The sequence below is a fragment of the Nesoenas mayeri genome (assembly GCF_963082525.1).
Source record: "Nesoenas mayeri genome assembly, chromosome: 2".
NCBI lineage: Eukaryota > Metazoa > Chordata > Aves > Columbiformes > Columbidae > Nesoenas > Nesoenas mayeri.
The window spans coordinates 31,628,690-31,772,868 of record NC_137543.1 but is presented as its reverse complement, the minus strand read 5'-3'; the positions used below and the strand labels follow the sequence as shown (position 1 = coordinate 31,772,868).

Below are 144,179 nucleotides of genomic sequence, written 5' to 3'. Positions count from 1 at the left end.
ACAGCTTGGGAAGTCCTCAGGTCACAGGAGGGCTGGGAATGGAGACTTGATTCCCAGGGACCAATTTCATTGTGGTCTCCTCACAGGCCAAAAAACAAAAAAAAAGGGAATAATCCTTTAATCGGGAGCGGATGGGAGGACACCTGCCTTGGACACAAGACCGATGGGGCAGCCCAGGAGGCACAGCTAGAGATGGCTTTGGCTTTGGAGCTAGTCTGAGGAAAAGGGATCCTTCTGCAAGGTAAGAGTTAACCCTGGAAGCACATTTGTGATCTTGGAAATTGCAAACACATTGTAAATAGACAGGAAAGCTAAACACATGAATAGAGAGAGGATCCATAAAGAAAGCAAAATCAATTGTAGTAAAGTGGAGACGGGGATGAGGGCAGTAGGTTCAGGGTTGCTAAGTAAAGATGCAAGAGATTAGGATGAGCAATAAGCAGAAGGCCGTCCAACTATAAACAAGCTGGGGAAAGAGGACTCTGGGAAAGCTGTACAAATAAGCAGAAGTGACTTTAAAAGATATTTAGAGGAGCAAAAATAAATCTTGAATAGGGTTCTTCCAAGAGTGCTCCACAGCAGCACCGTCACGTGGCATTGGGCATTCAGAGAGGGGCACATGCCCCCCTGCATCCCCCTCTCCCTGTAGAGCAGACAGAGGTTTGGGTCTGATTTCTGCAGATGCTGGCAGTTGTATGAGTTCTTAAGGAATAAATACTGGAAACATTTGGCTAAAGAAGGATAGCACAGGACAGAGTAAGTCCCCAGGCAGTCAGATTTTGACTTCATCTGAATGAAAGGCAAAGAGTGGAACAGAAAAAAAAAAAAAAAAAGAGAGATAAGCCAAATTTACTCTATATTTTAGAAATATTTTGAAATGTTTTTCATACTCAGTAGATGAACACATTAATACAAGTCAAACCAGGATATGAGGCTTTAATCTGTCAGCTACCAGTGTTTCACAGATAACTTTTCAGCCCTCTCAGTCATTATATTTTATGTATTTACATAAGAAAACATGAAGTAGAAAATCCTGATAATTTTAATCTTCTTATAACCTGAATTGATGAAGAGGAAAAAAGGGAGAAAGATGTTTTTTCATTATGTTCTTTTGTGAGAAAATCAGATACCACATGGTCATAAAGCCCTGAATTGAGAGTGATAACAAGTCTCCTTTCCCAAAGAGCTTACAATGTGGAGAGGGGTAAAAAAATGGTTTTGTGTGTAGAGGGGATAAATGGTCTTTTCATATCCAGAAATGCTTTATTTTCACATGAGTCATAGCGGGTTTGAGTAAGTCCTTCAAAATGCCTCACATTCTGGCTGTGGGCATGGAAAGCCTCTGTCAGAAGTCAAGTTTCTTCAGGTCGCTCAGAGCCAGGGAAACTTGGAGCCGCTCCTGCAGCCACAGACCCAGTCCCAGGTCACTGGCCGCGGCAGTGCTGGTGACCCCAAGGCCATCGCCACCACGGGAGCTGTGACATGTGCGTATAAGACTGCTTGGAGCACACCAAAGTGCGATGGCTTTCAGATGTGAGCGGGGACACAGGAACTCGTCTGTGGAGGTGGAGACCAACTGGTGCTAGCAACCAGTTTTGGAGTGTTTGAGCGGTTTTTCTTTTTTCTTCTATGTTGTGTTTTTGTCTAGAACACATCCCTAGGGATGGCCAGGGTGACTCCTGTTGGGGAAGTCTTTTGTGCCAGCATTTAAACAGGATCTGTTCAGGATGATCACACTTAATTCATGCCATTCCGCATTTTCAGAGCCTTTTTCAGTCCTTTTACCTAAGCCTGAAAGCTTTCAATTGTTTCCTCAGCGTTTCAAGATTGGAATCAGCTCAGGTCTCTGGGTGGAGATATCCTCTGGGCCACGGCATTGTTGCCCTGTCCCCCATGAGTGGCTGTGCTTGCTGGGACAGCCAGCGAGCCTTCCCCGAGCCACACAACTGCCACTGCAGCCGTCAGGGATGTACGTGGCCAGTTCCAATCTGAAGATGGTTGGGGCATGAAAGAAGTAATGGGCTTTGTAGCCCTCTTGGCTGACTTTCCACCGGCCAAAAGCCTTTCTCCATCCACCGTCCTGGGAGAGGCAGAGAAAGGATGAAAATCCCCCCACAGGGGGGAAAAGCCTCCAAGAGCACAGATATCTGCCACAGCTCTTGTTACAGGGTTTCTGGATCTCTTCACCTGTTTCCTTTTTACTGCTAGGAACCTGTTGAGGGTTCTGATTGCAGGGTGACAATAAAACCCTGGCACATTTATTGTTAACCTCCTCTCCTCCCCCATTTCCCCCTTTTGCCCCTCCCTCTCCCCCCTTCCCACTAAGGACAGGCGATTGGGAGGAAAAGAAGGACAGAGAAGAGAGTTGGAAAAATTAAAAATGTTTTACTAATGCTACTAATAAGAATAGAGAAAATAATACAAAATATACAAAACCAATCTTGAAAGTCTCAGCAACTGCAGAGCCGGCAACCAAAGTCCTGGATTGGACTCTGCAGCCAACCGGAGCTGGATTCAGTCTGTCACTAACCCTCAGTTCACAGGGACGACTAGCAAGGTCCTCTCCTAATGTCGGCCATAAGCAAAAGGGAAAAGAAGGAAAGGGATAAGATCCTCGTGATCTCCCACTTTTATATGAAGTATTCACGTGAATGGAATGTTATACACAGTTGGTCATTTTCTTGGTCACCTGTTTCTCGTTGCCCCTCTCGTGAGATGTGAATCTGTCCTTATCAATAAGTTTGCATTCCATTGCTATGTTTACCAAAACATGCATCTGGTTCTCCAGGAAAATGCAGCTGATATGAAGGCTTTAGCTGACAGGCAAATTCACTAAAAGAGAAACTTGTTTTTTAACAAAACCAGGACAGAACCATACCTGAGACATGGAGAAGCCCCCACAGACAGCCTGCTCCCAGTGTCTTTCCTTCTGCAATTGGAAGTTGCTTGGAATTATTCTGGGAAGAGGGGGGATTTTCAAGCAGAGACTTTGGAGGCAGCATTTTGGATGATGAAAATAATTTCCATACTCACTGGAAGAGCTTTGCACCTCCCCTTTAGCCTGTTTGGCCTCTTCCAAGGCTGAATAAGAGTCATTAAAACTTCTGACGGTTTGTTGCAAGCCAGGCCTAATGTTGAAGCAAGGCTATCCATGAGGATTTTATAGAGCTACATATAAAAATAAATGATACAGTCAGTGCAATAGCCCTGCATTGCCAGTTTGATACAAAGATCAGCTTTGTGCCATCTATTCAGCTTCTAGTGCACTTTGAATACGTCTAATGAGAGATTTCCACCATGGAAATGATCAGGAGATGCTGTCCTGTCACTCAGACACCTTTCTCTCATTGCAGCCACCAGCCTGTGGCTGGATTTGTTCCCAACATCTTAGTGCCACATCTACCACATACTCACATATATTAATCAGCCTCTCTGGTCTGCATGTTACTTGTCACTGTAAGAAGGTGAATGTGTTATAAGGTGAGTCACAAAACAGTCAAGACCAAGCAGAAAAAGCCACAGAGATTCCTTTAACAAGCAACAGCTGCAGGATGCAGCCAACAGAAGACAGTCTTCTGCAATTATAATGAAAAATCTTAGCCAAGACTCTAGTCAGATCTGAATTTGTCTCTTTTTATCTTACCATGTTGCTCTGCAGCCACGACATCACCTAATTTAACTAAGTCCATCATCACCCTGCCATTAGGCACTGGTGAGGAGCTGCAGGGACCCTGCAGGGCTCAGCGCAGCCAAGAGGGAAACCTCCAAAGCTGCGTTTTTGCTCCATTTAATCAAACCCGTTTGCTGCCAGGCCAACTTGTGTCTGACACACTTAAAACCCCTTCAACTTGCACACCCTGGAGAACAGTTCCTGAGTTTATAAAGATATAGCATGGTCAAATCCTGTTGGTGTTTAATTGCCAGCACCTTCTGTAGCAGGTGCCTGTGCCACAGCCACCATTCCCATCTGTCAGGCTAAGTCCAAAACAAGCACCAGGGCTGCTCATCCTGCGGCACATCCCACCAGGAAATGTCCGACCTGAAGAAGCGAATTGCAGCTCAAACTGGGGGCTCCTGTGGCCACAGTGGATAAGGGGCATTGCCCAGTCCGCCTCTCCTGGTGAAGAAGTTGCTCAGTTTCCAGACATGTCAGCAGGGTCAGGTAAGTGTTTGAATTATTTCAGAAAACAAAAATGTCTAATACAATTTGGAGAACAGATTTGACAGAAACATGAGAAAAGAAAAAGCAATAGTGAGACCAGGACACCATCAGGTTTTAGGAGTAGCCCAGCACACATTGGGCATCTGATGGATCCTCAATGGTGCTGGTAGTTTCTGACCCAACTCCCTCAAACGTCATTTTCACAAAGATGCATGAAAATGTCTGTGCAATCCATGACCTCAGGCCACAAATGCCACTCCTTGCATCTTGGGCCTTTGTCTCACTCCTGCAAAGGGACTTGCCCACTCTCAGACTGTCTCCTGCTTGTGTCACCGTGCCACAAACGAGGCTCAGGTTAGGCTGGGCTCAAAGCCACATGGCCAGACACTTTTTTTTTTTTTTTTTAAATTCCTAGGTAATGTATCTTCTGATTTGAGTTCATCCTTACATCTTACTTGTTTTTCCCCTGTTAAAGAAAGCTTTGAAACAGATCTTTATTCAGCTGCATCAGCTTCACTCTAGAAATGTAGCAGTTTGAAATGTTCTCAGTTGGTACCTCTAAAAACTGTAGTCCTTGGTTTTTATCTCAAGAATAACAGTGCCATAAAACCAACATGCTGGGTTTCGTAAAACAGGACCACCACTGTGCCTTTTATTTAAACCCAGTGACCAGATTCAGATTCCCTTCTATGAAGACTCAAGGATATCTGTCATCCTTCCCCCAAAAAACATCAGTAGATGACTTTTCTTCTGTAATTCCCATGTACACATTTATATTTGCTCCAGTTTGCATGTGAGTACTGCTGTGAGAGAGCATGGGAGGGACAGGAAGAGTCAGGAGAGATCATAGAAGGCAGAGCAGGTCTGAGGGGATTCTTCCCTCTGCAGCATCACCTCATCTGACACTAACATCACCTCTCTCTTATCTGCCTTAGCAGAAATACCTCACTCTCCATACTTATAACCATTTGAATTAGGGAAAAGACCATGAACTAAAGCTGGAATTTGAGGTAAAAAGCAGTGTGTGGGCTTTATCTCCAGCTGGACTACTGTAGTCTGTGGTGGTGTTTGTGAGGATGGCGATGGCCATGGTTGTGGCCATGGTGGCCATGGTGCAAGGTTACCTGAGGTTAGGCCTGGTGGAATCCCAGGTCTGGTGCAAATGCCAAAGCTCAAGCCAAGAAGGGCGACAAGGTGAAGCAACCAGTAAAGCCTCTGGGAGAGCTGGTCTCGCCTGTTATGGGTGAGGGGCAGCAGTGGGAGTTGTTCTGGTGTCTGTAGAGAGGAAAAGAGAAAGGTAGTTAGATGAGAAGAGGATCAGCCACATGGAGGAGTGAGGAGGAAAAAGGGGCTTCTGGAAAAGGTGACTTCTGGATTTTTCTGTACTTTCTCCCAGCTCTTAGGCACAGCCAAGATAAACCCTTCTCCAGACCCTGCAAGTTGATGTATCAATCAAGCTCCTTTCCATCCATCTGTTAACATGCACAATTGGAAAGAATTTTCAGAAAGATCTAGTTAAACCTGATATAAACCACAGAGTCATATTTTCTACAAACCTCCCACAAAGCCTTTCAAACCTTACCTAAACTTAATGTTGCCAACTCTCCTGAGATTTTTTTCATGGTGTTTTATGATAATGGGTGTTTTTCCTGAAGCTCCAGCTCCTGAGTGGAAATCATTATGTGAGAATCTCAGCTTTCATTAAAAAAGTAGATTTCTGTCCCTCAGGGCCATGAAAGAAAGCACAAAACTGAATGAAACAAACCCTACTGGCTTAGAAAACAGAAGGCAAATAAAAAGAAGCCCATGGTAACTACCATGACCACAGCTCAACGTAGCTCCTGGTCCTGGATGGCTGTGGCAGAACTGTCCTGTGCCACCATGCATTGCAAAATAAAGGTGTATAAACTTTAGTTTGGTACTTGTTGGGTGATTGGATGCCTTCATTATATTTTAGTTTGGACTGCACAGAGGTAGAAATAGATTCACTGATACAGGCTCACACACAGTCACATACCCATGCCAAATATCAGGTTCGCTGGTGTTGACACAGCCATCATTTCAGTTACAGCTACATAAAACCCAGACAAATTAATCAGCCTCACAAGAGCCCCACTACAGATCTTGCACAGTTATAATGAGCCTTCAAAAATAACCCGAAGATTCTTAGTTTTCTGATCACAATATTAGGAATAAACGCTACACAGCGAAGAATGACAAGTGCTTACATGTCACCTGCTGACTTTTCTAACTAAACTCCTCAGAGTACAAGAAAAGGCAAGAGAAAGAAACAATTTAATCCTTGTCCTCATGTGGAAACACATTCAAAAGGAGCAGGAAGAAAAGGACCTGCATCTTTAGCTTGGCATCTCTGCCAGTCTTTTATGCACAGATTTCATTTCAGTGCATGCTTAAACTGTTACATTTTAATTTTGAGAACATAAACATTTTATTTTTAGTACAGAAAGAGCTGGTTGTTCCCAGCCACGAATGCTTTGGTGATTCCTTTCTGCCAGTGAAGGACAGCGTTTTTCAGAGCAACTACATCACTGACTTTGCTGCCCAGACGCAGCGAAATGCAGAATTAGGTGCTGCACTCCTGCATTGCTACCGTTTTCTTTGGGACCAACGTGAACTGCTATAGAAAAGGAGCAGGGAAAAAAATTTCGAATTGATCAAAAGGACAAAATGTTTTGTGACCTTTTAAACAGCACTGCAGCAATTCAGCCGCCTCAGGAGCGAGCACCAGGCACAGCAGCATCAGTAAGCTTCGCATTAAGGAGCTCAGTCCAAAGGTTTGCCTGGGGGAGAAAGTGCTGGTTTAAATGTTTTTAAATCTCAGCTCAAATGTGCGCACACCCTGCTCAGCAAAATATATTCTAAGCCTTTTCTCTTAACACTTCTTATTTTCTAACTAAGATAATTGAATGACTCAGTGAACATGGCTGGCATTAAAATCCCAGGGGAGGGAAAAGCAGAGGTAGCAAGCTCTAAATCCTCTGCCAAATCCCCTTTTCATAATTTATAGTCTGTCACCAGTTTATCACCAAGAACTGTCCCTCTTTTTTTCTCATTCTCCAGGCTCCTTTCCCAGTGGACAGTCCATGCCAGCTGTCTCGGCAGCAGGAACGTCCTTTTTTTCCCAAGCCTCGACCTGTGGGAAAATCTTCATTGGCCAGTAATTGATTCCACCCTGCCAGCTCCATTACTTTAGTCTACAGTCAAACTGCCAGCAAGCTGGAGACAGGCAGCCTCAGCCCTCCCCTGCTCCCGCTATTGAAGTCGCTCCTGCCCGGGCCCTTGGCTACCGGGGCTCTGAGTTGATGTGCCAGCCCGCCCTGCAATTAGCACTGATCTCAAAATTGGCCTTTGCGAGCAAAGCTAAGCACCTGACAGCTAATTGTTGATGTCAGATTGATGTGCATTTAATATGGAAAGGTTATTTATCAAAGGGTACCTTTTCTTTTTTTCCTGTTGGCCTTGGTTTGTCTCTGGATTGCCACAGGCGCTTACAGCCCACAAACCAATAAAGATCTTATACTTCATTTAACTTAAGGAACCTTCTAAATACCCTTTTCAAGCTCTCAGTGTAGAGCAGTGCAGTACTCATCTATTTATATTGTCTATAAAGAAACTGCTGCTAACCAAGCAGTTATTGTTTTTAGTCGCTTTTTTTTGGAATCAAAATATTGAGGGGCAAAAAAAGGTTGATAACAGAATAGCAACTGCCGGCCGGCCCTGGGATTAAAAATGAATTAAGTTTTGACTCATCCCCAGAGTCTTGCCAGCCTTTCTTTACATCAGGCTGCTTCAGTGTTTACAGTATTACCTACACTTCCCCTGGCTGCATGTATTGTAGGAAACACACAGAGAAAAATACGGTCCTGTTGATTTTAACACAGGTTTTGCCACTCATTACACCAGAGCAGGGACTTGCCTGGTGGCTTTGCAGAAACAGAAGGACGCGTTCCGTCAGGTCCTCATCCCATGATCAGATGGCAGAAGGTGAAGCCTCGTGCGCACAGGAACCCCACACACTGCAGTGAAGTTGTCTGACATCCATCTACCGTAAAATGGGGTCTCTTGCTGACGAAGGCCATGGCTAAATATTTTCCATTGGGAGCATTTTCCTGATGCTGCACAGGTTACCATCTAGCACCCCTGTAAGTGGCTTAAAAAAGCAAACCCACTAGGTATTTTAAGATAATCACGTTTGTTTGGACTGGACACACACGTTTCAAGTTGTGCTGAAGTCCTGCTAAAAAAACAGTAAGGTTTTTGCAATCGCTAAGAGGAAAATATATCCTACAGAACCTAGGAGGTCAGCAAAGATACTAGTGGCACATATAAAACTCTGGCACACAACCTACAGTAAAAAAAAACAACAACAAAACAAACAAACAAACAAACAAACCTGATGCTTTTAAATGAAGCAAGAGAGAAGACAGTCTCCAGCATTGAAAGCATGTATGAAAAGTGGTAAATCAGACAGGACACAAACACAACAACTGTTTGATACAAATCATATTCTGACAGGGAAACAAAAAGTGCCAGTGTGAATTGTGTGAAGCAATTGCTCATACTCTTTCCACAGGTGGAGGAAAACATTTTCCATGTATATCGAATGTATTTCCTTTTTGAATCAAGGTGGTCAAATATTTCAGAGTCTCTATTCTCTAAATACTGTGCTTTAAGATACAGAAGTATGTAATTTGTATTATTCCACCAACTTCAGACTGCAAAAATTTAAGCAGAAAATATCCAGCTGTGCAGGATCTAGAGAAGGATTTTCACATGCAAAAAAAAATCTTTCAAAAGAAAATATTAATTAGTTCACATTTCACCATTTGTTAGGTTTTGTCTGGATAAATACATCTGTGCCTTACTTTAAATATTAGGTTTTATCCTCTACTGTTTAATAAATTTGACAAATTAGAAAGTTGGAGGTGAATGAAAAGTGCAGTAGCCTTTACTCAGAGCAATGAATGGAGCAATGTGAGCAGAAGAAATGGAGGTACCCAACTTACTGGGGCTGGGTGCTGTGGTGAGGAGGAGCAGCTCTCAGCACCCAGCACCCAGCAGAACTGACGGCAAAGTCCTGCCTGTCCCGGTGGTTCCCAGAGACAAAACTTCCATGACCATAAGGGCTGCTGCTCTACCAGGCCAGCTCCGCTCTGCTGAGACCAGCAGTCACGTCACTTGCTCTGACGGGTCCCTGGCACGCTGGTCCTCTTGGGCAGAAACCACAGGCCACTGCGGACTGAGGGAGAGCAGCTCCTGCCCAGGGCTGTGCGCCCCAGCCTGGCGCTGTGTGTGGGGCGAAGGGCCACCCGCAGAACCTGAGAGCACCCTGCACGTGTCTGCCACAGCGTGTCCTCCTGCCTGATGAGCACCCACCCTGGACACAAAACTCCTCGTCTGGCAACCCTGCAAGCAGCACTGAACTAAGCCAGTGCTTCATTTTAAAGACATGCTTAAACTCCTCTGGGTTGGTCCTCGGCTGGGATTTAAAGATGTGTTGGGAAGTTTTGGCAGCGTTGGTTTCAATTTGGCCAGCAAGGAGATGTTGAAAGCTACATGACTGCATCCACACTGGAGTTTTGAAATGTGTTAATTAAGACATTCTGTTACCAGCTCTTTCCTTCCTACACAAGACAAAACCCACCGGGTGATAAATGTGTCTGAAATGATTCGTATGTTTTAATGCTTTCCTGAATACGGATCAATTTTAACACTTTTTTCAACACTTGTATCCCAGCCAAGACAAAACCGATGGCTCCAGTCTGATTCAAGCACACATTTAACACCCTCCGCTGAGCAGGTCCTACAAGAGGAGAGAGTTCAAGAAGTCACCTCGCTTACTCCCCTGCTCAGGGCAGGAGAGCAGCCGGGTACATGTTTGTCTGAGCTGTCCTTCAAGATTTCCAGTAGTGAAAGCTGCACAAATTCCCTCAGGCAATTTGCCGTATGCCTTCAGTTTCCTTACTGATAGAAATTATTTTATGAAGTCTAAGGCAATGCTGCCCCACTGCAATTTAAACCATCACTTTTCTGTCCTGTCTTCCATGGACATGGAGAATGTTGCTCCCTACACTGACCTTTGTTAGTCCAAACAACGCTGATTTTTCAATGTTTCCTCAGAAATGTATCCCAGGCCCCTGAGCACGGTTTTCTTCTGCATGCTCAACCACTGACCCACCTCCTGTTTGCAGTAGTGAAACTGAAACTGGAACTGGTGTCCCAGTGGAGGCCATACCAGTGTGAGCATAGTGGAAGGGTGAGTTTGTAGGTCCTATCAAGCTATTCTCCTATTACATGTCCCAGTAGGACACTTGCGTTCCCTACCACAACATGACAATGCTGAATTGTTACTCTCTGAAACGCCATTTTTGCAAAACTGTTGCCTCACCTGTATCTGCACTCCATCACTTCACAGGTCGGGAGGGCTGCTGGGCCCAGATGCTTCCCCCGGCTCCTCTGTAGCACGGAGGTTTTGGGCACAACTCCTTCAAACCTGCTGTTCCCAAGAGGCAGCCTCTTACCACTAGTTTTTCCCCAACCCAGATATCTCTCCACACATCATGTCACATCATGGGGACCTGCTTCTTTCCTGCAAAAATGTAATTTTCACCCTTTGTGGAAGTCTCCCTGGTGCTCTCCAGCCCCTGCATCGCTCTCCCTCCTGGCAGGGCAGGATGGAGCTGACACGGAGGGGATGCACCTGTGGTGTGACAGACGCAGTAAGATGTCCTACATGTGGACAAGCATCCCTGAATCCAACGGAGGGGCTCTTTGGGAAGGGCCTGTTGATGCCAGAGTAGAAGCACTGTCTTGCAGAACATCCTCCTTCTGCAGAGCTGAGGCCCATGGGACAACCAGCAGACTCGAGAACTGAGGTGCACGTGCAAAGGACAGAAGCTGGAGCCTGATTCCATGCCCCTCACCTTTTGAAGGCAAGGAAGCTAAAAGCCCTGATCTGTGCTCTCCCACCACTCAGCTGGCAAGTGTGGGCACCTCTGTGGTGACCGCAGGTGGGTTTCTTTCTAATTCCTCCATGACAAGACTCAAAAGATGGCTCTGCTGATAGACTGTCCTAGTACCATTCTTGTCTTCAATTTATATAACATAAACAATGTTTAGACGGCAATCAGTGTACATCCTAGTGTGGCAAACAACAGCTGCTAGTTCAACGAACAAAAAAAAGAGGGGGAGGGGAATTTACATTATATAAATTTTCTCCTACTTAAGTATTAATATCACTAGATAATACATATCCTTGTAATCTGGAACAAGGGTTTACTTCTTAGGATGTAAAAGCCTCTTTCTATCAGATTGGAACACGCGTGTCTTGGTTAGCTTATATCTTGGGTTACTCAAAAAAGAAGGAAAAAAATGGAACCATTTCATCAGCTAAAATGAGGAAAAGCTCTCAGCTAGTCCAACCAAAACAATGACCTGATGCAAGACTCAAGTCTTTCAGGTAATGCTCAAGGGAACATTTTAAATAAGGAAAAAAGAGTGGAAGTGGGAAAAAAATATCATCATTGTATTCTTATTCAGTAATGTTCCTCTACCAGCATTAACAGCTTATCTTGCCATCTAAGCACTTCTAGATAACAGACTGGGTTTTAAGTTGAGTACAGACTGTACCAAGTCACTAAAACCCTTCTATTGTTAAAGATTATGTAAAATGGTCAATCAAAATGTCACTTCTTCCTGCCCGGCCCCCAGGCTGTTATGTTGCACAGTTCCTTATAAAAGCCAAGTGTAAGGGGGGAGCAAAGCACCAAGAGCTAGAAAATGGCACATTGCAGAGCCGGCAGGCACCCAGGACATCCCACCACCACAGAGATAAATTTCAGAGAGTTGTACTGCAAGGTCACCTAAGCAAAGAGAGAAAAATAGCTAAATTGAAATAGTTTACTGAGTTTGTCCTTGTAAAAACATTTGTGTTTAGTGGCCTGTGCCCCTGCAGCACTGCTGAGGACCTTCCCATGCCTTGGCTGGTACAGCAGGTCCCAGCACAACATGGATGCAGAAGATGAAGCTGGAATAGACTTGGGAGAAGTACGTTTTTCTAGAATTTCAAGTGAGATTTTTTTTTCTAGATACCTACACCACATCTGTCATTCAGAAATAAGCTGTGTCAGATCAAAACTATGAAAAATAATGAAATTTGATAACTGAATTAAAAAATTTGCTTAGTTTTGATGGTGGTGGTATGTTTTGGGTTTTTGTTTTGTTTTGTTTTGTTTTGTTTTCCCTAAGTAGGTTTCCATACCTATTTTAGTGCAACTTTGATGGTGCTTTCTGAGAAGGCCTAAACTGGTACAGGGTGGCAGGTGCAGTTTGAAGCTCCGTGGCCAGTGCTGTATGGGGTGGGAAACAGCTCCTGTGAGCCCAAGAAATCCCACAGGCATCACGAGCAGCAGGGCTCTGGGAACAAACTCCTCCTCTGCAGGAGGGCAAAGTGATCACCTCAGCCATGGAAATACCTTCAGACGTCAGAGCAGCTTTGATGGAGGGAAGATTGATCAGAAGAGCAATCAGGCCTCAGGGAGGTGGGAGGTCTAGGTAAAGAGAATGTCACATTCCGTATGTTGTGACCTCTTTTTTCTTCCCCCCCCCTTTTTTTTTAAGTCAGATGCCCATATTTCTTCACAGGTCAGCTCACACTAAGTGATTTTTCACACTAGTCGCTGCTCCCAGGTTAAACACAGGTAAGCATTGCTAAATGCCTTGGAGGACACAGCGCTCTTGAAGCCCACTCAGAGGAATGGTGGGGTTAGGTGAACGTCATGGGTGAAACTCAGTTTTAGTCAACTGCAGCTGGTTAACACAGCACATGGAATGTGGTCCAGAAACCTCATCCAAGAGCAGATCCCCTGTTTGGGGTGGATGACTGAGACGAAAACAGCTGTACTGGGAAAGCCCAGTGTTGTCCAGCTTCCAACCATTAGCAGATTTGCCTAAGCCAGCAGCAGCTTCTGTGCATTCAGCAACCCTTGACAGCTTTCCCTTCCATCAATTTGTGGAATGTCCCCTTCAATCTGGGCATTTTTTCAGCCTCTGCAGCATCCTGCATCAAGGAGCAAACTATGCATCATCTGGAGAAGGTTTTTTCTTCTGTTTGCCCTAAACCCTTGCTGGATTCATTGGATGCCCCTATTCCTTGAACTGGAAGAACAATCAATCTCTACCATAAAATGATGTTGGAGACCTCTATCACACCTGCCCTCAGTCTTCTCTTTTTCTCAGCACGAGAAGGAGATGCAAACCTGTTGCATCTCACCATTAATGCTCATGTTCCTGGGAAAACTGAGCAGGCAGGAGAGCTGCACACATTTGTGCAGGGTTTAAATAAGCCTTTTTAAAGTAGCTGCTTAACATACAAATGCCTTTCACGTTTCAAGACAGACAAATCCAGTGTATGTTCTAATTAAGGAAGGGATCAGATGATGTGTCTTCCCCCCAGCAGAGATTTTCCAAAATTTCTGCCTGGGTTCAGCTGGGTATTCTAAGTACACGGATTGGCAGAGAGGGGAGATGAGTAACAGAGGACTTGTGCTATTTGTGATTTGTGCTAGAGACTACATGAAGAAAAGGAACAAGAAAAATAATTCCCACTTCTCAAATGTCCAAGGGCTGTTCAAGTCTAAATACAGTTTGTATTGACAAGAACAGCAAACCACCAGAACATCTCATTTTCATCTGATATACATGGGGATCTGACATGATAGATTTAAAGGAAACCTGTGTAGCATTGCACCAGGATACACGTCCCCTCATATATAGCATGCATGTGCACACAGGCATAGCTGTATCATGTGCTGGCAAGTAACCGAGAAGTTTAGCAAACATACCTGAAATATCTCACATACTTAGAGATACCAAACAGGCTCATTACACCATTCTCAGAGTTTTTTTCCCTCAGCGCCCCACATCCCCCAGCCATTCAAACAACAGTTGTTCATGTTGGCTTGCGTTCTCACACAGTCATCAATTAGAAGGTGACGACTTGAAAAACTATCATTTGTCATTGCAAGCCAAAACGAGCAGCTCTGCTCCTTCATACCCAGCTCTGACAAGGAGCTTCCCCAGGCCTGGGCTTGCTCCAGGGCTGTGTGTGATCTTGTCCCACTGTATGGTCCCTCTGCTGCCTCCTCCTCCTCTTCCTCCTTTGTTCCTGGTCCCCTGCACCCACTGTTGTACACTCTCCTTGCTCTCCCAGGCTTTTGCAGGGAGGAAAGCTTTCTCTTCTCTTCTCTTCTCTTCTCTTCTCTTCTCTTCTCTTCTCTTCTCTTCTCTTCTCTTCTCTTCTCTTCTCTTCTCTTCTCTTCTCTTCTCTTCTCTTCTCCTCTTCTCTTCTCTTCTCTTCTCTTCTCTTCTCTTCTCTTCTCTTCTCTTCTCTTCTCTTCTCTTCTCTTCTTCTCTTCCCTTCCCTTCCCTTCTCCTCTCCTCTCCTCCTCTCCTCTCCTCTCCTCTCCTCTCCTCTCCTCTCCTCTCCTCTCCTCTCCTCTCCTCTCCTCTCCTCTCCTCTCCTCTCCTCTCCTCTCCTCTCCTCTCCTCTCCTCTCCTCTCCTCTCCTCTCCTCTCCTCTCTCTCTCTCTTCTCTTCTCTTCTCTTCTCTTCTCTTCTCTTCTCTTCTCTTCTCTTCTCTTCTCTTCTCTTCTCTTCTCTTCTCTTCTCTTCTCTTCCCTTCCCTTCCCTTCCCTTCCCTTCCCTTCCCTTCCCTTCCCTTCCCTTCCCTTCCCTTCCCTTCTCCTCTCCTCTCCTCTCCTCTCCTCTCCTCTCCTCTCCTCTCCTCTCTCCCTTGCTCCAACCATGTCTGCTGGCAATCCACACTCTCAGATGCCCACGACAGCAGCAATATCTGAGCAGCAGCTACAAATACCCCAAATACAACATAACAGCTGTGTTTCAGGTGCTTAATCTTGCTATTCCCTTCATTGCAAAAGCGCCCCAGACTGAATGTTGGTGCGTTCACAAGGAGTTGAGTGATAAATGAAGAAGGCTGAGGACTAAATCTGCTTTACAAAAGAATCTGAAGGGTTTAGGGAGCAGAGAGGGTACCTGGGCTGTGCAGAGAGTGTGTCTGAGTGATTGTACAGGATGGCCCAGCTAAGGGGACAGTAGGCTGGAAATGGCAAATAAAAAAGGAAAAGAGAAGTCGGGCTGTCATGAAGAAGCTTCTTGGCAAAGAAATCTAACAGACAAGACAGGGAGGGGGTGCTCCTCTGCTGTAGTCATTAAAAACTGGACTGATGCAGAGAGGTGGGGAGGCCCTGGAGGACGGTCCCCTGTGAGCCAGACAGCGCTGGTGGCCCTGGTCCCCTGCAGCGAGACTTGTGCCGGGGAACCTCCTCTCCTGCAAGCACATGGTGTCCCCCCTGGGGCAGCCCTCACAAAACCCTCAGGCGACAATTAGGCCCCAAAGGAACCGAGTTCCCCTGGTGCACGGGCTTCTTCTGCACTGTTTGTGGCTGCAGCATATGGAACTCACTGAGGTTGGCCTTGCAGTCCAATTAAATTTAAAAAAAAGGAATAAAAAAGCCCTAGCTCCCTTGCTGGGGAGGGTGAGGAGGGGGACGGTCTCCCCGGTAGCTGCCTAATCGCTCATGGAGTGATGGCTCTGCTCCTGTCAGCACAAACGAGCAATTACGATTAATGGGCTGTGGCAATCGGATCCCAGCGCTAACAGAGCTGGCAGGTCCCACCATTTGCATGCCGTAAATTATTCAGTCTGTCAGCTGTTCGGATGCGAATCGGTAATGTTGCGGTTAAACGCTGGCCACATGACTAATTTGAGGTGTGCCCACCAGCCCCGGCACTACGGAGAATTGGCTCCGTGCTGGGGTGGACGGCACAGCTGTGCCACCGGCAACCCCCCGCCACCCCGGCCAGCCCCCGGCTGTCGCAACACGTGCACGGCTAATGACATGTCCTTCTGGGAGAAAAAGAAAACCAGGAAAAGCCCAACAGGGTCTCATTTAGTTCAAGCTTCAATGAACTGTGGGCTTGAGAAGACAGGGAGAGCTGGGTGTCAGTGAGCAAGCTCCAGTGACTAAACCTACCTGCACCTGCAGCCATGGCCAAGTGTTTCACAGAGTATTTCTACACCAAAAATGAAGCATCCTAGCATAAACTCGGGGTTTTTCACCCAAAACTGATTTTTAAAAAGCCAAAGGTGGGGCTCCAGAAGGGCCTCCATTCAGGTGAGGATGCAGCGAGAACCTGGCATGAGCATCCACAGACTGCTCCAGGTGAATGAGACGTGCATAGCCAACATCCCATTCTGCCTGTCCAGCTGCCAGAGAGGTGTTTTAATGTGCTTACCCTCATGCAGAAAATAGTTCTTTCAGAATAACCCTTCAGAGTGGAAAGACTGAACTCTCCTAAGCTCAAACACTGCACTTCAGGAGCACAGCTCAAAGAATAGCAAACATGGGGCAGAAGGGAGAGAGTAATTTGGAAAGTAACGCGAAAAAAATGGCATGGGCAGTTTTCTACTCACACATGCATCCAGTTCTTCATCCTTCTTTTCCCATGAAGAGAAAGGGCAGCAAGGGATCTGACACAAGCAGTAAACCGAACTCAGAATGACCAAGCCACTTCTTCACTAGCACCTCAGTGTGGACAACTGCAGCAAAGTCCCATCGCTTATATTCAAACCAGACTTGATTTATGCAGGGGTCTGCCTGCATGCATTGGTATGCAGCCTGAGGGGGACTATATTTCATTTCAGGAGCTTGAACTGGTTCAGAGTTGTCTCATGTGGCTCTGTATCTGTTGTCTCATGTGGCCCCCTGTATCCTTACTAAGAATCATCCCCCCCAGCAGTATTGGCAGCTTTCTTGGGAGTACTTGGCTTTTTCAAATACACAGGTCTTTTAGAAGCATTTTATTAAGAAACAGAAATAATGACCAGTATTCTTCTGAGAAAAAGAAAAACACCATAGATCAATCCTCAGGCTTTCAGAGTTTGAAATTAAAAATGAAGAGTAATAAAAGGGGAATGGCAAATAGTAATACTCGGTGTAAGCACAGTAGCATAAATTGGTAGGAAAGTCATTAATAGCAAAAGTATGTTTAAGAGCACAAGGTCACTTTGCTAAACACGTACCTGTCCCTGAAGGTATGGGCAGATCAAGGAGCCCGTGTCAGCGCAATCTCTTCAGCACTGAGCCCCCATCTATTTGAAAATGTCCGGGCATATCCCATTCAGTCTGCCTGGATTTAGGACAAGTAATTAAGAGAGTGTGATTGTAAGACAGTCAAGCTATTTCAGATCTACAAAGACTTCAAATCCATTCAAGTGCTCAAACATATGCACTGAATAGTCTCATCGTGACCAAAGGGCCATGCAGCAGCATGGAAATTTAGGCAGCAGTGTGGGTTTTTGCACATTAGAGCCATATTTTTATCCTCATTGAGGCCAGCATACTTATGCATATATACACCAGCAGTAAAACAACAGAGTGATTCTTTATGACAGTATGACCATAATCTAACTTGACAAATGCAATTGTCAGCATCCCTTAAAGTAAATTATAACTATGCCCCCTTGGCTAAATCCTGAGCCCTTTCAAAAAACAAGCAGCTCTCTCCCAAGAGTTGTGTTCTCTGCACTGTGTTTTCTGACATGCTTTCCCACCACCAACCTTTCATCCTGTTGAACTGATTTCCATTGTAAGTGGTGGAAGGCAGGGAGGATAACTCCCGTTAACTTCACACTGGTGGCGTGCAGGCCTGTCCAGATGAAAAGTGGCACAGGGGGTATGTCCCCAGTAGTGCTGGCTGCCAAGTCCTGTGTGAAGGAGCTCAAATAGGGTCATATGTATATACAACTGTGCTCTTCTATAAATAGCAGGTAAGCTGGGGCTAACAGTGGGGAAAAGGTCCTCCCCAGCTGCCCATCTTCAGAACTCACGGGTTGTCACTGTGTTGGTGGTGGCAATTCATTAGGTGAACCCTTCTTTCTGTGACAACATCGGATCTCAGACCCAGTCTGTGTGTGGTGACAATTTTAGGGGAAGATGAAGGCTTGGCGTCCTGTTCACACATATAGCTTGCTTCACAAGAAAAGGGCTGAACCTGCCAAACCCTAACCCTGATATTGCCACTTGCCCTGAAGCTGTGCCTGGTGCCCTTACCCACTGGCATCCTCTGCCCAAGTGCTCAGCAGCTTTCCTCCTGGAGATGGAAAGGCAGCTGCCCTAAACTCATGCCAGATGCTCCTCCTGCTCTTCCTCCCTCCCTCCATCCCTTCCTCCCTCCCTCCCGCTCCCCAATCCTGTAAGCAACCAGAATGACTGATTAGCCTTAAGTTGTACCAACAGCAGGGTCAAAGTTGGGTGGAAATTCACCTGGGTGTGAGTTTCTGGGGTGGGAAGTAGCAGAGCAGCTGTGCAAGAGCAGCAGCATCTCCAGATGGCTCAGCAGGAGCCCAGGAAGGATGTGTCCATGGCCCTAGCACACCTCATCTATCTTAAGGTATTTGATGTTGACCTTGAAAATAATCTCAGATATAGACCTCTGCCACTCCTATGCTTCATGTGTGCAGCTTCCAGCGACAGAATAAAAAACTGAAGGACTAATAGGTTTATCAGGTCATGCTTTAGTCCCTGCTGTACATGTCGGCCACTCCTATTGCTGCTGAGAGACCCACTGAGAGGGTTTGTCCAGCTTCCTACAGGACCAACTGCTGATGCGTATGGCCCGAGGAACCAAAGTGCTCTGCCATGCTGCTCCTCGCCAGCCCTTGTGCAGCCAGCCCCGGCACACAGCTCCTGCCCACAGAGGACAAGTAGCAGTCACAGAATCACAGAATGGCTGGGGTTGGAAGGGACCTCTGGAGATCATCTAGGCCAATCCTCCTGCTAAAGCAGGTTCACCTAGAGCAGATCACATAGGAATACGTCCAGGCAGGTTTTGAATGTCTCCAGAGAAGGAGACTCCACAGCCTCTCTGGGCAGCCTGTTCCAGTGCTCTTGCACCCTCAAAGTAAAGAAGTTTCTCCTCATATTTAGACAGAACCTTCTATGCTTCAGTCTGTGCCCGTTGTCCCTCATCCTATCATTGGACACCATTGAAAATGGTCTGATCACATTTTGAAAAGTGCTGGTCCCGTCCAGTCAGCTGAAATCCTTCTTCCTCATCCCAACAGCCAAGGCTAAATATGACAGCCTGGCATGCACAGTCACCACTCTCTTCACCCCATCAGGGGTCTCAGGTGGACAGTACTCAGGCATAGAGAGGAGATCTGCACTGTGTCACCTGAACAGTGCCAGAATGGAGATCTCGAAGATGTAGATCTCAGCTATCTGGATGTGGCTGCCTGCAAGGCTGAGCCCTGATCATAGTCAGGAAGGATTCAACTGACTGGCCTGATCCTCCACAACGTCTCAGGTCTCCTGAGGTGACTCGGGATCAGCCCACAGATGCACGACCCTGTGGGGGGAGACGGTTACACCTGCAAGGCAGCTTCTGCTCACCGCTGTTTTCAGAGCCTCAGCAGATTGAAAACAGCAGGTGCATTAAGCTCCAGAATAAGATTATAACATGCCGTAAATTAAAATATGCTCAGCTCTCCACGTACAGTCAAATAAGGAACAATGCATGGAAAACAATGGGGGCTCACATTCATCTCTGGATGATCATTTGCAGGATGCACAACAATGAAATTTCATACACAGAAATCAAAGAATCTCTCTGAAATGAAAGATCTGCTCTTTCCGGGTGTTGGAGGGTTTTTTCTCAATAAAGATTTCCAATGTGCTGAAACCATTTATAAAAATAATTGGGGGAAAAAAGTCTCTGGGAAATTATTGGCATGAACTTTGAGGGCTCTAAATTAAGGCCAGTCTAATTTTCCAATTAGGCAGCTTGATAGGCAAGATGACATGTGCAGAGTAGAAGGGCAGGCCCTAAACAGCATTTTTATGAACATTTCTCATGCCTGCAGCAGCCTTTCTATACCCAACAGCTGAGGAGTGCACTTTCCCATGCCGTCAGGGGTGAGGAGGTTACGACTCCAGCATTGTGCCCCTTGTTTTTCACACAAGAACCCGGCGCGCCACAGCTCGCCTCAAAGGGTCCAGCGCCCTGGAGAGGGGCGGTTGCCTCCATGCCCTCCGGGTCCCTGCCTGCCCCCCAGCTCCCTGCCTGCCCCCCAGCTCCCTGTCTGCCCCTCAACTCCCAGCCTGCCCCCCTGGGTCCCTGCTTGCCCCCCAGCTCCCTGCCTGCCCCCTAGCTCCCTGCCTGCCCCCCTGGGTCCCTGTCTGCCCCCCAGCTCCCTGCCTGTCCCTCAGCTCCCTGCCTGCTCCCCGGGACCCTGCCTGCCCCCTGCCCACCGCTCCAGTGGGCAGCAACTCGGTTTAACCCACCGCTGAGGCGGGCGACCGGCAACGCTAATTGGGACGGGAGGGACCTTTTTCAGAGTCGCTCAGTCGGTAAATGGAACTTCAGCTCCCCGGGGATCCCGTGTGTGCGAAAGGAGCCGCGGGCTGAGGTGCAAAGGGCAGGGCAGGAAGATTTCGAGCCGAGGCTGCTCTTTCACAGCTCGGGCTGCCAGGCGGCTGCCTGCGCCGGCTCCGCTCTCGCCTCCCCGCTGCTCGCCCGGCGGAGGGAAACTCGAGCGTCCCTCCGCAGCTTGCTGAAGAGCCTGCTGCCCCCACGCCGCTGTGAACACAGCAGCGGGGCCTCTGGCAGCAAACTGAACTGAAAACGGCGTACAAGCCTCTCAATCACAGACAAAGTCTGGTCTTCAAGAGACAAACAAATCTGATGCCAACGCCTGCTCAGTACTTATGTGATCCCAAGTAAACCACGCCAGGCCTGTTCAAACATCCTTCTGTGGGTCAAGCAATTTAACAGTTAGACCCATGCTAGCTTGCAACAAGGCAGGGGAGCTCATGCAAGGGCTTTGGCAGGTGGAGAAGGCAGGAGTTAGCAGTGACTAGCAGGAGAGGACATTTAAACATAGGAGTCCATGGGACACCACCACTCTGAAAAAACTTCCTTGAAAAACAGCTGTGAGAAGCTTCTGGCAGCCACAGTGACAAAATTGCCCTTTAACTTGGTGTGGCTGGCACCAAAATCTGAGTGCATGTACACATCAGACTGTACGGGAGCCTGAAACTAAGCAAACCCAAGTTGGGCTGAACCTACTCTCAGTTTGCCCATACATGCAGTAGGGATAAGGCAGGACGAACGAAACCTTTGCTACAAGTGAGAGATGGCAGGAGGCACATACAGTAGCCACGGCCTCTGTTCCACTGCAGGAAAGGTCATGCTGAACAAAGAGCAAGCAGCCTGGAGGATACACAGAAGTCACCATTTTCCACCTTTGCCACTTCTGGAGAACCTCAGTTCCCTGCAGCCCTTCAGCAACTGGATCCCAAAGTAGAAGACTGTACCTGCCCAGCTCAGGAACAGATCATCTCCATGTCAGGGCACACAGAAGCAGCTCTAAGCTTTCAAAAACTTAGGGAAAGGAAAAGAAGCAGTGTTCAAACAGAGTGCCATCAGAATTAAGATGCCAGCGTATCACAGAATCACAGAACAGTTGAGGTGGGAAGGGACCTCTGCAGGTCATTTGGTCCATCCTCCTTGCTCAAGCAGGGACACTTACAGCTGGTTGCCCAGGACTGTGTCCACATAGCTCTTGAATATCTCCAAGGAGGGAGGATCCACAGTCCCTCTGGGCAACTTGTGCCAGTGTTTGGTCACCCTCACAGTGAAAAAGTGTTTACTGATGTTCAGAGGGAACCTCCGGTGTTTCACTGTGTGCCCATTGCCTCTGGTCCTGTCCCTGGCCACCACTGGCATCCTCCTTCAGGCCCTTTTTGAAGACAGGAAGGACATTTGCTTTCTTCCAGTCCTTGGGCACCTCTCTCAGTCACCATGACCATTCAAAGATGTTCAACATGATGCCCATATACTAATTTGTGAAGGCGTTCAGGACGTATGCTGAACTCTCTTCTCTGATATCTCTTTTTGTATCTTTTGGTAATTGGTACATTAGATCGCGGCCTTCAACTTCCATAGGTTTTGTGTTTTATTTGTATGCTATTTAGTCATTTGGATGAGAAGATGACAACTCCTATCTCTAGGAAGCGGAGCATTAAGCCCTTAACTCTCTCCCCTGCGCTACTGGACTGAGACTGTAACTTGACACTCAAGTTCCCGTGTGTGCCAGGTCTTAAACACAAACCAGGTTTGAGGCTGAGAAGACAAGCAAAGATTCATCCAGCTGAGGTGTTGTTGTCAAAGGGGAACTGCCGTCTAACAGAGCTCATTATTTCAATAGTTCTTTTATTTCTCACTAAAGAAAAATGACCTTTTTCATTACTTTAAATGTCAATGTTTTAGAAAGAATATGTTGCCACTTTTGGAAGTTAACGCAAAGCTGCAGAGTGACTGCAGCATCTACACCAAAGGGTGCCTTGGATCCATTAACCCATTTGGGGACTGTAACCCTGGGCTGCACTTGACACCCGGCCGGCTGCAACGTTGACAAATGGCCAATTCCCTTGCTACAGCAACTGCAGAGTGAGGGCATCAGCCTGGGCAACTTTGATTGAACAAGACACAACCCAGAAGGAAACAAGAATGCTTAAGAGTATTTAAGAACGTACTGATGTTAGTCTAATGCAGTCATACCAAGGATAATATTTATTTTGGGTTATGGCCAGATGACAACGTAATAGCCTCATCTGGGCAGCCATATGTGATAAAGGCTCCCCCAGAATGCATAGTTTACTAAAAAACACATGTGGAGTGCATGCTTGCATGTACCAGAAATGCTCTCTAGCCAAAACAGAAACTTGAAAAGCTTTCTTAGCATAAAGGAATAATGCTGTCAGAAAAAAACAAAACAAAACAACTTGAACAATAATTAGCCTGATATATAAATGTGACAGCGTTAAGAAATGAGGAGGAACCCAAACTTCACAGAATGCCCTAAAGAAAAATGTGAAGTATTCTTTTCTTCAGAAATCAGTTCGGTGCCAAAGCTCTGGTTGCAAGATGCTCATTTGCTCTCAAGAGGCAGGTCTGATTTCTTCAGCATTTCCCTTTTTCCCCATCTCATCACCTAAAGGCCTGGAATATGAAAGGGCAGACAAATGCAGGGGGATTTACCAGTTCCTGTTATAGCACAGCAGTCATCAAAAGAACACTGAACTATCTTCATTTTTCTTCCAAATCTACCTCATGATTTTGCTTTCCAAGTATGTATAATAAGGTGTTCTAATGTTCTCTTCATAAAATAAAAGGTAGAATTTTAGGAAAACTTAGAAAAGCCTTAATAGCATGACACCAATCAGACAAAAGCCGAAGTATGGCTTCAGCTAAAACACAAACTGGCCTTGATTGAGTTTTTATGAGAGCTAATCTTGCTTATAAGCACACCTGTAAAACCAGAAAGCACTATAGACATTCAGGTATAATATTTGGGTGGAGTAAGAGGTGGACGTGGCGTAGGGTGAAGTTCCCGGGCACTTGAGTTACAGGCCTAGAAAAAGTCAGTGTCCTCCTAGCAGAATGTGCAGAAATACCTTTTGCTTGTGTAGAAGTGAATATTTGTACCTGCCCACAGCTACTTGCTACTAAACCATCCAGTACCCCATTGCCATAGAACACCCGGTTGAGTAGGGATGGCGAGGCTGAGACAGCAGCCAGCTCTCCTCTTCCTCCTCCTCCTCCTCCTCTTCCTGCTAAGGTTGCCTTCCACACTGTTCTCTGAGCACTGAGTATACATCTCCCAGTGCAAATTTTACACTATAGCAAGCGTGAACTACAACTACTTGAAGCGAATCTGTCATGCTCATCCAAATCTAAGTGAGAAATTTGTCAATTAAGAGATGTGGGCAGGTTGCAAAGCAGTATCTGGTAGAGGAGAATAGGGTATCTCCTAATGAAGCGGGGGCTGTGGTGTTGCCTGAAATTTTTCAGTGAAAAAAAACCTTAAATACTTCAAAAAATCAAGACTGTTACAGGTAAAACAAAACAAAACTACAAATAACAAAACACCCTCCCACAGCCTGAAAAACAAATCAAGAAGCAAAGACTGAGATCTGCTAACACCAAACATCTTCTCATCTGCACAGTGCAAAAAATTAATTGTACAAGATTAAATCCGTATGACTTCAGTAATTACCCTTGATCATCTGGCCAGTGCTTCAGAGTAAGTCAAAATTAAAAAAATTAAAAGGAAACACAGCATGGCATATAGAGAAACGTGTGATTTTGTCAGTCAGATGAACTTAGTTGCAGAACTTGGCTTCTACCAGCCTCAGGACTCTCAGCAAAATAATGGATTTACACTTAGAGCTACACAATCTTGAAGTCCCATTATGCTGCACCAGTAGCATTCATTCGGTTAACGTCAGTAATACACGTAAGTGACAAGAGTATTCCAGGCGGTGGTGTGGTCCAGGCACAACAGCGCAGGAGCTGCTGGGGTGGCTTTGCCTTTCCTCGCTGTTCTTAGAAACTACTCTCCTCACACATGAAACAAGAGTGACCTCCGAACAGTCAGTTTCATGGAACTGCCCAAACCAAGGCACGTGCAAGGCCACCCTGGCATCTGAACTATGTGGATGAGGAGACTTCACTGTTCAGTGTTCAAGAAGAACGAGTTGTCCATACACTTGTGTGTGTTTGGCAGCAGAAAACGCCAAAAGCGAAAAGGCACGTGGCCCTGAAAGAAGGAGCCCCTGGGGAGAGGTGGCAACAGGCAGAAATGTGCCTGCATTTGTTATTCTTCTGTATGGACAGCACCATAAATATCTGTTTGCATTATCAGTGTCTGCTCTGATAAAAGATTTGAGTTAAAAATGAAAACACTCTTACAGACACAGGGCCATGGGATTGCACCATCACGTTAGCTGAGTAATGAACAACTTTGGAGGTTACTTACGTTTCACTAAGGCCATGGAGTCTACACGTCTGTGGCACATGTAGGCATGACAAGTATGAAACGCAACCCAAACATCCCACCACAAAGACATTGTGGATTTCCCTGCTCTGTCATTGTAATTCTTCTTGTGGGAGTTGTACAGAATTGAGGCCACACATGATGGGCACAGGCTACGCCAAACGGAGGCTCATCCATGGGACTGAACATCCATGTCTGAACAGCTTACAGGTGCAATAAATAATCACCTTGAAGGTCAGTGAAGATGAGCTGGGAGAACACCCAGTTCTCCAAAGGCCAGAACAGGCCTAGCAGCAGCCTGAAGGTTCAATCACACAATCCATAAGGCTGAGCTGGTTTATGTGAACCTGTTTCCAAGTAAAACACTAACCTGACTTGAAAAAGTAAACACTACAGTCTCTAAAAGCCACTTCTCCAAAGGTTATTGAGAGGAAGATTTGATAAAAATCCTATCTGATGCCCTGCTGTGAAATACTGCTTAGCCTGCCCCCCAAAACGTTAATACATAAAGCACTCTTATTTAAGGTTGGATCAAGCATGTAGAGTGAGTTACATGCAACAGACAGGATTTCTCTTTGATATCCTAAATCCCTTCTGGCTTCTTCAAAAGCCCTTCTTTTCCTGTTTCAGTGCTAGTATAACTCCTTACCTCGAGGCTAGCACTCCCATGAAATTCATCTTCAAACTCCCCTCATTAAGATCACCGAGATGAACAACGAAATTAAAGCAACGAAATAACCTCACATTGTTTGCTTCCTCTCTCTTGCTTGGATCCTTACTGATTTCAGAAACAAAACTTCAGTTTGCAAAACTACAGAAGGATCCACTAAAACATGCCCATTCCCTTCAGAATGAGTATGCATTTTCCATGTGATTCCTCCTAGTATTTTGGGCGAATAAATAACCTTATATGAAAAAAATTGTCCCTGACAGATCATGCATGAGATGCATTTTGGAGACTACCTGTAGGGCTGATGCCTGCATTAGACCTCTCTTCCCTGTATTACAAAAGGCAAAGGTAGGAAAGGAGTTTTCTTTTGTTTCTTTTGTCAACTTTTTCTTTTGGGCAGAGGAGTAAGAAAGAATCAAACCACTGTGCCACAGGGCTGTGGTTCCAGGCAAAAAAGCTCTTCAGCTTTCCTTTAGCTTTTCTCTCTGTATGCTTTTGAATAACAGAATAAAAGAAAACAACCTTTAAAAGAGGAATGACAATGGTTTTGGAAAAGACCTCTAAACTGACTAAAGCATCTGCATCCTCTTCTGAATGAATTTCGTTGGACCATATGAAGACTCGCAGAGTTTGTGTGGCAACCTGACCTCTAGGCCAGCTGCAGTCTAACAGAATTGCTCACCATTTCTGCTCTCTGATGCCACCTTATCCAAGCACCTCTCAGATGCAGGCAAGGAAAGGGGTGTGTGAGCTGTGGTGGCCTTGAGCTGCCTCCCTGGTCCCCTGCTTGCTGAGAGATCCTTATCTCCTCTCCTGTCATGCAACTGAAATACCCATATACTCAGTCATGAGAGGCAGAAGGAGCTAAACCATCCTTTAGCGCTCACGTGGCCTTCTCCAGCAGATGAAGTGTCTGTGGGTTCGGGTAACATGTGCTTAAGCCAGCATGCATCTTGCTCAATTAGTACATACAGCGAGGAACACATTGTCACTGGACAGTCACGGCAGACAAACAAGGCATATCACCTTAACGAATCTCATTTTATCCCAACATTTGGGAAAATATTTTAAGATTTAACAGGCTTTCTTTTGTAATTCAGTGGCATAAATGGCAAATTTTACTTGCCTCAGCACAGCTGCTGGGCACTATGCAGACTGCGAATGAATGCACAGAATTAAGACTTGGATATACCAGAAATCAAAAGAAATGCTGGCAGCAAAGGCTCCAAAAAGAAACTGGAAACACCATAGCATGATTCTTTGGTTGTGCGTTCAAACACCCATTATATTTATATTAAATATACCTACAGAAACCTAAGACCTACAGCTGGCCTAATACATTGAAATAGTTTCTTTTCATTTATATTAACAACCAGAGAAAATCTACTAACATGCATTGGAAATCAGAGCTCCAACTAAATCAAAGAATAAGCTTTAGTTCTTCAAACAGATGGAAGTAAGAGCACAATGTATTACAACAGAGATTAAAACCGGTATCTGCAGTAAACATTCTGCACTGCAATTTGGAAATCAGGAACCCTTGGCGTTGTTCTGTATGAACATCACGACAGCAAGCTTTGGATTCCTCCATGGAAGTACAATGTCTCAGATCAATGTCTGTTTGGGGTGGGAAGACAAACTCTGGAATTCTTTATACAAGAATACACAAACATTAAACTAATACTACCTACAGAAGCTCAGGTAGCCTTCCACATTTAAATCTAAAGGCAAAGAGCTAGAAAGATGAGTGAATAAAAATGGTGCAAGAATCAGGTACAATGTGCTTATTGTATTTTATTGATCTCATTATTTACATAACCAAGCAGATAGAAACTTTTTGTTTATTTCCTGAGGAAACATTTCATCTGTATAATTTGCTACAGAGCCCAATGCGCTTTTATTTACATGAAATCTACCCCTTTTGCTTCGTTTGCTTGCTTTCCGCAAGCCCTAAAAGCACCGCGTCTGCTTCCAGCAATGTTGTATCAGTTGTTGCACCCAAGAACCTGGAGGTGAGTTCAAGATCCAGCAGTCTCAGGCGCACACGGGTTCCTCGCTGATATTTCCTGTGAAGAAAAGGGGAGAGGGGAAAGAAGATAGGTTTTGTTAAGCAACAGTCTTGCATCTCCTAAGGCTGCTCTCCTGCTTGCAAACAGAAGAAGCAGCCCTATAAAAAACAACGTGCTGCAATGGAAGCCCAACACCGTGTTAATGCATCAGCACCAAAACTGTCGGGTCACAACGGGTGACAGCACAGAGCCAGCCTCCGAGGACACCATCCTGCCTGTGGATGAGCAGATACCACCAGATCCCGCTGAGGGAACGTAGGCTCTACAGAATATGCATTATTATATAGGAAACTGTTTATGTCTTCCATCAAAATATTTTACTGTATCGTGTGCTGTCAGGCACACCACTATCTACAGGATAACACATCATTAAAGGGGAGGACAAGTCACCATTAGAACACTGGTGACATTGCTATTATCAGAAAAGTATAATGCCAGCTAACTGTGGTTTATATTTCCAACTCTGGGCCCCGGGCAAAGGAACTCGTCTTGTCTTTATCCCCTTCTCCAAAGAGTGGGTATCATCTGCAAGCTTTTTACTACATATAATTAAAAATAAATCCCACAACTATTGTAAGGAAATATTCTGCCTACGGGGTTGGGTTTTATTGTTTTATGCTTTTTTTTCTTTCTTTTTCCTTTTAAGTCAGAAGATGCGAGCGTTCCATGTGTTTTAAAAACAGAACCTGTGTCAGGATGGCCATGCCAAATTAGTGACGATTTTTGAAATACTACCATCTTCCATAATGCACCTGGACAGCTACTGATCAAAGGCAATAAACTGAGAATTATTTTTCTTTTGGAAGTTCAAGTCATAGCCTTTTTTTTTTTCTAGCCAAAGCATAAAGAGCTGAAGATGCCTCAAGCTTGAGCACCTTTACAAAACCAAGTTTGGAACACTCTCCACTTACAGACTGGAGAAAACGCAACAAGGCAGTCTGGTTGAACGCGTTTCCACCTTCAGCCAGGGCAGACAATCTTCTCTGTCTGACAACCGTTGGCTGGCATGGAGCAAAACTGACCCGGGTTTCAACTTAATTCAGCACATCAAACCAAGATCCTTTTGGAAAACGATATATCTTAAGAAAAGATGCTGGATTTCCATATTTTTTTCCATTTGCTGTCAATTCTATCTTACATTAAGCTGCTATGGCTCTTGGTTACGTTACAAACTGCAAATGAAGATCGCTTGATGCCTCCATTCTGAACAAGCAACTCCATGGAGTCCTATGGCAGGGAAGGTTTCTGCCAACAGTCATCCCAGGGAATCCTGTGATGATCTGAATGGATCAACACAGTGGAAACACAGCATGCTTTCTTAAAAATGTGAAACCGAAGTCCTCTGCCTGTCAAAAATGTGAGTAAACCCTGTTGCAAGTGAAGGGTACAGCACAGCTACCAAAGGCAGAGAGCAGCTTTCCAGAGCTTGTTACCTGAAGAGCTGGAAAAGATCAATTCTGCCCCTTTCTATGCAAAATATTTTCATTTCAAAACAGAACAGTTTCACAACTGATGGCAGTAATTCAGGAAAGCTAACGTGCAACATTTCCAAGGAATGAGACAAGGGAAAAACAAAATTAAAAGACCATGGATTAGATCTTTCAAATGGACTGTATTTTCCAGGATTTGTTCTACCTATTTAAAAGAGACAGGTCTCCAAAGAAGTCAGCATGTTTTGAGATAAGAAGAGGAAAGCTCCTTGCTCCTGCCAGCAGCCAACAGCTGAGCCTGAAATGAAGATGCCAGCTGACTAGTGATTATAGCCATATGGGTATATGTGAGAAACCTACAGAAAACTCTCTGCCATGAACCCAACCTTTGCCTTACTGGCAGCTGCAGGCTAGATGGGCTGCCTTAGCATCCAACCATAAAGCTACCCTGATCCCTAACACTGTCTTTGGCACAAATTAACATGCTTTTCTGCCTTTATCAATGAGTGTGATGAGTGGAAGTGTGATGGGAAAATTTAAAATAAATTTTAGAAAAAAGATAAATTAATTTATTTTTAAAGACAGCAAAAGAAGATGGGGAGAAGGATATCTGAGAGGGAGAAATGGTCTATGGAAACAGAAAGGAGGGAGCTGACACCTCATGATGAGTAAAACCAAGGCCTGGGAAGATATGAAAGAGGATAAATGGTAGAATGGATGTCAAGAAAGCACTGAAAACACTGTAGGCAAATAGTGTAGAAATGAAGGAAATGGTATCCAGAGCAGAGCCACAGAAGAGCGAAAAGTCACTGAAAAGTAAAGACTGCATAAAACAAAGTCTGAGTGACACTAAACTTAATAATAAACTAATAATCTTAAGCATGAGTCCCCCCATTTTAGCGTTACAAGATATTGCTCATTGTATAGTCTGCAGAGAGCTTCACTCAAACTTCCAGACACAACTTTAGTACATATTCGTAATGCAAAATCTAAGCAATTGTATTTTCATAAAAGGCACGACAATCTTGAATGCTGCTTCAGTAACTCACACAGATTTCAGATACTTTAATCTTACTTAACTCAATTATTAAAGGTTTTCCAGCCACAGCACATGTGCTTACAAAGAGATCCTGAAAACCACTTTAAGGAACTGACACAACAGCCCATTTGTGCGAACATAAACAGTTGGGTTTGTGACAGATGTTCCCTACAGCTAAAACACTTTAGAATAAACAAGAAGTGGAAGAAGTAGAAAAAGTAGAAACATGAAGACAACTTGCAGTGGTGGTCTATTCGCTGCATTTAGAGCAAGAGGAAATGATAGGGCACTCTGTGCAGAGTAAGTATATTCTATCCACAAAGGTATTTATCCTTAAAACAGATAAAGCTGTCCTATGGTTAAAGCAGAAGCTTGAAGCAGGATGCAGAAACAAAGCAGGCATTTTATTATTTTCAGGAATGGTGTCCTAGGAGACACAGGACACCAGTATAAAAAGGAAAGAAACCATCTACTCCATTTTGCCAAAGGACTTGCTTTATTTTTAGTGACAATGTTATTCAAGATCATCCAGTCTCATGACCATCAGCAGGAACCATTAACCTCTCTCCAACTCCTAAGCACCGTGTTTGTTGAGGATGCATGTGTTTTCCTCTGACCACTTCCTATTGCCAGGTAAGAGTATTAAATTCACTTTGAAGTAGGCAAAGGCTGTTTAGTTCCATACCTAAGTCAAGGTATAGCAATATTCTACAGAACTTAAAAGAATTATTTTGCAAGTCAACATTTTCTCCACTTCTATAGAACTTATTTACAAGAGCTACCAATTCTAACCCTTTGGGATCACCAGTTTCAAGTTAGGACTCTAGCTAAGGCACAGCCTCAGAGCTGGGAATCCAGTCATGACCCCAGTGCACCCACTGGGTAGAGCACCCACTGAAGCATCCCCAGAAACCTTCACCTGAACTTCAGCCAAGGATCAAGGGGCTCCCAAAGGCTTTCTCTAGTTTGCATGAGTGCTTGAAGGCTTCTCCTCATCTCTTCTGGAGTGGGCAAAGCACTGGGTACAGAGGCACCTTTCCTCAAACGTCCACTTCCAGAAGATGACTTGAAGTTAGAGGCAACCCAAATATTTGTTTTAGTTCTCCCTGTAATTTTTGGACTGTCACAGAAAAGAATTTTAAAAGAAGCAAGATGAAAATCCTTCCTCTTATTTGAATCATAAGTCTGTACACCGGTACATCAGCACCATAATACAGTATGTAAGGGCACAGAGAAAGCATGCAGCACAATGTTGCTAATGCTGCTTAAAGAAACTTCAAAAGCAAATGCAAAAATTAAACTTCATGTCCTCTTATTAAAAGTAAGGCCTTCTATCTTTGCATGCGAACATCTGTCGAGGGCTTAGATTGCGGGGTGACAATAAAACCCTGGCAGTTGTATTGTTAACCTCCTCTCCCCCCAACTTCCCCCTTTTACCCCGCCCCCTCCCTCTCCCCCCTTCCCACTCAGGACAGGTGATCGGGAGGGAAAGAAGGACATAGACAAGAGAGTTGGAAAAAATTAAAGATGTTTTACTAATGCTACTAATAAGAATAGAGAAAATATACAAAATATACAAAACCAATCTTGAAAGTCTCAGCAACTGCAGAGCCGGCAATCAAAGTCCTGGACTGGACTCTGCAGCCAACCGGAGCTGGATTCAGTCTGTCACTAGACCTCAGTTCGCAGGGACGACTAGCAAGGTCCTCTCCTAATGTCGGCCATAAGCAGAAGGGAAAAGGGAAAGAAGAAAAGGGGCGAGATCCTCGTGATCTCCCACTTTTATATGAAGTATTCACGTGAATGGGATGTTATACACAGTTGGCCAGTTCCTTGGTCACTTGTTTCTCGTTGCCCCTCTCGCGAGATGTCCATCCATGCTTATCAATAAGTTTGCATTCCATTGCTATGTTTACCAAAACGTGTCTCTGGTTCTCCAGGAAAATGCAACTAATATGAAGGCTTTAGCTGACAGGCAAATTCACTGAAAGAGAAACTTGTTTTTTAACAAAACCAGGACAACATCAAACTACTGTGTCTTAACTTACATATAGTAGGTCTTCTCTTTGCTGAATACACATAAATAGCACAGCATCCACTTCCGAACTCAAGCAACTTGGATGCTTTCTTCTGACTATGACCCTTTTACCACACATTGGTCCCTATCCGAATCCTTTCACTTTCACACTGAAGCTTTACATCTCGCAAAATCTAAATGACAAAGGGAACAGCCCAAAACTCTTCAGTTGAGATTTTAAACTGCTAATTTTAAAAAAGTAAGTAGTTTTACTATGTCCCCTTAAAACACATGTATTAACAAAAAACCCCATCATTTTTACATAATAAAATTGCAGGGGGAGGATACTGAATGACCTATTTCAGCTCTTACTAACTTTCAAGAAAGCTGGGGGGCAATGTTCTTTTCTTTTTTAATTTAAAAGTCATTTCAGGCTACAGCAAAGGTTTACAAAGGGAGTTAACTAGGAAAGCGATGAGCATGTAAAAACAAGGGGGCTATAACTAAAAACTCTTTTTTGATCCTAATTATACTGTTTGCTACCAAGAAAATGGGGCGGTAGTTTTGCAGGTGTGCAATTTCACAAGTGGAAGAAGCATCCTCATTTCTACACGGCATCAATAATTTTATTCAAACTCTAAATTACAGGTGGAGACAGTAAAGCATTTTGTTAAACCATCCAATATTTAAAACTGCATGTGATCGCAAATTAGCAAGCAGTCCTTTTTCTATTAAAACTACTCAAGCTATTATTTTAAAATTTAAAGCATTAAAACTTCTATTCTTGGCAACAGTCCTACAAAAATAACAATGCAATTACAGAAATGGTTGTCTTGGCTAATATTTCCCCCTCATTTTAAAAATGCTTTCACAGATACCCTCAATTTCATACTACAAAAATACAGGACTGTTATTTTGAGACAACTGGAGTATTTTAACTTCTATTCCCTCTATTTCATTACCGGTTTTTAGTCTCCACTGCTTCCTTTTGGAATGACAACCTGTGCAATGCAGAGCTGAATGAAGTGGCTAGGGCTGGCTGTGACCACCCTCAGCCCTCATTCATTCCTCTGTGCCATCTGTCCCACCCCCCATGAACTCACATTTCTGAATGGGAAGGGAGAGGGAAGGCAACTGTTACACCCGGGTTTTAGTTCCTATACTGAGGGTGTCATTTAGAGAATGCGATTTGAATTTTTAAAATATTTTTGTATCATTATTTCTAACATATCCCGAACACTCTAGTGATGGCTTTCAAAAGCTGCAATAAAAGAAATCCCTGGATTTTACCCCATACAAAAGATATTAATACAAAGCACTCCAAAGACAGGGTCCGAGTTGAGCCATGGTACTCTCAGAGAATGCCACAAGAAGTCCTGATGTCTTTCATTTTTGTACTGTGAGAATTCTAAAGTGTGTTTCTCAGATCTATTATTCACTAGGTTTTGTTTCAGTGCCACAGTACAGAACAGTTTAAAATTCTTAATAGTTTCATTTCCTTGTTTTATTATGTGGAAGACATCACATTATCAACCTCAGGAAAAAAATATATAACAAAAAAGGTGATGAAGTACATTTGACTATCGTATTTTCTCCACGATTTTTGTTCACCGTTCTCATCGCTGTTCAAATCCACTCCAAATCCCCCTGTAGCTCCTCCCTAGTGGGACCAAAACCCCGGTGTGACCCCATCCAGCTGACCCACCAGCAGCAGAGCGGCGCCGCTGGGCTGGGACCAAGCTGCGTGCCAAACAATTCCTCTGGTTTCTCAAAAACACCTTGAAGCATTCACAGGTGCTGCCCGAGCGCACGTTGATCTCGGCTTTATCAGCAAAGTGAGACCACAGGGCCAGCTTAAGCAGCTATCCTGGCACAGGTGTATATGATTTTGTGTAGATCACCCCCTGAGCCCTACAGGGAAGGAGCACAGTGAGAGCACAGCACCGCCCAGCAACTCCTCACTCATTGCCAGGACACATTAAATCCTTGTTCAGAAGAAATATGGGTGAGACAGAGATTATCAGACTGCTGTCATGTAGAAAGCGGCATAGTTTTATGTAGTAATCTCCATCTTGCTAAAGTGGCTTTTTTCAGCAAGGTACACATTGCACATCCAGCGACAAGCACTGCAATCCTGCTCCCAGCAGCTCAATACAAAAGCCAAAACAGGCCCCCACACCTCTCAGGATGAGCTCCGAGGCAATGCTGGTGCAAAAAGACAAAATCCCAGCTTTGTGTGAACAGGCAAGACCATGGAAAATGGCAGCAGAAAGGTGGCGTGAATTTTGCACAGAGCAGAACATGGGATGGTAAGACAGGTACTCAAAGAGTGTGCAGTATCCTGCTGCCTACCTTTCTTCAAAGGCTATTGAAGGGAGGACATAGAAACGCATCAAACTGAATAATCATGTAAATATCTTGATCTGTTATTAAAATGATTGAGCTGCCTATACCTTTACAGAAAGAAAATACTGGTATTAAAAGGTGCGTAAATCTATCTGGGAAGAGCATATAATGGCAGGAAAGTGAAGTCCAACAAATGCAGGTGAGAATCATGATTTTGCCAACAATACTGATGAACCACTTAAAAAAACCTCCAAGCACTGAGACATTTCAGCCATTTATGCCTCCAGCTGAAGAGATGTCAAAACAGATGTGTCAGGTCAGTTCAAGATAACCTGCTGAAATGTCATGTCTCGTGATACAGTGAAGTCCCGAGAGATGATCTGAAGGTCCCTTTTGGCTTAAACTGGATTCATCCATTATTTATTATGACAGCACCCAGTCATTCCTATGAAGGATGGATGCTCAAAACAGGATTTTCAAAGCACCTCTGTTCTCTGCAATCAAGCACTTCACAAAAAACGCTCCAAGATTGCTGGTGATATTCCATCAGAAAATGCAATCTTCTCATGACTCATCAACCCATCGCCACTTCAGCTGTATTGGTATCCTACTCAAATTGTTTTCCCCTTTCCAAAACATGCTCTTATTTATTCTGAAATGAGACACCTACTTAATATATATTCAGAATACTTTTGCTCCTTGTGTCCAAGCCATCTTTTGACAAGGAAGAAGGCTGCGCTCTGCTAGATACAAGCAAAGATCTAGACACTCTGCTAGATAAAAGCCTCTCATATTCTTGGAAGCATTTGGCAGAATGCTTTAAACTTGTGTGAAATCATCATTTTAAACAACAGCCATTGTCACCTTGTGTTTTGAAGCAACAGTGTATAAGTAGAGTCTATGGCAAGGATTGCCAAAACCAGCAGGTGCTTTATGCACCCCAGGAAGTCCAAAGCCAAACCCCACTTTGCTCTCACCACTGCTAAAGCAATAATTTGAAATTAATGTCAGGAAGAGTTTGGGGATATTAGCTAGATCCCAATGTGAAAAACACCCTGAAGCACCTGAACACAGCCCTGGGCAATGGGAGCTTACAGAGGCCAGCACAGACACCACCATCACCACGTGTTCTGACACTGGGTGGGAAGGTAACTACCAGACAGGCTGGTAAGAGCAGCAGAATCTGGGCGTCACCCCATCATTAACAGATAACATTTTAACTCTGGTTATGCTTATGGAGCCCCTCAAAACAGTAATATATTGGCCAAGCCCTGGCATCTTCATTCTGCGTGACCCAAGCTCAGGGGCCCCATCACCCTTCCCCATGTCTCCACTGCTGGCTGTTGACGTGACTGGCAGCCGACCGAAAACGTCACAGACACAGGGGAATGAAACACGGACATTTTCATTCCCGTAGCTAGGAAGGTAAATGCAAAGCCTGACATGAATTGTTTTACAGCTATCAAAGAAAACCTCCAAGCAAACCATTGTGAACATGCTGTCAAGTTCTGCTATTGCAATGACATCAATATCAATGGCATTTGTTTCTATGACAACAAAAAATACAGCCAAATGTGACAAATATTGAAATCTAATTCTGTTCCACTCAGTATGGACACACAGACTCTCAGCAGAACTTCTTAGTTGCATGTCTACCTTCAATTCAGACAAAAACCAAAGTACTCAATATTTACCAGAACAGACCAAAAAATCTTGCTGTAATTATTGCACTGTCTCTGCTAGAATCATTTTGCATTCACTAAAACTTTTGGGATAGGATCATTCCCTTTTTAGAGGAGGAATCCACAGAATAATCTGTATTTTAAAATGTACTTCATATGACATCAAAGATGAATGCGATGACCTTTTCTCTATGGCATGGTGAGGTAAGCTTTGACAAACAAAACTTGCAATAGGCAGCTCCTCTCATCCAAGAATTGTATCAGATACAGTTAACTCATCATACAGTAATTTATGCCAGTTGCTTTCTCAGTCTATAACGTAAAACACATCCTTTCACTTGAGAGGAAACATCACTCTAAAGGAATAAAATAGAAATCTGAATCTTCAGTACAAATGTCTATATTTTTCTGCTGTTTAAACTATGCAATTATCTATTTTGACTAAAATATTGCCTTGTAACTTACAAAATGCTAAAAATTACATATATATATACTTATATATATCAAAAATGTAGCCAATTGTGTGACAAAACATTAAGAAACCCCTAGCCCTTCATGCACATGGCTACCAGAAGCCAGGCGAACTGCTTAAAAGATGAAAGCAAGAGGTACCCAAGTGAAAACCAAAACAACTCATGCAAAGCATGCCCTAGCACATACTCCATCCATCTTTCCACAAGTGATCTGTATCTCAGTTCCTGTCCCTTCCCTTTCCCACACTAGGACCTTGTCTCAGTCAGATACTTTTCATGTACATAGTCCTAAACCTTCAGTCCTCTAAATTTCAAACAGCTTCCACAACATTGTTCTTGTGTTCCTCTTCATACACGTGGTCTCAAATTTTACTCTCTTTCTGCACTTAGTCCATTCCCGTAATCACAACTCCTCCTCTGATCCCCCACTGTCTCTCTGGGATGTCTGACCAGGCAGTTCCAGTTTTCTTTTTCTAGCATAGGAAAAACTATTAGACATTTTTTCTTGTCCTCTCCTATCACTGCCTCCTCACTTACCCTCATCCCAGCCCATGGATCCAGCCAACATCATTCTCCTTTCAGTTTCTTACCCCATCACAGGTTTTTCTTTCACAAGTACCAACTAAGTTCAGTCGCCTTTTCTTCTTTGCAGTGCTTCTCAGTTTTCTCACTCAGTCAATTCCGGTACCCTTGCACTAGAGATACTGGCAGCTCTCTTATACAGGATTAAAACCAGTAGGTTTTGATAATCCAGAGATGCTTATTATCAAAATTCAAATCAGACTGTTTCTCCTCTTTGTTGTCTGGGTGATGACACTACCTATGGGAACAACGACAACACATTTAAAAACCTGCCCAGCCTTGCTGCTCAACCGTCCAGCCTTGTACAGCTTGGAGAAGCTGTCTCACAGGAAAAGCTTCAGCAAACCACGATAGTTCACACACTGTCAGCAGGTTTTTGCAGACACATCTTCTAACTCCGCTCTGATGGTGAGTACTGTCCATGTCCTTTCTTCGTCTTCAAACTCCATCACAGCTATAAATTGGATTTCTAATTCTCTTGGGACTCCAAGAGCTGGATGCAGAAGATGGGTGGGGAGATGAGAATGGCTAATGCAGTGGCAGTGAGTGCTGGTAACCCTGTCAAAGTAAGGGCTGCCATAGATGGACAGAAAATGGAGTTGCTGAACAGCTGAAGCAGACGTCTGAATTCACACTTGCATGTGAATACAACAGGAGAGATGGGGAGGGGGCTACAAATTGGAGAAGGCTGGCCACTAATGGTTTGGGATCTCAGAGGACACCTGGGAGGGGGGACCAAGGTCTGGAGGAGATGTAGGTTGAGGAATATAACTGCAGAATGTGGGTGAGGTCTGTGCAGAATATTGGGTTGGTGAGAGTTGGTGGGGCTCTGTGAAATGGAAGAACTGGATGAGGCTCTAAGACAAGAGGAGCTGGAGGTACCATATGGTTTCCCTTTATCAACCAACTAAGGCTGAGGGAAGACAGCTGAGAAGTACCAGTCTCTTCCCTGAACCTCCCTGTTCCCATGTTTTTCCCCAATTCTCCTTTTGGCTGTTGGTGCCTACACAAAAGCACTGCCCTCTGCCTCCCCCATCACTCCTCCTGTTCACCTGTGGCAAAAGTCAAGTCACATTTATGCAACATTTGGTCTGTAAGATGCAGCATATGCGGATTGCTCAGACAACTGCAAGACACTCGGTGAAGAAGTAATCAAAGATTTCAGCTAAAAATACCTGACAGTATCAACACTACAGTCGAAGTCTGACAAAGCTAAAAGAGGATAAAGTGGGATCTTGCAGGGAAAAAGCACCACTGTAACAACAGATTATAAACCTATTTCCAGCTGCATGCAAATCATCTTGAAGCATCACTGAGTGTGCAAATCTAGAATATAAGCCTGCATTTAAATACCACAGAACATTACCCAACATTTTAAGGTATGTCAAGTAATACTTCTTTCAGTTTCAATTATGTCTTAGTGTCCATTTAATCTGAATGTCCCAAGAACAATCACAGCTACTTACATTATGAATGAACAATACGGACTAATACTGAACAGACTTTTTCATGAAAAAGAGGTCATGGTGCTCCTCTAAAAGGGACATTTTCAGATTTGGTCAGGAACATTTCTTTGTAGGCTAACACTTGCATTATTCATTCAAATGGCTTTCACAGTTAATAAAAGCCTATTCAGAGACAACATGAAAATCTTACTGGGAAGTGGCACCTTAAAAATACAACTGGTTTGACACTGTCAGTTTGATTTTCAGGATCTGCCAAGGAAGAGTGTGAGGCACAGGGAAAACTCACTTCTCTGGAGGATGCCACGCATCTGTCTTGGAGAAAACTCAATACTTGATGGCTCTGCTTTCTGCTAAAAATAACGAATATTAAGAATTCCTAACTGGAGTCAGCAGAGGGACAGTTTTACAAAAGGTATCTTTCAAATTTTTTTTTAAAAGTGTTTCACAAAACACATGAAACAGAACAGGAAAACATATAAAGAAGATCCATGAAGAACATGGTGGGTCAAAGCAAGGAGTCAGTGAAGGTATTAGCAGACACTACTAAGATATTAGAAATTGCAAAGGTTATGCTAATGCTATAATGCTTGAGGTTAAGGAAATATAGACAATCACTGAATATAAACATCAGAAGGAACTTAGAAGGAACATCAGAAAATTTAGTTTTGGAGGCAGTAAAGAAGAAATGAACATCTGGATATATCAAAAGAGACATGCAGGCAAAAATGGCAGTTGCAGGTTGGAAGCAGACAAGGAGGGACCTTCAGAGAAAGAAACGGTGCTGCTGGGTACAGCACCAGGATGTGTCCTGGGTTCCTGAAACCCAAGGCAGCAGAAAGGTAGGAGGGGTTTCCAAAGGAAATTCTGTTCAAGAGACACTGTCACAGAAACAGGAGCATGCTTATAGTTTTAGAAGGAGGAGTGAAAGAAGAGGAAAAAGCTTAGAGTAACCATAATCTCAGCAATTCAGTGCAACTGGAGAGACAAACAAGAGACAGGCCTCAGAGATGAGAAAAGCTTATTTTAAGAGTTGTAAAAAGTAGGTGTATTCATGACAGTAGATCTGCATCCAGTATGTGGAGACTACCTGGAAACGAACTGGCAACAACTGCCATGGCATTGTACCAGAAGAAGAACCTTCTTCACGATCTACTTGTTTGGCTTATGCATTCTTTTATAATCACTTTATCATCTCCTGGTCAATAGAGAAACCCCGATAAGTTCTGATTAAATATGATATACAAAATGGGCTGAGAAAACACATACCAAGTGAGGCTGCATTACTTTTTTTTCCTAGATGTGGAAAGATGAAAACTTCACAGAAAATTAAATCATTACACCTTTTCCACAGTGAGGAAACTTAAAGATACATAAAAACATCTGGGCAAAAAGGAAGGAATAGAGCTTCTGCCATTAGTGAAATACATAGAGAAACAAAATAATTAATTGCTATCATAGAGAGTCAGATAACTTTCTCTTCCATGGTCTCACGTCCAAATTCTCCCTACAAGCAGCTTCTTCCAAGAATTTTTAATCTATAGGCTCTTTCTTGAGCCATTTTGAAATGGAGCCATACCTCATTTTCTCCATCTTAAACTGTGCAATCTTTGAACTGGATCTACACAAGCAGACCTTTCACATCAGAACATATTTAGTATAGGGGTATAGAACCACCAACCAAAAGACTTAAAGTCATAACAAAATCTGTGTGTATTTCAGGAATGGATATAAAAAAATAACATGATATGGATAAAAGGAACTCAATCTAGACCCCAGCTGACAGGCCTGTGTTTCTCTTGCTCAGTACAGAGCTGGATTCAGAGCTTTAGGTTGGCAACGTCATCAACTGTGGCCAAAGAAGCAAGAAGTTCTCCGGCAGGCTGTAGCGCAACAAACAATTTGAAAAGTCTATTTCCGTTTCTGTATGAAAGCTCAGGTAAACACTTAATGCTATTAATTTCTAATTTTAAGCTGTTTTCTTACAATCATTATCTAGAAAACCCAAACAGATGTCCTAAAAATGATTTAGAAGAAGGCATATATGTCTTTTCCCAGGTAACAAGTAATAGGTTGAGAGGAAATGGCCTCCTGTTGCACCAGGGAAGGTTCAGATTGGATATCAGGAAAAACGTCTTCACCAAAAGGGTTGTCAAGCACTGGAACAGGCTGCCCAGGGAAGTGGTTGAGTCATCATCCCTGGAGGTGTTTAAAAGACATGTAGACGAGGTTCTTAGGGACATGGTTTAGAGGTGGACTTGACAGTGCTAAGGTAATGGCTGGGCTCTATGATCTTGAAGGTCTTTTCCAACCAAAACGATTCTACGGTTTTATACTATATCAGATCTTCATACAATTACAAAACGAAGAACTGAAAGTACGACAACTCTATCTTCACAGTCAGACCACTTCTGTTAGCTCACCAAAAAAGGCTGCTAAGACTTCTACTCAACACAGCAGAACCGCTGCACATGCCTGGGACAAACCCTGTGACTGTCCGAACTATGCCAACCATACCTTGTACGGCTGCTTGCCAAAGGGATAGTGTTATTGGCCAAGCTTGGCTCAAACAATTCACTGCCCACAAAGCTACTTTAATGTACTGTCTCTACTGGGGAAAAAAAAAACACAGTAATCCAACAATACATTACGATACTTTCCCATCACTGCAGCAATTCCCACCACAGGCAACACTTTGTCTCCAACAAAGAAGCCTCACATTCTGTGCCTGCAAAAAAACCCTATCCCCACTGTAGGGATGCCAAGAGGAACATCTGTGTGCTCAGAAGGACACAAAACTGGCTTTTTGTGTGCATGTGTGTGTGTGTGTGTGTGTGAAAGAGCTGGGGGCGGGGAGCTCACAGACAATAGCTCGTGTGACTGCCTGGTAAGGAAATGCTCTTTCATTCCCTTCCTCCTTCCTTTAATTTATTTCTATAATCTGAATAAGGGAGTCAAACAGCCATAGTGGTTATCGACTACTTCTCCAAGCACAGTGAAAAGGGTTAAGCTTCTCCCACATTACTAGTTTTAGCCTGGATTTATTTTTACCGGAAAGGATTTCTTTAAGCTTTAAACACATATATCTACTTTTCATCAAATAATCTGAGGATTCTGGGTCTCCTTTTCTCTTGAGTGCAAATTTTATGACTGTAATGTGGATCTCATTCATGAAACTATAAACTACAGATAGTAAAATGTCTCCTACAAGACCGATGCATTCATGGGCTTTGACTATGAACAAAGTGGAGTTTAAAAAGGAGGAAAAAAAATTCAGACAAAAAAAGTACAAATACTGCTGCCTTTCTGAACATTGGTTCAATCACTTGGAGACCAGTGTAAGAGAATGTGAACCAGGAACTTGCACCACCATGAAATTAAAGCTGTAAAGCACTGAAAACCCACCCAATGGAAGCAAGTGATTATAGCAAGACTCTCTGCAAAGAGGGCAAAGACCATTGCTCACAAATTAGCATTTATATTTTGTTTTTCTAAGACCTACTTAATCAGTTCATTAAATAATCCAACAATTCTTTACTGATGGCCTGAAAGACACTGATGTCTTCTTCACTATAGCAGGTACTTTCTGGTGGTGGGACTGTCCTGGCCCAGTGACATTTAACTATATTCAAGTTCCTGGCTACATGCACAAAATGAGAAGAAACTGTAAGTTCTTTTTCTGGAGCTATGCTTACTAATGTCACATTCTCCTTTTCTTCCTGCCCATTCTCCATCTGCTCCTTCCCAAGCTGTGTGGCGTAATCTGATCATCTGCCAGAGACCAGTAACTCTGCTTCGTGCCTCACCTTTAATGCCAGCGTTACCTCCAAAACTGGGAACAAGCAGACCAGGCAATCAATTAGCAGCAACTTATCTGTCTCCCCAAATATTTGTAACTCATTAACCAAGGGTCTGAAATTACATCCCCTTCCTTTGGGGAAAATGGAGCCAGGAGATGCAAATCTGGAACACAGCTCAGCCTTTCAATCAGCCTCTCAAACATTCACCTTGCTGGGAATGTGCTGAAGCAAAACAGGCAGGTTTTCACATACCTGTTGCACGTCATACAAAGAGTATGACATTTGCTGCTGGCAGTGTGCAGTGTCACCTTTGTGCACCTTCTCCAGAGAGGAAACAGAGTTGCAGAACCTCCTGCAACTCCTGTCCACAGGGAAAGGCAACAAACCAGCTCCATCATCTGGGAGAGATGTCCACGGCATTTTACTCTGGATTTGGAGACACTGGTCCAGCACTTCCACTTCAGGAAGGTCCATGCAGAGAGGGCTGGACTCAGGCACACAGAGCTCAGCTCTAGCACAGCGGTGGAGAGAGCCCAAGCACCTTTACTGGGCAGACCTTGACTACCAAACCATGTGGATCTAAACTGCTCCTCTGTGGTGCCAGGTCTGATGTGGCTGCACTAGGCTCCCAATGTCGGGAGCAGGGAGTCACCAGAGGACAAGAAAAGTGTTTTAGCTCCTGTTTAGCCCAGACCTTGCCCGATCTAGACTGATTACACACTTCTGAACAAAGTTAGAGCATTTACTTGAGCTTAGTACTGTGTGAAAGAAAAATGTTTCACCTGTTCTCTGCATGAATAAAAATTATCAAAGAATAAAAATAATTAATGCAGTCCCTGTGCATACACAGATAATATATTTTAATTCTCATTTGACAGTCTTCACTGAAACAAGTTGATTTAAATGCTCATGAAAACAAGATAAAAGTGGTTGAAGTCAGTGAAACATGCTATTTTTAGAGAATTTTCCTTTTTTTCCTTATTGCTACTGCCAAATCCTCAACTCAGTTTGAGAGCACGACTGTGCTAGGTTTTGTGCAAACATGTACAGATGGCAAATCCTGAAATATTTGCAAACCAGTGCTTGGATTCTCTAAGAGTTCTGGCCCATGTCATCGACGTGGATGAGCTTCCTGACTCCTGTGGGACGACATATACAGCTGTACAACACACCTGCACAGTGGGTTGCTGAACTGATGGTAAAAAAAACCCTCAGCCAAAATAATAAAGAACAAATAGAACAAAATAAGGAGGCAACATCTCTCATCTGCTGGACTTTTTTCAGAGCAATAACTCTTCCTTATAAACGCAACACTTGCCCTTCTGCTCTGCTTTCCATATTTTCCTCCAAACTTCAGGCAGTTAAACTGACACTTCCCATTTAACTTCCTTCACTACTCCCCTTCTCCTTACCAGCATTTATTTAGTTTTTTAAAAAGTCACTGTGAGTTTCTCTAGCTGGTGTCACAGGATACAAGCATTCAGTGTGAACATCTCCTCCTAGTTCACGCTCATACCAGCTCCTAGAAGACCAGACACCTTGGCCTGTATCCTGAAGATGGGAGTGAAAAAGGGAAGCTGCTAGATGCTATCTCATTTTCTCTCTGTCACCTACCACTGGTGTGTATTTTACACCCAGCCCCTGATGATATTCAAAAAATACCAAACCTTGTATCACAATCTCCTTAATTCAACACTGCAGTTCCTCTGTAGCGCCTCCAAGTCCTGACTTTCAAGCCCTTCTGCCAAACTGCTCACTACTTACAAAAATATAAGTACACATCTCCTTTGTGTGCAGTAATTCTGCAAGGGTCTTCACTTGTTCAATCAGAATTTATTTGCACTGCGGCTCTGAAAGGTTCCCCCGAATTACATGCGAAATCACAGCAACAGACCTTAAGCCCCCTCTGACATTTTTCTTTTATCTGCAAAATATTCTACCAAATGTTTATGCTTATATTCTTAAATCACTGAAAAGGTATTTCAAGACTCCAAAGACTTCAAACAGTTATAAAATGCACTATGACTTTCTATAAAAATAGGAAAACATTCTACAGCAAACTGAAATCAGACGCTTGGTATGTTCACCTTCAGTATCTGACAAGTAAGAATGAGTTTTGTATTTTAATAGGTTTTGAAGCTGTTCGAGAACAGTAAACTAAATACACCCTGCCAGTGACTTACTGCATAGTTCGGGTGGTGGCACACATGAATGAAAAAGAGCGGGTTTGGAAATATGTGCAAAGCAGCCCAGCACGTCCACCCATCACCCTCCCATACGCTTCTCCAGGTCATGCACAACTTGTTTTCCATTTTTAACTTTTTGCTCTTTCTTTTCCCAAGCTGCCTGAAAACCTTAACTGCTTAACTTACCACTCTCAAACTCCTAGGAGCTGTGCTGTAGAGAGCTGTGGCAGTCTGTGCATGCACCAGCTATGCTTTTTGCCTCCTAACAGATTTGAAGGAGAAGGTTGCTCTTATTTTCAGTTCTTATTTTTGTTCTGCTCTGCATGTAGCAGGGATCTTGGAGTCCACAAGGCTAGGACTACCTGGTCATACTCACCCAGCACAAACCTGAGCTGCTAAAAGGACAGTCTGAGCCTCCTTCCTTCACCCTCATCTCACCACTCCTGATGCTGTCCTTGTGACGGGGCAAGCTTTCTGTCTGCCAACCAGATCAGGAACTGGATCCATGTGAAGACTAAGAAAAGCAAGAAAAGGGCAGTTTTCTTCTGGATCAGCTCCCTGACCCAGCTTCAAATGCAGCTGCGCAAGGGAGATGGCCAGTGCAAGCACCTGAAGATAACGGCAGTGTGGACCCTGCCGGCTTCTGCTCATAGCACAAGGCCATAAAAATGATTTGGAAACCCTCCCTCTCTTTGTCCTGAGATGAGATCAGGGGGAACCAGTTAGATGGAGAACAGGATAAAAGACACCAGGCTTTGCAGCTGTATCATACTGGAGCAATTTCATTAAAGCAAATGAAAACCAATGGAGAATTCACAGTTTATAAGCCTGGAATAAAAAGTGCACCTGAAATGTTAGATACTAGTCTTGCAGTAAAAGCAGCCCCTGGCTTAAGTGCCACCTTTGTACTAAAGATTCAGTAATATTAATAAAACAAAGAATGGTTTTGTCCCAATCAATGTCCAAATGAGCTTGGTCATTGAAAAGGGAACCACTTATCACTTCCATTCATCTCAGAAGTCAGAGCTGGTGGTTATATTTGTTAGCAAAACTAAGATCTCAAGACTACTTCCGTACCTTTTACCGCTTAATCTTTCTCTCTATCGTTCAAGAATTTCAGCTCCTGCTATTGCTTACCTTGTGGTGAAGTATGGTAAGGTGCAATTAATCATGATAACAAAATCCTATTCTTGTTTGTGAGTAAAACTAATTGTAGTACAGTATTTCTTTTCCACCACCTTAGAAGGTGCCTTGCAGCTTTCCCACAGTATCGGGTTCCTGATACACGCACACACACAGAGCGCCTGGTGACGACTCATTCCAGCTTAACCCACCTTTTCAAACAAACTTCTCCAAATAATGTATTATCTGTATTTTAAATGGGGAGTGGTGAAATTCTACCACTCTCTCTAAAAAAAGGACGGGGAGGTTAATTGTACTCCACAAAAGATTTAAGGAAAGTATTGATGGTCCAAACAACCCGTAATCCTCTTGGGGTGGAAAGAATCATTCTGAAAGTTTTCTCACACAGGGAAAAGGAAAAAACTTCACATAAATGATTTGCCTATAAATGTGCCAATTCCATTAAAGTATTTTATCAGCTCTGAAATAATTTACTTACGCATTTTAAACAATTACGCCTGCAGTAAAATACTTTTGAAGCCGATGGTGCTAGTTACAACAATAATGACTATACAAAGCAAAACCAGGCATTCAGTCATCCAGGTCAAATTCAGTTTCTCTTATGCTTGGGAATAAACTCAGATTACCTGGGCGATAAAACACCCACAGAGCCCAGAGCAGGGCTGAGCACCAGGAGGGTGGGTACAGGCTCACGTTGTTACAGGATTGATCTTCAGTACCCGCTCGACTGTTTACCACCTGCAGAAATTTAACCTGCAACCAGGACGCACAGCGTCCATCTTTCCAGTGCTGTCCTACCACCGTACCACAATGCTGAGGGACCAAAGCCTTAAAGTTAACTCCTGTAAGGCTGACACAATTCCAGCACCTCATCTATCTACCAACTTCTTTGAGCACGTTGGAGTTGTGGACTCCAACTCAGCCACATCCCAAGTTAAGCAAATGTTAAAAACCTAGAAGTAAGCGTGCTGGCTGCATTGATGTTATTCAACCCCAGTACTGATGGATGTGCACAACTAACACACAAAGAAAATTATTTCCGTTAAAATGTACTCAAGTAACAGTTTAGCAAAGCCTGCTAGTAAATTGTTGTAGAAACAAGGTCCTATGATTGACCACCTCAGCTTCTTCCAACAATTACGGAGCAAATGGGAAGGAATGAGAGCTAAGAAAATGCACAAAATGAAACTGAGGTGGCAGAATCAATTTGGATAATAGTTGTATCTGTATTTCAGCCAAATGCCTCCCATCTCACTGCTAATTATTTCATGTTTATTGACAAAAGAAGTCAAGCAGGTCAACTTGAGATTGTATTTATCAGTATTTTATCAGTATTATCCACCTGGGTCACTTATAAGGGAAGACAAAAACCTGGAAAAAAGACAGTCTTTTACATGCAGTATGCAGAAATACTTATTTCAGGAATTTTGAAGTGTTTACTGGTTCCTACTGTATTGGAAAACTGGATTTCTTAAAATTTAAAGGTGGGAGGAGTCTTCCAGTCTTACCTTTTACACTAAAAGAGGATACCCCTGACAAATATTTATCTAACTTCCTTTTAAGAAAAATCTATGAAGCCCCTAGGTAAACCCTCTCAGAGTTTCACCATCCTAATACTTGGACTTGTTTACCCAGTATCTGAGCTAATTGTTTAAGCTAATTGCCTAAACCAAGCCAACTTTGTTTTCTTATTCCTCCAACAAAGATCAACAGATACGACTGAATCATTGTCTCTACTGGAAATAAGTTTTGAATATATGCACAAATTATTTTCATATTGAAATGATCAAAAAAGAAATTACAAAATACAATACTACTTTGTTAATTCTGGTATTTACAACATTAAGGAAAGCTACAAGGAAGGTGGCAAAAATAAGCTTTCAAAAGCTAAAGATTAAAATAAAGTTTCTCCAATATTCTCAATTCAATCCCTTAGGTATACATTCAAGTTTGATTCAACATCACTGATTTCACTGCTATAGGAGGCACATCACAGAGCAGAAAAAAAGAGCCTAACTTTTCTAAATCCCAGTTCAGCTTTCAGTTTTCTTCTCCTGAGGAGATGAGCACTACTACCAGCTGTTTCTCTTGGCGCTAGCAGTCATCACCCTGTGCAAACTGTCTGCTACCCAACACAAAAAATGATACTTGATTCTCTAATCATAAGACTGATGACCAGCAGAGTGACCAAGGGATTGTGAAATGCAAATCATTCTTTTTCTGTCCAGGAGAAATAAAACAAGAAGGCGGCTAGAAATCACTGTTTCTTCCAAGCTACTAACCACCCGCCCTCCCTGGGCTGCAGGACAGGAGTTTCTGCTGTCAGAACCCAAGTTGTGTTTAGCTGTGAGAAGAGCCAAACTAGAGATCCTGAAAATAACGGAGAGTTGTTCGGAGATGACCATTGCTCAGAAAAGCTGATGTATTCGAAGATCCTCACCAGAAGCACCGACCAAATCTCTATATGTGTCCAAACACCTCCTATCTTAGCTCAGTCCACATGAATTATCGAGCAAGTAGCGCAAGGCACCTCCCCGACAAAGGCTGCCCTTGTCAAATGTCAAGGTTTTGCCTGGAAGAAGGACAGGATAATAACTCCATAAAAAACACCCACAGCAATGTGCTTCCAGAAATGCTTGAAAACGTTTCTGCAATACAGAAAGTATCAAAATAATAAACAAACAGCAGAGTCAAGGGAAAAAGACGATGGATAATTTAATTCCAAGCATTCAAACTCCAACAGATTTCAGCAGGACAAAAAACAGGAGATATAAAACAAGGCATATGAGGCAAGTTTGCTTAGGTAGCACCACAATTGGTTTTGCCTACGCAGTATAACCAGATGCATTCATTTAACAATTGCTTGCTAATAATGAACGGCGCTGAAGAGTTGCTCTGCTATGGGAGCAACCGTCCCACATCAAAAGAACCTCATTTGTACATCAAAGGAGAAATTACGCTCAATAATAACGTTTCTTTGAATTGTCCCCTATAAATAGTAAAAGACAAACTTAACTTTTGGTCGTAAGACTTTTGAAGGGAAAAGAGTTTTTCATTATAGAAAAAATAACACAACAAGAAAACAGTTTGACTCTGCGTACAGCAAATATCAGGAAAGAACAGAAACTAATTTTAACTATGCAGTGTGAGGAGGCGGGTGTGAAAAAGAGGAAGACTCTTTCTTACACGTACTTCAAAACCTGCCGGCAACATCAAAGGAAAGCACGCCACGTTCTTCCAAGAGGTGTTTGTTTGCGCTGCAGGAGCAGCTTATGGTGCTTAGAACTCCCATTCGCATGGAGGGACACACTCCCATCAATACCAAGATCCTCTCACGCTTTCCTATTTACTCTTCAAACACCCTTTTATGGCACTAGCCCTGTGGGAAAGCTCGCTAGGGACTCGAGTGCACGGCACTGCGCCATTGAAGCCTGCTTTGCCCGCTCACAACACAGTATTGAATATTGCTGTGCTTGCTCGCTCGCCGCTGCTTTCCTCTTTCAAGAAACAGTTTGGTGCTCTCTGCAGAATTTTCCTACTTCATTCAACACCACCCACAAAGTCTGAAGTAGCTTAGTGGTGGGCTTTATGTCATTTACTGATGATGGCATGGCTTTATGTCACACACAGCACTTTCAGGCTTTTCACTAATCCCCATTCTTCTTTTCTTCTAAACCTTACGTTACTTGAGAATTTGACAGGACAAAGTTTCATATGGGCAAGACCTTCCAAAACCAAGCTGCCACTTGCTGTTGATGACCAGATGAAATACAGCAGAGTAGAACTTTCATCTGTCAAGGGCTGTAAAAACTGTAATACAAGCTCTCCTTCTTTTTCTCTAAATAAGGGCAGAAGTAAAAGCTCAAGGTTCAAACTCATTTGAGTCTTTAAACCTCACAGAAGTACTGTGAACAAACGGCCAAGCGCTACAAGCAAGAATGGCCATGCACTCACTACTTTCCATTTTACCTTTGTGTATGAAAATCACAAAAAAAATGTTGAAACTTTTGTGAACAGATCCTAACACTAATTGTAAAATTAAAAGGGACAGTGTTACAAGATTTTAAATTCAGTACAAAACTTCAATTCATTTGGTTAAAATTAAACAATAAAAACATTTGTGTTTAATAAAGCCCAAATCAAGTCACACGGTGACTTTGTCACCAGTCTAAACTCATAAAATGCAGAAGAAAAAAAAACGGTAGGTAACTTCAATGTACTCAATTACTTCCATTAATTGTTTACACTTCCTAATGAAATCAAACAGTTTCACAGCCCTAAGCAATATAGCTTAGAGATGAAAAAGCAGGCAGGCCATACCCTCCTTGTTTTGAAGTCTCTCCACTCTCATGAGCTGTTCCTAGCAGGAAACACCCTTCCTCCAGCTGTAAGGACAGTCAAGCAGCTGCCTTAATAACCAATGCCAGCTCCACATATTAATACATAAAAGCAGCTGCCTGCCTGCCTATGCAGCTGAAGGGAAAGTGCTGGAGGCACAGGCCGGTATCTAATACTTGCACTGATTGCAAAAGCAGCTGCTGGGTTCATACAGCTGCAGGAAGAGTGCTGGGTATCAAAGTCAGAGGAGAAATGGAAGATGGAATGGCTTAAACTGTGTAATCATAATTCCCAGAATTTATAATAGATACTTACATGCTCAATCTCTGATCCTTAGCTGCCCATTTGTGAACTGGGATTAAATACGGGATAAATATGCCTCTCTGCTCATAGGATCCTGAAAAAATTAAATTAATTTGTGACTGTGAAGCATATTAATATAATGATATCATACCAATGCCAAGAAGAAATATGGAATTCTATCTACTTTACAAACTACTCAAAGCATGGCCTAGCTGTTCATTACACAGACACCATTCGTTCTACGCATTAAAAAATATTAAAGACTTAGAAAAATTTACAATTAAAATTAAGCATGGATAGGCAACTTAAGCAGTCTTCATCTTCTGAGTGCTAGGTAGATCTTGTAAACAGCTATAAGGATCTTTCCTCTTTAGTTGCTTTTCAAACATATGTTTGTGCATGAGAAAGGAGTGCACGTATACACAAGACATACCAGAGAAACATGCCCTGGCTCCCCTGCTCTGCCTCAGTCAGCATATGTAGCAGTCTATACTTCACTGCATATCAACGCTGTTTGCAGCTTATACTGCTTTGGAAAAAGTAATCTCCATGGATATCCTGCAGCTGATAACCAGCTATATTCTCAAACTGGTACAGAAATTGTATGTAATTACTGGCATGAGGGGTTTTCAGATGCCCTTCCTTGTTGGAAAGGGGAACTACAAGGCTGGCAGAACCGACCAGATGCTGAGTTGGAAGTGGGTAAGAAGTGAGAAGAGCAGAGAACTAGAAAATAGACGGAGGTGTCTCAGGAACAGGGTCTGCACTGGAGTGGACTTCAGTACATGAGGCACAAGGGAGGGACCAAGCACAGGACAAGAATCTGAAGTGGAGGGAAATCTAGGGGCAGAAGATGGGATGAGGAGCATTGCACAGCACAGGTTCTTCCTCTTATGCCACTTCTTAATTTTGGTTCTCCTTCCAAGAGACCAAGGGGATGCTCCTGAGTTGGAAAGCTCTGAATCAGGTGCAGAGAATCTCCAGTGCCTCTGTGGGAACCAGTGCAGGGCTGGATGGACCGGCAGGTCTCCATGCAGCCAGGTACCTCTGGTTCAGGCCCACAGTGTACTCTGCAGTACCGACACCATGTCTCCCCCTGTTCTCCAGAACATCCCAGACTTAATTTAGCTTATGCCGAGATGTCCCACCATCCTGTCATTCTGGCTTAATTTCTGAACAAAAGTCTAAAGAAAGAAAAACCAAGCTCAACGATTTCGAAATTGCTATTTCTATTCTCAACTAGTCATACACAATTACTGCCTATACAATGGTATAAATACAATTTAACAGCTACTACAGCTGCTGTCAGAATACAGTAACAGCCAATACTTGCATACTGACTTTCTACAAACTGTGTCTTTCAGAAGTTGCCATAAGAAGGAAATACCTGATACACAATGGAAACAGTCTACCTTCAAATCATCACAAATAGTCTATATCTTCTTAGATTATTCCACACAGCACTATTAAGAAAAAAAATAATCAAAAAGTTTATTAAAGAAGTCCTATGTTTTTACTCAAATACATTACTAAAGAAGATAAGCAAATGAAAGACATACAGAAAATTAAATCTCATAGTATTACTAACTACCTTCTTCAGTTTCTTTAGGCTTTTAGCAAAGTTTAAGGATGAAATAGTGGAAATGGTATACTAAGAAAGTGATCAAAGCAGCTTTACAGATACTTTGTGCCCCATTTTCAGTCACTTGTAAAATATTCTTCCTCAATTCAGGGCGGTCAAACACGGGAACAAGCTTCTTAGAGAGGCAGTCGACACCCCAAGCCTATCAGCGTCTAAGAGGCATTTGACATTACCCCTAGCAATATGCTTTAATTTGGTCAGCCCTGAAGTGGTCAGGTTGTTGGAATAGATATCATTGGAGGTTCCTTCCAACTGAAGTAATCTGTTCTATTCCTATGTACTGTAAAGTCCCTGAGCAAGTGAGCTCTGTAGGCAGCTGCCCCAGCAGCCCATGGCTGCTTGGTGACCCATCACATCAGCTACTCTGGCTCCTCTTGTTCATGTTCTTGTTCATTGTTCTCATAGGAGTCTCTTCAGGTCAAGTCCCACAAGAGAAGATGGGTTTCTGCTCAGTGCTGGCACCACAGTATAATACCTTGGGCTATTGCTGAAAGATGCCATATTTCATAGGAAATATTAATACTCACTTGCACTCATTCTGCTCAAGAATATCCTTAGTACAGATAACTGGCACTAACATCACTGTTAACAGCTGTATACAAGATGTCAGTGAGCAGATGACCATGCTCATGAGTAACCATTGTCCAAATACAGTGTAATTCATTCCGCTGAAAAGCCCAACCCCACCAAAATCTCTCCAGGAAGAGAGACCAGACAGAACTAGCACAAGGCATCACCAAAGCAGCTCAGGTGAGATTTTGGGGCTCAATATCTTTCATTCATCTTTTATTTTCCCCCCAAACTGAGGATATAACTTATATGTTGTATAAAATGTACATTTAAATGACCGGTACCATTATGTATGGCTGCAATGCACTGGTTTAAGGTCAAATAAATTTTAATGTTAGTATCAAACTGAGTGAACTTAGGAGGACAGCTCTTCGTTGTGCTGCTGTGGACTGTGTTTTTATGTTTCAGAGCTGAAGCACATGGTAAACAAACCACTCACACTTCTCATTATGGGCCAAATCATACATAAAATTCTGGTTGATAATTAATGCTTCTTACTCAATTTGCTGTCATTCACACATCACTTCTAATGCAAGGGAATACATTGGTGTGCGATATGCTGCATTTTTATCAATATTCTATAGACAAAGGTAAAATCAATTCACTACCAATAACATTATCTTCCACTGCTCTATTAGTCAAGAATTTCCTCGTCCCCTCTCCAAGACTCTGGTAATTAAAATTCTTGATGATTCCCAAAACACTAGAGGCATTTCCCTCTTTCTGGAATACACTGGTTGTGTTGAAAGCCAATGTACACTGAAATAGCTGAGGAAATGAAGCAAAAAACTTTCAAAACCAAACCCAAAGATTTAGAGCAGAAGAGGAATGGCAAGGTACACAAGCTAAAAGGCAACATCAGCAGTGGCCAAAAGGTCAAGGGAGGTGATTCTCCTTGTCCGCTCTCATGACAACCTACCCAAAGTACCAAAGACTCTGGGGTCCCCAATACAAGACATATATGGACCTCCAAGAGCAGGTGAAGAGGCCACCAACATGGTCAGAGGGCTGGAACACTCCTCCTATGCAGAAATGCTGACAGAGTTGGGGTTATTCAGCCTGGAGAAAGCTCCAGGAAGACCTTATTGTGCCATTTCAGTACTTAAAGGGGGCTTATAGGAAAGATGAAGTGAGACTTTTTACCAAGGCCTGCAGTGACCAGACACGGAGCAATAGTTGTAAACTGAAAGAGGGTGGGTTTAGATTGGCCATAAAGAAAAATAATTTTTATAATGAGGGCGGTGAGATTCTGGAACAGGTTTCCCAGAGAAGCTGCGGATGCCCCATTCCTGGAAGTGTTCAAGGCCAGGTTGAATGGAGCTTTGAGCAACCTGGTCTAGTGGAAGGTGTCCTTGCCCACGGCAGGGGAGTTGGAACTGAATGATGTTCGAAGGTCCCTTCCAACTCAAACCATTCTGTGATTCTATGATTCTCTGAGCAGACTCCTAATGTAACAGCCAATACACACCAGCGGTATGAAAAGGATGAGTTCCATCATTCACCCAAACTACCAGTGACAGATTAGCACTTTTTAGGGTTTTCTTTGATTTAGTTTGGTTTAGATAAACAATGGCTAGAATATCCCGCTGTTAAGTACTCTCCATTTGATTCCTATCAGACAAGTAATGGACTATCCTATCTATAGCACCTGAGGCACAACAGGAAGCATGGCTGGTATAGAACTGTAAGATGTACAGGACAGGGAAGAAATAAGAAAAAATGAAAAAACCTCATCTGCCTATTCCTGAAAAAAATGACTGTCAGCAGAATACGCCCCTCTGGATAGTAAAACTGATCAAACGAAATACTCCCAGATGCACTGCAGAGATGGACCAAATCCACGACAACAGTGTACACAAGAAACGTGCACTCTGTGGAGAAGATAACAGTCTTAAGCTGCTACTCCTCTATTCATAGCATAATTACTATGCTGCTTCATATAAGTTGTTTTCATTATATTCCACAAGCGGCAGTTTCACAGGTTGGGATAAGAATTTGACTTTCTCCATTTTCCTTCCCTAGATACCATGAGTTTCTACATATCTCAAGAAGTTCTATAGCTTTTACTTTTCTGAAATGAAAGCATGAATTTTAACAGGAAATCTTTCCCTACAATCAAGTCTTAAATAGAAAAAGCCCACTAAACAATTGCAATAGACAATGGACAATAAATACTGAGATTGCAGAAGAATCTACAGGCTTTTTAGAACATGCAATTCTCTATATACCTTGGTCCAAAACATGAGCGAAGATCTGTTTACAGGACCGTACACAGCTTTTTAACCTTAGTGTCCAGCAGTATTTGTTATTATTATGCAAAACACCAGCGAATGTTTAACTCCAGCAACTGGCTGAGGTATGAGGATGTAACTACACACTTCTATGCAGTATAATACACAAATTAAATATTAACCCTCCTAATTCATTCTTACAAATCTCAAGTAAGAAAATAAGAAGCTAAACACTACAGAAGAAGGCAGTGTTGAGGTTTTCTTCCCACTACCAAGTGAAGGAGGAGAATCCTGCTGCTGCCCTTCATCACAGCACAGCTCAGCTCAGCAGACTGGCACAAGCAGAGGTCGATGCTTCACCAGCTCCAAGCTGCGCCGCAGTCCAACTGCCAGAAAACAGATGCTGGGAAGCCATAGCAACATTTATGCCATTTACCAGAAGGGTCCTTTTCAATTATCATGTGAATCAACAAATTTCAGCCAGGAAGAATAATGTCTCCTGGTTAAAACACAGAAATAATAAATTCAGTTACATCCTACTCCTGCCAAAAAAGTCCGTATGCATGGGTACCTTGCAGTTTCCAAGCTGTATTTTTTTTTCATAAAATGGGAATAATACTTTATTATAGCAGTGGGATGCTGACAAAACATTTCATTGATATTTACAACATTCCTCTTGAGGATTCTAAAGTCAGCAACAAAAATTAGTAATTTGGTATGACAACTTGTACAAAGACACATCTTATTCATGGTTACTCATACAAACTAGGATATGTATGTGTAATAAGCTGTTTCCCCTATAATGTCATCAACTCTTCATATTAGCCTAAGATCACAAATAGGAAATGACATTTTATTACAGGGATGCACAAAACAGGCAAGATTATATCATTCCTACTCTGAAAAGACTACAAACTTATTTTTAAGGAAAAATTAATTGAGCTTAAACCAGCAGGAGGGAAAACAAGTGATGATGAAAACCAGGCCATGAGGTTACTCATGATGTATTTTAAAAAGTACAGATCACAAGAATGCAGAACAATTTTAAACAAAATAAATATGGATCAAGATTCTTTATAGAGATTATCCATAACATGAGGACATTACAATTAAAATGGTAGAGGAAAAAAAATACTATGAAGAACAGTCACTATAAGAAAGGCAGAAAAGAGGTAAAAGAGGCAAAGACAGAAAAAAAACCCCACATATTTGCTTTGAAGTCAGAGTAGCTAGGCATATGTCTTTAGGGTTCCTATGAATGTGCATCCATACATTTCTGTATGGATTGTCTACTGATCTAATATGACCTAAATGTTCAGCAACTCACTCCACAGGCCAACGAGTTCTGGTTGGTCTCCTCCCTGATCTCAGGGTGGGAAAACGCCCCTGGCCAGGAGCACCAGTCTCAGGAGGTTTGGACAAGAGGAAGCGGTGGCTGCAGGTCCCATCTCCTGCGTGACCGCGAAACCCGGTAAGTGCCACCACGTTCCACCTCCTGTGTCCCCGCTGCAAGCCCTGCAGCTAAACGGTTTTTACCCTTCAAAGGCCGTTTGTTTCCTTACAGAAAGCTTACAAACAAAGGAGGGGATGCTGATACATTTTGTGCCGTCTTAAAAGCTATTCCGAAAATGATTTGGTTTTCAGGAAATATTTCAGGGCGCAGTGGAATCACGATTTTCAGTGAGACGGGGCTGGTCCCAGGGGAAAGCAGGAGAGATCCAAGGCTTTTATCTGTAACAAACTGGCTTGGCTTGGCTGGTGCTCAGAGCGCTGGCGGCGCGGCTGCCTCTTCTCGCACAACAGCGCTTGTGTCTTCCCAAGGCTCCTCGAGTTCCCACCAACCTCTTATTCCATGGCAGAGAACAGCAGCGTGCTTGTTCACCCCAGCACACTTTTTCATTAAAAGAAGAAATGTTGATTTCAGGGGATGCCATGAAAATGATTACGTAGAACAAAAGCATCTCTTCAGTTTGGGCTTATTACCTATGAAAACTTTAAATTTTACTTCCATGTGCCAAAACATATGAAATATTGTAATACCAGATACCAGATTTAGATTACAATTCAAATCATCAAAATTAAACCTGCAACAGCACTGGTTTGCAGCAGACTTCAATCTTGAATAAGCTAATTTTTTTTTTTGAAGTACTAAAACACACAATCACAGGATCAAAATCAAAGGGTACCAGCCTATGTAAAAATTTATTCATAATATTTTGGATGCCACCCTGCACCAGCCCCCCTACTATGTCCTCTCCAATCCCAACATATGTTTGCGTCTCTGCTAGAGATAATTTTTTATAGTAGGCAAACTAATTAAACATTCTTTGGAAGCCACATGGCTGAAGTCACCGCGCGGTGACTAAACACTGCAGCTGTCAGGAGAGGCAAAGTGGGTTCCCATCCTAATCCCGCGCTGACCTCGGAGCCGAGCCTGAGAACCTGTCAGAAAGGTGCTCTCACAGCACAAGACAGCGAGCGGCAGCTGCTTCTGCTCAGCAGGCTGCAGCCAGCCTTTCTTCCCCCCCTTCCCTTTCTTTTCCCTTTTTCACTGTCACTCTGGATACACGCTGCACAACACTCACACACGCACATCCCCACTCCTGGGGAAAAAGAGCTGCCCGCCAGCTCTGTTTTTCACATGCTTAAAAGCTGCTCAAGCCCAGGTTGAGATGAAACCCCATGTCTTGAAGTCAAACTGCAGTCAAAAAACCTGTGCCCACCACGCACGTGGGGCAAGAAGCACGGAACTTATAGTTAAAGCTATTTTCAAAACCAATTACATGCAGGTATTTGACAATGTTCATTCTTTTATGTAATTAACAAAAGCATTAAGCTTTTTTTCCTTGAAAATAAAGAAAATTAATTGGAAACATACATAAAGAATAAAAGCAGAAGGGAAAGCAAGCTTCTTTAATCACACTAAACTAGTCACTGAAACATAACTATGTGGCAGAATATCCACCTTTAATATGAAGGTGCAACTTTCTTAAATATAAGGCAGAGAGAAAGCAAACTTTTTTATATTTATATTTATTTTATATATTTATATATATTTTATTTATATATATTTATATTTATATTTTAACTGAGATGCAATGCATATATATAATATCAATTCACAGAAAAAAAATTTGACAACAGATCCAACAGAGAAGGAAATCCTGAAAAATGCCTTTGAATTAGGCACTCATTCATTCAAACACACCTCAGTGATTCAACTAGGTGTGGTCTGTCCACAAAGGCCCAAATTACTAAATTTGCTGGAGGACAGCAGTATTCTGTCTGCAGGTCAATAAAGGAGATGGTTTATCAGAGACGACCACACTTGGGTCACCATGCTCCTCATCCCAGTGAGCTCCTCACAGCACCTCAGAGTAGCCTAATTTTCTAAAATCAAAAAGAACACAACTGTGATTACTCTTCACAGAAAGCTAATTCTGAAACCAAGACCCTGGAAAAGAACTTTTTAAAGGATAGTTTAAAGAATTACTCAGTATCCCGGTGTTACTCAGCATTGCCTCATCAGTTTTGCTTACAGTTCACTGCAGGGTCCAGCACTACACAGATCCATCCTCATCACATGTGTCCAAAATTTTCCTTTGGTACCACAAGCCCATCCTTATACCACCAATTAAACAACTTGTCAGGTTTCCTCCAGTTCAATCCTTGCATGCATAAGGAAGTAATGAACAAGCCTAAGAAGATTTCAATCCAAATTTATAAATTTGACACGTGTGTTTATTTATTGACTGGAAGAATCAATATTGGTTTCAGTGAAATAAAATTTCTCCATTACAGGTATCAAAGTCCCACCTGCACTAAGGTCTTGCATAAAATTTAAAATAATACTTAGTGATAACCATGACCAGATACTGCAAAAAATGTCATGATTGATACTGGCCTGACCTCAAAAATAAATACATCTTCATTACTTTAAACTAGGCAAGCAGCGTTACAGCCTTTTTCTAAAGTTACTTTCAGACATACAGCTTTCTTACTGTTTCTCAAAGGTACAAACGGTTACATGACAAAATGGTTAGACCTCCTCCAAGAGGTGGGAATTGAGGAGAGGACGTGAGTCCACCTTCCCCTCTCTTTTGTGTGAACAGCCTTTTCCTGCTAATTTCTAGGACTGCATCAAACCAGCCGAAGACTCCGTTTCCATCTGTCAGGGAAGCAGGAGACGGGCGACTATCAGACACTTGAACAACAGTATCAGCGCTTCTTCAGGTATCAAGTACTCTTGAGGAAACAATAGCTAAAAGTTCCTTGGCAAAACAGGTTACCACGAGCACATCAAACCCATCCTTTGATCAGCACACTGACTTACTACAAGATCAGTGTCCCTTGGACTTAGAGGTATTTCAAGACGCAGGGCTTGGAAATACAAAAATATCTTGTAGTGGGCAGATTTCTGCTATTTAAAAGGTATTTCAAGAGCTGAAGCATGTGACGTTATTTATTCACAAATCAAAACTTACATCTTCAAGACACAGGCCGTTCCTGAGGCCACTCACATGCACAAAAAGAGCGCTTGCCTGTGTGCGAGCCACCCACAGCACACCCCTGTGTTTTAAGTACAAGTTGCATTCCTTCAACTCTGGCTCCCTTCTAGGAAGCGAACTTAACAAATGAGATACAAATTAAAATCTGTAAAAACAAAATTCCATATGAAACTTTACCCATGGGAAAAGGAAAGAGAGACAAAAGGCAGATGGCATGTGACAGATGTTGGCCATGCCCGTCCCAGCGTTGCTGGAATGTGCACATGTACACGGTGATGGGTACAGGAGACAGGACCTACCCAGAATAAAACCCCTCTGTCCCTAATTTACAGAAGAACATGAGCAAAACTTTGCTTTTAATCTTCAAAGTGCAGCTGGGATCATTATCCAACTGTACTTAACTAATATTCAAAGTGACCGAAACCTTAACAGAGTAAGTTTATAAAGTATGAGAGAGGCTGAGACTGGATACACAAACATGTAGGCTCTCCTCTATGAACTGCCCATGAAATACTTATTAAAACACTGTGTGACAAGTTTCAGATTTGATAACAAGAGTTAAAGATTTTTCTTGTTATAAGTGAGAATCCCAAGCAAGCATGTAGACCAATTGTTTCCAATCAGGGAATTTTTAACAGTCTCATTATTACCTAAATTAACAGATGCCTTTCTCATGAATCAAAATTTTGACTGTAAATTTTTTTCTTATTCTAGAAGTTACCTGATGTATTGATATGAATACTGGGGAAAGATTTTATACTTTCGTCAGTATGTGTCACATAGTTCACTATATAATCAAAGCTTTCTGCACTGATTAAAGTTGACTACAAGGTAACCTTCTGTGAAATGACTAAAAGTTGTACTTTCAAATCAAGAAAGAAGGAGTACCAGAGCAGAAGATACTCCGTTAGGGAAATGACTGAGTGACAAAATGGTATACCTGCTACAGGCCAGCCAGTCCAGGTGTTTGCCTTCAGAGAGAGGCTGTACCCCTGCTCATATAACTACACTCATTTGCCAATGTAGAGCTGACAGGTGACAATTTCAAGCCTGGTTAAAACAAAAGCATTCTTACGAGCAGTAATCACTTTGTTTTGTCTGCTGCAGGACACAAAAACCTAAAATAAACTATTCAGGTAGAAGCTAGTCACACTGCTAGACTGCACATCATTACATGTAATAACTGTCAGTGTACCCAGACAGAAAGTTTTAGTACATCTAATATTTTAAGGGGGAAAATAACTGACTTAGAGGGGCATGGGAGGGAAGCAGTATCTCGGAGGGGATGTTTCCAAAATTTAACCTTCTGAAAGCTGATGTTCTATACATGGTATTGACTGGCTAATTACATTTTACCTCCCTTCCTTGTCAAACAATAGCAACTTCTTATTTCATATTTACACAGAACGGGAGCAGCGTTCTTGTTCTCCATCTGCTGGCTCTGCAGCAGCAGTTGACCACAATTGCCAGAATACTCCCACTGCTGAGATAAGGCAGCAAGGATCCAGATGCAAAGGTTTTATCCTGCACCATTACTATTAATATTTTATGAAGTTGTGTCTATAATGAAATGAAAACAGACATAACAGAACCAGAAATAATCTCAGAATTAATCAGACAGAAAATATGAACGTGACAACCTGGACTTTATGCAAAGAATTCACTGTACAATTAAGTACTCCGTTTCTCAAAGTAATTTTACTTCAGACTGGGTATCTGTTAAAAATGCTACGTATTTTTATTTACTACATCACGATTATTGTGATCATAATTGATTTATATCACTGATACGACACTACTGATTTCACAGCTTATATTGTGCCATATCCTGGACTCCTTCTACTTGATCCAAGTGTTAATTTAACAGTTACCTTCAAAATAATTCCACACACAGAGATATCACCACAAGAGCTGGCATTCAATCTCTTACTGACAGTTTCTAATAACCAGCACACTAAGGCTAAGTTCTTTTTAAAAGCTAATAGCAAATCAAAAATTGTGGATAGATATTTGCTTGCACAGAGCGGGACGCTGTGGAAGCCGGCCTCTTGGTCAGGCTGGCTTGGAACGGTGGCCAGCGCTTAAACAAAGTGGTTTCTCTTTTCCAACAACCTCTAATGGGCAGGATGATCAAACTTCCAGTGGAGTCAGCGGGACTACTCTAAAGAACGAGCTTCTCCAGCTTCCCCAAACAGTCCCGTATCATGCAACACTGCTCAAACTGGGGACAAGAATGGCCCAGGTGCCAAGAAAAAGGTTATTTTTTTTAAACTGGAACACAGGAGGTTCCACTTAAATATGAGAAGGAACAGCTTCTCGGTGAGGGTGACAGAGCACTGGAACAGGCTGCCCAGGGAGGCTGTGGAGTCTCCTTCTCTGGAGACATTCAAAACCAGCCTGGACACATTCCTGTGTAACCTCATCTGGGTGTTCCTGTTCCGGCAGGGCGATTGGACTAGATGATCTTTTGAGGTCACTTCCAATCCCAAACATTCTGTGATTCTGTGATATTTATAGGACACTAACGATGATTACCACCAACCCATTTATGTCCTTTTAAGTCTTCACATACCTCATTTTCCCACTTGTTGGATTTACCTAAAATTTTGGTGTCCTCTTCCCCTGGCGCAGGGCACCAGTTACCTTGTTGGACTTGCAGAGTCTGGTCTGGATGGTATGCCCAGGTTTTCAGAAGTTCCCTTCCAAATCCACAGCAAGTAACCACCCCACACAGAACACCACGCTATGTTGTCACGGGATAAGAAGGATAATAATCACATCGATGAATACAATGGGAAAGATGAGAAATAAAATGAGGAATAAAGCGGTTGATTTTCTCAATAAAGGGAAATCATCAGTGAAGTCCCACAGGAATCTGATATTGCAATCTGTATAGAAACATTCTCCCCCCAAAATAAATAGGAGGGGCTACAACGTTTGCTCATAATACCATTTATATTTGTAAAAATAAAGCTACTTGCAAAGAGCTGTGTAAGCACCTCACAGAGTAGCATGAACAAGATATTAAGTAACAAATAAAATTGAACATAGGTAGCTGTGAAGAAAAGAGAACTGAATTCAAATTTTTTTATGCTACTGTACAAAATCATGGCCTTAAAACATGGCCCCTGTGTTCATCTTCTCTCCTGAGAAAGGATATAGTAAACCTGGAAGTGTTAAGAGAATGGTGGAAAAAACAGCTAGGGCTGTTCAGCAGCAAAAAAAGAATGAACTAACCAGGAATACATTTGAGTCTCCTGCCATGGAAAGCATCGAGTGGGTAAAACTGTTCTCTGTCACTTCTATTACAGGAATAAGTGGGCGTTAAACAGAAGTGGTGTGACACAATCTAAGGACAAGTAACTTCATTTATCACGCAGACTGTGCTACTCTGTCATTAGTTATTGCAGATGCTAAAACACTTGTCAGAAGTTTGAGAAGTGTTTGCCTGGGTCGGGGAAGATGAGCGAAGGGCAATTCACCAGGAGGACATCAGCGCTTGCTCAGCAAGACCCCGCAGCCACCAGCTGCTGGGAGCTGAACAAAGACACCGCTCTGTTCCTGCCCTCTCCTTAAAGCTTCCCCAGGCACTGGCTGCTGCTGGAGACTGGGTACTGCAAGAGGAACTGCTGTCTTTCCCAAAATAGTTGTTTTTGCATTCTTGTTTCTGCCACCAGAAGCCGCAGGCATCCACGAGGAGAGGCTCTGGGGTGGGAGATCAGCCCCCAGGCAGGATGGAGGGAGGCGGCTGCAGCGGGAGACTGGGAAGTCCCTCCTTTCCCCTCAATTCTGTGTTCGGCATCCATTCAAAACACCTTGAAAACCTCAATTATTTTCAAATATCCCCAGACAGGAGTTAAATAGTTGTGATTAGAGGGAAGTAAAGTCTTTAAAAGCTACCCTTATGCTTAAACCAAATTAGTCAAAGGGCAAGAATCTCATCATTTACCTGGAAGCAAAACTTAGTCACTGAAAAGGAAAACACAGATGCCCTGGAAACCTTCTGTTGTTCAAACAAACATGAAAAGGTATTAAAAATCATTGGTTTAAAAATACTGATGCAAAAAACAAGTCTGAAGCTAAACTAAAGTTAATTCAGCAAAAAGTTGTTCTTTCTTCTCACCAGGAATCCAACCTCACTTTAATTGGTTTACATTTTTTTAAATGGTTTAAATTTTTTATGCTTGTACAGCCTCTTTCATTTGAAGTAATAAAACTTAAGAAGTGACTGAGAATCGCACACTGAAGAAACTGTTATTCCTTTCATGTATTTATAATTATTAAAATGCATGCAACCAACTCAGCACTTGTTTTAACACAATCAAAATCAAGAGACTCTACGTTAAAAACGTACATTTTCTGTCATCTAATAGCCGTAGGGAAGCGTTTCTCCAGAGCTCATCCTTTTATATTGAGGGAAGCTCTTGATAACATACTTTATTCATCAAAAACACATTGTGACTGACTTCATCTGACACGGGAGGAGGTCACACATAGTACCAGTGCTTCAGTGAATCACAACTGTGCCCACAGAGTGGCCTGTGTCTTCTGACCGGTGGCTGTCTGTCTTGACGGCACATGTCACAGACAGGCCACAACAATGGCAGCTATGGGCCTCTCCCCAATAAAAGGCAGGCAGGCAGATGCCACCTTCCCAATCCAACACATTTTACTCCACCTAAGGATTCATGCCATCACCAGGCCTAAGAAATCCTCTCAACAAAAGGACAGATTCACTGCTTTGTTTGTCAGATGAAGGGAGGTGGAGAGGGAGGATGGAAAGAAGACAACTGTATGGATCACCAACATGGGAAGGGTGAAAAAAGTCACCAAGGATCAAAATAACAATATTAACCAAAAAGACCTCTTTTTAATTACCGGGAAAAGATCTTATTACTTTTTTACATGGGAGGGGAAGGGGGGAGGCCGGTGAGTGCCGGGGTGGAATAGGAGGCATGATTTTCTTGCTTCATATTTAGCATCGTATCTACAGAAACATCCAGGTTGTAGAACTACTGTCTACCATTTGATCCCCATTCGTATAACTGTTTTCTACATGCGCTCAACATGTACTTTCTAATTGCCAGTTTTTTCTTTCCAGACCCTTGCTCAAGCTTGTCAACTTAATTTTGAAACCCAAGGCTGTATTACAGTTTAAAGGAATCTGAAACTGGATTAGCAGCCCCTCTCAGCTTGGTATCACCTACATGTTTAATAAGCATGCTCACTATTCCACCACCCTGCTCATTAACACAGATGCTGACAGCTACCACTAACCCAAGGGAATATCCCATGGAAGCAACCTCAACGTATCTCTTCATTCAGACAACAAAACACTCACTGATAATGATGCACTACAGTTTTAAAACGGGTTTTGCACATATTGTACAGCTCCTGCTTCCCAGTTTGCTATCAGAAAGCCACTGAGATGGCACAGACTTACTGATATCAAGCTTATGAAATGCACTGCTTTCCCTTCTGTCCACAAAACCTGCTAATCCTAATATTACTTTTTTTAAAGAAAACTAAATTCATTTTGCACAATTTTTAACAAATCCAAAGGGATTGTTACTAATCTCATTGTCTTCTAGGATTTTGCAAGATATACTGCAATGAAGGAAATTATTTAATTTCCTAAACAGAAAAAAATACAACTATCATACAGTAAATTATATTATACCACTAAAATCAGATTTTTAATTGAATTATGATTAAATGTAGATAGATTTACTCACATTTTCAAACTCTAGCCCTTCCAATTTTCCTGTGCTTGCTTCACATATCTGATTTAAAACAGAAAATGTGCTGGACAGGGATGAATTCACTTCCTTTGTAAGAGAAATCTTGCAATGAAAGTGTTTTATAAAATACTGTGCAACTACACAAAAAAGTCAAAGATCAAGCATTGAATTTTTTACACATTAATTCATCTCCCTTTAAAAATAACTGAAGTAACCCAAATACAAACAATACTACAAACCCCACTACTCTATGTGATGGCCAAATCCATCCAAGTCTATATGCTGTGAAGCCTCACTGGAGCTAAGCAACACTTCAATCACAATACCAAGACAGTGTTTCAAGTACTCAGATTTGGTCTAGAATGGTCCCATGCTCAGTTACACCTCTAGCCATATCTGATTGAATACATTTACATATAAATGTATATATGCACACAGAGGATTTTCAGCCACTTAATTGTAATTCTAATTCTACAACAAATTATTTCACTACAATCAATATAATAAGATGAGCAATTCTAGTTCCCTGACAAGTATATCAATAAAGTAAATATTTTTGCAAATACTTATTTTCAGCTCCAGGACATTTTAAAATTCAACCTCATTCCTTAACATACTTTACAAGCTAAGCTAAGGCTCAAATATGAACCTTTTTTCCCGGTTTATAAGAATCACAAACAAAAGGGGTTTATTGAAGAGAGTCACATTAAACATTGAAAGTATCAGTGAAATACATGTGCTATAAACCTAATTTTAAAATAATTTAGCTATGGAATTTTTCACTGTAAATATTCATTATGCACTCTAATATGTATTTTCTCGTGGTAGACCTTAATTGATTCTCAGCAGTCCATTCATAAAACAACTGCTCTCAAATAACTGGGTCAAACTGTTATTTTTAAAAGTGTCTAAATACAAATTTACACAGACACATTACATTCCTTGGAATAAACAAACACGCATGAAAACTGTCTACAGTAACATAATTTAGTGTTGACTTTGCTCTTCAATTTCTATTTAAAATAATTGCACAAACATTTGGAAAAGCAGAGCAGATCACTGACTGTCCAAATACTCCTCCTAGAAAACATATGCAGAAAATGTAAACACAAAACTTCTGCAGCAAAATTAGCTTGGCAGTAGCTGCATGCACGCAAGACTGGCCAGTCAGAAGAAAATATTTCCATACACAAGGACATTGTCTATTTTCCCATGTGGTTTCTTTGGAAAGAATAACCCATGCCTCCACTAGGCAGGGAAGAGACACTTCAGCCCTCAGCGGTACACAACTATGTGCCCACACAAGAAGAGCTGGCCATCTCAGAGGCATAATGCAGGTGGAGAAACTCAAGAAGCTCAATTCCTTATATTGCAATCAGGTACACATACTGGGAAGTCTTCCATAGGACCCAGAACTCTTTACTACTTGTGTTTAATATACAGGGGTGTTTGAAACACCCTGTAAATTAAGAAATATCACTTTTTTCAAGCAGGAGGTAACTCTTCTTCATGCAATGAGACCTCAACTAGGTGGTGTTCTCCAGAAATAAGGTCCTTCCCTTCTGAAGCAGCCTGTGCTATGCTTGAATGCTATGGAAACAGGTCATTGACTCTGCTTTGCAGGGTGGACTTTGACTGCTAGAAGGTTCTGACAGTTTCCTCTGAAGTGATGCATGATCCCAGTCCAAAAAGTCAAACTTGTGAGTAGAAACCATAAAACAGGAGATAATCTTTCCAAGGCCATTACAATCTTACTTCAAGTGAGTTTTTACCAGAGCAAACTGAAGAATGTAATTCACCACTGATTTTTCAGATTTGTCTCCATACAACCAAACCCTATTCACACAGCACAGAACACGTGCACAGTGGTACCCACCAGGCTGGCACACACAAAACCAATACCAGCACTGGCGCTCAGCAGGGAAAGGTAGTTAGAAACTTGAGAAATGCTCCAGTGAGGTGTTAAAGTAACAGAATATCGTTATACACACAAATGGCATGGATTAAATGACCATTCAGTGCCTAACTAATTAGCAGGACTTCGCCTCTGCTGTGACCTGCACGTTTCCTCTGAAGTGATTTACGATGTAATGCAGAATCCCACTGAAGTGAATAGGGTCTACCTGGAGATTTAAAGATACACATAAGCATGTTTTTTATTTGATTTTGTTACTCATTATTAAAAGTTAATACCACTAAAGACTATTTTTGGTACTGTGGCTTTGTAGAGTCAGACTGCAATGCATTATTAATGTTGTTGTACCTAAAAGGAGATGACTTTCAGGCATTCAGAGACTAGATTTAGGTGTTTAATTTCCACTGAAATGCAGTGAGAGACAGAAAAGCTTATCTACTGGTACCTCTGGAAACTCCCTCAAACATAAAACACATTTTTCTTCTCTTCAAATAAACTATGAGGCACTTCAACATTCCCACAGATCCCGAGATGCAATCTAACAAATTCTGGGGTTTTTTTAAGATTGTAAAAAGATGTGCCTTTCTACACACTTTACAAACATACCAGTTTGAGGACTACCTACCCTACTGCCGCTCTGAATATGTGCCTCTACATACACAATGTTATCACCTCAATATTATCACAAGTCTCTGTATTTCTCATTGTAAGATGCAACAACCTAGTCCTGGAACTAGAAGTCATTTTATTGTTTCATTTTTACATACCAGGTTTGGTGTTTTGTTTTACATTTAATCTGTACTGTCCATCCTGTGATAATAGATGATTAATTGGGCAACTTAATATTATATTTTCCCCACCAGGACTGTAAATAGGCCATAACCTTGGGGAAAGCAGTACCTATTAATAATTCTTAGAAGTAAATCATCATCATTTTTCACAACAATGCAGTAATTCCCAATCTGAAAAGCATCACTACAGGTCATCAATGTTTTAAAATCTTCTAAGCCTCATACTTCAAACTCTCCCATTTTCCCATTTGCAAGTAAATACCATACTCATCCTCTACAGTGTGTAAAACCAGATCTGCTCTGCAGTTTTAACCGGCCCTTCCTTCAGCTGCCAGCCACTGTGTGTGGCGAGTGGCTGCAAAACCTGCTTTTATTGACAGGTGTCTCCCCCCTCTCTGCGTCCCCACATCCTTCCTCTGTTGTGCCACAAGGGTGAGGCGGGATGGGAAAACGCTGGGCTGCTTTGTTCCAGGGCCGGGCAGCATCTCACTTTCCCACAACAGGTAGGCAGGAGCAGTGGGTGCTGCTGAATGCAGGAGACCTGCCGGAGGCTCCAACCACTGCTCACTGCTGCTGGCTCAGCCATGGTGTATTTTCTACTGACCGTGGCTCTCTGCCAAGCTCTAATTAAGACACTTCAGCATGTCAGAGATTTAACCCTCTGCTGCACCTGCCTTCTCCCAAAGCAACCTGGGCATATCCATCTTCTTACACCCACCTTCTTTCTAGAAAAACCTGAGCAGCTTTCCCATTACTGGTACCGTGAGGGCTCCAAACCCTCCACATTTTTCCATTTTTGATAAATGAAGATGAATGAACCAGGTAGTTGGCTCTACAACCCCTAGCAGCATTTCTAAAATTGAAAAATCATTCCTGAATCTGGTGTGTTTTTTCCTTCAGGTCTATTTTCCTTCAAATAAAAACAGATGGATCTCAAATTATCAAAGACCAGAAATTCCTTTAAAAAAATAGAGCAACAATAGGTTGTTGAAAATTCTTTGCTCTCCAAATAGTTTTTTGTTTCGTTCTTGAAGGCTGCAAAGCAGCACTTTTGCCATTAGGGTAATAAGGAAATCTGAAGGAGTCAGAGTTGCATTTCTATTTTACAAGATATCAAATAGAAACCAAACATTTGTTGATCTACCAATACTATATATCGGTCTCACACAAAGAACAATCACTGAACTGAATGAGGGGAAGCTGCGACAATAGTCACAGGGACTAAAAGGAAAGTCCTGCCAAGGCTGACTTGCATCGATTATAATCTATATATTGTCTTGTTCCAAATCCCTGTTTAAGCACTGCATCGTGCCTATACGTGGAAATCTTCTCTAATTAAATGCAATACAATTACAACGTGATTAAGTGATGAACTAAGTTAATCTCATTCTAGTAACTGGCGGACAAAAAAATAATCTTAACTTGAATATGATAAATGTCTACTTGCAATAAAACCAATACCAAAAAGCAAACTCTTTCAACTTGTAAAGAAATTACGAAAACAGGAAATGTAGTTGACTAGCCCTCTTATTACGAAGTAAAACAAAGCATCGTTAATGGAGGCTTTGATTACTTTGGGGTAATAAATGTGGATTTTACCCGGTCTAAATGGGGTAATCTATAAGTCAATCCCACTTCTTTGCTCTTATTGTGCATTAGCCCCCATGGCAGGAAAACCAGAGCCATCTTCCAAAGCCATTACTGATCTGATCTTGGCTATGGACATGTTTTCTTGTTTTGAAGTGAAATTCTCTGCTTTAGACAGTATGTTGACAACTAAAATATCTGATCCTCACTATAGCTGTGTTTCTGTAACGTAACATCAGAGCTCTTCGTTTTGACACATCCAGAAAACTACATGTTACAAAATAAATAAGCTACCTATTGGGATTAAGAATAATATATATATATGTGCATATATATATATATATATAAAATAATATAGGTAAAAATATTTTCAGATGTTTTGTGCCATTCCGGTTTTCTGCTGAGATAAATGCACTTGTTTAAAGCCTCCCAAAAAAATCTTCATAAGGGAAATGGTTAACATTCAGTTGCATTGCAAGCTCATAGAACCACGAATCTTTCCCCACAGGCTGTACAAACACAAACCCTAAAAGGAGCAGTGGTGACAGGTCAGCCTCTGTGTCAATAGGTATTGTCTATTCCTATGCTTCAGAGTTGTGATCCACAGACGTTATGTATCGGAAAAGGGCTGTCCCACACCGTTCTATTGGAACGTTATTTCCAGTACTCGGAGGCTATGCCCTCAAATGTATTTTTAGAAGGGTTATTTCAGTTTCCATAAAGTTCTTTTGAACTTGCAGAGGCAGTGCGTGCCAAGCACACTGCTGTTTCACACACAGGTTACGATAAGCTGGGGCCCACGGTTGATACAAGCCAACTCATTTCTGTTAGAAACCTTTTTTCTTTTTTTTTGACTCACACTTCATTCTCCTTCTAAGAACTATGCCCACTTAAATTATGGCTATATACACATCACACCTATATTGCATATATATGCATCACGCTTTGGGCTGACTTTACCAGTAAGTATACCAGTTTCAGAAAGAATAACGTTCAATTCTACTTCCAATGCATAGAGATAGTGATTGATAGATAACACCATTGCATTGCGAACAGCCTCACATAGGCTGACTCCTATTAAAATAAAATAGAAAAAGAGATATATTAAAACTTAATCTGCTACATAAACAAATCTTTAAAAAAAAAGCAGAATATTTGTAAAAGTTATAATAAATAACTATTAATTTTTCATATGACACATGCTGCTACTGTGAAAGATAAAGTAAAAGCTGTTAAGCTTTGATCAGAGACATCATTTCCCATTGAATAGTAGGCATTTCAAGCACTGCCACCTCCAAGAAAAAAAAAAAGGGTAAACCCCTCTTTATTAATTTCAACGGAAATTCTTTATGCTTATTTGCCTTTTACTTCTGCAAGTTACCACTGCTTCAAGAAAATGAATTGTACCAATGGAGTCATTATGAATTTTTCATTCTGAGAAAATATCATGCAAAGTTTCTCCTGATTACAATGACAATATTACCTTAATGCTCCAAGCCACTGGGCACATAATTATCTTTACATGTAGCTTTCAACCTCTCTTTTATTATACAGCGCCACCTTCCAAACGTACAAGAATGCTGCAGTGGTTAGTACCTATTTCAATAAATCAGGTGACATATCTAAACACAAGGGCTCATCTTTGCCTCTTTGAAAAATGTATTCTTATACCTCCTTTGGAGTTACCTAAAGAGACACTCCGAATTACAGCTGAGATATCACAAGATGCACATGGCATCAAAACTGGGAGTACTCAAGTTAAAACATTGCTCAACTTTTACTTATTAGTTAAGTCAGGGGAAAAACAATTTAGCCAGGAAGCTTCTTGAACTCAGCTGGGAATTCCCATTTCAAGTTCTTCCTGACTTTTCATTTTTGGAGTGGAACAGGTTTTGTTAGTTATAGAACTAAAGTATTTTAAAGAGTATAAGGCATTTACAGACTTCTAAGGATAAAACTTAAGCCTCGTTTATCTCTACAGATAAAGCACCTGAGGAGAACACTGTTTGACACAGATTTGAGTCCTATAGATAAATATTATTCTTTGGTATTCCCTTTACAGTAGAAAAAGCAGCGGGTGCTAACGAGGAAATACTCTCTTTTGAACATTTTAATTTTTTAAGCAAAGCAATGTACAGATTGTTCAGGGGACCCAGCTACATCAGTGAGAAACAACAATTTCCTAACACTATCTAGTATTTTTATAAAGTTAATATATCTACTGGGAAATGAACAAATATAATTTTCTGCATATTTGGAAAAAATTGTATTGACACACAGGCAGTAAAGACAATGTATACAGCCCTGGTGTAAACTAGAAGAGTCCCTAAGGAAATTTATTCCTTCCTACAGCAATAAGTATTGCAGAGCCACAGAACCAGGTAATTGTGAAAATGTAATTTAACTGCCTTTTGCTAGCAGATGGACTTGGTCCTTCCTTGCTGTCCTCTGCCTGCAAAAAGACACAAATACCAACGTACTTCTGGATACATTTGAAATATTTCGGTGTTTGGCTTTTTACCCTTGCTTCTTGCATAACAGAGTCAGTATATTCTAGAGAGGCCTGTAAGGAGTAGAAAAGGTAGAAATCAAGTAAAAAAACAAGCCACAGAAAAAGAGAAAAAGCTCATTGCCTAACAGATGCCCATGCAAGACAACTTGAGAGATCCACAATATAAGCAGGTTCCCATGAGTCTGAGCAGAGCGGCTTTTCTCCCTCCCTGCCAGCCCCTCTGCTCAGAAACAGTGAGGAGGAGAAAAAGTTTCACCTTTGCAGAAGGAACTTTCCAACTTTCAGCAATTACAGTCCTCCCATAACTATAAAGGATTATGTGTGTGTGTATATATATATATATATACACACACACATATAAAATATATTAACCGCTCCTGAAATAAATCCCCCTCAAAGCAGGGGTTTATTATTATTTATAGGATAATACCAGCTGGCTGCAGCCCCTCCTGACCAGCCGCCAGGGCTGCCCAGCACCGAGTGTGCTCCCACCCTTGATGTGCCAAGGAAGTCACCCAGGGCTGTGTAACCCTTTCTCCTAATTTCCATAGTGGTTGCTATCTACCCCATCACTGAAACCTCCACAGGACAGAAAAGCACACTGTTTTAATAATTATGTATGTTATGTAGAGGCCTCTTCCCACCCAGCAGAATGGGGGAGCATGAGAGAGAGGATGTGTCAGACTGATTTACATGCAAATACTATGCCTCGGTTCCAAAGTACATTACAAGAAAAAGCAGTTGCCCTAAAATAATTTACGGCAAGCAATGTTTTACTACCCTTGTACACTTACCACTAACTTCTGAAACTCTGGCCTATTGATACTGAAGGCTTGTTATCTGGAAGTCCTGGCAACCCAGCCTACAGGGATGAGAACCATTGTAAACTGCTTGCTTTAGAAAACAAAAATAAAATTAGTTAACGTGGTGGCTGTTTGCAGAGCTGTTCTGCACAGACATTCTGCAAGACAGAATGACAAAAGTATTCTGCAGCCTCTCCTGATCTAAAACCACTAAATAATAACTGAACCTAGAGCCCAGCCAAGCTCACAGCTATGGGAAAAATGTGATGCGTAAGGCAGCAGAAATACCCAAGCGACTGCACTCGGACTTATTTCTGCCTACATGGACAAAGTATCTACCTTGTTGACCTGTCAGTCTCACTAATCCACCCTCTATTTTCAGTTAATATCATTAAAGATCAGCGCTTGAGAGCCTGGAGGGAGAGAAGAGCACCCCATCCCCTTTTTCCACAGGGCGGTAACCAGATGTCAATGGCCGCAGCTGTGACTACATAATTACCTGTTTGCATGAACGCCGAGCGCAGTTTAGATTTAATAGGACAGACGACAATGCAGCAAAACGCATTTAGCCCACGATTACCCCTTTTCAAACATTCTCTCGCTCGCAACTTCGACCCTGGGAACATTGCGGGCACAGACTCGGGTCAATAAGAAACACTGGCCGGCACAATGGGGCTGGCCTCAAACAGCGCTGTTGACAGACACCGGCACAAAGGCGCTGAATAGAGTCCCCCTCAGTTCTCACACAGAGCGAAGAATGAGTCAGTGTACTGCCGCTTTGGTGCTCTGTTTGTACAGTGTATACAGCTTTTGTCCCCCGCCACTGTTCCCAGCTCAATGGGGGCTAAAGAGCCGAGGAAGTGCAGGCGGAAGAATGGCTCTGCGCTCGCCCCGCAGCCAGCGGCGGGTCCCCCGGCACAGGGCCCGCAGCCGCCGCTCGCCCGGCTCCCGCGTCCCACCACACCTCGGGAACAGGCTGCGCCGCTGCCGAAACAGCGGGGCCAGCCCAAGGAACGCGTTTTATCTCCTTACACGACAAAAACACCATAATGTGTCCCCCCACACCCCTTCCCTCCCACCACAACCAGATTCACGGCTGCAACTTTGACCAACAAGAAAAAACAAGCATGGGATATGGAATTACAATGGCCCCATGTCCCTTCAAAAGGTACAGCAAAGACAGCAACAACATAGTCTCAGCATTTTAAATCCCCACTGCAAAGGAGCTGAGAAGAGTAACAAAAGACAACCATAGCTATATATCTATATTTCACCCAAAACATTCAAACTGTGCAAATAAAGGGCCAGGGAAAAATTCTCATATACATAATAATGCATATGCACCTGTCTAGTAGTGACCTATTAGCAGAAAAAAACCCAATCACTTCATATAGGTTACTGCTGCTCTTCAAATAATTATTTTTGTCAACTTCCCCTTAATGGAAACCATACTTCTATTATTTACATCAGTATAACTATTTTTAAGAAACAAAAGTAGCCCTCTAGCACAGCATCAAAACTGCTACCCTCACCTGCTTCATATACTAGAGTATGAAACAAAATACGCATACTTCATTCTGAGGAGTGAAGTCTTTGCTTGCACAGACTTGGTATGATTAGCATAACGCTTCAGATAAAAGTGATGCAGCAACTGCTATTTAACTCATGAAGCCTGTACTATGGATAAAGTCACACAATTGCATTTTAAATTAAACAAATCCCTGGATTTCCATGAATGGAAACATTGTTAATTTTATCACTAATAGCCAAGATAGTATGAGCACAGTTTCTAGTGCTCTTTCAATTTAATGTTTTAAGCTCAAAATACTAGAATGTTGTTATTACACTAACCAGCTACAGAAGAAAGCCCCAAAATACTAAAAAAAAAAAATTATGTGTCTAATGCCAGGAAAAAAAAAAAAGCCCACAAATTGAAAGTTTCATTATGTGTGAGCTAGTCATAAAGATTTTGGGGGTAAAATACTATGGCATTCACTCTTGGCAAATGAGTTGTGAGCAAGTAACTTGAAAGATGCACTAAGACAACGACCTTTTTCTCAGATACTTTATTTCAAAATAGCACAAGAATATGTACGTTTCATGTTTACACATGGCCTTATTTAAATAAATCAGGGCTGCCTGCTTTGAACACTAGCTACGTGACGTATGACTGCACTTGAGTATACTGGCAATGAGTGTGTAAAGTAGGAAATGTTTGTATGAATGCCAAGGTTCACCTGCCACTCTACTGAGGATCTGATCAATCACAGTCCTGAACATACAGCTTTTAGTTCACCTTTCAACGGCTACTAGAGCTATTACACAACCTGGCACAAGAATACTCATAGATCTAAAGGCTGATCAACAAGGCTGGAAGAATTAGCTTCTAGCTTCTCAGCAGAGACAGACCTTCAAATCCAAGTTTGCCATATGATAGAAAAGAAGAAAACAGAAATAAACTCCGTTCCACCAATTCCTTTAATGGGGTGATTCTAAATCACTGCAAAACTCCTTTTTGGTTTTTTGGGTTTTTTTAAGCTTAAATCGTTGCTCAACAAGTTAAACTGAGCCTAACTGACTCCAGTCATATATTATTCCTTTTCACTGGCTTACTATAACTTAAGTTCTAGCTAAATGCACCACTGACAGCCTAGCCTAACCAGGCCAAAGCTTAGAATACTCTTCACACATCCTGCAGAAGCAAAGGAGTATTTCACAAACCTTAACGTTACAGCAACACATCGGTCACCGCGAGGCCCAGACAGGGACGCTGGATGTGCCGCCACCATCGCGGCTGCCCCGCGTCCCCCGGGCTGGCAGCTGGGGCGGCGTTGCCTCTGCCAAGCAGAGGCTCTTGGGTCCCAGCTCTGTCTGGAGGAAGCAGAGCGTGTTTCGGTCCGTCTCCAGCAGTGCTGGCAAGCCAGCTGCCAAGGACAGTCTTGAAAGGCATTGGAGGGAGCAGTATCTAGGACTTGGGCGGTAAACAGACTGGTCTGGCACTGGGCACCAAAAGATGAGTGAGGGCAAGCAGGCACTACTGAAAGATTAAAATGCTTTTAGGTAACTTCAGATGTATAAAGTCATAGGAAAAGAAGTACCTAAACTCCCTAAATGAAAGGACGGATTGGCAATCAGTTTATAATTACCACTCAGATTAAGATCTCTACTTGAATACTTCAAGTTAACGAGTACGAATTGCAAATAAATCAAACTTGTAAGCTACTTACACTTTCTTACAATGTATGAAAAAGACCTAAAAAGTTCGATTGGGATTTCATTTTGCAGAGGATTATAGTTTTAATATTTTAATTTTTTAAATTAACACTCCATTACTTCCAGAAGATCTCAGAAGTGTTAAACATGTGCACTGTGTATTTCTATAAATACAAGCTTTATATAGGTTTATACCACCCGTGAACGTGGTTCATAAGATCTCATTGCCTTTAGAAGACCTTGCTAACTACTATGAAAATAAAGAACAAGAGGTTTCACAGAGAACAAGCAAGCAATCCTTCATTTTCTCTAATAAAATAAAATAAAAATTGCTTAAGCTCTTTTCTTCTTACCCTACTAATGTGAAGTCACCAAACAGCAATAAGTGACAGGCATTTTTCATTGTTTCCAACAGTTGTTCTCCTGCCTTCAGAATCGTATCTCAATTTCTCGGTTAAGTGGGTACGTACTCAAGCAGTGTGACCACATTATGTGCATTTTGACATGTGATCAGAGCCTGTCAAGTCTCAAAGCAGTTCATTTAAAATATAGCTTCAGTATTTTTCAGAACCATTCCTTCAGGATTTGGAGGACTGGAGGGGAGTTATTATTTCTCACCCAAGCTGTGTGGCTGGATTTTGAGTTATTTAGATTTAAAAAAATAGACTGTTGTAAAAGGCTAAGACAGGAAAATAGAAAATTTGCCTCTCTTGACAGCTATTGCAAAAGGAAAAAGAGCTTTGGTTTTGTTAAAAAAAAAAAGTGCTCTATGACTGACTATCACCATACTTCATATTTCAGTGTACACAAATCATGGCTACACTCAGTGAGTTCACAAAGCACCAGCCAGTTGCATCCCCGCCTGGCTGCTGTCGTGCCTAAAATGCTGACAGAGCCATGGCAGCAGTGACCACACACACACACTCCAAAATCTACGAAGGCAAGTTTCAACAGCTACTCAATGCTCTTGGAAGAGTAACACTTTTTTTTTTCTTCTCAAAAATACAAGTATTTACTTAACACTGCATTTCTTCCAGCACAACAGCAACACTTGCCTAGGATTTTATATTTAATCTTGAAAATTTAAGAAAAATTAGGTAAGCGCATAAAATAGCAAGGACTGTGTTGTTAGATGCTCCTTACATACAACCTACATGTTGCTTTAGTTCTTCTATTGCCTATGCTTCTTCCTTTAAAACATTTGATATGAAAACTGTACTCAGTTGCTATTCCCATCCTAGTTCCACACAATTGCGTGTGAAAAAGAGGCAGCAAGGATTGCATTATTTTTGTTAGTGAACAGAAGTGAAAAGGAAATTACTCCTAAATAACAGACATGCAATAAAATGTTACTTTTTTGTCTCTAAACACCGTTTTTTCTTTTTATTCAGACTTGCTGAGCTGCCTAATAACAGCAAAGCAGCTGAATCCCCTACACAGCTCAGAAACACTCAGCCTTAAAAGGCTTACCTTGCTTTGTAGGAATTCACCTGCTTTTGTGCCCTGCTTGGATAACGGTATCTAAATAGGCTGGCAAAGCGTTAGAGAAAGCGTCAGGGGGAAAAAAAGCATCTGTCAGGGGTTTGGTGTGTAGGAGTAAGAATTAATTTAATCAGTCTTCTGGGGTTGTTACAAGTGGCAGTCGACACCCACTCCTCCCCTCCCTCTGAGGAAGCACCCGCTGCACAGACAACTACCGCAATCACCATCACGGGACTAGATCATCCATGGCCAGCGCCTCCAGTGAGGCAGACTGATCTTCTGTCAGTTATCACCATACAATCACAGAACAGCAGAGGCTCAAAGACACCTCTGGAAAGTGCCTGGTCCAACCCCCTGCTCAAAGCAGGGTCACCCAGGACCATGTCCAGATGGCTTTTGAATATCTCCAAGGACAGAGACCCTACAGCCTCTCTGGGCAACCCGTCTCAGTGCTCTGTCACCCTCAGAGTGAAAAAGTGTTTCCTGAAAACATTTTTTATTATGAGGGTGGCACTGGCACAGGTTGCCCAGGGAAGCTGCAGATGCTCCATTCCTGGAAGTGTTTAAGGCCAGACTGGACGGTGCTTTGCACAACCTGATCTAGTAGAAGGTATGTATCCCTGTCCATGGCAGAGGGATTGAAACTAGATGATCTTTAAGGTCCCTTCCAATCCAAACCACTTCATGACATTCAGAGGGAACCTCCTGTGTTTCAGATTGCGGCCATTGCCTCTGGTCCTGTTGCTGGGCACCACTGGAAAGAGCCTTCCCTTCCAGTATTTACATACTTGTTGAGATTCCCCCTGAGCCTTCTCTCCTCCAGGCAAACAGTCCCAGCTCTCTCAGCCTTTCCGGGAGAGATGCTCCAGTCTTACATCATCTCTGTGGCCCTTTGCTGGACTCTCTCCAGTATGTCTACTGAGGATCCCAGAACTGGACCCAGAACTCCCCACCAGTGCTGAAGAGAGGTAAAGAATCAGTCGGCTCAGCCTGCTGGCCACACTCCTAATGCAGCCCAGGATACCTGTAGCCTTCTTTACATGTTTAACTTGGCATCCACCAGTTCTCCCAGGTCCTTTACTGCCAACCTGCCTTCCTGCTGGGTGGTCCCAGAATGTACTGGTGCCTGGGGCTGCACCTCCCAAGGGGAAGGACATCGCACTCCTCCTTGTTAAACTCCATGAGGTTCCTCTCAGCCCACTTCTCCAGCCTGTCAAAGTCCCTCTGGATGGCACCACAACCATCCTGTATGACTCTTCTTAGTTTTGTACTTTATGCAAACCTGCTGAGGGTACACCCTGTCCCATCACTAAGATCAGTAATGAAAATGTTACACAGAATGGGTGCCAGTATTGACCCCTGGGGCACACTGCCCATTACTGGCCTCCAGCTTTACTAATCTTAATATTAGAAAGCAGACTAAGAAGAATTATCAGTGAACTAAATCTGCAGAACATCTCTAGTTTTGCCAATAATAACACCTTCATCACATCCTTCTGATATTTAGTGTCTTGGTTTTTGCAGTTATACTATTACACAAGAAGCTCAATTGCCTTTTAAAAAAACTTGGTTTAACTAAAAATTCCTATTCTGCCAAGCTAAAAAAAAATACAGCGATGTGAACCCAAAGACTACAGAATCCAAAAAGAAATAAAACAAAAAATCAAAGCAACTTTAACATCATGACTTGTGGGAGGCTTGACTCATGCCTTCTGAAGAGCTCGAGGCCGATGCATTACCTGCAGAGTGCTTCCCTAGCCGTGTTAATTCCCTTCTCAGACTCGTTTACTGAAACTACTCCAGAGGGGAGAATAATTACCACTCCATGGTTATACGATAGCATTAATTTCCCTGAGTAAGATCTATGTTATAAGAAGACTTATAATTCACGTTTGGTCCAAACCATCATTAATTCAGTTTCTCAACCTAGAAACTAAATAGCTTCTGTCTTTGGGCAAGTCTATACCTCTCAATAGATTGCCACGCAGAGCCCACAAGCCAGTTCAGACCAAGCTGGCTCCCAAACTGAAACCCAAGGCCACATCAGCTCAGCTCTGCAGCTCAACTCATTGTGCTAAGAAGAGGGTTTAGTGCAGCTACACCCAACCTAATAAAAGCAGTTACACTGCCTCAGTAACCCAGACTGCTTTTATCACCTATCCCTCTCCTCTGTCACAGGAACAGGTCATGCTGATCAGACTTTAAGCCAGAAATATTGGCACCCTGCTCTGCCCTGCAGTTCAGTAAAGTGCAGCCCTGTGTACCCCCAAAAAAAGTAGCAGATGCCTGGGTAACTGGCATGTCCCTACCTCATCCACTGTCAGTGAAACATGCTGGGGAGCATCAGGGTTTTCAATAAAAATCATAATCTTCTGTACCTGGAATGGCTGAGATTCTGAGAGACTTTTTAATTGAGGTAATTAATTAAACTTTACTAGAAATATTTAAGTTAGAGAGGTCCTCCTCACATGCAAACCACAAAGCTTTCTCCAAAGCATAGGGGAAAAAAAATGAATTTCCAAATATGCTGCATACAGAGATTGAAGTCATTTATTCTCATCAATTTCAAAATGAAATACTAGAAACAACTTTAATTCTTCTGCCAAGTCATGAGTTTATAACTCTAGTTTCTACGGTTCTTGACATCCAACACCTGAATTAGGGGAGAGTTAACCTACCTCATCTTCTGCAGACAACACTCAAGCCCTTTCAATGCCATAATAAGTTTCCCAAGCCTTTTTTTCCCCTATCGTGTATGTGTGCACGTCCACTATGAGAAAAAGTGTGGTTTAATGAGTATTTACAGACTCTGACACTGCCAAAAAAGCTCCAGGCCACCTATGGACTGCTTTGTTCTCCCAAGATGTTTTATATAGCATATTCCATCTCCCATTTATCACGATGCCAGGAGAAGACAGAGCTGGCACAAAATTTTCACCAGTAAATGCCACTAGTTTTGTGGGTTTTTCTTTCTCCAAAGGCCACCCAATCTCATAACTCTCTGCTACTTTAAAGTAATGGCAGAAGTGAAAACAAAGATGAAAAAGTGATTTGCAGGCTCTCATGCACTGCTGTGGCCATAATCCTAGGTCTATGCTGCATAGTCCGTACCAAATGCTGGCCAGGGTGCCTCATTAATATGGATTAATTGTACTTTTGATAAACAACACCTGTCCCATGGTATTAATGCATTTACTAAAATCTAAATTATCTTATCTGTGATGGAAAATTTACAGTATAGTCCAAAAACTGTTTACAGACTTTGGGCTCCAGGAACTCTGGAAGAACAGTCTTGTGTACTACAGAACCACACAAAGCCAACACCTCCATTTGTGGTTAAAAATAACCACTGAAGAATGATGTACAGTGGGTGGCAAAAACAATCACAATTGTAAAGTAACCAAGCAAATAATAAGCTATGTCCATAGGGGATAAAAATGCTATAATTTCCAAAATGCACGCTGCTATAAATAAGTTAGAGGTTATTTGCTGAAGTACACAGATTAGGTTTGCAATGACACAGCTATTCTGCATGCCCATTTTTAAAAAAGAGAGCTGAAATTGTCTAACAGCAGACAGGGTGGCACCGCGTGCTTTGTTTGGGCTGGGAGCAATGGCGAATTGCGCTATATGGGAGCTTTGTAGAAAAGGGAGTTCATGCCACCGCCTCGAATTTAGCCCTCTTCAATATAAACAATAAGGCTTCCTTTTAAGTTGCAATGGTGGTATGTGGGAACAGGACAACAAGATCAGTCCTGCTTACCATTTCTCCCTGGAATTTGGGCAAAGTTTGAGACCAAAGGCTGACCAGAATGCCAAAACACAAGTTTGCTGATGACTAGTGCAAACCAACTTGGTCCTTGGAGAATTTCAACATGACATTCTGGTAATTTTAATCACAGAAAGAGACTCGTTTTCACAGTGTGGAGACCGGCTGTCTGATGATGTTTCCTATAAAAGATAGAAACTGGAAGAGATTCAGGAAAGCATGTGTGTGCACTTTGTTTTATACTTCAGCAAATTTGAGCAGGTCATATTTATTCAAAAATTCAAAACTAAGATGGCCTAAGTTCATCTTTCAAAATGCAGACAAATTTTTCCCTTCAATAAATAGGTGCTTACCTGACAGGTAGGACAACTTGGGAGTTAAAGAGGGTGAGGAAGGAGCAAGGAAGTATGAAGATGACTTTGATTTCAGATAGCTATTTAGTATTACCAACATGTTAATAAGCAACATGGCACTGATGGACTTAAACCATTTGAAGTTACAGGTACAAAGGAAATAATTGTCATATAAACAGGCAAGAAATACTTTCCAAACAAAAGAAAAAAAAACAAAACAGAGCTGATGACAAAAGAACAGAAGAAATTTGTGAAAGGCCAAGTAAGTGCTCATGCTGACTAACTAAGATTAGGGTAATAGCCATTTTAGTAAGTTATGCAATTTCTGATTTAATTATGTATAAATGAGCAAAAATTATTTATAAAACTTTCCAAAAGCATTACTAGAAGGAACATAATCTGCTGCAATACAGTCACCTCTAAAACACAGCGACTGCTAAAAAAACATAACCAAACTGCAAATTTTAATGGTTCAGTGGGAAAATATAGGTAAAAAGGTGAACAACAGTATGCAGGCTAAAAATGCTCACTTGTATAATACTGAATAGATATAATAATATTAAACTGTAATTTATTATAAAGGTAGCTACATTAAACTTATATTTGAAATATACACTATCGATCAGTATTGTAAAAAATAATAGAGAGAACAAGCCTTGAAGGGGTACAAATAGTTAACAACAGAGCACATGAACAAGGCAATGTCAGCAAAAGATGAAGGAAGAAAGATAATGTATTCCCTGTATGAGACTGGTTACACATTTTCTTCACCTTCTTAAAAGAGGTTTTCTACAGTGTGGTTACTACCAGAACGACTTGTGAGAAAAAGACAGATCTGTTGGGAATGAAAATAACAACAGAAGAAGGGAAGCAGAGAAGGAAGAAACCACTGATTTAATCTGGTGAGCTATCAGCAACAATTTGAACACATAAATAGTATGAGAAAATTCTGCTACTACAGTTACTGTGTTCATTTTCCTCACTTAACAAAACTGGGAGTTAAAAAAATTTTCCTCAGCAGAGCTTGAGCCTTTGCTAAGCAAGAACTACACCATGGAAATACAATGAAAGATTTAGAAATGTTATGTCCTTAACATCATCTCTCTACACCTTTCCATAGTAATCCTGCATCATTACAGAATCACAGAACAGTTCAGGTTGGAAGGGACCTTCAGAGGTCATCTAGTCCAACCTCCTGCAATGACCAGGGACATCTTCAACTAGATCTGGTTGCTCAGAGCCCCATCCAGCCTGGCCCTGAATATCTTCAGGGATGGGGCATCTACCACTTCTCTGGGCAATCTGGTCCAGTGTTTCACCACCCTCAGTGTAAAAAATTTCTTCCTCACATCTAGCCTGAATTTCCCCTCCTTTAGTTTAAAACCATTACACCTTGTCCTGTTGTAACAGGCCCTGCTAAAAAGTCTGTCCCCATCTTTCTCATAGGCCCCTTTTAAGTACTGAAAGGCTGCAATAAGGTCTCTCTGGAGCCTTCTACGGGATGAACAACCCAAACTCTCTCAGCCTGTCGTCAAAACAGAGCTGTTCCAGCCCTCTGATCATTCTTGTGGCCTCCCCTGCCCCCCTCCAGCAGGTCCATGTCTTTCCTGCACTGAGGGCTCCAGAGCTGGACACAGGACTCCAGGCGGGGTCTCACCAGAGCAGAGGGGCAGAATCACCTCTCTCAACCTGCTGGCCATGCTCCTTTTGGATGCAGCCCAAGATACACTTGGCCTTCTGGGCTGCAAGTGCACATTACTGGCTCATGTTCAGCTTCCCTTCCACCAGTACCCCCAAGTCCTTCTCCTCAGGGCTACTCTCAACCCCTTCATCCCCCAGCCTGTATCAATACTGGGACCTGTCCCAACCCAGGTGCAGGACCCTGCACTTGGCCTTGCTGAACCTCATGAGATTCACATGGGCCCACTTCTTGAGCTTGTTCAGGACCCTGTGGATGGCATATCATCCCTCAGGTGTGTCAACTGCACCACTCAGTGTGGTGTCATCTGTGAAGTTGCTGAGGGTGTACTCGATCCCTCTGTCTATGTCTATTACATACACAACAGTCAGGGGAATGAGGGCTCAGCAAGCAAAGAGTAAATTTACCGCACACTGGTGCAAGTATCTCTGCCACACACCAAGAGCAAGGCAGCTTACCCGAGGTAGCTCACTCAGTGCTTTGTGTGAGGTAGCTCATTCTTGCTGAAATATGCAGTAATTGTTCAAGAAGCATATTCACATGTCATCAAAATGAAATAGTTAACTCCAAACTCGCCCTCCAGCTTAACACGCAGTAACTGCGTATAATACACAAACTGGAAGCAAACCAAATGATGTCTTATTGAAATCTTCCCCCTCGCAGAGCATCTCTCTCTGTTTTTTTCTTCACTTCTGTTTTTTTCAGAAATTGATTTTTTTAATCTTACAAGATCTTTTAAATAGTTTCACTTATCGCTATTAACGTAAATATAAGACAGTCTTGACAAAATGTATGTGCTAGAAAACAGACTTATTCACATTACCTAGTCTAAAAGATACATTATTTTTAATTTGATTCCATTCTGTCCTTATCTATAAAATATTTTAAAAAATAGAACAAAAGAAGAAGAATTTAAAACGTTTCCCAAATCAAATTCACCCTGGCAACCATTCAAACAGTGTAAATATTTAGACACAATTTACAGAGACAGCATTAGGTAATGTTTTATGATGCTCATTAAGCTGTCATGTTCAAAATCACAACCAGCATCAAATGATTTCTACTATTCAAGTTTGGCAAATATGCACTGTATAAAAGGTGTCAAGTAAAATCGCCACAGGATATACTGGAAATCCCTGCACCAGCTGCATACTCAAACATAAAGGAAATGTCTTTCTGATCCTACAGCCTGATAACACTGGAGTTGCTGGAGGGCTACAGCAGTCTTTGAAAATAAAGCTTCATTACACTGGCATGGAGAGGTGCTGTTTAATCCTCTTTGGAAGCTGGTCCCGCAATCCTACATTTTAGAAAATTACTAAAAGCCATTGTGCTTTTGATGGGAATTGGTCATTAACGGTACAGGTGCAGACCATGCAGCCGCAGTGTCAGCACAACCCCTTCCCACATTTTCTGGTTCTTAGGAATTCTATCTGATAATGGCAAGAGCAGGTTGTAACAGCACCTTTTTGCCATGGATTAAGTTGTTGCTCATGTGGAGATGTAAGACGGTCCCTTTCTTCTTTAGGACTCCATTTCCTCTGCGTGTTAAAACAAAGAAAAACATGCCACTTTCTTCTATAGCTGAAAAGCTATTTCACCCTTACCATCCTACAGACCCTTTCTCTTTTGTATAAAGTTGGGATGCTTTACAGAATTGCTGTATGTTTTTACCATAAAACACAAGTTTAATACAGCATTTAAGTCAGAATGTATCAAGAAATATGTTTTTAGTAATTACAGTATAAATTAAACAAGTACAGTGCATATTAAATAAGACCTTGAAATCACAAGGTTAAGAAATACTCCCGTCACATTAAATAAATCCCACATAGCAAAGTGCTGTTGATATTTATAACCAAACACATCCATGCCTGACCCCAGTGAGATTTTAACAACAATATCTTTGGTCTTTGACTAAACTGGTACATGCTTCCAATCTCGATATCATCGATGCTGATAATTTAATACATTTTTTGCAATCCTATGAAACAGCTTTCCCAAAGAGGATAGGAAAAAGGAAAGCAATCAGCAAAAAAATGCCCAAAAGAAAATAGCTAGCAGGTTATTCAGATGCTTATGAAATTTAAATTTTGTATCATTACTGTTCTAACATTTCTTCTAGTTGATAGCTTCTGGTGTTTTGTTTTGGTTTGGTTTTTTGTTTGGTTGGGTTTTTTGTTGTTGTTTGTTTAGTTGTTGTTGGGTTTTTGTGGGCTTGGTTTGGTTTTTGTTTTGTGGTTTTGGTTTTCTGTTTTTTAAGGTTGACATTTGCTTTAGAAGAAATCTATTTATGCAGCTACTTCAAGTTTTCCAAGCAAGGGATACCTTTTCTGTAGTTGCTCTTTTACCCAAGACAATCTTGAGGGTGGCATCCTTTCTTATGGCCACCTGGTGGTAGCACTACGGGGTCTTTCACTTGGACATCCCAGGAAATCACAACTGTTAGGATCAGGACTGAGGAGTTTAAGAGAACAACAAGCTTTACAGACAAGAACCTCTTGTAGGATTTTTGTTTCAAGTAACTTCTAGCACAAGGTTACCTGTTCCCCAAACTCAGGAGGAAGCACGCAAGCAAACATGGCACAAAGTAAAGCGGGCTGCACTGGAAGCAAGGAAAAACTTCTTTACTTTGAGGGTGCCAGAGCACTGGAACAGGCTGGCCAGAGAGGTTGTGGAGTCTCCTTCTCTGGAGACATTAAAGACCTGTCTGGACTCATTCCTGTGCCATCTAATCCAGGTGTACCTGCTTTATGAGGTGGTTTGGACTAGATGATCTCCAGAGGTCTCTTCCAACCCCAACCATTTTGTGATTCTGTGAGAGCATGGAGCCTTACTATGAACCATGCAAGGAGGGAGCTGAGAGCTACAGGTCAGAAAGAGACCAGCAAAGACAGTGTCATAGTAGACATGTGCTATGGGCTGATTGATAAGGAAGAGAGAATGGAAGAAGCCTCATTCAAACAACCAGAAGCCACCTCATGACTGTAGGCCTTGATTCCCACAGGAGACTTCAAATGTCCTGATGTCTGCTCAAGCAGAAACATGGAGGGGCAGCAAGCAATCCAGAGCATGCCCAGGTCTTCTACTGGACATGTTACTCACGGGCAAGAAAGAACTGTCTGGGAATGTGGTAGCTGATGGCAGCCTCGGCTGCAGTGACCATCAATGACAGAGCTTAAATGCTGAAGGAAAGTGCTAAAGGCAACTGGCAGAAGAGAGATCTGGGCTTAGGGACAGTGGACTTTGGTTTATTCAGGGCAGACAAGAAGCTGTCCTGACATGAAAAGGTGCCCAGAAGAGGCCTTTGATCTATAAGGACAAACACCTTGATGCTCTAGAAGCGTCTTCCCCAACATGCAGAAGTCACGCAGGCCTGGCAGAAGGCTCAGCTGAACAGGAAGCTTCAATCCAAACTCTACCACCAACACAAAATGAACAGTTACTGATTGAGATCAACATAGAAACACTCGGACTGGGAAAGGCAAAGCTCCTCTCAGTTTAGAAGAACCAAGAGATAAAAAGAGTAACAAGGGCTTTGCCACTACAGCAGCAGCAAAAGACTATGAAAAATCTTTGCCTGCTGGCAAATGTGATGGACACAAAGGATTCTGTTCATCCTGGGCCATCAATCACGTTTGCTTTGATGTCAAAAAAAGGAAGCTGAGTATACAAGTGCTCTGATAAAATGCTATCACAAACTTGCACAAAAATTTGTGATTATTTCTGTTAAATCTTTTTAATCCACTACTTCAGAACTGTTTATTACAGGAATCATATTTAATGTTTTAGACACAGTAATCTTGTAGATTAACAAAGATGCTCCTCATCTCAAAAGGATAAAAAGACAGAAAAGAGATGGACTAAATCATTCCGATGTTATGAATTCAAAAACATGGTGTTTTGCCTACATATTAAAAACAAAGTGTTAAACCAACCTGGAGACACATTAAATAGACAAGGTATCTTTGAATAATACATAAACATAAGGAGCTAAAAGCAGTTTAGAAAGCTTATAAACACTATTTCCACTAGAATTCAACAATTCCTTCTCTCTTAGCTATAACTACTGCATTCCTCACCACAGTTGTTCTAGTTCAGGACACACAATGAAACTTGCCACCAAAGGCTACATAAAATAATCTTCTACAATATGGAATATTTGACCACATCAGCACTGATCATCTATTACAAACAGTATTATCACAAATAAGATGGAAAGTCCCCAGTACATCACCTCGCATATATATTTGGCATAGATAGTTCCTGCCTAAGGAGGCTTACAATTTACATGGGACTGAGGTCTCACATTTGCAAAATTCCCAAGTATTTCAATAAATAGTGCTTGTTTTAAGAACTCGGATGATAACCATTTTCTGCTTCCTCAGTGACAAAACACCCAGTAACCCCCTTTGGTCATCAAAAGACGGAATAACATAAACAGCAATAATGCAAACTTTCAAAGGAATCTCCATTCAAGACAACGACATCTGAGCGACGCAGACCTGTTTGTGATCATACTTTCATTCTGCACAATATGTTAACTTCTATAGTTTAAACCACAAAATTCATATGAACTATCCAAGTCGCATTAGACATGCATTTCCGTATGTCGTTCACATATGTTAATTGCTTACCGTAAGTTTATTACTTACTTTCCATCTACTTCTGGTCTTTTGCACACGCAGTGAAACTTGGCACCAAAATCTATATAAAGATCATCCTCTACAATGTGGAAGATTCGACCAATGACAATTTTATCTTTTGCAGGTCCCATCTGAATTAAAGGAGAGCGTCTCAACATGGATGCAAAGGATTCTGATTTTTCTGAAGGAACCTACAAATGAAGAAAAAAACATTTCACAAAACATACTATATGACAGAGGAATTAAACTTCTAACATACAAAAAGGCTTTATTCAATACATTACAAGTAAATATTTCATGAGTCCAGCACGTTTTATTAAGACTTGTAAGGAGGCATCTGGTACGTCTCTCCAACCTGAAACATTTTACACATTAAAGGTAAAACTTTCATTAATTAAGTCACACAAAAACATAACCCTTTGCATCTCCTGAAAACATCTGCTATTTAGGCAAGGTAAGATGGCTGCTTAGGTAAGTTGACTTTAAAATGCATTCCCAGTATTAGTAGATACTCCTGAAAAGAACATCTGTCATCTCTTCGTTATCTCAAAACAGAACTAGCACCTTGCAGATATTCGTGCAACTATTTAATAATGAATAAGACTTAAATATTTATTTTAAAGAACAAAACCATTTTGCCAAAGCAGCAAAAGTAGAAAGCATGACAGGACTGATCTAACACATAAAAAAAACCCCAAACCATCACTTCTCTCATTTTTCACTCTATAATATCCAAGTAAATATTTTAATTCAGTTCCTAAATAAACAAAATGCTGGTTTCTTCTCACAGAGCTTTGGGAAAATGGAAGAACATAAATCTTCCTGCTCTTCTTTGTGGACACATCTCTGTTCTGTGATCTGACAAAGCCAACTAGCACAGGCTTTCCATCTATGTTAGGTGAAAATATCCAGCTATATCAAAGTAAGACTCATTCTCACATATACTTTCCCTGATATACTAAATCTGACCACTTTTTAAGATTACCACCTTTGAAACAGTGTTAGTAAGAAAGCCTTCTTGCCAGTAATGAATGAAAGGGGAGATGCATTTTGTCAGCAATATGTACCAGATATCTGAAAGTGAATCTAAAGTAATAATTTTAGAGATGGACAAACAGATTCCAAAAGAGAGAGCTTATTAATTTTCCCCCACATTTAGCAGTAATTAAAGAATATAACAACTACTTCATGCAAGATCTAAGACTATTTTCAAGCCAGCAGAAAAACTAAACAGAATAATCAAACAACTAAAGGTTTAGAGATCGGTTGGCTTCAACAACACACTTTCCCATTGACTGCTTCAAATGGATGCTGAAAATGCATCTATATTTTTTATGAGCAGAGAATAATGCCATCATTTTCCACTTGTACATTTGGAAACTTTCATTCTTGGAGAAGTCAAAACAAGAAAGAGTTTTGAATTCCAGCTCTGCTGGAAGGCACGAACAGCACGGGCTGTTCTGACATGACACAACCTCAGGAACTACAAGCCAGAGATCTGACACCTGGTAAATTTGCTGCTTCAGAAATGGGAACTGTTAAATGCGGCATCCCAAGGACAAGGGCTGAACAAAGAGCAACATGCACACACGTGCACGCACATGCACCACACACCCCCCAAAAGAAAGTGGCTGGTGATGGTAAACCACAAACAGAGCGGTAGGATTTTATACAGGAAAGCTCATATCAGATAAGGTTTCAAACAGGATTGTTTGAATTTCACAATGCAGTCTAAATTTAAATACATGAAAATTAATTGTAGAGGATGGATTTGTAAGTACTCCAAGAATAAACGCAAAATAGTGGAAGCAATAAGAGGAAGTATTTAAATGAGATTTATGATATGAACTGAGGGGGGAGCAGCAATCTAGATGCAACTTTATTTCAATGTATAAGCCATGGGCTAAAAATAAACATTTCAAAATTAACATCCCATCAAAATTACTCCATCTGGGCAAGGGATTACAAATCAATCCACATATTGAAGTGTCAAAATCTGTTTGAAGGGAAACTGAGGTACAAATAGTGCAAAATTCAGTGGTCTCCCACTGACTTTCTCACTATGAACTCGCTAGTTTGCAGAACCACCCAACCACCAGGACACAGGTCTGTAAGAGTTGAAACCAACCCAGCTGGCACCGCCATATCTCAGCCTGGAGTCCCTCCCAGACAGAACTCCTGTCCCCTTACACCACCACTGAACTCGTCCCAACCTGGAGTAAGCTTGTTTCACGGCTGCAACAAACAGAACCTGTTTACTTTCTTGTTAGAACAGTTTTCTGCTGGTTTATTTTCCAAACAAGATCAGAGAACCAAGTGAACATCAGGATGAACAAATAAGCGTGTGACAATGCCCATAGACAAGGGCAAAGACAAGAACATGACAGCAATATATACACTCAGGATGATAAGGACTGTCATTGTTTCATCCCATTTCAGGTATCCTTCACAGCAAGGCAAACTAATGAGAAAATTGGTCTAGTGTAAAAAAAAAAAAAGTACTCCCCAGCTAAGTTCAGGTTTCAGGTAAAAAGCATCTATGTTTTCATATTTCAACAAGATGCAAGGAGGTCCACCTATGGTTTGCATTAATTTGATGAATGCTGCTGGAATCAAGACACTAGATGATCCATTCCCAACAAACAAACTGCCTTATCTTATATGTAAATCATCTGAAAATAGCCCAAACTAGTACAGAGGATCAAGAGAACTTCTGAGTTTGGTATGAAGATTTTCCTAAATCATCTAGAAAGATGGCAATAATAATGGCCAATGAACACACTGAGCTTCTTTTAAGCAATAATGCAATTCACAGTAAATTCCTTCATCTCTTGGCAATTACACTCAATTAATGGCATTCACCGCATTCTGTCGTCTTGATACGATGGCACAGACAGCAGGCTTTCTACACTGAAAAAACTTGTTGCTTGTGAAATTTTTATCTCCACATCATGAGGATGGGTACAACAACATCCTATGGATTTCCTGGTCTTATCACCTAAAAATAGTCCATTCTAGTTAATAACATCTCCGTCCTTTATCTCCCTGGCAGGAAAAAATACAGATACAAAACTCTCTCACATGCAAACTTGCCTGTTAAATAATGTCTGCACACCACAGACAAGTGTTATCTTCACACACTGACAGATGTGCTCATTCCTTACTAGAACAGAGATTAAACTCACTAAGATACAGATGCTAATGTACAAACAAATCCTTGATCATTCTTCAGTACGTACAGTTTTCCAAGAAGCCACCAGGAATCAGTTTGTATTCTACCACAGGTCTGCAAGTCTTCTGCATTCTCCTTTCTGCTTCCTGGAGAGGAAGTTCTCAAAAGCATAAATTTTTAATTTATGTGTACAAGACTCCTCAAGGGACTCAATTGCTTACTGCCACTAAGGATTCTTCTGTGGACAAACTAGAAACAGTGAGTTCTCAGGAGAGGAGATCTCATTAAACAGTAATTTATCTCAAGCATTTAAAGAGATTTAATGACGTTTCGAGTACTTCCCGGCACAATTTCCAAACCTCCTCAACTGGATTCCATAGAGTAGCACTACAGAAAAAAAATCAGACATGAGATAGCGGGACAACATTCTTCATTAAGCACTCTACTTTTCTGATTCTTAAGGAGTATTGGCCATGTAGCTGCGACAGAAAATGCATCGATAACATGTCAAGTTACAAAAATTTGAGAATATTACAAAATTCAGAATCACAAAGGGCACATTCTCTTCAAGTACCTGAAGTATGAAGCCTTTTCCCCCTCCTTCTTCTTAAATGCCTAACCTGTTTAATTGTTCCCTCTAATTTCTAGGTTTTAAAGTTTTTCACAAATATCTGGATGTCTTACTTTCCGTGAGCATAGTTCAATAAAAAACAGTAGCTCTTCCAATAACAGAATACTCTGCAAGATGATATATATTAACCAGAGAGTGGAAAAAATCACGGATTTAAACCCCAGTAAGATCTAAACAAAAAAAAGGAATTCTGATGGAAGAATGGAACACAGGACAATATTTCTAGAGCAAAGCCTATGACTGTACAAGCAGAGTGGTCTGATCCCACCCACTGAGCAATATGTCTTTAAAACCCCAGCTACATGTTGTATGTTTGCTTGCAAGGGCAAGTAGTGTGCATGTGGGAATGAGAGAGATATGGATGAAACACAAATAAGTGAGATGGGAGATGGGTAAATCTGTCTGCTGCGGTTAAGGGGTGAATGACAAACTAATAACAAGCAGCATGCAAAGAACACAAGCCTCCAAAAATATCAAATTTGTTTTCCTCAGCACTGTCATCCACAGTGAGAAAGATTTTCCTGTCCCAAGTCAGTTACACAAAAGAAAGACAAGGGAAAACTGATTTGCAATAACAAGTTAGTACAATGCCACAATCACTAAAGGCCCAGTGACTTGGAGATACTCTAAACTTGCCTGAAAAAGGCCCTGAGCAAGCTGAATCAAGTTTGTCCCGCCTGGAGCAAGGATGACCTCCTAAGACCACTTTCAACATCTATCATTTTATTTAGGAAAAACAGGAAACTGGAAGCCTGCTGGAAGAATCTTAAACGAAAACTCAATACATTACGCCACTGCCTGACCAAGTATATATCAAAAATGGACCTATTTCAATCAGCAACCTAAAAAGGTTTTGCTACCTGCCAGCCTCCCAGACCTTAATTTCCATACCTTGTCACTGCTAAAAGTGTGCACTGTTGTTCAGATGTAAACCTAAATCCCAGAAATTTCCTAACAGTTGTTGTAGGCATTACTGGGGTAACAGGTCATAGTGATTCACACAGTGCATATACTAAATTCCTCTCTAGTGTACTTCTATTTTTTACTCAAATTAATGCAACAAGATCTATTTCAGTCAAAACTTCCTTGTGCAGAAGAGTATCACCTTCAAAGCAACAGGACCAACTTGGACAACATACCGCAAAACCTAACATCCTAACAGCCTTCCATGCAGACACAGCACAACGAGCTTCGCCAGCTCCAGAGTTCTCCTAAATTTATCAAAAAAACAAGCATCAAGCTTTGCTTCCATCACCACAGTTTCCTTGTACATTTCAGTTCTTCTAAGAAAGGAGAGTGAAGACTCAGGAGGAGCACTGAGAGGGCTGATGTATGACTACACTGACTGAAATTCCAACATACAAGCAACTCAAAGTAATTTCTCTGGGTACTGCCTTCTTTTTACACATTAAACTCTTTGGTCTAATGTCGGTGACTATTGAGAAGTTCAACAGATTTTATTCTGGTCTCGGAATGTAATCACTTAAATTTCAGGCCTTGTGCCTTTAACCCATCTCAAGCAGAGATACAGAACTATGTCTCCTCTTGACCAAATAAGTTCAAGTACTGTCTACACCTCCAACTTTGAACACCTTCACAACTTTGTGCCTAGCAGCAATCAGTGATTCTAGAGCTTTCTCAAAGCAAAGACTCTTCTTCCTGTGCTAGTAGGAAAGAAAAGTTTAGGAAAAAAAAAATTTAAAAGAGCTGACATTAACATATATTACTTATTTACTCTAAAATATAATCAACCTCTGGGAAGCACCTAATTGAGATTTCTTAAAAAATAACCCTTGCATCTTCAGGCTGGTTCCACTGCACGGCTGTTGTCTAACACAGCAGCGTACCCACTGAACCCCCAGAGCCCCCCAAACCTCCTGCAACCACAGACTTTGTGTCACCTCTCCTGAAGTGGTTTTGCCCTGGGCAAAGTGCCCCATGCTGCCCGTCTTGGGTCTCTGCCACTCCTGTCTCTACCCAAAAGGACAGGCTGACACAGAATTGTTCTTCTTCTGCCATCTATTATTTTAAATACTGTCCCACAGTTTACATACATCTGTTAGGAATTGCTCCATTATACAGCACTAACTACAGTATTATGTACCCTATTCCTTTGCAGAAGGCTTGAGCCTACCATTATTTTTTCAGACAAGGTACAGCTCTGCAGGCCAAAGATTCACCTACTTCTATTATCAACAGATATGTAAACAACAAATAGAAGCAAAATCTGATAAATACTTGTACGTGTCACATACAGTACATGACTTGCTTATATCAAACAACTGAAGTTCACACTGTTTTCCAATATATCCAATTTACAACTCAAACTGGGCAACTACGAAGACAAGAAAGATCTCTTCGGTTTCCTTTAAACAAGAGACTTTTCCATGTTGTTCTACACAAACAGGTAAAAGCAAAGAACTAACAGAAACTTCTTGCTAACAAAGGGTTTTGAAAATTAACTACTGTATAAAGCTAAAACGAAAGATTTGTGTTATTTAATAAAACTACTTATGGAAAATAGTCCAAAGAGAAAGCATAAACGGGGGTTCCACGATTCAAAGCAGAAATAAAAGCAGTGATTTAGGGAAAAATCCAAGATTAATGACCACAAAGTCACAAAGGACAGCTCTGAAAGCAGTCAAGGGGAAAACTGGAAGATACACTGCTAGTAAGCAAGAAAAATTTATAAAAAGCTTCTTATGAATCACTTCCTATGCAAATATTGTTACAAGGCCAAATTTCTGTAGAGACAGCACTTGTACACCAGCTGACACTATGACGACTTGAATTCTTTAAGGGAATTATTTCAGCTATAAGGATTCTAATATATTCTAATATTAAATAATTAATATCTAGAGTCCAGTAGAAGAAATATCAGTATAACTAAAAATTCCAGCAGAATACCATATTCATTAATTTCTGCCCACATCCAAGTAATTATTTGAATTGCACCCTCAATGGCAGCAAACCCCAAATTACGTGGGTTTGGAATAAACATAAATAGTGTCTGTAGTCATCTTTTTAAAGGTAAGTTTTGAAGAAAGCAAGAGAGGGAACAAGAAAACAGAACCGCTTTTTAATAGAATATGATACTACAAACCCGGTGTTCAAGAATAGCAGAGGGAGCAAAAAGGTTTTCTCCAAGACTCTAAAATTTGGAGGGAATAAACTCAGATTTGATGATCAGAAAAAGCAAAGGAAAACAGCACTTTTTTCTTTGAAGAGGATGAGGGAAACTGACTGCTATGTTTTCATTCTTAGCTTTATTAAAACTTTATTAACTTTCAAAAACCTTGCATACTTAGGGTTTCAATTGGCCAGAGTTATTTCCCCATCACAACCTTAAAACTACAAGCACCCCCAGAGAACTGCCAGAAAGCAAAGCAAATTTCTACTGTTTCAACCAAAAGAGGAACATATATCCGTTCTCCTCAGCACAGTGAAGAAATGTGGTTTAAGAAAGCAAAACAAACAAACATCTTCAGCCAAAAAGGCTGGAAGTAAAAATTTGAAACTAAGTATTTAAGCATCCCTTTGTGAGAAGCAGTTACTAAGTGTTTTGGCAAAGCATAATTTAAATTTCACTGTAGATATTAGGATTTTTGGTGACTAACTCACTGTGCAAGCCTAATAGTATTTTGTAAAGACCTCTTCGATAAAACCCTAACACCTTTTTTTTTTTTTAATACTGCAGGATTAGGCTTTAAGGAGGATAGGTATGTAAGCCAAGGTATCTCCATACTCACTCCTAACTTAAAGGAGAATTGTGACTCATTAAGAAGAGGCTACCACACAAAAATATCTACAAAGCTACTCTGAAATGCATGTAATGCAGAATCAACTGATTTTCCCTGAAGAATATCTTCATTTTCTCCAAGTCACAGTTTCTATTTACCAAGCTTTCTTATCCTCAAAAGAATAAATATCAAAAGGACTGAACTTCACCTTTACTAAGAATAGGTCTATTCATATTTTGTAGAATTAGCCAAAGGGAAACAAACATGGTTATAGGAAGTTAGAAGTGTAATAGTTGTCACACTTGGCAAAGAGCACTGGAAGATTTTGCTTGGATACAAATACAATTTTTAAGTCAACTTCACATATTGAAATAACTTTTTTTTTTTTTTAAAGTGTTTTAAACTATGTTTTGATTGAAGACTAGGAAAGGATTACACTTGTATTTTAAAAACAATGAAAGATTCATCATATACTATTTGGTATCAGTTTATGTTCATCAACATCTTTCTATCAAGCTCCATATTTTGGTACTTATTGCAATGCTGACTGATGAATACAGTATATTCCAGACCTAATTTTATTTTTCGCATACAAAATAGCTTCTAATTAAAAGTATCTCTGCTTTGTAGAGAACATGCAATATAGTTGTATGTATATATTTGAATATATATTGTCTTCATAATAATGAACAATGTAATATTGTGAACTAAGCACATTTTTAAAAGAGATGCAAATAACAATTAGCTGAATTCAGGTAGCACTTAACCAGTAAAATACCATGGCGAAAACAACCTTTGTCTCTCATAATTACATTATTCAAGTAGGATCATGCAGATCTCAAACAAAAAAATATCATAGTAATAGGATTAGTACACTGTGCATAATATTTAATATTTAACAGGTTCTCCCGAACTGCACTCTCAATATCAAAACTTCTTTACTGTCTAGAAATCTCTTCACATCGTTATTAAGGCTACCTGCAGCTTCTATCTATTTGAAGAGGCGTATTTCTTAGACGCATCATTGAGATGTGGTATATGAACTGTTCTTCAAACTCATGAAAGAGCACAATTATTTAGAATACTTTGTAAAATCATGTATGTTACCTGTGTCTTATTACATGCTCCTAAATCAAATGTAGCAATACTGCTCATAAAACAAGCGTATTTTTTTCCAATTAACAGACTAACTTTGTATGTCCTACAACAAATACTGCACTATCATAGTAAATACAAAGACCGGTGATTTTTTTTTTTTAGTCACTATGGTTATACCTACCCCTTATCAGAAGAGTCCAAAGTACACTGTATTTTGTTTGAGTCCGATTTTTTTTTGTATTTTTAGGTGACACACGATAAAAACTTAAAATTATACTTTTTCCTGTGACTTTACACGACTGTGCTCAGAAGGAATGGAATAAAATAACAGAGCACCTCTGGGAAGGAGAAGGATATCACAGCTGTATCAAGAAAATTAAGCATCTACAGCTGCTTCTAGACCCTTTTTTGAAGTTTCTTCATCAATCAATTGCCCATTTAAAATACCAGAAAGCAGAGAAATCATATTGCTAACACACTATAATGCTATTCAAACCACCCAGGCTTACCCAACAAATCTTATAAATGTACAGTCTGCTGCACTGATTGACTCAATACCAAATTCTCTGTGTTTGTAGTAAAATAAAGATTTTCCAGTTGTCTTCACATTTTGATTGGATACACAGTGCAGAAACTGCAAAACAAGACTTCCATAAAGAATTTCAAATGCAGCTTTGAAAATATGCTGCTGGCTTGCCAGAAGGATCATTTACTGAACAACACGGAGCTAAGAATTTATTTCATAACATTAAATAGTACATAATTTGGTCAAAATAAAGCTGGTTATTTTTCTTGAATTTAAATAACTTCTATATATAATTTAAAACATTAAGTACTTATATTTTTCTTTCAACAAAGCAAAAAATTAGAACATTGAAATGGTATCAATACAAGATTTTAAAAACTTGACACCTTCAGAGAGATGGAAAAAGAACAGATGAAAGCAAAGAGGTGAAGACAACAGTACAGACAAAAGTTCATTGATGTTCTGCTTTAAGGAATAAAAGGAGAGCCAAGCCTCATGCAATTTCTTCATCAGAACAAATTCAGATCACTTACAGTTACCTAAATATTTTTAGTACTCTATGTAACACATGGAAGATGAAAAGAAACAGGAACCAAGAGACGATTCCTACAATGCCCTGAAACTGTTCATCCATGGCTTTTCACTTTCCTCCCAGCTACCTCCAATTCACAGAATCACAGAATGGCTGAGGTTGGAAGGGACATCTGGAGATGATCTAGTCCAACCCACCTGGTAAAGCAGGGTCACCCAGCGCAGGTTGCACAAGAATGTGTCCAGGTGAGTTTGAATGTCTCCAGAGAAGGAAACTCCACAACCTCTCTGGGCAGCCTGTTCCAGTGCTCTGGCACCCTCAAAGTAAAGACGTTTCTCCTTATGTTTAGAAGCAACCTCTTATGCTTCAGCCTGTGCCCCTTGCCCCTCATCCTATGGTTGGGCACCACTGAAAAGAGTCTGGTCCCATCCTCTTGGTACCCACCCTTCAGATATTTATAAACATTGATGAGATCCCCTCTCATCCTTCTCTTCTCTAGGCTGAACAGACTCGGCCCTCTCAGTGTCTCCTCAAAAGAAGCTCCAGACCCCGCATCATCTTTGTAGCCCACCGCTGGCTCCAGTAATTACCTCCAGTAATTCCTTGCCCTTCTTAAACTGGGGAGCCCATAACTGGACACAGTACTCCAATACAATTCAACATATTCCTTCTCTGTGCCTGCACCAGTTCCTTAATGGGCTGGGATCAGCTCCCTCAGCAGGAAGGTTCCCCCCTCTACGCTTGCCACCCGGAGGGGCCCACCAACACTCGCTCACCAGAACCCACAGCATGCACAGCACCCAAAGTGCACAGCTCTCCAGCGTCATTCTGAACAGAAATCACCCGTCTCCACATCAAGGAAGTGGGTCAACCTACCACATGGATTACATGAAAAAGAAAATCATACCAGATGAGCATACACAGTCCTAAGAACAGCCCACAGTGGTTTGAGCCTAGCATTTGCCTGTGCAGCTGGATTGTTTAGAACTGTGTGTCATTTCTCTGAGCAATTCTGTGTTCATGTCCTTGCATTTTAGGTTGCTGTATGGGGTTGCCATGCTGAAACAGGACCCTGGCAATCCCACACAATAGCACTGTTGAATCTTCAGCCTGGCAGTTTCTACATTGATCACCAGCCCAGCTTTCCAGGCTCTTTTCCAGGCCCCTGGAGGACAGGATGCTGTTCCAATAGCCATATTTAAGAGAGTAACTGGGATCTCCCACAGCAACAGTGGATGTAAATACCATGTTGATAACAGTAACCACTAGGAAGGCCTTCAATTCCTACTTAACTTTTGCATTACAGTTCCACGCACCTTCTTCTAGATATCTCACATGCAGGCAATCAACAGACCACTGTCATTCACTTGCTTTCCTCTGCAATACTGGTAATCCAAAGACAGTTTGAATTTTGCGATTCCACTCTGACAGCCAGTCATCCACAGCATATCGCACACACCTACCACTCATGGACCTTCAGCAATGCCAAAGCAATTACTTGCTGACCCTAACCTATCTGAAGGAGCAAATCTGAGAAGCCCACGGCTCCCTGCTGCAGTTTTCCCCACGCTGAGGACAGAGCTGTGCATGGTGCTTCCCACGCACTTCTGTGTTCCTGAGGCACTGCTGCCTGGCACAGCTCTGCACAGCTTAACTGTACTGTAATTACACCCTCCAAAGGGGCAGCCTGCATCATTTGTCTGCTGTTCACCAACAACAAACTCTTGTCTACTTTGCTTCTGAGAGTGTTGCTCCAATACCATGTGAATTTTACAAAATCTGGTCATGCAAGCACTTCTGCGATGAACAAAGCAGGTCACCCAACAGACTCAGCTGGGCCTGTTTTGGTTTTGGTGCCTCAGCCAGAGCGTTCACAGGCTAAAACTGCTCCTTTGCAGAGGTCTCAAGGACAAACCAGCTTTTTCCGCTATAATGGAAACATGCGTTTTGAGCAGATCCAGCTGAGAGGATGCTGAGGAGCCTGCGTACAGTCTTTATTTCACACAAACCTGGAAGCACCAGGATGCATTCGCAGTGCAGCAGGAGCAGACACAGCCCAAGTTTCTCAAACGCAGCCATAGAAGCTGACAAAGTAGGGCAAGAGAAACTTCCAGGTAAAGAGAACTCATTCCAGCTGCCACAAATCCCACACCCATCAAGTCCCACTCTCAGTTAGTCAGCAGCTTCCAGTACTTGAATGCTGGCCAGAAGGTAATCTACCTGAGAGAGGAACCTCTGTGCCTGGCATATACGGTTTTTTAAATGCTGTTACATTCATAATCAAACCAAAAATGTTTTTAAGTTATTTATTAACACTGGGAAAGCACTCCATCCACACAAGATTATAGGTGTACTAAGAAATATTATTCCACAAAAATTAAGTGGAAAAATTGCACTAAATATAAATAAGTATTTTTGTTCTCAAATAATTGTAACTTCAATAAAATTGTAGTCTAAAAGTAAATCTAAGTTGGAAGATAGATTGAAATACTTTCCACCAATAGTTACATTAAAAATAATTAAGTTCTTTTTAATGCTTGATTTCAGAACACCCAGTGTTACATATTATTTGAAACTGAGCTTGCCGAGACACTGCATAAGCAAATCACATATACATCTTTTATAAAGAATATCTATGTAGCTTTCAGAACAGAAGTGTAATACATTCCTTTAAAATTATCACTTTGTGTTTTAGTTTCTAATCTCTTCCTTAAAACATAAATAAGGCAACTCTTCATATCACCTACCAAAATAGTTTTTATTTTCTTCTCTTTATGAATATTGATATGTTATTTTTTTTTAAATAGCAACAAGAAATCTAAATATGTGGACATTCTCCTCAAGTTTCTGAATCTTTTCAGGAAAGAATCTCTGGCTGACTAAGCAGATTTTAAAATATGCACATTTCTGGGAGAATAATTTCTAATCTCTTTGTTTCAGAAACTAGTTATTATGATGTACCGATACCAACCCAGTCCTTTGCATATGAACTTCTTCTAAAGTTATGTTTTTTCTTAATAAATGCTTTCCCTTAAAACACAGCACTCAAGGACCTAAATAGGAAATTCCTGAAATGTGCTACTTGTCCTGCATCATCTAGAAAGAAGCGATGCCCTCTGCCGTGCCGGCAGCGGAGGTTCACCTGGACCCAAGCGCAGCATCCCTGCACGGCTGCCTGAGCAGGACCCGCCGCCGAAATCGCTGCTTCTCAACAAACACTACATTTCTATTTACATCACCGATCTCTGACATCCACCTGATGGTCTGTACCCTCTTACTATGAAGTAAAACAGCACTAGCAGAAGTTTTATCATGCTATGTCACATACTGCAGCCCAGTGGCAAAGCTATCATAGCGATAACTCATTTCTACCTAAAAATACATTTGACAAACTTCACCGCTTATTCTTTTAAAACATTTTTGGACTACTTAGTTCAGAGTGCACAAAAATATGCTATGTATTCTTAGTTACTTCATTCTTACATCTTCTTGTTCTGAGCTGGTAACCCAGCTTGGAACATGAACCAACATTCACTGCTCTACCCCATATCAACAAAAATCATCACATCCCATGTAAAAGGCAAGGTTTCCTATTTTCCTAGGTAGGCAGCTTTAATCCACAAATAAAGGTAACACGTAAAGCATCTCCTGTCCTACAAGATTTCTTTATGTAACTGTACAGAAAATAACTTAAAACCTGTCTTTTTTTTGTTGAGTTTAAGAATGCAAAACCGAAAAGTTCTAAAAATGCAGAAGGAAAAAGCAGCAAGAAGTAAGCTGCCTGCTGTAGACAAGGTTAAGTATGTGGGTTTCTCAGAACATTCTGCTTATCATATTGCTAACTCTTTAACAGTTTAGTCAACATTCAAGTGCCTACTCTATAAGATCAACTATCTGCAAAACAGTAACAACAGAATTGTGAACTAAAAGTGAAAAATAAAACACAAGGCCCTACAAAATTACCAACATAGTAGAGAATAACATCAGGCAACTACAAAGCGAGGTCAGCAGTACGCATTTGCTGCTGTGCCCAAAAAACTTAAAACGCTACCTAGGAAAAATATCATCATGCTTTTTGAATTATCTTAAACAAACACACGTCAACATGCCCATTTATCAAGTTTCCTGCCATCTGTATAAAATAAGCCACTGCCTACCAAATACCATTCATGCAGCTTCAAAAACGAGGGAAAAACAGCTGACATGGGAAATGAGTGCAGAAACATCATTAAACCTCCATATATATATATATTTTTTTTTCCTAAAGAAACAGAAACACTAAGGACCCAAATAACATCTCTGCAGTCTCACAGGGCACAATCACTCCAGAAGCCAGGGAGTGCTTTATACCTGTTTGCCAGCAGTGACAAGGGACACAAGCTTTCCTCCAGCTGAGGCTCAGGTACAGGATGAGCAAAACCACATTCCTCCTGCTTGAGAGGGCAGATCCTGCAGACACATGGCACCCCAAAAGGGGCTGCAGCCAGAGCGACCACACCCTCTCCTGACCAGAGCGCATTGCTCCCCTTAGAAGGGTTTTCTCAAAAGGTCTCCTAATGCTTTGAGTTTTTACAGCTGCATCCAGTATAGCCTCCCACCAGTATCACCCAGTTCAGGGCTGCTCCCAGCTGTGGAAAGTTTATTTGCCAAGTAACACACTTCCTAGCAATCAAAAATCAGTTAAAACTGGTGAAAATGCAATTTCAAGAAAACTACATAGAACCAACAGATTACACTACAAGTCAGACCACTTTCATTTCCTCTCATTTCAGAATCCCATGTCCCACTGCTAACTCATTCTCACCAAAACCCACTCTCTCTTCTGCACCCTCTAGAAAGAGGAAACAGTCAATAATCATCAGTCACACTCGGGCTCACTGACTGCTTTGCTAACTGGACTAAGAACAGCATGAAAGTAGACTTGTGACTACCTTACTTCTTCTCATTGTTATGCATTTCATATCACCATGGCGCTGCAAACCAAGCTACTGGTCTTCCTCTTGTTTGAGTTAGAAAGTAATTCAGCAGAGTGTAGAGAACTCCAGCTCTTTTTTACATTTTACATTCCTAGTTTAATTTCTGTATTACATTATTTATATTTGTACATGTAATTCCACTTGGAAATGATTTTGTGAATACTATAAAACATGTGTGTTAGTTTAGAGCCTTTAAATGCTTGATGACTATTTATAGACAGAAACAAGACAAAATATGCTCTTAGCTTCTTACTTCAACAGAAAAACAAAAAGAAAAAAAGGGGAAAAAAAATCACCCCTCACCAAATTCCTGAAGTAAAATTCATCTTTTACATCTTCTCCAGCTAGATCAACCGAGTCACTTCCTCAGCTGTTGTCTGGACAACCCCCTTGGGCACCACCTGAGCAGCATCCCAGGTTAGACAGACCTTTGATCTTTGCACAGCCAGCCTAGCTAGCGTGGATATTCCACAGAAAACAGCATGTTACAGATTATGCGGTAATTGGGCATATTAGGTCCTGGATTAAGTGACAGAGGTATTTCTAGTTCTACACTCGCAGTACTAAACCAGCCCTATAACATTCACAGCATTAATCTCCATATCCTCCTGGGCAAGGTCCAAGCAATCCCAGCCCCTGGAAAAGTTAGTAAAAGAAAAGAAGAATGTCAAGGATGAAGGGCAGCACAGCATCACTTCTATCTGAGGAAAAAAACAGAGGTCAGGGCTTTTCAGTCTGGAAGAGATATTCTGGGACACGGAACACACACACTACTTTGTCCTGTTTCCTTAGACATCTGTTATGGCCACTGACACAAGAGACACTGGGGGGAAATCAGCATGACAAAAATCAATGCAACAGACATAGAAAGTGATGGTTACTCACAAAACCTCTACATCCTTTTTATCCACTTGCACTCATTCTTTCACAAATTTTGTTCAGTCACGTTATCACACTTACAGACTCGCAGGAAGCACCCACCAAAGCGGTCTGGACAGCACCACGTCCATGCAGCTCCAAGGAAGGATGGCAGCCACCAACGCCCCACCACATCTCCCACGTTCTCCCTGTTTGACAATGATGAACCAGGGTCTGGACAAATCTCTTAACCCTTCAGGATCCCCAGTTTTACTCCCAAGAAGTGGGTTTTTTTACTCTTGGAGAACTCTGCTTTTCTTCATTCACACACACTGTTCTTTCAACTCATGTCTTCCTGCTTCTCTTGACACTTTCATACATGCATTTCCACGTGTTTCATTCATATTAACCTTAGTATTTCTGCTACAAATCCCTAGAGTACTGGCCTATTAGATCGGTCTTTGATCCTACCGGCTAAAATTGCTTTAATTAAAACTTTTCCACATTATCCCTGCCCACATAAGCCAGAACACAGTTCTGCCTCCAGAGCCGTACCTTGCATTCTGCACACCCAAACCTACTTGTACGTTTTCTGTGAGATTTGTTTTGTTTTTTCTCCAGGAGCGCTAAAAAGCAAAGCGCAAGAGCCGCCAGCACTTCTGTGGGGTATTTATTGCGCGGGGCGGCGAGAAGTGAAATGAACACGAGAGAGCAGCGGGAGCGCGCGCAGGAGGGCGAACCGAAGCCCGGAGGAACGCGAGGTGCCCGCACCGGCCGGCGGCAGCGACCCCGCCGGAGCCGCCCCCGGGCTCCGCCCGGCCCTCCCGCTGCGCCCTCACCTGCCGGGGGCCGGTGGCCGCGGTACCGGTGTCCGGCCGCTCCTCCGTCTGCTGCAGGAGAGTCCCGGCAGGCGGCGCTCCCGCCGGGCCGGCACTGCCGCAGCGCGTCCCCGCTGGCAGCCGCAGCCGCCACGGCCGAGCCCCGGCCCGGGCAGCGGCGAGGGCCCAGCTCGGCGCCATCACCGGCCGCGTGGGGGGCGGAGCGTGACCTCCAACCCCGCGACACGCCCGGGTCACCGGCACGCGGCGGGCGCAGGCGCACTGGGGCAGGCTGAGGCGGGGCGGCCGCCATCTTGGCTGCGGGCCGTGGGCGAGAGGCGGTGGCGGGGCCGAGCGGGGCCCGGGCCGCTCGTCCTGCTGCCCCGGGGGGGTGAGTCACGGCCCGGGCGCTCTTGCTGGAGGAGGAGACCCTGCTGGCCGCGGCACCTGCTCTCCGCCGCCCGTCTCCCGCTGAGGCGGCTTGCGGGGCCCGGGCAGCGCGGGGAACCCCCCCGGCTGCCACTCCGTCCCGGGCGGGGTCGCACAGGCGGACGGCCCGTAACCGCCGTGTGAGGGCAAGGAGCGAGCCCCGCGGCCGCGCCGGGCTGGGCAGCGGCCTCAGGAGCCGCTCCGGGAACGGGAAACGGGTGGCGGCTGTGGCAAGAACACGGACAGCCCGGCAGGTGCCACCGAGCGGGGACCGGCCCCCGGGACGCGCTGCAGGCGGAGGAGGGCTCGGCCGCGGCTGACGTGGCGCTGCAGCCGCAGCGAAGCCGAGCGCGGCCGCTGGGTCTGGACAATAAACAACCTTCCTTCGTACCCTGAAAGCACCGCTCCGCACCAGATGAACCCTCTGTTCGTCCGTTTGACAGCTGAAAAAACCCCTACAACAAGGACACTGTTCCAGAAGGACCTGCCCTACATTGTATGGACCCTATAGGGGAAGAGGTCCACTCCTACTGTGCCCTTCAGTTCTCTGTACCTTTAGTTAAGGTGCAGCTATCAAAAGTTGAAGGCACATCCCTAACCCAAATTCTGAACTTCCCACTTTAATCAGGGCAGGTTAATTTTACATACACCACTAGAAGTCTCTCTAGGCCTTGTCTATGCTAGAAATGCAAAGCTCATCCCTGCAGATCCTCCCTACTACAGCAGCAGACATCACCACTACTTAGAAACCAAACTTTATGGAGCGCTTTGATTACAAATAAAATTTTCCTACTTATTTACATCATCTTCCGTATTCACAAGACAATACATTCCTCACATACAGGTTTTTATTAAGCTTCTCACATGTAATTAAGCATATATACTACATCTGACATGCTAAACAGGGTGTCAGGAGCCAGCTTTTTGTGGTAGTTGGAGGTCTCATGGATTTCACACAAATGTTTCAAAACTTGTTTCCAGTTCTAAGCAGGGTGATAAAACACGTGCCAGAAGTTCTAACCTTACTGACACCACGTGCCAGAAACATATGAAATACAAGAAATTTGAAGAGAACATCAGATAAAGCAACATGTAGAACAGATCCTGCAAGAGTATGACATGGTGCACCTCTCGAAGGAGATTTCTGGGATATTAAACATGGACAGGGCTGCTAGTAGTGCAGGTCTTTAACACAGAAAAATAAAAGAAAGTGTAGCAGATGTTTTCAGTGGTCAGCCTACAAAGGAAACAACATTAGCCTTTGAGAGCAATTCTCTTGATGCCAAATAAAAGAAGCACTTTTGTGCCCAGGCTTATTCTTATAGTCCATGCTTTGTTAGTGTAAATATGACACCATCATAGGTGAATTAAGATGAATCTATTCACGACTGATCAAAAGTTCAGAAGAGTGTATCTTACCACATTAACACCATGGACAAAAAACAAGACTGAAAATGTTACTGTAACTGAACCACACCAGCACTATGAGGCATCTTCCTTCTGTCTGCAATGGTCATAAGTTTCCTAGGTTAATAATCCACAGACAGATCAATGAATTTTAGATATTACCTATAACTGTATCTGCTTCTGTTGCATGAGGAACATGCTCACAAGACAGTACGTTCCTACCCACATGTAAATCCTGCTATGAAAAACTTGCTTAAAGCCTGCTAGAGCAGAAGTCCATCCTTTAGCTGGGAGTGATCCTTCTAGGCCAGTGTCCTGTGCAGGCAACACTTAACCAAAATAATCACAAGGGAGTGAAGGAACAAGCTTCAGTTTGGCAGCAGCAGTAGATTCATAATGATTAAATTGAGCAGTAGTTACAGATTCAAAAGGAATTATGTATCCACAGTATATGTACAGTATAATTAACTTCTCAAAAGAGTTTTTCATTGCTATATTTTAAAGGTTGCCTTCAAATTATAGGTAAGTCCTTCAAATGCTTGAAAGGCATAAAAATTCCCCTTCCCACACAAAACCCCAAACAATGTATTTTAGTTTCAAAAATATTTTGAACCCACAAACAAGCTTGGTATCAGTTAATCCAGTAAAACAGCTACATGCTAAATAAAAGCACATCTGGTTGAAAGAGCGCAAAGAATGTTACAAGTGTGCTTAGTTTTTGCTTGCAGCATCTGGCAGTAGGTAGCAGGACAGTGGCAGGAATCTCAGTGGGTCTCCTCCTGTGTCTGTTCTGCAATAGTTTCTGTGGCACTGGCGTTGGCAGCAGAGTTGAGAACTTCTCCGAAGTCTCCCCCAGCGTGTTTGCTTCCTCCAACTTTAAACTAGAACACAGACAGAGCCTCAGCATACAATTCCAGTTACCTGGCATGTCAAACGTGGTTAACTGGATAAACACCGGTACCTCTGCCTGAACAAGTTCAATAACTCTTTTCAGTAGAGCAGCTTTTCCAGGACTGGGCTACCCCTGCCATGCTCTATAAAGACAAATCTTTAAGTGTCAAGGAGAAAACAATCACCAGCAGCAGATGAACAAAGCAGTCTCCCTTTGACTTCGAGATACATAAAACATGAAGCAGCCCTGATTCCAAGGAGTCTGAAGGTTGGCACACTCTCAGTTAAAAATGGACCCAGGTACGCTGCAGCCTTTCAAGCCATTTAGGCAGTGAAAGATTCCAAGTTAAAACTTGCTTCTGTATTGCTCAAGAAAGAACCTTGAACAGTTTTCAGTCTCAACAGCAATTCTTGAGATATTTAGTGGAGCATAGCAACTATTTTACTTTCTCCAGGTCCTGTGTTTGGTTTTTAACTTCCCTCTACAGTTAGGTATATACCCCGTGGGATGGCAGGAACGTTAATGCCAATTAGTTTGCAAGGGACTCCTGGTTCCCCATGGTATCACTTGCATGCTTCTCATCCTGAAAAAGCTATTAATTGTTGTTTCTGGCACCTGAGGCTTTTGTGAGTAAATTTCAAATTAAATTACAAATACCTTGCATATTTTATGCCAGGAATAAGATAAACACCCCAAGCTATAGTCCTGTGTAGGATACTAGTCTTTAGTAATGCATAGAAATAAAAGCCTAGACCATTTTGGATACATAATGCTAGGTATGTCACACCAGCTGTTTGTGCAAGTTAGCCAGCTGTTAGTCATAATTAAAGTCATCCTCCCATAAGAGGTACAGAAAGCCCATTTTTTATAATCAAATCATTGGACAGAGAAACCATTTCCATGGTACTTAAAAGATGTAATCTAAACACCTTCAACAGTTTACCAATCTCTAAAAAGCAGGCTACCCAGAGTCCACTTCTGTCTTTCCTCCACATTCACCAAGGCATTTTAGTAACACTTACCTTTAAGTTTTCAACTTTTTCCTCAAAGGATTTGAAAGTAGGAGAATTTCTAGGAAAATAAAAAAAAGGAACCACACACAGAATTAAAACCATTATCTGGTTAGTCTATAAATATCAGAAAACAAGCAGACAGTTGCTTTTTTCCAATGTCAACATGAGTTTTGTTTGTTTGGGGCTCCTTCCTGCTTTTAAGGGTAGCCTGAAAATAGTTCAGATCTGGAAGTACTACAAAACTAAAATTCAAACCATGAAACTACAAACTACAAAACTAAAATACAAACACACTCAAGTTGCAGCTCATTTGTATCTTTGGCAACTAAGCAATGCCAGGCTCAGCAATCAGATCTTTCATCACAACACAGAAGGGAGAACTAGCAAGTATTTTAGGTTTAGTTTATAATTCCCAGTGATTTCAAACAGGTTTCTGCCTTAAAGGACTTGTTCAGGAAAGCTCAGTCATTGCTTTTGGTTAGCCTACTACATGATTGCTGAAGAACGCTTGTCATCAGAGTTTTCTCTCTTGTAGGAAGACTAGTTTAATTTAATAGGTTGTGTGTGTTCAATTTAAAAAACACATTTCGCAATGGCATTTTCTGCCAACATGTTAAATTTAAGGCAGACTCCCCCTTGCCTTTTAAATGCTGGAGACAGCTGTAATTACAAATGGTAAGTTCTGCATATGAAGAGCAGGACAGCTTGGGATTTTCAGTGCTGAGGGGCAGTGTATTATTTATTAGGGTCAGAAGAGTGGCTTAATGCTTCGACTAGCTGTCGCTGCCATTTGCAGATTTGTGCAGTAGCTTGTACACCTGCCTTCAGACAGGATGGAAAATGCTTGCCTTCAGTGGACCAGGACCAAGGATTCATAGCAGACTCAAAAAAAAAGTTCTTATATAAAGACTAAAGACAAGAGTTTTTTTTCCGAAAGAGGTCTTAAGTTTCCCTTCCCCTTTTGCTTGGCATTTGTGTAGGTCACCCACACTTAGCAGCACTCTTTCATTTGGGAAGGCACAGTGTGACATACATATATATCAAACCAGACTCCCTCCAGAGATGGAGAGGGACAGTGTCAAGCAAGGGGAGAGAAAAAGCAAACAAGTCAGCACGAGACTTTTTTGTTAAACCACAATATTTTTACTCACTTTCACTGCTCTACAACAGATGCCAAGCTATTGCCTTTAAACCTTGGAATCATTTAGTAGCATTACATTTCTTACAGGCAGGGAGAAGTTGTTATAGTTCTCCAAACAGCAGGAAAGGGCACTTGATCACATTCCAGATGTGTGATAACCACCATCATTAAGCAGAAATAAATCTTATCCTATGTGGTAGTGCAGGAAATTCATTACAAAGTTGGGTACGTTTTGGTTTGTTTGGTTTTTTTTAAATCTGTGTTAGTTGACTTAAGTTCAATTTAACTTGATTCCACACATGAAAATAAATAAACCGAACAGCTGGACTATGCATACATTACCTCATAATAGGCATGCTAATTGAATGTTGTATGGAGCGTATACTAAATGCCAGCATTAAGAAAAAAGAAAGCAAAAAGTTAGTTTAAGTGACAGACCAAGAAGAAATTGGCTTAGAGAGCTGACTTCCACATACTGTATTTGGGAAATAGCCTAAGAGTCTGATACAGTCGTACATAGTAACTGCTTCAATTTGCTTTTTTAAATTGCTTAGCCATGCATACACACAAGTACAACAGAGCAAAAGCAGCAACATTTTTTCTTTTTGGAAAGATTCAAGTGCCATGCTTGTTAGTATATACTCTGCTTAGCTGCAACTGTCTGTGTACTCATTCAGGTTCTCAAGCAATGACAGACATGCTGCATTTACAGTTTTGATGATATCATGTAAAAAGTGAATACTCATGAGTCTTATCGATCAACTGATCTTATTAGTGAAAGAATCACTCCTACATTCAGAAGGTTTACATTTCAACGGGGTGTAAGATTTCCATACTCACTAATACAAATTATCTACTCATCAATATAAATTATCTAGCGAGAGCAGTCAAATCAATCTGTATTCGAGGTCAGGTTTATGCTGGGGACAGGGAGAAAGTCCTGGTCTCCACTCTGTTCTGAAATTCATGGAGGATTTCTGTAACCTGCCACTGTTGCTATACAGTTACTGTGTGTTTCGTGACAACACATACCTACTCCTAGAAGGTGACTGGATACAGATTAAAGTGCTCCCAAATAACTTCAAGACCATCTGGAATCTAATTTAGTTCCATATTCTAAAAAAAAAAAATCACTGTTTGCTCTTGATACAAATTAGTCTTATATTTTAAATGTTTCTTGTCCAATACCATAACAGTAAGTTAGAAAAACTGATGATCACAGTTTTTCCTAGCTATATTTGGAATGTCAAATTTAGACTGGACTTTATGTTGTCTTTCAAGAGAACACTTTCCAGGCAATTGCTGGGGTGGGCAGGACTCTCATATTTGATGCACTTCCAAAACTCCAATTTGTATTTACATACAATGGAAGATACATTCACAGAAGCAAAAAGGTTCCGTATTCATTGCAGAACGAGTTTTAAGAGATTCTTTGGGAGGCCCACCAGTATAATACAGTGATAGAAAAAACTACACGTGTAAGAAATGCCCTTAAGGTTGGAATCCCTACAGGCTGATGCACGGCTGAATGTTAGTCCATAGGTACAGTACACCGGCAATCAGACAGGTCAAGGCCAGCTGCTGTCCTGACCCACGTCAGTGATGTGTGGCCATGTTTCATCCCTTTCCCCAGCCCCATTTCTGCTGTGTTTCAACTTCATGGACCATTTGGCTTCCACAAGCTTTTCCAGAGCACATAGAAGCTGTCTTCTGGCGTCTAATTTATATTCCTCACTCTGTGATGTGGATTATTAGAAGTTTTGGGTTTGCCACGTGCCAAGTTTTAGTACAGAACTAGGCTGACACTAACTAGTTCTCTTTGTCCAGTTGTGCCCAGCCACTTCCCCTCATTCTGCAAGACGTGCCTCCTGCAAGATGTTTAAGGCTAAAAAGCATGAAAGTTACCTTCTTTTCCCTATATATATTTACCTGCTCAGACTGAAAAGCAACAACCTATGGTGTACTGCAGATCTTTTAAGAGGTGTCTAGGGAAGTTTCATTTAGTCTCATAGAGATCATTTAATGGAAGAACTATTTGTACATTCATGAAGGATTTACTTGCTGTTGTACAATACACTTACATATACTCAGTATCCATTTTGCAAAATGTCACTATAAGCTAATATACAGTTTTATCACAGAATGATCCAGTTTAGATAAATTCAGTTGATTTTTTTTTTTAATATCAAATCACCTGTTCTTCGGGTAGTGCAAAGAAGCGTGATTAAGCCTTGAAAAGCTTTACAAAGAAGAGAACTTGTATTTCTTTTCACAAATGACAGAATGTCACATCAAAGTGCTCACTCAACTAGTTGGGTGGTTTGAAGAAGAGAGGTTCTTTTTACAAAGGTGCACAAGAAAACCCCTAGCTTTAAATATTATAAAACCAAAAAGGCACAATAAATTGCTTTCCAGCCCTCCATGTATTTTGTACCGCATTAAATGCTTTCTTATCCTTTACACAACTATTTGTATAGTTACAACTTGCCTCACATTTTGAAAATGCACAAGGACGTGTGTCAGGGTCCCTGCCTGGAAAACACCATCTTAAGAATGCATAAACACTAGTTATTTGCTTTTGTTAATAGTTAGGTTTCCAGCTGATACATGATGATATTTAGGAGCCCATGATCGTATCAGATTTCCAAAGTAAGCAAATAATGTTATTCTGCAATCTCAGAACAGGGCAAAGATGAGGACTTCTGCTCCATAATACAGATGCAGTGCAAGAGGAGCTAAGTGCAAGTCATGATTGCTCAGAAATTTGCAGAGTGGTACATCTTGGAACTACTGCTGTTTTTCACATATACTCATGTTGCCTACGCAAGGATGGCTAGCTCATCAAGAGTTCAATACGTTCTTATAAAGGAGAATAAAGGTATTAAGAGAAACCTAAGAAGGAACCGAGTTCATTTTCAGCCTAACAAGGAGGAGAGGAAACAACCACAAAAAGGAAGCACTAATGCACTGACTCTGCCCTGCCAATCCTCCCTCTTCCTCTCTATTTCAGTACTTTCTAAGGTCACAGCTCCACCACCTGCCTTAGTCCCTTTCGCAACTCCCTCCAAAATCACTTTGCAGTGCAAGAATGAAAACACGCATGTGATGTTTGATGCATGATATATGTGGAAATGGTCTGATGCAGAAGAAATCATGCCATCACAGCTGAGAAGTCCCTAAACTAAAACAATACCAAAAAAAGTGAAGCCATGATGAAGAAGCCACATAAGAGTTTAAGAATAAAATTGCACCTGCATATTCAGAATTTGTTCAGATATGTATCAGGCCCATTGATTCTCATTTCCAGAAAAGAACTGGGGCATCTAAAACTTTCTGAAGTTCAGACTTGTGCAGTCTTAAAAGTAGACACCACCTGAGCAGTCATGTAACCCTGGGACCTGAATTCACTGATTGAATCCCAGATGAACTTGGTCCTCATGAAAGCAAAAAATTCAAAGGTTTTTAATCTCCTGTTTAAGTACAATTAAGATCTTGAGGTTTCTAATTTCCTGTTTAGGTGCAAGTAAGATCTTGAACAGTACTAATTCCTCTAATTCTTCACAGGTTTTGGTTGGTTGGTTTTGGTTCGTTTGGTTTTTCTTTTTTAAACAAGCCACTTCTGTATTTATAATCATATTTTGAATTTCCATTACCGTGATTCCCCACAAGAAGCACACCAAGAGAGTGGACTCCTCTGGCCCTGTTACATTTCCTGCCAGTGGCCCAGTTTCTGATAGAGAGTACTCAACACCCACCTAGCCACTAACTTGAGTAATTAGGACACTCTTCTTTTGTGGTATTACATTCCTGAAGGCAGAGGAGAGCTATGAGTCTATGCTTGTCCTTGTCAAACGCGATATTCTTAATACAAGTAGGGGAACACCAGAGCCTTAAGGAAGGTGAACTTGTTAAGTGACCAGCCAAGCTCTACATCCAAAAGATAGAGACACATCTTCCAGGCTCCCATGGTCTCACTGATGCTGAAGGGGAGCTATTTCAGACAGACTGCTCTTCCTGAACTCCAGCAAACCGAGATCCCATCAGAGTCCTGACAGCATCCTGAGCAGCTGCCCATCTCCTCCACAGGCACTGCCCCAGGGTTAGTTAGTGTTCTGGGGGCCAGATCCCTACATCTCTACAGAGACCCTGCTGCTGTCTTTAGCTGCTTAGTGGAAGAGTGCAGAAAAGATGAAGCCAGATGCAGAGGTGTGCATAGATGGGATAATAGGTAAAGGACAGAAATTGCTAAACACGAATTTTAACTACTGAAAACTTAACGTTGAGTATTTGCTTAGTCTAGGCAGATAAAAGGCAACACAGACAGGGCAACTAAGATACTCAGTGTCTGGAGCTGCTAACGTAATCAACTCAAAGATCAGGACTGTTCCACTGGACAAACTATGAACAAAGAATGCATAAACTATTTTACATTTAGACTCTAGTGATGAGTCACAATGCTAAACAACCATTGTAATTGACACAGAAAAGGAAAAATTTCTACTCTCTCAAGGTACAAACACTGTACACACAAAGAGAAGGAGGAATTCTGCATGCCATTGACCTCAAAACCATATCCTGTCACTTTACAAAAAAACTCACAGAATCATTTTTACAGATTCCTTTCATACAAGGAAGATAGGCTAACTGATTGTTATTTATTCTCAAGATTTCATGTTCTGGGATAGTTACCAGGTGAACATGAAGAAACATCTTTCCTGACATTAAAAGAGCTTCAGTTTTACATCATCTAACACCAGAGAAAAAAAGAAGTTACCTTTTACAGACAAAACTTAAAGATTTTAATGGAGACAGTCTGACTACATGCTTAGTTTCAGAACAATTCTTGCGCCCACCTTACCTAAAGGAATGTGAAAATGCCTGTAGTCTGCACAATGCCAGAGTAAGCATTAAAGAGAGAAAGGAAGTTCTGATAAATCTGAAGCAAAATATGTAACTGTGTAGCTGCACCTCAAAGTGTTTTCTCACTAGACTTCAAAAAGCAAGGAGGAGGTTAATGGCAGCACTTTAAAACAAAAGGGCTGATTTTATTACACTGCTTTCCAATGCAGCAATATTCTGTTAGAATGTGTGAATTTTTAGTTGTCTAATAATGTAAAAATAAGTTTGATCCACTATTCACAACAAGTTACAAGCAGAAATGAGTGGTTGTATATGTTCCAGTAGTAAAAATTACATAATCAAAAAAAATTGTAAGCTAAGCAGATGATTGGATTGCATACAGGAAGAGTTTTGCGTGAAGGTCACAATAACACTAAAAATTACCACCAAACCTACCTAATTTGAAGGACTGTGTCATTTGACACAAAGTCAGAATATGCTGTATGCCAATATTTAAGAATTGAAAAGTGTCAATAGTCTATCAAAAAGGTAATAAAATCAAGCCACTGCTATGAGATAGAATAGCTTACAAGGAAATAAAACACACCTGAAAGGAATCCACACAAGACAGAAATGAAACAAACAACAAAAAAAACCCCACACCAAACAAGAAAACCAAATCACAGTTAAAAACACTAATTGTTGAAATGTAGTATTCCACAGGCTAAGCAAGTTAGAGAACAGAAATGACAGTGCTATGTGCATCACACAGAGGCAGGTGGGGACACTGCCACCTGCAATCCTACCAGAAAAATAACAGTAGCAGTAGAGGTAATGGCACACGTTGCTTCTCTTGCATATTTAAAATGCACACCACAGAACTCCTCTGCATCAGTGAGTATATACAAGCAGATTTTGCAAAAAAGTCACTCAGCTCTCCTAAAACAGATGCCGAGGGTTCCTGATAGATTAATGTTTAGAAATGCTGGGTACTTTAATAGCATATATTTATTTCAGTGATCATCTGCTTAAGTCAAAAATGCAACCACTCGGGAAAAGCTAAAGAAACCTACCTGACATCTTCAAACTTCTTGGTTATGACTGAACCAACAGATGAAAAAGCAGCAGAAGCCTTCTGACCAGCCTGAGACAGAGTTTCTGATGTTTTCTTGTATCTGTGTTCAAAAAAAATGAAGTCTGTAGTTATTTTAATAGAACACATAGGGAATCTTTTAGTGTATGTAAATTTGTATCAAACCCAGCGGTATATTTCAGCTTTGGGGTCAAATTAACAAGTTATTTAAAAGATTATTCTGAGCTATTGCAGGCCCTTCCGGCTACAGCATCTCTGACAGCTCAGACTTCAGATCAGGTTCACCAACACATACCTGCAACCCCACCCCCAAAACAGATGCTCTCTGCTATTGTAGGACTTAAAAAAAAAAAACAAAGCCAAACAAACAAAAAAGAAACCACCACCATGCACACACACTGAAAAAGAACAGTGGTCTGTTTTTTTGTGTCAAACATCTAAAATCTTGTACCGAATGGTTTTGTCAATAAACTTCACCATAAAAAGCTTGAGGTACATCCTCTTACGTTCAGTGTAGGCACTAACTTCAGAAGGCAGTTCACTCTAGACCATAAGATAACAGCAGTGTTTGGCAAGAACATTAACTGTGACTTTGCACTCTTCCTGCATGAGCTCAGTTTCCAGTTTTCAGGCTGGAAAAGAAGGGTATTCTGGTGGACTTAGGACACCTTGGTATCTCAGTAATGGTATCTCAGATCTATCAGACAAAAACTGTATTAGAATTACCCATTTTATGGTAAACCATTCTTATTTTGCGTAAGATGATATGGCTAATAGTGCCTTTTTAAAAAAAAATTATGATGATTTATCCAGATAAGTTTTAGTACAACTTTACTTTGTGATAACTACACTAATTTCACAAGAACAGAGGGTTTAGACATGACACAAGAACTACATAGTTTTCACCTCGACAGCTGAGACAATCATCATGAACTGGTACATACGCTGTGGTTGATGTAACATCTTGCCAGCTTTTGGTAATGTTCTGCTTTAGTTCCTGTAATGAGTTAATTCCCAACTTTCTCTTGATTTCTGCTAGATGCTTCTCTTTGGCAGCTAGCACTTGTGAGAGCGTCTGGATTTCCTCTTCCACCTGTGACAGCAGAATTGATAAGAGGTAAGTTAGCAAGCAATATGCCCAGCCATTTAACTATATATTTATTAAAATAGCTACTAGGCATCAGTAATAGGGGGCTAATGCATTTTTAACATTGCCTGACAATTGTTTCTAAATACTAAAAGGGAAATCCAACATAGTCTACAAGACTCAGTTAGTGAAAAAGTAACCTACCTGCAGCCAGCTCTGTTACTGGAATAGGCACAAGGAAGCTGGTAACTAAAATACTGTACAGTTAGAAATCATTACCTTTAGACAACATTAGGCTATGTAAAGCTTGAAGATTAGTCAAATCTGGGACAATTGCCAAGCCTGTATTCTCCTTCCACATCAGAGGAGATAACAATGTATGACCAGTATCAGGAAGCTCTGAGTATGTCTGACACATACACAAGTCTTGTCTCCTTGCTTGAATAGAAAGGTTCTTTTGCAGCTTAAGCCAGCAACTGCAGGCTGGATCCAGCCACAGGAGTGCCTTCCCCAGAGCAGGGGTGGAAATGGTGGCAGACTGAGCAATTTAAACAATGAACAAATAAATTATAATTAAATAATAATAAATGATTATTAAAAAAACAAACCAAAACAAAACCCACACAGCACCTATTCAGCAGCTGTGTTGTTTGTATACTTTCTTCTTTACAGACATGTCACTTAAGCCTCCCACAGAAGCACGACCAGATCTCAAAGGTATCACAACAGTTTTACGATGTCATTCTGTGGGCTACACAGATGTGACAGAGGCACCAAGGCCATCTGTCCAACAGCCAAGGGACACACCCAGCCCTACTTCCTCATCCAGACCAGACCACCCTACTTCAGGGTATCAGGCTGCCTGCTCATTTAAGCTCCTTGGAGGAAATACTACTTTAACTCACTCTTAAAAAGATTTCTGCTATATGAACTATGGGCAAGAACAGTTACATGGTTAGACATTAGCAAAACACAGATATTCCTACAAAGCATCCTGCATGAAAACAACAGCTTTAGTTACTATACACCAGTTGAGACAATATTTGGTTTTGGCTTCCAACCATGTTATCTTTGACAGCTTATTTACCCCCTTCACACTTAGGGGAAAAAAGGGCTAGGCATTTATGCATCTTGGTTTAAGATCTGTACTCTCAGCACTTCTAGCCTAATCCCTCGTAACTAGAACTGAATGTTCTTTTCTCCTTGAAACCCTCCCTTCCTTCCCCCCCAATACACAGGAGTGCCATGCCCAGCTTTACACACTCCCATAATAAATATGCAAAGCATTAACTGTATGTTCAAAGACAGCATTATCCCAGATTTTCATTCTCAAAACCAGTTTAAGAGCCATTTGCAAGAGATTTACCTTAGCAAGCTCTTTTCTTAGCTCATCCTGTTCTTCTTCTGAGAGTGTTTCCGCCATACCAACTGTAGCAGCAGCATCCTCTCCAACCTCAGGTATGGAGTCACTTCTCAGCAGCCCTTGAGGTGAATAAAACATTAAAAATCAGATCATCAACATGTCTGCCAGACAGCAGCTAATGTTAATACACACAGTCCTTTTGTGCCAGTGCACAAAGAAAACTATTCAAAAGACACCGAAGTTACGCTCCCCAAGTACTAGAGCGTACAGGAAACCAGAGGCATTTTACTGGCTGTTTCGTTCTACCAAGTTGCACTAAAACTCAATATAATTGCAACTGCTGCTGTAACAGGAGACTGGAAACACGTTGAGAATAACACATCCTACTACTCCGACAGAAACCAAGGTGCTGAATGCTTAGTCCCAAACAGTGGTTCCTACACAGGCTTTGACCAAGCATCCACGTGCTTTCCACTCTCTCTTGCTCATGTGGCACAGAAACTCTGGAAGCACTGCAGAGGTTCAAGAGGAATGCAGAGGCTCCCTCCTCAGTGCTGTCTGGATCAGAGTTAAAAATGCCCATTCTCAGCATACTGGGAGCAGTCATGGCAACAAGGAAGCTCAGAAACAGCAGAGAAAAGGCTTGCACTGCAAGTACGAACTCTTCCCCTGCACCTGCTCACCCTCTCCGTTCCTAGTACCTGAGACCACTGTTGCTAGAAACTTGCAGATATCACGGCACTAGAAGTAAGTCACTGCTCTTTGGTTTGTGGATATTAAGACAGATGGGGAACTCAGAGAAGGAGCCTGGGAACAAAAGGCCACCAATTCAGACAACACAGTAGAGTGCTGAGAAGGGACTGATGAGGATGTGCATCCACTCACACTGCTGCCCCTTCCCCTTCCAAATTCAGAAACCAAAACTGCCAAACTCCTCCGTATGAATCCCAGACATTCCTACGGTCTTCCTCAACTTTCGCCTTCACAGCATCAGGGAATGGAAGGAAAAAGATACTATTAGTTACTACAATGCACTAACTTTAAAGATTTGTTTATTCTTAGTCGTTAGCACTTGTAGTAAGATCACTTTAAACACCTTTTAATACAACAAAAAGATTTTCCAGCAAAAGATTTCCCATTTTGAATCTTTGTAGCTGACACATAAACATACAGTTTACCAAAATTAAGGAATCCTGTTCTAATTTGCAAAGAGATCAGTCTGCAGAGAGACTGCATGCTGGAATGGCTGTAGGTTCCCAGAACTAATTCTCTATTCAAATGGTAAAATAGCTTCATAGATAGTAAAAATGAAATGAAATAAAATATCTTTAAATAGAAGGAAAAAACCCTAGGAGGGCTGTTTTTAAGGAGAGTGTATGTGTGTGTGTGTGTGTGTGTGTGTGTATGTATATATATATATATACATACACACACATATATATATGTAGAAATATGTAATTCAGACAAGTTAAGGACATATTAAGTAATGTTCCCTTACTAGTCACTACAGTAATTAACCAGATAAAATTCCATCCTAATTTCAGCAGCTTCTGATGGCACTGCATAATACCATTTGGTCTGGGAATCCAAAAACTCATTAATGTGCAATGAGCCCACCACTTTGATTTCATTGTGAGGTTTAATATCAAATAGCTACATCGTAATCAACTGAAAAGTCAGGGGAAAAAAGATTCTGAGTCTGTAATTAGTTGTAGGTATTCTATGAAACATGCTCCTGGCAACTGTCAAGCCTAAGAAAAGAAGAGGCCTTGTCCTTGATCAAGTTACTGAACTCAGCTAAAGCTCAATTCCACAATTTTTTTTTTTTCTAAAACAGTATGTTTATTTGTGCCCAGAACACTTGTTCCCTAGAAGCACACTGCTACACAGGCAGAACATTGTACCTGGTTAAGTTACCATAGAGTACGCCAAGAAGGAAGCATACAGAAAGCAACTAACGCTCCATTCTGCATTTATTTATGAAATCTACAGCAGGTTTTTCCAGAGATGTACATGTGTCTTGTAGTTCCTACAGGTTTCCCAATACACTATTTTCTGACAGGAATCCAGGGCAGAAAAAGAGTTTGGATCTAATGCCCAAACCAAAGCACAGCACTACAGCACCAAAAAAAGACTATGGTTCATGTCTCACAGTCAGATAATTTTTGTTGTATACATCAACGTACTTCCTTTTCATAACATCAAATGGTTAAGAATGCCATATATTTTTGTCAAATTGCTAGTTATCCTATTAATTATATATGCCTATACTGAAGGAAGACTAACAATTTAAACTGCATTTTCCCCTGACACTCTACGACCTCTGTGGTCCCCAAAGGGGCTGCAGATGGAGAACAAGGTCAGGAGTTGGAGGCTAATGTACTTTGGGGACCACAGAGGTTGCTGCTGCAAAGGCCATTTCAGACCGTGCTGACTCCTGAGCATTAGCACATCCTGCCGGAAGTCTGTTCAATCTGGTTATGAAGAGTCAGCTAGATTATCTCACCAAAAATAGACCAAGTGAATCCAGCAGTAGGGAAACACGCTGGATTGTCTCCCACAGCGATACCTTCTGTTTTGGGAAGGTACCTTCTCTTTGGAAAACTGGTGTATGAAGGGAAATTGGGCTGCTTGTTACCTACACTGAACTTAAAACACAATGCTAAGAAGCAAAGGAATGATCTCTCACCCCCTCCCCATTTCTGGATCTTTAGGGAGACAGGAAATCACTGCTACTCAGTCCTCCATACCTCACCCTGTACATCTCACCATGCCTTCCTCTCCTTGGCATCTGCCTCTCTCCCATTTATGACTATTTCTTTAGTTCCATTTGAACTATGCAAATACCACCCCTCTCATCCCATATTACTGTTCACTTCTCTGCTTGCTTTGCTCATGTTTCTTGGTTCACTTCAATACTTGCAGGACACAGGGTTCACCAGTGCTATGGGACAGCAGTGCTGGGCAGTTGTCTACACAGATAATGACCCACAGGCTTTCACAATGATGTGGCTACAACCTAAATATATCAAGTAAACTAGAGCTGACCAACAGCAAGATCCTGGCTTTGAGCAAGCTTTGTATGGAAGGGCGCACAGCCCCCCCTGGTATTTTTGTGGGATGTGGGCAAGAAACTGGGGAAATAGCAGTTAGCCAATGGACGGAAATACTTTGGCTCGATCTGTTATTAAGAGAATGTTTCTCACTTGTGGTCTTCTCTGTTCACTAGCAGAAGTCTTGTTATGTGTTTTCACTACATGAGTTCTCTCACATCTTCAGAGCTGCAAAGGACTTTAAATCAAGTTGTTTAGTACTGTGATTGGTATAATCAAGTTGAGCTGAGCAATTCATGTCTCAAACTCTTAAGCAGAATAAAAATTGTGTTGGGAAAAAAATAGGAAGATTCATCTAGTATTGCGAAAACTTACCTAATCTTAAGGTCAGTTTTTACGTGCCTCTATTTCTAAGATTAATATATTATCCTAGCAGTTTATTAGATCTACTTAAGTGAACCATATGAAGACATGAACAAGGTAGTTGATTAGGACTCCACAGATCACGTTCAGGGAGATGGCACTTAAGTCTCTATAATTCTGCCGAAGTAGGCAAAAAGCATTAGTCATTCAATTTACACTCAGGTTTTCCATTTGGGGGTTTGCTTTGGTTGGTTTTAAGCCAATTTCATGCTGTATTTTGACCTGAAATTCCTACCTCTTTCTGGCCTGAATTCAGAGGTTAGCAGTAAACATTAGCCATTCAAGGAAGTACTGGTCATTTCAGATGCACAGCCTTTGGGATGGCCTTCACAAGAGTTTCTCTTTAGATGGATATGTTCTGTGTCAGATACTCAGAACGAGCATATTTGGCAACCACTATACAGCTGGCAAAGCTGAAGAAAAAAGGTGCTTGTCAGAGTCCAGGAGAACACGCTGTTATGAGATTATAAGGTCATTCCAACATTTCAGTAATGTACAGCGCTACAGAGGATACTTATTTTGCAATATATAAGAAAGATCAAATCTAAGTGCTTCCCATTTATCTCTGTGAAAAAGCCAAAGCGAGACATATTTCTTCAACTTCGGGGAGGAAGTTCTTGGGCTTCTCCCAAACACTAATAATTTCGTTCACTCAAAGTGAATGAAAACGAAAAAAAGTCCAGCAAAGGTTGGTGCTTATGGTGATGTCCCACCACCAGATCCAAAGGACTGCTCCTCCTGCTTTAGTAGAGGTGAGAAATGCAGTAATTGCAGAAGTGAAAACCAGGCCCTGTTCCCCAGAGGTCCCTTGCTCATCTAGTTCACAAGGAAGGTTGTTTTAGTTCACACAGAGGTTCCCCAAAAAAGTCAATATCTTTGTAACTTTGCCTTGCTTTGTCACACCTGAAGCCAGGCTAAGCTTTCTGTATTTAATTATGTTGAAAGGTCACACCCAGCAGGAAAAGTGGTAAAGCCAGACTGGGATGTGGTGGTAGGCATGGCTGTAGGTGTCCTGTACAACAGGTTACCAGCTACACATCAACTGGGTTAAGCATTAGATGAATGCCGCTACAGCACCCAACAGCCGCTTCCCCAGGGGTGTGGGAAGTACATTAATTATCTGCAGACATAAGATTTACAGCAAACTAAATGCCAGGTGGAACAGAGGAAAGGTTTTAGAGAGCATCTTTGTTAATCAGTGATATTTTCAGTACTAAGGCAGGAGCAGATGTTAGTTTGACTTCAGAGCTCTGGACGGTATAAGTACATAATTCCTACCTCCCCCCTCAAAAAAATCTAATAGTCAAACTAGGCCAACTGCCCTAACCTTGCAGAAGTTGCCCTTTTGTTCTTAATTTTTTGTTCGTTTAATTTTCCCTCAAACTACCTTTCCACTGAGTTAAGAAATAAGGTAAAGCTGGTAAATGCACAGCACATGAGATACTGCCTACATGATACACTAAAGCTAATAAGCTACTAGAGTTAACAGCAAGTCACCTTCTACCTTCATTTACACCTGCATTTCAGGCAAATCTTACAGATTCTTAATCTGAAAAGTTCTTTTTTTCCAGATATTAATCACTAAACTTTCCATGTAGAGGTTTTTAAAAAGAAAGAGCAGTAAGTTACCAGATTTTGCCAGTGTTGGTGATCCAGGTGGAGAAAGGTTTATGCTAGGCGACAGGTAAAGATAATTTCTGTTCACTCCAGCATTGAAATCGAAGGGTGATTTGTAATCCTCATACAGATCCATGCCAGAAAATTCAGAGTGTGCAGCCACCCTCTTCTTCCACCAAAGCATTCATCTTCGCTTTCTGGGGCAACCCAGACAGCAGGATTCAGAAATCCTCCGTTTCTTCACATGACACTCACTGTACCACCTCACAAAATTCAGCTCTCTTGCACCTCTGTTAGATTTGATAGAGCCGTCTAGCAAGTGATTTCTTAGCCATCTTGTAGCTGCTGCTGTTTACATGGCACAAAGTTAAATTCCTGTAAATTTATAACTGGGGCTGGACTTAAACAGACCGTTCCTTTAACAAACATTCACAGTGCACTATTCATGGCTTCTGGAAGAGATTGGGTCCTCTGCAGAATTGCATCAAGAATTTTCAGTCATTTAAATAAAAAAAGGTCAGCTGACTGCAGCTACACCAGGATATCCTTAATCTTCTAGGACACAAAAGGATTACTAGCCATAATCTATCCTATATACCATCTGTGTAGGACTTTTTCCTCTGATTAATGGAAAATTCTGCGTGTGTAACTATTTCTGCAGCTGCTCCCACCAGTGTAATAACCAGCAGCCAGCACCCAGTCTCTGCTGCCCACGTATCACACTGTAGTGCAAGCTCAGAATATGAGAATGCAGCACTCTTCTCTGAAGGAAACACCACCGAGGTTTTTTAGGAAAATGCTGATGTGCATTATGATTTTTGCCCATGAGGCTAAACATATCTGGGTATGAGGGTGAGGTTTTTTGGGTTTTTGTTGTTGTTGCTTTCTTTTTTAAGCTTAGTTAAATATACTGCCCTATGTCCTTGGTGTTTCAGACAGAGCCATTTAGAGCAGACAGGCCAGGAACCAGTAACACTGGAATGCATGATCCTGATGAAATGTATTTTTGTTTTGACACATACACTATGAAGAAAGATCAACTTACGTAAGCCATCTGACTTCATGCTGGGGGTTTAAGATTTAGCCCTGGGAAGCAGAAGTGCTTCTTACCTAAAAGAGGCACTCAGCACAGTTTTGCAGCGTTTCACTACGTTTATTTCTCCTTCCAAGGTCAGCTTCTTTCATTGAAGAAAACAAGCAGCATAGATCACCTTTACACCCAAGCAACAATTTGCTCCCAACCCCACACCTTCACCTGGGTTCTTCGCTACAGCCTGCACAGAGAGGGGCAAAATCAAATGAAAGTTTATCTTTTTCTCCATCGTAACAGTGATGTTTTAAGACAGAGCCACAGACATTACACCACCCTCCTCTTAAAGCCTTAGAAATGAAGGAACCTTGCAGCATACCCAAGTCAAGCCTGGGCAATGTATTCCCTGGAGATACAAAAAGAAGATGTACCACTTCTGGAGTTTTAACTTCCCATTTGCACTTCAGTCAGCAGGTGCAGGAACAGACCTTCCAGCTAATTACAGAGCAGTTCCTCCAGACTGCAGACCTACATTGGTTTCTGATTCAGACTACCTGCAGGCTCCTAACAATGAGTGTGCTGGAGCCTGAAACACAGGTCTCTGCTATCTTCCAAACCCACTGAAAAGAGGAAAGTACAATGCCCCTCTGTATTTCTGACATGTGGCTGAAGCATCTGCCAGAAATACTGCAAAGTTCACCTTGAAAAAGGTCAAAGCTTTGGTCACAGATTGTACTTAAAGCATTGAGAGGCAGGAGAGAACTGTAACGTGGCTACAGTAATCACATACTCTCTGTTAACCAAGCACACTAATAAGAATAGCTACAGATTCTGCTATGCAGCCTTCTCTCATGTAACTCAGCAGACGAGGACTGCCTTCTGTACAACAGGCTCAGGCAGTAGTTGTACTAACTGGATTAAGCAAGTGACAAGTTATTGGATGTGGCACACTGGAAGAGCTGGGTGTTTACCATCACTCTCCTGACACAGAGAGTGAAGGTGAGGCTATACCACCCAGGACTTTTTCCCAACCCTGGAGAATAATTCAGTGTAACACTAGTCAATGCTAGCACGCTACAACAGCTGGAAGGAGCTATTACAGGAAAAAGAACCCCATCCAAAGACCTGTTCATCCCTGCCAACGAACAGGAATACCACTTCCTGGCCAAATGCATCTACTGGAGCCAACACTTGCATTCTTGTCATTTACAGAAAACTCCCTACATCAAGTTTTACCCCATATCATCCATTACAAAAAAAAAATCTGATACTCTTCCTGCATCTTTATTGTGCAAAAGTTGATTCCATGGTCCTAGAGACATCTGGGTTGCCAATCTAAGACCACTGACCTGGCCTGTTCACCACTACAGACAGAAGTGTGTGCTGGCCAAATGCTCCAACACATCATCAGCATAGTCAGAGAGACAAGCAAACTGTTCTAGTCCACCACTACAACATACCTTTGGCTTACAGGGAAAGTTTGCAGAGTTACGCATCTGAGCCGCCACATGGGAGGCTGAATTCTGCTTTTGTCCTGGCTTGTGCATAGCCTGAGCACAAGCCCAGAAGTCACCCAAGACAATTCTCTAGCTTTTTGAAATATTACTGTCCTAAGATCATTACCAGAAGAGACACCATGCAAGCACTCCTTCCTTCAAACTATCCTCTTTGCTCAAGATTAATCTACCTTATAGTGACCATACAGCTGGGTTGCTATAGCACCTCCCAAAAAAGCTGTCTAAACACTCTCACCTGTAGGAGTTAACGGGAGCACTGCTTCTCACTCATTCTCAGCTACAAACCCTACCTGGTGATGAAGGAGTTGTCTCCCTGGACAAGCTTCTTCCTCATCACTTAGGGGAAGTTTGATGGTCTTTGCCCTGAAGGACAAGCCAATCCAGCTGTAAGGAGAAAGAACTGCACCACACTCTTCCAAACCTGCTGTAGGACAACTTCTAGGCTACTTGTCATTCCTAACTCATCCACTTCAAGCAAGACAAGAACTCACTCCCCTGCCAGTCATAAAAGTCAGTTTATCTGCTTCTTCCCCAGTAACTCCCCAGCACATGCAGGGATGCAGGGCAGAGCGAGGCAGCGCTCCCCACACGCTGCTGGAGGCAGCATGAAGACAGGCCCTGCTAGACACTTGTGTGGTGCCTTTCTTTGGAAGAAGAATGAATTTCTCTCCAAGAGACTTTCTAAATTAAAGTGATGGCCCCAAGGGAAAAAAGCAGGATGGGGATGACAGACAGAAGCCACCTGGAATTGAAAAGAAAGGTTTTGCTTTGCAATATGAAGCTTTATGACAAGTTTAGAAGCTTTCAACAGTCCGAACACAGCCAGGCAATGACACAAATCAAAATTCCTCTACACTATGAAAACAGGCTCATTATGAGGCCTTTCTAAAGGGCCCTCCAAGGACCAAAATATCCCACTGTGTGGCCTTCCTCCTCCTCACTCTGCATGGTAATTCGGAGCACAAGCAGCTGGCTCTGAGGCCAGAGCCATACCCCGCTAGATGTACCTTGCCTTCTCAGTGCAAGACACACATTTTAGAGCTGAAGCTTAAGTTTAGACTTCTATTGTGTGGCTTTGAGTAGCTGTTCTGCATGCTCAAGTATCTTTGTTCATTACCCTGCATAGCAAATTCAACTTTTACAGGTATACCTTGGTTGTTACTGCAGGTATCAGCTGCAAGCCGGTACCTGAAGAGATCTTGAAGCCTAAGGACACACTTGCTCCAGAGACAAGTAGCAGTGAGGTTTTGCTTGCTATGCAAGGGATTAAAACTGAAGATTTTGCTGTTTCAGAACAAGCACTCATTTGTCCTTAATAACTCTGGATAACTAAACTAAGTTGCTACTGAATAATCTCTACCACTTTAGAAGCTGGTGTTCAAGAGACTGGCATGAAGGTAGACAATTTCTGCCGATGCCTGAACCAATTACCAACACGTTCAATTTAATGTCACGCCGTGGCTCAGGAAGGCTTGGCAAGCCTCAGGAAAGTCTTACCATCACAACTCCTACCATTAATCATGTTGTAATCTCCTCTGTTAAGGTTAGAGAGTGTGCTTAAAGTTTTCCTGGGCAACTACTTACCACCAACAGTCAGCACAAATTGTGTACACCATGAATCATACAGGAGGGAACTTCTGCACAGCTAGAAAAGCTGTTCAGTTTGATCCAATACTGTTAACCAGATCCTTGCCTGCCTAGTCTCAGACATCGTTCTTTCTTCAGATACCAAATGCTACCCAGATTGGCAGCTTCCACCTTAAATCGCTGCTAGGGCCTTGGGCTAAGTAAGGCAACAGAGTATTAAAGCACTTCTGCCTTGTTGGTAGCTAAGCAAGGATAAGATATTACGGTAGCCCTGCACAGAAGTTGCTTTTCCCACATTCAGGTCTAGCAGAACAATAGTTTGTTATATACCTCTTGCCCTAAAGAAAGCAAACCCTGCTCAAGCGTGACTGAATACCATGTCTCAGCTTTGAAGAAACCAAGCTATGTATTCAGTACTGTTTCATACAAAGAGTTAACTTCAAAATGGAACGGCTACCACTACTGCCACAAGACTGGAGGAATGCAGAGGCTACCCTATGACAAGATCCAAACAATACTTTGGATAAAGCTACCTAAATAACCAATCCACAAGATCTGTACCTAATCAAATTCGAGTTCTGCTGATACATAGAATCTTCACCATCTTGGACATTCTGCATTTGTGTCCTGCTTAAGCACAGAGATGCCAAACTTGCACACCACAGCCCGCGCTGTCAGCAAGCCTACCATGACTCCACCATCTAATTCAGCAAGCAAAAGAGGATGGGGGAGAATGAGGGCAAGAGTTTGTTGCCAAAGACAGCAAAGAGGCACTTGCTGTTTCAGGGGCATAGCAAAAAGATCCAATCTCTTATTTCAAGGTTGATTGTTAACATTCAACTGGGTGCTCAGCCTATACCCGTTTTGAATGTGCATCTTCTGCAGTCTGCTCACAGGCAAGACTGACTGGAGGCCTTTCAGTAACCGCGCCTGGAGTAAAGACTTCCAGCCAGGTGTTGCCTCATCCCCATCCTTCCCAGGTAGATCCAAATCAGGCAGCAACAGTCAGGCTCCTCTCCTCACTCCAACTGAGTTTTATGGGCCATAAGCCATTTTAAAAGCTATAAAGCTACTTAAGCATCTTAAGCCAATCTAGATTCTGTAGCATCCATTTGATCTTCAAAGTCTTACCAGTTCACAGACAAGCAAAGCCTTTCAGCACCTGATCCAAGGCCTTAAAACTGCATTAAGATGCCATGAAGCAATGGGACAGAAGCCCAAACACTAAGTAAGCCTTATATTAGTCCATTCATGCTCCTGTTTTCACAGTGTGCTCTCTCCTCTCTCTTTAACAGCAGATATCTCTTTTGGCCCCCAAGATTTGTGCATGACATGAATGTAGCTGCACAGCTATAGCAGTTGCTGAACAGTATGAGTACAGGCTTCTGCAGCCCTGTTAGTCACAGTCAGAAGGCTGTGGCTTAAGGGTTTAGGCATTTGCCGTCTTCTAGCGGAGCCCAACTCAACACCACGACATTAATCTCATTATTTCAGCCTTCCCCCACATGCTTTCTCAGGACTAGCTCTCCCTGATGCAACAGCATTGTCCAGTATGGTTCTTTGTATACAAACATATTCTCCAGTATTTGCTAAATACTATATGCTGCCTTCATTTACTCATATTGAAACAAAACAAACAAACAAACAAACCCAAAAAAGAAAAAAAACACACCACCACAACCCAAACAGACAAAACCCTTTTAGAATGGTCAGTATTCTCCAAAGATGTATCACCCTGCAATACAAACACTTCTCAGCATTACAGTTAAGGATTACTGGGTTGCTAGTGTTGCTCTTGAGCCCAAGTCTCAGCCCACAGCCTTTCAGACAGCTGACGCATGTCTTAGCAAAGACAGCAGTTCTCCCAATCCAATTATAAACTCAGACTAATTTCCTGGGATCTTGTGAGGGAGTAGATCCATGCTGCAGCATATTTTGCCACTAGACAAGCTCATATTGCAGTAAGAATTTTAACCCATTCATACCAGTAAGAAGTCCCGTATTTGCACAGGTTCTCCACTACCTTTTGAAGATATCTGCTCCAGCAGTTTTAAGATTTTAATCAGGCAGAAATCCCTGACTTATGGCAAAGTTTTGTGTCTCAAACAGAGGTCAAAGCAATCACATTTGTCAGCTCCAGCAATAACAGGTGGAAGCGTTTACAGCCTATGGGAAGAGTCCAGGCCAAAGTATGCAGCAGCCAGCATCCCAGAACCAGTGCACAGGTAGGGCATTGCATCGACTTCCGATAAGTCAGACCAAGTTCTGCAAACACAGAGGAACATTTCCAAGTGAGATTAACACTCAACTGCTTATCCCTGTTATGCTGCGATTCTTGAGAGACTCCGATTCCTGCTAAGAGACTGAACCTGTCAAAAACCGCTGGAGAAATACTGAGCTACAGCCAGATGACAGCTGGAAAAGAGTAAGAATAAAAGGCTGTAAGTGCAGAACGGGACTGTTTCACACAGAGTTTTAATATGTAATTTTCCAATCTAAATAAAGCTTTATGTGAGCAAGTTAGATCCGAGTGACTCCCAGCCTCCCTCAGAAGGCAGGTCTGCCCTTTTGCACTCTTAAAGCAAACCTTTCTCTTTCAGTGTCACAGCCCATTTCTGAAAAGCAGCCCCAGAAAAGCCCATCATTCACACTCCACAATATCAGGTCCCACCATGAAAATTATACTGAAGCTTTAAGAACAAAGCAGATTTGATTACAAATTAAGCTGGATCACGTATTGTGATGTCTGAAAGGATAATCACAAAAAAAGCATTATCTGTAGGCTTAGCAATACCTTAAATAATAACAGCAAGCAGACTTCAGTGCTTGAGGTGCACACTGGCTTCCACCATGGAATTACCAAGTCTGTGCCTGGATTTGGTGTAGCACAGAACTTAAACCATTCGCTATCAACAACAGAAGTATAGAAGCACCTAAGCAGCCAAGCAGCACACAACTGGATGCAAGCAACAGAGCTTACAGTAAGTACTTCACAAAGTCCATCCTTGAAGATATTCAAAAGCCATCTGGACCTCATCCTGAACAGCTAGCTGTCAGTGGCCCTGCTTGAGCAGGGGTGTCAGACCAGATGACGTCCAGAGGTCCCTTCCCACCTCAGCCACGCTGTGATTAAAACAATGGCTGTACAAAGTCACAGGCTGCTCACCCAGATCCTCCAAGGTCTGCAACCCTGAAGAGACTGTCCGGGAACATGAGGACTCCTGGTGCCCTGCCCCAGGGGAGGTCTTGTGGGCAGCCCTTCGTCTTCTGAATTAGATTTGCAAATACCTACCTGCTGACAGAATAAAGTTCAACTTCCTCACATATGTTCTAAACTAAAGGTATGGATGGAGACTTCACAGGCGATTCAGCACTTCCTCACATCTGCTGGGTGTACTGGAGTGTTATGACAGCTGACAAGCAAGGCAAGAGCATTTACAGCAGTAGAGACAGTTTTGATTTCTGTTATGACTCTGCAGGAAAAAGGCAGCAGATCAGTCCAGTCACGCCAGGTTTTGGGGAAGAGAGTCCTGTATTTCCATAAAAGGGACTGACTGACGTTTTTCTCACAAGATAAGTGAGCAAGCAACTTCTTGGGCCTGACACATGATTGCAGACCTCTGACACATGAGAAGCTCTTGACAAATACATTTTAGAAACCCATCCACTTCCCCCTGATCCTCCCCTTCCCCAGGAGGGAAGTGAATGTAAGCATCTGCAGTAGGAAGAGTTCACTCTTGTATACAAAGAAAAGCTTGAAGTAGACAAATTAGCTATCAGTGTCACTATGCTAAAGCTACTTCATGCTCTGTTTTTAGCAGGAGCCTCTCCTGCTCTTACCCTTTAATCTATTGACTAAATAGAGCCCAGCCGGAAACTAGGCTGAATTTAAGTACTTGAGTTCCCTTCTTCATCCATCCCAGTGCAGCTTGCTTTATTCCTCCAGCTCCTTTCCCTAGTGCTTGCTCCTGGGTTCTCACAGCAAAGCTCCTCAGTCCAGCCCAAAGCTGGCACAAAATCTTCCAAATGTGTCAGTTAAGCTAGAGATGTTAGCTGGCCCTTCAAAAGCACTGGGAGTGTCACTTCTGTGCTCAAGACATTGTAATTTTAGCACTGCCGTTTAAGTCACCCAAAAATAGTCAAAGCACAGTAATCCACAGGTGGGCTCCCACAAACAATGCACGTGTAACACCAGCCAGAGTGAAGTTTGTTAGAAGCACTGCTAAGTCTACCACCAGAAGACAATAAAGTGCAGAAACCTCCATCTTGCCAGAACAGCTTCTCCTGTTGACATAAATCCAGCCCAGAAGAACCCTGCACTAACAAAGGACACCGAGTTTGCAGGCTGTGCTCTCCTAAGATCCTACTCAATTTTTCAAATGCAGGCAGTGTTCAGATACCTTCACCCTGGCAATCTCACTGCAGATTTGATGGGACTCAAACCTGGGATGGGAGGCATCATTTTCACTCCTGTTGTTACACATACACACACTGCTCTGTGGCAGCCTTCATTTGGAAGCCTGGCAGTCAACCTTACCTTTGTTTTTTTTTTCTCTGCCTAATCGCCTCATCAGGCCACCCTGCCCTCCTCTAGGCCCACAGCATTAGCTGGCCTAAACCAGATCCAAACAATATATCAGAAGTCAGTTGAAGGTGTACTAGCCTGGAGCCATTGCGGTATGCTACAGAAATTAACAAGAGCCCGGACTTCTCATTTACCCTTTTCATCCTCAAACCCAACTTCAAGCTTATTGCAACCTGGAAGATAATTATGTCCCTCCAATAAATGCATATTAAAATGTGGAACTTAATTTGAAAACTTAGAGCTGACCCTAGCCCTTACTGTACACACTTTTAAACAAAGGTGGCTACGAACAGGTTCCCGACACACCAGTTACTTTCAAGTGGTCCCTCCCGACAAGCACAAACTTTTCTAATTGCTGAAGTCTCACAGCTCTTTGAAGTTACGACGTGTTCTTGGAAACTGCAAGCCGTGAAAACGTACATATTTTTTTGCCAGAAGTTCCACACAGAAATTACTGCTTGCATGGTTAAGCTGCACTCCTGCTGTAGTCTAGTTCCTTATTCAGTTATCCATGAAAAATGTAAGGTTTTTTGCTTAGTAATTCAACATGATGATGGCAACCACCAGGCTGATACACTCTTCTCAGGCCTTGACTAACCAAATCTAAAATTTAGACTGGTGCTGTTAAACACGTGTAATCTGGTTGGTTTTATTGCATAATACTTAATGTATGATTTCTACCATAAAAGTAACTGCAAGTAGCAAGCTGTGTAGAACATTGGTTTACCTGAGGAGATGAAATTAAATGATGAAATGTCTAAACACTGAAAGACCCTCCCTAGTCAGTAGTAGAAGTACAGTGAGACAATAAATATTCAATCGTATACGCACCAGAAATTTCTCAGGTCATTAGGACATGCTCCTGATCCCCTTCTCCGACAGCTCAAATCACACCTTTAGACTAGTAATGCGTTTTGCCACAAACCCTTCAGGGAACCAGCCTTTCCATGAGGAACTTAAATGTAGACAACAGACATCAAGCCGGTTACACAGCTTAACCAAGCAGGTGAACCCATAATGAATACGAGCGCATACTATTCATCTGCATTTCTCAGCCACTGCAGAATTCTGAATTTAAGAAACAGAGAAGTGCCAATGGCACAGCAACAGAGTGCAGGTTTGAAGTACTCCTGCACACTGATGCAGGAGTTCACTGTTACTGGGTATCTCTCTCTCAAAAACACAGAATCAGCAGTGTTGTTTTCTCTGCAGCATCAAGCACGATACATCACGTATGCCTTCACAGGCCAGCATTTTGCAAGTCACCCATCCAACTGTTAAGTGCCCCATTCCAGATGGAGTTTGGCTGCATCTTGCCCATGCTGCTACAGGGCATCCCCAGCTGGGCAGCACCAATTCCTACAGTGCTTCCAAACTGATTTGCAGCAATGGCTGTCACTGGCAAAGGGACTTTGAACCACGTTCTGCCAAGGCTGCAAATCGAAGTGTGGGGCTTGAGTATTTCTGCACTGCTCTTAATCTCATTGAAGAGATAAGAGGGAGAATCCTGCAGCTGTGCATGCAATGAATCAGGAGGACTTCACTAACAAACCCACTGCACTCACTGGCTTATTTTTTTCTAATATAATGCAGATAATGCAACTACCTTTAAAGTATTATGACCACTGAAGTTCCCATTATATTAATAAGTACTCTGAGATTTTATCCAATTGATATGTCCTTGAGTGACTTTTAATGCTTGCTTGAGCTGAGTAAATCCTGTTAAGAGACATTTGTTCCTACTCCAAGTCAGACTAGGACAGTAAATTAAACGAAACTGTTAGCCTACAGAGATAGGGCTGTCACACAAATCAGACAGACATAAAACACCAATCACTCCAAAAGCAGAAGGCAGTGAAGAAAAGCATCAAGACAGTTTGTTCAGAGATGATTCCCCACAAAGAGGGAAAGCTTTCATGGATTTCCAAGTCCTAGAAGAACATGAGGATACCACCCCCTCCCTCACACCAGATCGGACTTCGGACAGGAGATCATCTTCTGTCTCTGGGTGACTTTATAGGCAATCTATATTTGCTTTTTTACAACCTATACAGGTTCAGATCAGAAAAGTACCAATCTCTCAAGATTTCCAAGCAGTATTCATACACTTCTGTATGAGCCAGTTCTGTGCCAGTCCATTCCACACAAAGGTAGGTTTTCCTAAACATCAGCATGCTTGGATAAACTGATCTCCAGGCTCCTCACTCATATTTCACATCTAAGTCAGTAGAACAAGTTAAACCATTCATTTTACTGAAGTATATGAGAGTGGACAAAACTGCAAAGACATATCTAGATGGACACAAAGCTGGGCAGATGTTTTTCTTGATTCTAGTACAGCTGACATGATGGAAACTACAAGGAGGAGGGAGAAAGTCCCGTGGATTTGGAGGATGTGTCTTGAAGGAAATTGACCTTCAATCCTGAAAGCTGGGTGGGGGCAGGGGTGAGGAAAGAAGGTAAGGAGGTTTTGTTTGGGTTTTTTTTTGTTAGGTTTTGTGTGGTTTTGGTTGGGGGGGTTGTGGTTTTGTTTTTTCAGGAAAGCACAATTCCACTGCTCTTAGTGAGCAGCAGGTCCAGACCTGCACTACACTGTTTCTACAGGTTTCCTCCTCACAGTATTTGACCTGGAGCTTAAGATCACTGCAAACCCTAAGAATAAAGCTTTTCACCACTAAGTGAAGTCTAAGTTTAGTATCATTCCCTACTGCACAAGCTAACACATCACACACCCTATTTCACAACTGTAAACATCAAACAAAAAAACACATTCATAGCCACTCTAAGTACTGGTCATGCTCCAGACCAAGTTTTATGGATTGGTTCTGTTTAATGGATTAGTCTGGTAAACTTTTCAACCTTCGTGCTTAAGGATTGGTCTAGTTGATACCCATCAGGTTACTGTTACACCAAGTTTGGCATGTCATAGCACAGAAATCGCTTGGAATAATTCAGAGCTTAAATAGCCATTAATAATGCAATTCATAACTATTCATTCTGCACAGCCAGATAAAAACCGGACCAGGATATTGAAGAGGGGAAAGTCCACGCACTGACTGGCATACTGCTTGTTCCCAGTTGTCAATCCCCAAGTGTGGATTTTAGCTAGGGAGCTGTGATACGGTGTTATTATTAAGGAGCTATCACACCGCTCAGAAATGTTGCTGCGCCCTGCCCGGAGGGGAAACAAGACCTCTCTAGTGACACCACTCACAGGTTCAGCAATATCCCAAGGACCTTCTATTATCAACAATCTTCTACCCAAATCAAAAGAAGTTCTGTGTGGATTTAGCATCAAAGCCTTGGAACAGGCAGCCTACAGAAGTTTAGTTATTTTATTGATGCTTGCTTTGTCTCCAACTTATCAGAGCTTATAAGTCTTCTCGGCCTCTCTTTATGGCACGCAGAGGTCTTCCTTTGACTTCTGTATCCTCCTTCCCATTCCATATTTTAACTTTCTCAAACTATGCATCTTAAGAGGAAAGTACTTTTCATTGGGGATCAGAGGGAAAAAAAGATTCTGTGATTCACCAAGGCAAAGCTTGCTCTTGAATTGTAAATAAGAAATAGATGCATATTAAAGATATCACATACCACTGTGCTAGAATGGAATTAAAGATGACTGTATATTCTAGCAATACTCTCCCTTTTGCTGTTTATTCCAAAAATATGCTCTCACCACTGCAGGAAGCATTCAGCAGGTTGCTCTGAAGATTCCATGACAGCTGAGTTGCTTTACTTCTTATGCAGTCTCCAAAAGTCTTTCACACCAAGACACCTCCGTGACAGGCATGCAAGCCAACCAAAACCATTGAGCTTCAGAGCAATAATTCCACTGGTTTCCACTTTTGACTGTTTAGAAAGATGCAGAAATGAATTCTCCCTGCTCACCACTGCTCTTGTCAAGCACACTACTAGTGTACATCTGCAATCCACACAGAAAAATATCAAAGCAGGATGCCTCCAATACGCTTAAAGGGTGGTGTAAGTTTCTCAATTAAAGATTCGGTGTCTGTGATTTGCAGGAACAAATTATACACTTACTAGGGCAAACAACTTGCTGCTCAGAAGCTCACGTTTTAAGCAACGCACCCAGAGAGGCGCGTGAGGCAAAAGGCTCACCTAGCATCCCAGCCACACTCTCAGAGCACTGACTACCTTTCCTGAAGGACTGATGGACTGTTAAAACCAAGTCTTCACAACCATTATTTGTGGAGAAACACACTGAACAAGTACCCCCCATATACACTGCAGCAAAGCCATTAATCTCTCTGTGCTGTCTAACCAACCTGAGCTGCAGCAGCAGCTTGTGGGGCGCTGCACGCGGTGGAAATGTCCTACAACAGATGCAGTGTCTCTCTGGCAGTTGCTCTGTGCCTGCTGAGCTGCTGGGTTTTTTCTTTCCTTGATGGGAAACACAACTAAACAAGTTTATATTGAACAGCAACACTGGTTGCTAGAATTGAGTAACAAAGGATGCACTTGCAGTAGACTTATTTCTCTGAATGCAGTCCAAAATTTAATTCTGTCCCCACCATTAAAAACTCAGAGATTCCCCCACAAAAGAAAAAACATAGTTGACTAAGTATTTAAAGGACAGGAAAGCAGAATTCTTTCACATCTAGAAATTGAGATCTTTTTCAAAAATAGACATTAAGTCACTGCATTTTACTTTTCCAAAGTTCATTACTAGCTGCTTAGCGTCCACACTTGTTCTGCTAGGCTGAGTAAAGTACTAACATGCTTTCTAGCAAGGCACTGAACCCAGACAGCACCATTTTTATACTGATTTGCAGTCCTGGCAGAGCATCAAGATCAGTAGACAAAGCTCAAATAGAAGTTCGTAAGATACAGACAGGTCTCACTGCTGTACCACAGCATCTGCCAAAAGTGTATTAACAAATGCAAATGTATTTCAAAATAGGCTAGTATTTAAGACTGATTCCTAGAAACAGTTATTTAAATGGCAGCAGCGACTATTTAAAGTGGGTGTCCAGAACACACCTTTACTGCAGTTAAGGACTGATTTATTAGAGAAAACAATAGTAAAGCTTTAAAGTATTCCACTCCTTCCAAATTACTGCACTTAGATCCCACTACAGTAGTAACCAGCTAGAAGCAGAGTTTTTAGCAGTTAAGCCACATAAATTAAAGGCCAACTTTACTGGACACAGGATACCCCCCCAAACACACATCCTTAACTTGGGTTTGGAGTGTGAGTCCCCGACCCAAGCTTGGGATTGAGGTCCCCACGCACCCTGTAGCAGGAGCTGGTGGGGAAGATGGCATGCAAGGGTCTGAAAGCTAGGTGAAGTAGGGAGCCAGACCCATGCTATACTCAGTCTTGCTCAGTAAGAAAATCATGGACAAGCAGTTGGTTGGGAGGCAGCAGTACAACCCCAGCTTGCCATTTTAGGCACACCACCTGGTCTTCTTCATGCATCCAGACAGTTATCCCTTTGGGATCCTCTGCAGTCACTTCTGCTCCCTGCTTCTTCAAGTGAGTCCTGAGGTGGTGACAGACCACAAGGCAATGCTTCAGATACAGCAGGTGGATGTGTCCTGGGCACATATGCCACCTACTTCAGACATATGCCATCTACTTGGGGCTGCGCAGCATCTGAAGAGTCTGCCTAGGCACCAGGCACAAAGCGCTGTCACAAGAGAGAAGAAACCCCCAGAGGCCTAGAAGGTAAAACAAATACCTGCCAGGTAGGCACCAGAGCAGTTCTGGAAGAAGAGAACAAGAACTCGCTGAAGGTCTATCCGTTTACTCAAGATCAAATGCCTTTTAAAAGCAGTTTTAGAGCACAACACTTCAAGTGGTTTGTCAAGAAGATGAAATGCACAGCATGAATGGTGCTTTTAAGAGCTCACGGCTCCAAGCAAAGCACATTGCAGTAAAACAGCCTGTTTTCCTTCTGCCAAGACAGTGACATCTGGCAACAGGAAATTGAGTATTTAAATAAGGCTCCTTCCCCACCCTGTGCACTAGGCTGGTACTACTCCTGATGCTCCTCAGCCTGAACACACATCAGCTGCTCAGCAAGCCTCTTCAGGGACTGCCTAGCACAGATGTGAGCGGTGCTATGGAAACAGCATGCAGCAGCCTGGGATCCACTCAGGCAGACTGAAGCCTGTCTATGTTCAGGCATAAAACTAAGCTTTGCAAACAGTAATCAAAGCACACAGAAGTGCCAGCAGGGTAAAGAACAGCGATTGATTTGGGGGCTTCTGCTCTGCCCTCAGCCTGCTTCTCGAGGCTCCTCTGCAGTATGCAAAACACTTCTGAGCTGTGCCGAAGGGATTTGTCTTCTGCAGAGCACTACAGTGACTAGAGGATAAGACACATTTCAGCCAGCGTGAGCTGCGCCCATTTCATACCCCTGACCCTTCTTTGGGGTTGGAAGCACTGGTTCCTACATAAGTACTATAGAGGACAGCTTCTTTAAATATGCTTATAGCCAAGTCCTTGTCCAGCTCCACTTCTGCAACCCTGCATGAGGAAAAGCAGGGGATGTGTCAGCACCCTAGACCACTCTGCAGAGACTACAGGGGACCAGAAGATGCAAGTCTAAAGAAAGGGCTTCTTGAAAGGCAGCCCATCCTGCCAGCGGCTGCAGATGCCTGATGTTATATATACATGAGTATTCCCAGGGACTGGACTGCTATAGAGCACTGCAATGAATTTCAGACAGCAATGACTCAAGTGGAAGCATCAGGGGGTTTCTTTTAAATTCTGCTATCCAGATCCAGTTAATCAAGATTTAAATGCCATGATCTGATACACGTTTAGGCAGAGAAGAAGAGAGAAGGATGAGTAGGATCGCTTTTAGTCAAGTTAAGACTCTTGTTAGAGTTTAATTAAAGTACTTTAGAAAAAAGTAAACAAAGCAAAACAGACGTCAGCGACGTCCCCAGTGCTCACAGCTGAAACATGCAGTTTTGCCATGCTAAAGAGCAGCTAAGAAGCATCACTTACGAAGCTTCTTTTTCAGTGTTCTCAAGGCTTTTCTCATGAACTGAGATCACCATGAAGCACGGGCTTTGATCCTACTGAAGCACAGGGGAAGCACCTGACTGAAAACACCGACCCCAGTCCAGGTCACGTCCCTTGGTACATCTTTTCATCTGTATCTCAGGCTTAGGGGGCTCTGATGAAACTCCACTCCCCTCTAGCTGCTACAGAAGGGAAAGCAAAACAGGGGGAAAACTGCTGGTCTGCCTCTGCTGGCCTCCCCCACCACCCCAGCAAGCTGAAGCTGCTCACCAGCCTCTGTTACCCCAGGATCCCATATTGCCATTGCTCCCAACAGGCCATGAGCTTTGAAGCGAGATCACAAGGCCTCAGGACTAGAGGCTTGTCAGGCTTGCTCTGCCTGCAGCTTTGTGTTACTTGGCATAGCTCAGAAAGCAGAGACACAGGATATGACAGCACAGGAACGGTACGATGAGTAGCACAGGAACGGTACGATGAGTAGCACAGGAACGGTACGATGAGTAGCACAGGAACGGTACGATGAGTAGCACAGGAACGGTACGATGAGTAGTAAGGCAGAGGGGCTGACACTGGAGACCCCACGGCTGTAAGACAGTCAATCGCCAATGGAAATCCACAGTTGGACAAAACTATTTTGGAGGTAACAAAAATAGAAATAAATAGTACCTGACAGACATAAGAGGTGTTTGATATAATAGATTTAGATGTAACATGGAACTTGCAGAGCAATGAAATAAAGAGCAAATATGTAAAAAGCATGCTAGCAAACATAACAGAAATACCCCAGTAGATCCTGAAGTGAAGAAGAAGCAGCCACCAACATCATATTCCTCCCAGCAAAGGATTCACAATACTGACAACTTGCTATAGTACCCCTGCCACCACCAGCCTCAGAAGCCAGGGAAAGGACGAGAATAACACCAGGAAAGGTATACAAACTAAGTGCAAACAACATTACTTTTATTATTACTAACATTCCACGTACAAAAATAGGCTTTTTCTGTAGTAATAATAAGATCTAAACTAATAATAATTCTTGAATTAGATAATTAAAATTTTAATTACACTAACAATAAATTATTGAAACTTTTTTTTTAAATATACAAGCACACAAAGCATGCTTCCTCTTTGCCTGTGAAGCTTTTAAGCACAGCACACATTTGTTGTGCTGCTGGTAGGCTACAAGCAGGAGAGAGGCAGTTCAGAGCCTGTCACTCTGAACCATGTGTGACACAGCATTTCTCTACAGACCCCAGTTCTGCAGAAATTAATGGAGCACCTCAGGCTCGGCCAAGGCAGCAGACACATCTGCTGGAGCACTCGGCTGCCAGTGAGCACCCCAGAACACTCACTGCTCTGCTCTCGCACTCTGCAACAGAGAAGTCAGTTTGTGAAACAGGAAAGCTGGGTCTTTCAGTGACAGCATTCACACCACAACAGTAGCCCTGGCTTCTCACTAGATAGCATCAATCCACCCCTTTCTGTTCGGGAGCAAGTGATAGCACAATAAGCATTCTTCCGCACACCAGTATTTGCTGGCACCAGCACACTCCCTGCAAGGGTGACTGGCTGCAGACTTACCCCAACAATTGCCACCACTTGTAGCTGCAATAGCAGAAAAAAAATCCATACAGCTGTCTACACATCTGCCAGAGAGAAACGTTTCCAGAGTAGGGCAACCATATTCAACATTGTTTACCCCAGTTCATGGTATCGCTCTGCCAGATTGCCAAAACCAACGCACAGCTACATGTTCTTTGAGCTCTGTTAACCGAAGCAAAGGAAAAGGAGGAAGAGGAGCAAGAGGAAATGGCAGAAGCAACCTGAACCTTCAGGAGAGATCCAGATTAGAAAGTTAAGGGTAGCTGGTCTGTTACTGCAGCCCTTTTCAAAAGAGGCAACTTGCGGTTTAAAGCCTACCCTTCAATACAAGGTTTTTGAATGAAGGCTTCCAGTCTCTCCGGCTAATGCACACCCAAATATGAGTGATTTTGAAAATGCTCACTACCTTTAACAGGAGGGAAAGCTGTCCCTCCGGAGACTTAAATTGAAGCTGACACAGAGTGACAGTTTTGGCTGAACAAGAGCATTTCAATTTAGTGCTTAATCTCACTTAATGCTTGCTTTCCCTTTCAGTCACCCTTTGGTTGACATTTTTCTGCTTACTCACTGCTGGATATTAAAAGGACAACCGTAAACACCTCCTTTCCTCTATACAGCAAACCAGAAGTGCCCATATTACAAACACTCTGGTAGAGGCAACAGTGGGGTCATCATCATCCTACCTGGAGGTGAGCTTCTCCTAAAAACATGAGAAAACCCACACCCATCAGACATCTGCTGCACTGGGTTCAGCAATCAACACTTGTTCTTTCCTATTAAACTAAGAACAGAGTTGTTTGCATTTTTTCTTTTGAAAGCTGGTCAAGAAAACACTGGCTTTCAAGAAGACTCCCTGCACCATATTTGCTGCCATGGAAACATCACTTTTTGAAGATATAGCTGATATGCTCCTTTACCTGCAGTAACGTCCAGCACCCTCAGGAAACAGCAATCCCCAAACAACTCACTGATTCTACATGGTAAATCCAGTCCCTTGACTTCACAGGAAACTTCTCCATACTGCCTGAGGGGCTCCCTCCCCATGAAAACTCCTCAGACCCCTTCCTGTTGAAGGAGTAAACAGTCGTGAAGGAAGAGGATGAAGCCCACCCAGCACCCCAGCCTTTGTAACACCCAGGGCAGCCCAAGCAGCTTTCAGGGTGCCCTCATCCAGCAGGGTCAGTGCGACGCAAAAAGCATCAGAAGCCCCAACACCCATTTCCCTTACCACTCGCCTCCTCCCGGGACTCTGCTCAGATCTGGCTTGTGAAGCAGAGGCTGTTAGTCAAGGGCTACTGTATTTAGCAGCTGTAGAAAACAAAGGGAAAACATGCACATACAGGATAGAAAGGAGCAACAAAATTAATTCAAATAAAATTCCCAAGGCAGACTACTGCAGTACACAGTTATTGCCAACCCCTGCAGATGGAAGGGGCCGTGCTCAGAAGTCCCTAGGCACAGCTGAAAGCAGCTCAATAGCACTTGTGCCCCGGCTGTCTTTAGGAGAGGTGTCAGCATATGCCAGCCAACCTCAGCCATAAAAATCAGCTGTTCCCACTTTACCCACAAAGCGCCCAGATGAAGCAGAGGAAGGCACTTGCCCAGCCTACGCCAGCACAGTTCTTAAACCAGAGCCGAGGTGCAGTGCTTTGTTTTGAGCCAGCAAGGTCAGACCGAGCCTCCAAGGTCTCTCGTTGCTCACATGTGGGTTCGCAGCAAGAGAAAGGGGAACCCATGGGCTGTTTCACAGGGCCTCAAGTGTAGGAAACTGGAACAAACAAGACTTGCACCAATTTTATGTCACTGGGATTTTAAAAGCCCCGAGCAGTTACAGTTTGGCCTTGTTTGAGGATCAAAGGAAGCAGATCCTCAGCTAAGCCTTCCCCACCCCGAAAGGTCTGAGAGCAGACTTTACTCTGGCTGGGTGAAGGATTTTCTTGACTGCACGTGATAGCATTGGTTACAGGGAACAGGGACACCAGGCCCATGCACGCCACAAGCAACAGACTCCTTGTGCTATCAGAGAGCCAGACAGGCTCTCTCCTCCACCCCCTGAAGCGAGTGTGAGCATGAACCAAGAGTTCAAGTGTTGGAAGGAGCAGGAACAGCTGACACGGCTCCAGCCTCCGGCTGCCCACCCACCCCGGTACCAGGCAGCCACTTGCGTGCCAGCTGCCCCAGAGTCCCTCCAACATGCTGTATGGATCCCCCACATCTCAGTACCCTGTTCATGCGCTGAGGGAGGGAGGAGGACAGCAGTGACACTAAATAACTCACATAACACTGTCCTGTCAAGCAGGGACCCTCAGCCTGAGCCACAACAATGAGATTCTCCCCCTGTCCCCAACGTTTTTTATGCAAGAGAGGGGAAGACTTGCTGCTGTTCAAGGGACCTAATGATATAACTGGTTTGCTATTTTTATTCCACTTTCATCTTCAAGTCACTGCTACAGACGCCCAGTTCAGTTAAATCATTCTTCCTTTGCAGTTCCGACAACAGCTGTCCACTCTTATTTGCTTACAAGTGTTTGATTTCACAATTGCACGTTAAGGTAAAAAAAAAACCAACACTTACCTACAGTACTGCAAGTACCTAGTAATAAAGAAAACAAATAAAGCAGTAGAAAAAGGTGCGGCTTTGTCCATTAGGACAATGGGGAAATCTGTCCTACTGCCAGCAACAAGTTCTGTCTGCACAAAAGGAACATTAAAGTCCATTTTGTCAGCCCCAAAAATGCAAGTCAAGGAAAGAAAGGCTTAGATACTCTCGTAGAAAAATCATGTATGGTGTTTTGGGACTCCTAAGTCCCACATAACAAGAAGATTTTGAAAGACACCAGGTTACGTAAGCGAAGAGCTGCTGAAGTATAAGAGGAACCACCTAAACACAACATCGGAGGTGCAGTATTGCTGGGTAACTGTTTGTGCCATGCCGCACGTCTTCATGAAACTGCTCGGTGACACGGTCTCCTTGTTCAGAACACATCAGCACATCACTTCTACTGTTGAGGCAGCTTCATCCTTATTTTTCCAGTGAACTGTACCAGCACTAACAGTAACAGTGGCAAGTCACAGATAGACTCTTTGCTAGCAAAACCAGGTACACAATTAAAAGAAAAAACAAACAAACAAACAAACAAAAAACAAATAAGCAAAAAAACCCCACCACACAGAATCTCTGTTCAAATGCAACTGCAGTTATTAGTCCCTTAACCGACTGAGTCCATACAGTGAAAGACTACATTTTTGTTCATAGCAACTTAACACAAAGCAATAGAGCAAGGGACATCTCAGGAGAATATTAGATCCACTTGGCTTGAGCCCAACCCTTCTCCTGTGGTGCTTGTAATCACAGAACAAGAGACCCCAAGTGCTCGCATCCCAAGCTTTCCAGAGCAGTTCGAGGGCACTGAGCACCATGCAGATGCACACAGCCAGGCCAAACACTCCTTCGCTGAAAACAAAGACACTTGAAGTGAAAAATTGCCAAATAGCTCTGATGCTGGTACTGGTATGCTAGTAACAACTGTTTAAGGACAGCTGCCATACCTGATCACTCAAGAGAGAGGGAAGACTTTAACACGTTATACACCCAGAGGATTAGCCTTGTTTAGTCTAACCACATTCTCAACCTAGATTTTCTTCCCACCTCCTAACTTTCGCTAGCTGAGAAAGCTGTCATCATAACAACGAAAAGTGCAACCTCTGATTCATACTTTTAAACAAATTAGTTTCTGGTTAGAGTAGGCGATCCAGGATGTTGAAGCCAGCCCCACATACAGGACCTGGCAGCCTGGTTTTTAGCCCAAGTACGTGGCTTTGGTGAGTAATACCGTATCATCAAGCACAATTTCCAGTGCAAGCACTCAAGTTTGCCAGGGAAATGGGTCTTTGAGGGCTAAGCAGCAGGGTATTAGAAACCATCCATTACCACAAATGTGTTGGATATTCTAGATTTACCCACTGTACCTGCAGGTCTTCACCTCACCCGAAAAAGAAATAATCACCTCCAAAAAGAAGGCAGAGGAGGAAGGTGTTGCACCA

The 144,179-nt window shown here is 42.2% G+C and overlaps 2 protein-coding genes across 3 annotated transcripts; both read right to left on the bottom strand.

Annotated features, from left to right (window-relative positions):
• Nucleotides 1–27,545: 27,545 nt before the first annotated feature.
• Nucleotides 27,546–104,664, bottom strand: MRPS28 (mitochondrial ribosomal protein S28). The gene is made up of 3 exons (XM_080338710.1): nucleotides 104,479–104,664; nucleotides 88,116–88,297; nucleotides 27,546–27,839 (listed from the first exon to the last, which is right to left on the bottom strand). The coding sequence occupies exons 1-3, from the start codon at nucleotides 104,656–104,658 to the stop codon at nucleotides 27,686–27,688; spliced, it is 516 nt and encodes a 171-aa protein (XP_080194836.1). The 5' UTR covers nucleotides 104,659–104,664; the 3' UTR covers nucleotides 27,546–27,685.
• A 2,393-nt stretch (nucleotides 104,665–107,057) lies between these two features.
• Nucleotides 107,058–122,998, bottom strand: LOC308037158 (tumor protein D52-like; the record flags this gene model as incomplete). 2 transcript variants are annotated; one of them, XM_080338708.1, is made up of 8 exons in its annotated part: nucleotides 107,058–107,174; nucleotides 108,208–108,256; nucleotides 109,682–109,723; nucleotides 114,198–114,224; nucleotides 115,252–115,353; nucleotides 116,216–116,364; nucleotides 117,725–117,840; nucleotides 122,827–122,998. In XM_080338708.1, 8 exons carry the CDS (start codon nucleotides 122,996–122,998, stop codon nucleotides 107,058–107,060), a joined length of 774 nt encoding a protein of 257 aa, XP_080194834.1. The 2 variants fall into 2 exon arrangements, with proteins under 2 accessions (XP_080194834.1, XP_080194835.1); XM_080338709.1 differs by lacking the exons at nucleotides 109,682–109,723; nucleotides 114,198–114,224 and having other exon boundaries at nucleotides 122,827–122,950.
• Between the last annotated feature and the right edge of the window lie 21,181 nt (nucleotides 122,999–144,179).

Bases quoted from the DNA above. Each gene is read 5' to 3' on its own strand.
- MRPS28 (XM_080338710.1), bottom strand. From the start codon at position 104,658: ATGGCGCCGAGCTGGGCCCTCGCCGCTGCCCGGGCCGGGGCTCGGCCG. The intron at 88,298-104,478 runs GTGAGGGCGCAG...CTTCATTTGTAG, and splicing joins CGGCCACCGGCCCCCGGCAG to GTTCCTTCAGAAAAATCAGA. The intron at 27,840-88,115 runs GTAAGTAATAAA...TTTTCTTCACAG, and splicing joins AGACCAGAAGTAGATGGAAA to GAAATATCAGCGAGGAACCC.